Source organism: Caretta caretta, chromosome 24 (genome assembly GCF_965140235.1).
Source record: "Caretta caretta isolate rCarCar2 chromosome 24, rCarCar1.hap1, whole genome shotgun sequence".
NCBI classification, from domain to species: Eukaryota; Metazoa; Chordata; order Testudines; family Cheloniidae; genus Caretta; species Caretta caretta.
In genome coordinates this window covers 14784530-14922972 of record NC_134229.1, presented here as the reverse complement: position 1 = coordinate 14922972, position 138443 = coordinate 14784530, and the positions used below count along the sequence as shown (strand labels likewise).

General features: G+C 55.0%; 6 protein-coding genes, 1 long non-coding RNA gene and 1 other non-coding gene across 13 annotated transcripts in view; 6 read left to right on the top strand and 2 right to left on the bottom strand.

Annotated features, from left to right (window-relative positions):
- Positions 1-6705, top strand: part of LOC125626159 (HAUS augmin-like complex subunit 5) — an 8086-nt gene extending 1381 nt beyond the window's left edge. Inside the window, exons 3-13 of the mRNA XM_075122729.1 lie at positions 3-35; positions 352-376; positions 861-993; positions 1503-1662; positions 2004-2079; positions 2299-2378; positions 2460-2517; positions 2775-2902; positions 3165-3243; positions 3498-3643; positions 3981-6705. Coding sequence (XP_074978830.1) covers positions 3-35; positions 352-376; positions 861-993; positions 1503-1662; positions 2004-2079; positions 2299-2378; positions 2460-2517; positions 2775-2902; positions 3165-3243; positions 3498-3643; positions 3981-4617 — 1555 coding nt within the window. The 3' untranslated portion in view covers positions 4618-6705. The remainder of the gene's footprint in view (positions 1-2; positions 36-351; positions 377-860; positions 994-1502; positions 1663-2003; positions 2080-2298; positions 2379-2459; positions 2518-2774; positions 2903-3164; positions 3244-3497; positions 3644-3980) is intronic.
- Positions 6706-15249: 8544 nt separating this feature from the next.
- LOC142070083 (U2 spliceosomal RNA) lies at positions 15250-15440 on the top strand. Its single transcript, XR_012666016.1, has one exon. It is a non-coding gene; the product is annotated as a U2 spliceosomal RNA (small nuclear RNA).
- Positions 15441-40459: 25019 nt separating this feature from the next.
- Positions 40460-49758, top strand: LOC125626150 (HAUS augmin-like complex subunit 5). Of its 3 annotated transcripts, none has more exons than XR_012665891.1 (19): positions 40460-40620; positions 41553-41615; positions 41882-41914; positions 42238-42262; positions 42716-42848; positions 43492-43651; positions 43999-44074; positions 44532-44611; positions 44690-44750; positions 45023-45150; positions 45413-45491; positions 45746-45891; positions 46173-46335; positions 46755-46835; positions 47028-47173; positions 48070-48184; positions 48440-48505; positions 48772-48904; positions 49318-49449. XR_012665891.1 is itself a non-coding variant. In XM_075122726.1 (19 exons), the coding sequence occupies exons 1-19, from the start codon at positions 40523-40525 to the stop codon at positions 49436-49438; spliced, it is 1965 nt and encodes a 654-aa protein (XP_074978827.1). In that variant the 5' UTR covers positions 40460-40522; the 3' UTR covers positions 49439-49758. The 3 variants fall into 3 exon arrangements, 2 of the variants coding, with proteins under 2 accessions (XP_074978827.1, XP_048684798.2); XM_075122726.1 differs by having other exon boundaries at positions 44693-44750; positions 48440-48566; positions 49318-49758; XM_048828841.2 differs by having other exon boundaries at positions 40461-40620; positions 48440-48566; positions 49318-49758.
- Positions 49759-52589: 2831 nt separating this feature from the next.
- Positions 52590-60200, top strand: LOC142069975 (uncharacterized). Its single transcript, XR_012665934.1, has 3 exons — positions 52590-52860; positions 54461-54732; positions 58066-60200. It is a non-coding gene; the product is annotated as an uncharacterized LOC142069975 (long non-coding RNA).
- Positions 60201-60293: 93 nt separating this feature from the next.
- Positions 60294-74342, bottom strand: LOC125626153 (B-cell receptor CD22). 3 transcript variants are annotated; one of them, XM_075122836.1, is made up of 10 exons: positions 74107-74342; positions 71041-71116; positions 67171-67239; positions 66200-66541; positions 65432-65704; positions 64832-65107; positions 64103-64363; positions 62242-62388; positions 61873-61922; positions 60294-61285 (listed from the first exon to the last, which is right to left on the bottom strand). In XM_075122836.1, exons 2-10 carry the CDS (start codon positions 71057-71059, stop codon positions 61202-61204), a joined length of 1521 nt encoding a protein of 506 aa, XP_074978937.1. In that variant the 5' UTR covers positions 71060-71116; positions 74107-74342; the 3' UTR covers positions 60294-61201. The 3 variants fall into 3 exon arrangements, with proteins under 3 accessions (XP_074978937.1, XP_074978936.1, XP_074978938.1); XM_075122835.1 differs by lacking the exon at positions 74107-74342 and having other exon boundaries at positions 71041-71191; XM_075122837.1 differs by lacking the exons at positions 67171-67239; positions 74107-74342 and having other exon boundaries at positions 71041-71191.
- Positions 74343-88770: 14428 nt separating this feature from the next.
- On the bottom strand, positions 88771-101319 carry LOC142070057 (uncharacterized). Its single transcript, XM_075123032.1, has 3 exons — positions 101179-101319; positions 92760-93725; positions 88771-88876 (listed from the first exon to the last, which is right to left on the bottom strand). The coding sequence occupies exons 1-3, from the start codon at positions 101196-101198 to the stop codon at positions 88771-88773; spliced, it is 1092 nt and encodes a 363-aa protein (XP_074979133.1). The 5' UTR covers positions 101199-101319.
- On the top strand, positions 99692-128575 carry HPN (hepsin). Of its 2 annotated transcripts, none has more exons than XM_048828870.2 (13): positions 99692-99926; positions 101350-101451; positions 116262-116363; positions 116864-116905; positions 117365-117494; positions 117936-118058; positions 120533-120573; positions 123151-123316; positions 123613-123803; positions 124182-124277; positions 125850-125992; positions 126079-126243; positions 126488-128575. In XM_048828870.2, the coding sequence occupies exons 2-13, from the start codon at positions 101436-101438 to the stop codon at positions 126524-126526; spliced, it is 1254 nt and encodes a 417-aa protein (XP_048684827.2). In that variant the 5' UTR covers positions 99692-99926; positions 101350-101435; the 3' UTR covers positions 126527-128575. The 2 variants fall into 2 exon arrangements, with proteins under 2 accessions (XP_048684827.2, XP_048684826.2); XM_048828869.2 differs by having other exon boundaries at positions 99693-99967.
- A 9270-nt stretch (positions 128576-137845) lies between these two features.
- LOC125625885 (sulfotransferase 2B1-like) overlaps positions 137846-138443 on the top strand; it is a 5419-nt gene continuing 4821 nt past the window's right edge. Inside the window, exon 1 of the mRNA XM_048828471.2 lies at positions 137846-137948. The gene's annotated coding sequence lies outside the window, so the exon portion shown is untranslated. The remainder of the gene's footprint in view (positions 137949-138443) is intronic.

Below are 138443 nucleotides of genomic sequence, written 5' to 3'. Positions count from 1 at the left end.
AGGAATGTGAAGAAGATCCGAGGGAACTTGCTGTGGTATCCTTTCCTCGTTCCCCTTTGCGGTGGGGGCTTGTTACTATGGGCAGCTTTTTCACCAAGGGGCCCATCCAGCCCAGTGTCCTGCCCCGTCCCTGCCTAGACCAAGCCCCTGGGCCCATCCAGCCCGGTGTCCCCTATGCCCTATAGGAGCGGGTTTAATTTCCTTGCCGACCCTTGGCTGGCGTCTGTCTCCTGGCCTTGGACCTCGAAGCCTGCTGGCTCCGAGCTCTCCCTGACGTCTGTGTGTCTGTCCGTCTGTCCAGGCCTCTGTCACTCTCTACGTTCAGCCTCCTTTACTCAGGCCTTGCGTCAGGTACCAGCATCTGGAGGAGGCAGAGGTGAGGGGGCCGGTGGAGACTGCTGGGTGGATAGGGGCGTGTGGGTGAGGGCTGTGGGTGGGATGGGACGGGACGGGTGTTGTGGATGGGATTGGGTGTTGCTGTGGTGGGTGGGGGAGTCGGTAGGGGATGGTAATCTGGATTTGGAGGGGCGGGGAAGGGGATCGGGGTGCTGTGAGATGGGATAGAGTGGGTCAGGGTAGGGGATGGGGTCGTGGGGCAAGGTGAGGATCAGGTGGTGCTGCGGGGTGGAATAGGGTGGGAGCAGTGGGTGGGAAGTGAGTCGGGGTGGGATCGTGGTGCAGAGGGGTCCTATGGCATGGGATAGGGTGGGGGAGAGTGGGTGCCTTGTTGCTGAGCTGTGGATCTGGGAGATGAGGGTGGGGGATTGGGATTGGGGTGCTGCAGGGTGGAACAGGGGCCTTGCCGTGGGATGAGCAGGATGCCTGGGTCTATAGCAGTCGGTGTCTCCCCCTCCACACAGGGAAAGCCCAGTGGGTCAGAACCAGAGCAGGAGCGGCGCCAGCAGCTTGCCCAGGGCGTGGCCCGCCTGCGTGGGGAGCTGCAGCAGCTGGACCTGCAGATGGAGACAGCCCAGCGCGAGGTCATGGCTGACGGTAAGGGGGGAGCCCCAAGGATCTGGGAGGCGGCGTAGTCTGTGCCTCCAGCGCTCTACCCCAGGCCATTGCTCTGGGGGTGGGGGGCACAAAGTCCACCCCAGTCCTCCCATCTGTTCTCCCCCAACACCCAGTGGGATCGTCCCCCTGCAGCCCAAATCCATTTCCCCCCATTTCTTTGTGGGGGGCGGGGCAGGATTGTTCCCTTGCCTTGCCGTCTTTGGGGGTAGCATCTCCCCACGTGGTCTCTTCCCCATCCGCAAGGTTCCCGTGGCCCCTGGGGCTGCTGATTTTCCCCCATGGTCCCTCCCCAGACAATCACCTGTGGGGTTCACACCCATCACCTCAGGACTCCTGGGTTCTGGGAGCGGGGCAGGGGGGTGGGAGAGGCTGGGAGCCAGGACTCCTGGGTTCTATCCCCAGCTCTGGGAGGGGAGTGGGGCCTTGTAGTTAGCGTCTGGGGCTTGGGGTGAGGTTTCCCTGATGGTCTTTCTGCTCCGACCCCGCAGAAGTCTCCCTGGAGGCGGCCCAGGAGCGGATCCGTGACGCCCAGCGCCGCTCCCTGCTGCTCAAGGCCTATGCGGCCCGCCTGGCCAAGGAACGCCAGCAGCTGCAGGGCAGCGTAGCACAGCTGAGGGGGCGGCTGGAGCAGCTGAAGGACATCAGCAGGTGTGTGGGGGGTGGTTCCGTCCTTAGCGTGGGGTCCCCACTGCTCCTGGTCGCGTCCCCCGGAATCCTTTGCTTCTGAAGCACTATCCGGTGGACATCTCTGCTGGGCAGTAGCTCCCAGAATCTTTTGCTCCTTGGTAGGGGGTCCCATGGCAGGTGGCATTAGGGATTGGGGATTGCCTATCCTGGGTAGCATCTCTCAGTATCCTTTGCTCCATGGCAGGGTCCCGCTGGGTATGGGGGGGGGGGGGGGATGTCTTGAACTGTGCTCCCCCTTCCTCTCCTTCCCCTTCCCCCCCCCTCCCCCCCCCAATTTTCACAGCCTCCTCTGGTCTCTGCAGAAAGGCCAAGGTGGAGCTGACGGTGGGAGGGAAGCTGCCTGACCTCGGATTTGCTGGCTTGGAGCCTGAAGTACTGGTGAGTACTCCCTGCTGCTCAAGGCCTATGCCTGGCCTGGAACGCCAGCAGCTGCAGGGCAGCGTAGCACAGCTGAGGGGCGGCTGGAGCAGCTGAAGGACACCAGCAGGTGTGGGGGGGGTGGTTCCGTCCTTAGCGTGGGGTCTGCAGGTTTCTTGAGGGACATCGTGTCTTCCCCACCCCGGTAACCCGTCCGCGTGTCTGTCCCTGTCTCCGCAGCGGGACGTGCGGACGGCCTGCCAGCTGCGCTTCCACTTCCTGAAGTCACTCTTCGAGCACAGCACATCTGGGGCCGTCCCGTAAGACCCTGTGAGCTCCCCTGCCCTCTCCTTCCCCCGTGCTCTGTTTCTGACCCGCCTCATGTGTCTCTCTCTTACCAGCAGGACAAGCGAGGAGCTGCTGGACGCGTCCTACCAGCACTGGCTGAGCACGGTGGAGGTAACGGAGGGGAGGGAGGGACCCTAGGGACGGCTCGCCTGCTACAGAGATGCAACCACCTCTGGGAGGGGCAGCTGGGCGCCCCTTAGCGCCGGGCTGGGGCATTGAGGCAGCCCTGACTGCCAGGGGAGAGCCCCCTGCCCTGCTCCCTGCAGCGCTGCGCCCTCTAGCCCCGTATGGGGCATTGGAGCCAGCCGTGAGGGAAAGTACAGCGTCCCTGGCCCACTCTGGCTCATCCCACCTCTCTGCCTACGCAGGACATCGTGGGTTCCTACCCTCCCAACCATGTCCTGGCAGCCCTGGAGCACCTGGCCCTGGAGAACACCCTGCAGATGCAGGAGCTCACCAGCCGCATTGACATTCCCCGCGACGTAGAGGCCCTCAAGTGGGTACCGCTAAGGGGCTGACAGTGTGGGGGTGTGGTGCTGTACGGAGCTATCGCCCCCCAGTGGTGGTGGCTTGTACTTGGGGGTGGGGGCAGAGTCAGAGCTCGAGAGAGAGGGGTGCTGTGGGGCTTTGGCCCCCTGGTGGTGTCAGCTTGTACTGCAGGGAGCAGAGTCTGGGCTCTGGGGCCTGTCACCCCAGTGGTGCTGCAGTGACCCATGACACCAATGCTGGGACCTGTATCTCTGTCCTCTGACCTGCAGGTTCCGCTACGAGAGCTCCCGTCTGGAAGACCTGGCGGGGCCGCCAGCAGCCCTGCCCTCAGTCCGGGGCCTCATACAGGTGAGTGGGGGCATGGGGAGGGGCAGGCAGGGCCGCATGTGGGGGCTGGGCAGTGCCAGTGGCTAGGATATAGTGCGGGGGAGGGAGCCACATCCGGGGCTCCTGGGGTCTGGGATATATCAGGGGGAAGGGGCTGTATCTCAGTGCTGGGGGGTCCCAGGGACAACAGGGCCCATATCTCCAGCTGGGTTATAGTGGGGGGAGGGGGCAGAGTCCCCAGGCCCCTCCTTACCTGCTCCCTCCCCCGGCTGCAGGAAGGCTGGAGCAGGTGTGAGGAGCTGTGGGTGCAGCAGCTCCCCCTACAGGCCCGGGAGCAGCACTGCACGGCCCAGCTGGCCTCCCTCGTGCAGGAGATGCACCGGCTGGTGGCGGACGGCTCGGAGCACGCGATCCTCGCCAGGTAGCTGCTGCAGGCCCTGGGAGACACCCCGCCCCCTGAACACAGGGACGGGGAGAGAGAGGGGAGCAGGTGAGATGGCTCAGGTGTTCAGGTGGGAGCAGCCGGGGCAGTTCTCCCTGCCGGCGGAGCACCGCCAGGGCCTCACCTTGCAGCAGTGGCTGGAGCGCTGGACCCTGGCCCTCAAGACCCTCCAGCAGCACAGCTGGGCCTGATGGCCCCGTCCTGCCTGGGAGGGGTTTGGGGAGCCCCGCCCCCAAAGGGGTGCAGTTGTAGGTAGCCACACCTGTGTTAGGGAAGGAGTGTGGGTCCTCTGCGCTTTAATAATCTGTCCCCGCAGCGCAAAGCACAGCTGCACAGGACGTGGGGCAGGGTCTCGTTGGATTAGCCATCACTTCCTGCAACGCTTGTCTCGGTTCCCGTGGCGGACGGCTCCGTTGAGCGGGACGCAGTTGAGCCGGGCTCGGGGGATGAACCGCGAGTCGGCGAAGCGGGTGAAGCCGGCCCTGGCGAGGAAGTGGTTGCTGGCATCCCACTTGCTGGTCAGTTCGAAGGCTTTTCCCTGGTCCGGCTTACGCTTCAGGGCTTCTATGTACAGCGAGTGGATGGCTGCCTTCAGGGTCCTCTCCAGCAGGCCCCTGGCGCTCGGGGTGACGATGGTGTTGTCCTCAGACCTGATCTGCGGCACCCGGGCCCGCTCTTTTCCTCCCCCCGACCCCTACCGCAGGGCAGGCAAGCTCCCCACTCCCCCACCTCTTCCCCCAGCCTGCTGGGTGCCTGCCCCGTCTCCTCTCCCTCCCTGCCGCCCATCAGCTGAGGGCCCTGGCAAGGGAGGGGGAACCACAGCGCGCTCCCTGCTCCGGGGAGGAGGCGGAGAAGAGTTGGGGATGGGGTCTTGGGGAAGGGGGGTGGAATCTGGGCAGGGGGCTGGGAGCACCCCCACGACCCTAGCCCCTGCCCCCAGCCCTCTGCTCTGACCGCTGCACCCCCCCATGAACTCAGCCCTGACTCCAGCACCCTGCACACATACCCAGCCCCCCTGTCCTGACTCCAGCACCCCACACACAGCCCCAGCCCCCCCCATGCCTTGGCTCTTGCACCCCCCACATTCCCACCCCCACCCCTCGCACCAAATGGGAGCTGCCCAGCTACGCACTCCACACCCAAACCTCCTGCCCTAACCCTGAGCTCTCTCCCTCATTCTAGCTCCTGGCCAGACCCTACACCCCAACCCGCAGCCTCCTCCTTCACTCCCACCCTCAGCTCAGTGCAGAGAGAGGAAGCGAATAGGCTAGAACCAGGGAGAAGGAAGGTACCCACTCTATGTGGGCGGGACCCAGATCCCAGACTGGAAGCGGGATGAGTGGGGCCGACACCCGGGACCCTGGCTGGCAGGAGCCGGCGGACGGAACCCGAGACCGGCAGCGGGCTGAGAGGTGCCCCTGGGGAGAACCTGCTGCTTAAAAGAATTAAAAGTCAGCTGCCTCGTGTGGCTGCGGGTCTGTTCCCGGGAGCTGGGGGGTCAGCGGGTCAATCCCCGCCCCCGGCACCCGCTGCTTTCTCCGTCCGCACGAGCTGCCTCGCTCCTCTCGCCGCTGCCGCCGGACGCGGCTGATCTGCATAACCCCGCCCCCCGACAGGGGACCCGCCCCGCGCTGGGTGCTGTGCTCCGCCGCAGCCCCCCTGCCCCTCTCGGCCCCGCCCAGCTCTCGGCCTCAGCCCCGGGGGGCGCCTCCGGCCGCCACTGGTCCAGCCACCGCCCTGGACTCAGCTCGGGGAGCCCGGCAGCGAGAGCCGGGCTGTGCATGGAGGGGAGTTTCTGGGGGTGCGGGGTGTGCAGGGGCGACGGAATTTCCGGTCCCTAAAAGGGGGGGGCACCAGCGCCGGAACGTGGCCACCCCCCTCCCGCGGCTCCCCTTCCTCCGAGCCCCCACCCTTGCCGCTCCCCATCCCTCAAGGCCCCGCCCCTTCTCCCAAGTTCCCCCCGGCGCTTCACTTTCTCCCCGATCTCCTGCCCTCATGCCGCCTCTTCCCCTGAATCCCCGCCCCTGCACTGACCCTTCCCCCAAGGCTCTGCCCGGTGCCGCCCTTTTTCCCCAATTCTCCAACCCCGCATTGCCCTTTCCCCCAGACTCCGCCCCCACACCGCCCCTTTTCCCCAAATCCTGCCTCACACCACCCCTTCCCCCCATCCCCGCTCCCGCATTGTCCTATCCCTCCAGGGCCTGCCCCTGCCTCGCCTCTTCCTCCAAGGATCCGCCCTCACACCGCCCCTTCTACTGCAGCCCTGCCCCCGAACCGCCCCTTCTACCGAGCTCCCACTCTTGCACCGCCTCTTCTCCCAGTCCCGTCCCCGCCCCTTCCCCAGAGTCACCACTGCCACGCTGCCCATTCCCCCCAAGTCCCTGCCCCCTCACTCACCCTTCCCTCTAATCCCCACGCCTGCACCGCCCCTTCTCCCGAGTCCCCACTGCCACGCTGCCCCTTTCCCCCCCGATTCCCCTGCCTTGCACCGCCCCTTCACCTGAGACCCCGCCCATGAACCGCCCCTTCTCCCGAGGCCCCGCCCCTGCACTACCCAGCAGCCCAGGAGCAGGCGAGAGTGGGGAGGCAGGAGGTGTGACTAAGCGGGACTGTTCTTATTTCCTCTGAATAGTGTGGAGGTGCCTCAGTTTCCCCTATGCAGTTCTTAAGTATGTATGATCGTTGCAGCGCCCTAGAGGGCAGGTGTGTGCAGGGGTCTGGACACAGAGAATGGCCGACACCCTGTTTCCTGGCAACTGATGGCCTGGTCCTTCCACCCTGCAAGGTGAGAGCTAAAGGGCTGGAGAACAAAGGAATCAGGCGCCCTCCTGGCCTGGGACAGGGGCAAAGCCCAGAGGAGGAGGGGCTGGAGGGAGTTTCAGTTTGGGGCTGGCTGGAGACATGGAGTGAAGGGCAGACGTGGTTGTCTGGCTCACTGCCCCCCAAAATGGACCCAGCTGAGGGGTCCTGTTCTCTGCCCCTACAAGCTCTGTGTGAGACGATGTTCCTGTCGTCTAATAAACCTTCTGTTTTACTGGCTGGCTGAGAGTCCCGTCTGAGCGTGGAGTTGGGAGGCAGGACCCTCTGGCTTCCCCAGGACCCCGCCTTGGCAGACTCGCTGTGGGAAGCGCACGGAGGGGCAGAGGATGCTGAATGCTCCGAGGTCCGACCCAGGAAGGTGGAAGTTGTGTGAGCTGTGTGTCCTGGAGACAGTCTGCTCACAGAAAGGAGACTTCCCCAGAGTCCCGACGGGCTTCGCAGGGAGCAGTTCCAGAGCATCTCCCGGGGACTCCGTGACAACTGGTGGCAGCGGTGGGATCTACTGCACCCCGTGGATGGCGCTTCCTGCAGTAAGTGGTTGGGGAGCAGTAAAATGAAGGGGGATTGATGAGAATCAGGCGTGCTGAAGGCTCAGAGAGGAGCAGTTTTGGGGGGCGGTTAACCCCTGGGAGTGTGTGACCACCGAGAAAGACTGTGCAGTAATGGGGTCCCCCTGGGGACTGCGGTGAGCAGTGTCAGGGGCGGAGGAGCCTGCGGCTTGGCCCTGGGAGAGAGAAGGACTTTTGCAGTAACAGGGTTCCCCTGGGGATTTCAGCGAGCGGTCCCAGGGGCGGAGGAGTCTGCAGCTCGACTATGGCACAGAGGTGGTGACCTCGAGAAGGGCTGGCACACTAGGGGTTCTCCCTGGAAACCGTGGGGAGCTGAGAGCGCACAGGCCTGTGAGTCCACAACAACTTGGGAATAGTGGCGTGATGGCCTGTGGACACTGTAACCCTGTGCAAAAAGAGGGTTGAGCATTGGAAAGTTCACCAAAGCACAGTTCATCGTGCAGCTGGAGGAGGATGACCGCTCTAAGGAACAGATTCCTGACCCCAAATGGGGCTACAGCAGGATCTGGGAGCAGCTGGAGTGGTAGCCAGGCATCCCGAAGACTCCTGTCCCCGACCAGACGGGGGTCTTCACGATCGGGTTCCCCATCGGGGGATTGGAGACGGATGGGATTGGAGCTGAGTCCGAGAGAGCAAGAGGACTGAGAGAGACGGCGAGAGCCCGAGAAAGAGCTGCAGCAGCAGCATGAACTGGCGATGGTGGAGCGGAGAGGCCTAGGGGACCTCCCAGGGGTGAGTGGGGATAGACCTTGGGGGGGCCAGTTCCACAGGGAACCTCCATACTAAATTGCTGCCCCTCGTTAAGGAGGTGGGGATGTGGATGCCCACCTCACTGCCTTTGAGCAGGCTGGCAATTTGAACAAGGGGGACCCTGTGGAAAAGCCCTGGTGTCTAGCTCCCTTTCTGGGTCCCAAGGCCGTAGACTCCGTCAGCCAGATGGGTGGAGAGGTGGGCAGGCTCCCACCCCTGGTCCCAACCTATATGTCTGTGTGGAGTTTCTTGGGGTCAGGACCCTCGGACCCCCAGTGGGAGCGGAAGGTGATGGTCGATGGGGAGACATTCCTGGGGTGGCGAGATCCTGGGACAGAGAGAACTGTTGTCAGACCCCTGGTGGTGCAGCATCAGATGCTGAGGGGCTGTGTGAGCTGGGTGAGGGTCCCAGGGACGAAGCCCCTCGCCCTGCCTATGGCCCAGGTCCCTGTGCAGACCCAGGAGGGGTGGGGCTGGCTGGTCGTTGGGGTTCTCCGGGACACCAGCTGCGAGACCCTGTTGTGGGGTGACTGTGTCTCTTTGGGACAGGATCCAGGCCTGGCTCCTGTAACGGCCAAGTGTTTGAATTTGAATCCAGGGAACCCATCGGCGGAGAGGGAAATGGTCAGTGAAAATGCAGATGACCTGGCTGGCAGCGGGGAGGAGGTGCTAGGTTCAGGATACCTGCATGCCTGTAACCAGACCCCTGGGGCTGGGTGGGACAGAGAGATGCTCCCTGCCCTCTTGCACACCGGAGAGGGGGCTCACGCTGGCTCTGATGCAGTGAGGAAAGCAGCGAGCTCGCTGCCTACCCCCACTGGGACAGCAAGGGCAGCGCTGAGCACAGTGGGAGCTGAGACCCCAGCTGAGTGGGGGGGAGACAGGCAGGGCAGGGGATCTGTGGGGAGTGGCAAGGTGCTTGGTAAGGAAAGTTTGGATGAGCCTAGGCAGCCTTGTGTGCTGATGGCTGTGTCTAGTCAGCAGTGTGGGAAGGCGAGGAGAGTGTCCCTGGACCTTACCTGTTACCTGGGTCAAGAAGTGTGACAGTGAAGGAAACGTGCCTGTGTCTGTCAGGGGTATTGACTTGCCTATGGTGGGAGCTACCCTGATCTCCAAGCAGTTGTCTGTGGACAGCCTTGTGTGCTGGGACAAGGGGAATGAGACCCCAAGCTGTGTGTCTGGTAAAGAGAAAGTGTGTCCGGCTCTTCTTTGTCTGTGGAGCAGACAGAAGGGGCCTTTCAGCCTGTGATAGTTGAGGGCAGTGCAGTTGTCTCAGAGTTGGTTCTGGATTCAACTGAAGCCCAGGAAGGGAATGGTCCTAAGTTTGTGTCTGCTCGGGAGAATGGCCCTGTAACTAGGTCGCATTCAGTTAGTGTCTATGCAAAATCCCAGAGACCAGACAATTCTGGAGCTTGTATTTTGCCCATTGCTAGTGTGTGGCTGGGAAAGGGTGTAGCAACTCTGTCTAATCAGAGTGAGACTCTAACCAGGGCACAAAGAGAGCAGAAAGGTGATTTGATTGTGTTACCTACTAAGGGTGTGGAAACCTGTAGCAAGAAAGAAAAGATTCCTGAGCTTGTGTGTGGCAAAGGGAAGGAGAAGGCTTCTAACCTTTTATCTAGGAAATCTGTCAGTTTGTCTGAAAGGGGATTGTGTAGGAATCCGCCTGATGGGCCAGAGGTAATTCTGGATGTCAGTGAGACCCAGAAAGAGGCTGTTGTTGCTCAGGAAGGTGTTCCTCTAGAGCAAGCCCTAGGTAAAGAGGGTAAGAGCAGAATTTCTGTGAAGGGTGAATTGTTGCATTGAAAAGCCCCTAGGGAAAGGAATCCTCATGGAGTCTTTGCAAGCAGTTGACTACAACTGAAGGGTGTGAAAGTGATTTAATCAAGAAACTTTCAGTTCCTAACAGCCAGAAATTTTCTGTTGTGAATGAAGCCACTGACTTTCCTGTTGAAAGATCCAGTGTGGATAGCTTTGAGAAGGTCTCGGATAGAGTGAAAGCTATTAAGAAAGTTACAGTCCTCTAACCAAGTGGCTGTGTTTGGCCAGCTTGTTGGGGAGACAAGGTTGTTGAGAAAGGGATGTCTCCATGCTAGTTCTGTAAGTGAACAGTATGTGGCCCAGGTCAAGATGGGGACTCTTAACCAAGACAGCCCGAATTGCAGCCCTCCAGACTAGAGCGCTGGGAGAAGACCCGATCCCAGTTTGATCCCTGGGGGTTTTGGGGTAGCAAAAGGCACGGGCCGCATAAACCTTCCCACATGTGGCATGCGAGTGCTATCGACCACCCCCGACCTAAGCCAGGGCAAGAAACTGGAAGGGCCTGGTGTAACTCCCACCAAGGAACAGGAGATGCTGGGGCATCCATGCCTGGGCGGACTCGCTGTGGGAAGCGCACGGAGGGGTAGAGGATGCTGAATGCTCCGAGGTCAGACCCAGGAAGGTGGAAGTTGTGTGAGCTGTGTGTCCTGCAGACAGGCTGCTCACAGAAAGGAGACTTCCCCAGAGTCCTGACTGGCTTCGTGGGGAGCAGTTCCAGAGCATCGCCTAGGGACTCTGTGACAGGAGGGCAGAAACTTCCTGAAGAAAAAGACTCCGGTCCCAGCCCCCTGTTCTGCCCCACACTTCCCGGGTGCCCTCGGGCACATCACTCAGTCTCTCTGGGCCTCAGTTCTCCCATCCGGGAAATGGGGCTGGTGGCGCTTCCCGCCGTCGCAGGAGCCTGGGAGGAGAACTACCCTGCGGGTTGGGAAGAGGCTCGGACCCTGGGGTAATGGGCGAGGGGCGCAGGGGGAGCGTCTTAGCACCATCGTTTGGTATCTGGAGTCTGTCTGGAAACAAAATATTTCCCGAAAGTCATTCTAAAAACCTGTATCCAGCCACAGCCTTGGGAAATATTTAACAAAGCTGCATGTTTTTCCCTCGTGTAGCCTGCCCCCGACCCGGCACCAGCCCCCAGTTCTGCCCCCTTCCTGCCACCGCAGCCCCATCTCACCTCCTGACCCTCTCTGGGTGCCCTGGGCCCCTCTTAGCAGGGGGCTGTCCAGGAGGGTGCAGGGGGAGGGGGGTCTCTCCTTGCAGCCATGGGCAGGGCGTGGGGTCTGGTGGATGTCCAGCCCCTCTGGACACACCTGCCAGAGACCCCCAAAAAACCCACTAGTTTCCTCCACATGTGGGGATGGGCTCCTACTTTCTGACTTGGGCTGGGGCGTGATGGGGGGTGCTTCCGTGATGTCAGAGCCCCAGGCAAGAGGGGCTCAAATCATGACTCTGAAGTGGCAGGGCAGCCTCCCTCCTGCCCCTGCTCACATTTGGCTAGGGGGCTGGGCTGGGATCTCTAGGGAGGGAGACACAGGAAAAAACAGCTGCCACTATGGAACCCAGGGGTCCTGGCTCCCAGTCCCCTGCTCTAACCTCTAGACCCCACTGCGTGCCCAGAGCCAGGGAGAGAACCCAGGTGTCCTGGCGCTCAGCCCCCACCCTGCTGTGACCACTAGACCCCACTCCCCTCCCTGGGTGTTGCAGGGGTAACCGTGTCTGTGTCCCAGCTCTGCTCAGGGCCTGGACTGATTTTCCCAAAGTGTTTCCTTCTGAATCTATCACATCTGCCCCCCCCCCCCCCCCCGCCTGGTACTGCCCACCCGCGTGTGGGGGCACCAGCACGGTGACTGTTCGTGATGGGAAATCATCCAAGCTGGCCCCAGGGAGACGTCTGTGCTCCGACACACCCAGGGCATATGCTAGCCCACCCCCAAAAGAGAGGGACAATCACTGCCCCCCACACTGGAATATTCACAATCTTGCTCAGAGACATAACCGCACACAGTTCACTCCCACTGCTCCCAACACAAGGACCTCCCACCCCATGCAGCATGTGCCGAGGCCTGTGGAACTCACTGCCACTGGACAGCTACCCATGGGAATGGACCATTCCAGGAGACCAATAGACATAGCTGTGGCAACAGATGAGGATGATCTCCCAGTGTCTGACCCAGGCTGAGACTGGGCTAGAGGGGCCCATGGCTCAGATCTAGAGGGGTCTATCCAGCAGCGGGCAGTGTGACCCACACACAAACCCCCCGGAAGCACCTTTCTTAGCGGATCTCCCAGGCCATCCCGCACATTGCAACGCGGCCCCACCCCCTTGCTCCCACACACTGGCGGGTTGGGTAACTGCTGAGGGATATGCAAGAGGGAGTCAGAGCCAGGGAGAGAACCCAGGAGTCCTGGCTTGCCCCTCTCTGCCCCTCCCACTCTAATCACTAGACCCCCACTCCCTTTTTAGATGTTAGGCTCGCTGCCTCTTCTATCCCTCTCCATCTGCCCATCCCTTTGCTGCAGGTTTTTGGGGTGTCACCCCTGTTCTGTACTCCTCCAGTGCAGCCCAAGGCCTTCCCTCCCCCCAACCACATATCCTCTCCCCCCTGGTACTGGATCATCTGCCTGGTCCCCCCGCTCCCTCTCGGGGCGCGCTGGGCGGCGTGGCTGGGGATTCTGCAATGAGTCAGCACCAGACAACGTGGAACGCAAACCACAAGCCCTGCCCCGCCTGATCTGCCCTCCAGGTACATCGGAGCCCAGCGCCCTGCACCTCCACCCTGCTGAGCCACAGGGGGCGAGCTGAAGCCCCCCACCACACTCTGCAGACAAAGACTGGGGGGAGGGATAGCTCAGTGGTTTGAGCATTCGCCTGCTAATCCCAAGGTTGTGAGTTCAATCCTTGAGGGGGCCATTTGGGATCTGGGGCAAAAATTGGGGATTGGTCCTGCTTTGAGCAGGGGGTTGGACTAGATGACCTCCTGAGGTCCCTTCCAACCCAGATATTCTATGATTCTATGAAGGGTCAGGCCAGCCAGCCCTTGTAGGATGAGGGACTCTCCACTGGAGTTGACAGTATGGGGGCTGTGATGCGTGGAGAAGCAGTTGTCACTGCAGCTGGCAGAGGGCAGCAGAGCATGCACGCACACAATTGCAAACATACACAAACACAAGCATGAATCCAGCCACACACACACACACATTACTAACATACACCAACACCCGCACAGCCACACACACAACCCCCCACCCCATACCTACACAAACACCATTCCACACACAAAACCCCTGCAGAACCCAATTCATACACAAACATGCACAAATCCATACACTCACTCACACACACCCCTTTCCCCTCCTATACACACAATTTCAGTCACTGTGACACTTCAATTGGATGGGGGTGTCTATTCTCTGCCCCCCCAGGGCAAATAGGGGGTGGATTGGGGGCCAAGGGGGCACAATCCAATGCCAGTCAAGAGGGTGTTGGGGGAGGGGGCCGTGGTTTCTGCACCACATGGTTCCTGGCACAGGCTTTTTTGAGGATTTGCATTTCTTGGTAGTTTTTACCCCATTACCACTTCCTGCCCAGCCCCCTCCTGCTGTGTGAGATGGTTAACGGGGAGATGGGAAGAACCCAGGAGTCCTGGCTCCCAGCCCCAGCTGTGCTAACGTACCAGACCCCACTCTAACCCCAGAGCTGGGAATGGAACCCAGGAGTCCTGACACCCAGCCTCCCTTCCTCCCTCTAACAACTAGACCCCACTCCTGCCCATTTTGGGAGCCAGGACGCCTGGGTTCTATCTGGGCTCTGGGAGGGGAGTGAAGGCTACTGGTTAGAGCAGGAGGAGCCAGGACGCCTGGGTTCTATTCTCAGTGCTGCTGTGTGACACCAGGCCTCTCTTTTCCTCCCATTTTTTGGGTATGGAGACTGTAAACTCTTTGGGGCAGGGCCTGTCTCTCACCTCGCCCAACAGGGCCCTGATCTCAGCTGCGGCAGGGACTGTCCTTGTGTCTGTGCAGCCCCCAGCACAACGGGGTCCTTGCTTCTGCCCCGGTCTCTTTAGGTGCTGCTGTGTACGGATCAACAGACCTGAATACTAAAAGCCATGGCACCGCCATTGCCCTGCAAGGGCTAACTGGGATTCTTACCCCTGTGACCCTCTGTGCATCCCCCCCCGACAAGTTCCCCGAGTCTCTGCCCTGAGCCCCTCGTGCCGCTGCCCTCATCAATGGCAGTGAAGAAAGCCGCCCAGCCACAACGCCATCCAGAACCGCCTGGTGAAAGCCATCTCACCTAGCCTGGGGGAGGTCGCCGTGAACTGCGCCATCTCCGGTACCGACAGCCCGCTATTCGAGCACATCACCGGCCACCGACAGTACCAGGAGGAGTGAGCCGGTACGACACTGTGCACACACTGTGGGAAAGAGACTGAGAGGCCTTCCCCATCGGACCGTATGAACTGGAACCGTAAACCCGCTGCACATTAAACCCTACCAAATGAGGGTAGACCCATCCCCACCCCGTATTCACTCACTATACCCAGCATACCGAATGTAGCTGTTGTGTGGATAACTTACCCCATATCTCGATGTCTGTACTCTGACCGGTTAAACTTTTCCCCCAGTCGGGGAGTTTGCAGATTATTATGTGATCCTTGCTCCACCAGCTCCTAAATCGCATTTTGCACCCCTCGATAATCTGTACCTTATCCCCTGACGACCAGAAACTCCTATGCTTGAACTCGGTACCGTTCCTTATTTCAACATTATCTCAAATAAAATTATTAAATCTGCGCCATCCAGAACCATCCAGAACCGCCATCCAGAACCGCCTGGTGAAAGCCATCTCACCTAGCCTGGGGGAGGTCGCCGTGAACTGCGCCATCTCCGGTACCGACAGCCCGCTACGACCCGACGTGGTCGTCACCAACGAAACCCAGAAAAAGATCATCCTCGTCGACATTACGGTCCCTTTCGAGAACAGGACCCCGGCCTTCCGAGAAGCTCGAGCTCGGAAACTGGAAAAATACGCCCCTCTGGCCGACACCCTGAGAGCGAAGGGCTACGAGGTGCAGCTGGACGCCCTGATTGTCGGAGCCCTGGGCGCTTGGGACCCCTGCAACGAGCGTGTGCTGCGGACCTGCGGGATCGGTAGACGCTACGCACGGCTCATGCGGCGCCTCATGGTCTCGGACACCATCCGATGGTCCAGGGACATCTATATCGAGCACATCACCGGCCACCGACAGTACCAGGAGGAGTGAGCCGGTACGACACTGTGCACACACTGTGGGAAAGAGACTGAGAGGCCTTCCCCATCGGACCGAATGAACTGGAACCGTAAACCCCGCTGAACATTAAACCCTACCAAATGAGGGTAGACCCATCCCCACCCCCGTATTCACTCACTATACCCAGCATACCGAATGTAGCTGTTGTGTGGATAACTTACCCCATATCTCGATGTCTGTACTCTGACCGGTTAAACTTTTCCCCCAGTCGGGGAATTTGCAGATTATTATGTGATCCTTGCTCCACCAGCTCCTAAATCGCATTTTGCACCCCTCGATAATCTGTACCTTATCCCCTGACGACCAGAAACTCCTATGCTTGAACTCTGTACCGTTCCTTATTTCAACATTATCTCCAATAAAATTATTAAATCTGTTCTTATCAGTTTAATATCTGATACGTCCTCTATCCGAGGACTATTTATTAAATGGATTTTTGGAACAGGGAGATGGAAGAGGAGCTTGCTCCGTCCACTCCGCGCATCGACCCGGTATTGCAGTTCTTCCGGGAACGGTGCACCTCCCCTCGGGGAGATTATCGTGGTTCAAAAACAGATTCAATCGCTCTCTTTCTTTTCCGATCCCCAGGCATTCAACTCTTTAGTTTGCTCGTGGGGAGCGGCGGGTTGGTCGGCTGCGTTGAGGGTCTGTTGTAATCCTGGGAGCCGGGCGAGCAGAGCTTTTTGTGTGACTGGAGAATTATTTAAAAAGCCGGGACTCTGCTCTGCGCCGTGAGAGCTTTTAGCAGGAGGAGGCGGGAATCGGGGTTTATCAGGCAGATACTTCTTTATAGACACGTGACCTTCAATAGTATAAAAAAAAAATAACCGCCTGATGAGCGGATAGACAGGTTGTATTCTTCTCCCCACCCAACAGCTGGTCCATGTGTTTTGATTTGTAAGCTCAAGTGAAGGCAGTAGGTGTGGTACTGCACCCAGCACGCAAGGGCCCCAATCCTCTGTAACAGACGTTCAAAACACTCCTGTGTAACTTCTGGTTCCTAGGGTGTGGCTTGGGACGGGACGCTTCAGGTGGCTGCCCGTTTCACAGTGCTCTGCAGAGCAAAGATTAAACTGTTTGTCTCCTCTCCCAGGAGAGTACGTTATGCAGTGTGTGTGACATGCTTTACAGCTGTGAAGTGCTCGGGGTTACTCTTCTGTGAAAGGTTTCAGAGGGGTAGCCCCGCGAGTCTGTATCCGCAAAAACAACGGGGAGGAGTCAAGGAGAAACTGCGGCGCTGGAATTAATTTGCAAACTTGACACCATCAAACGGGGCCTGAATAGAGACTGGGAGCGGCTGGGTCACTACAACAAGTAATTTCCCCTCTGTTGATAGTCACACCTGCTTGTCAACTGTTGGGAAGTGGCCTCCTGAGCCCTGACCCGCCCCCCAACTTGGTAAGGCAACTCCCATCTTTTCATGTGCTGTATATTTATACCCGCTTACTGTACCTTTCACTCCATGCATCTGATGAAGTGAGTTATAGCCCACAAAAGCTGATGCCCAAATAAATGTTTTCGTCTCTAAGGTGCCCCAAGGACTCCTCGTTGTTTCTTCTGTGAAAGGCTGGTTTGTGGCAACGGTTTGTGGAGACGCTACCTATGCCACTGAAAGAGCTTCTCCCGTCCGCCTCGGTAGCGTCTCCACTAAATGCTTCAGTGGCCCAGCTGCAGCGCTGGGAGTGTGAGCCCCTGGCTGGGAGAAATCCATTGCCCAAGCTATCTCCCTAGGAGAACCCAGTCTACACCCGGGGGGGGGGAGGGGTTGGGGGGAGATGGGGCTAGGTCAATAGAAGGTGTCACTCAGGGAATGCATTTTACACCAACATCCATTGGAAGCGTAGACCAGGGCTCAGGGAGAGAGTTGTTTCCCCCTCCCTTGCAGTTTTTTGTTTTTCCACCAAGCTGTGAAATCACAACCAGCCCCAAGGGGAGAGAAGAGAGAGAGAGAGAGAGAGAACTGCCAAAATGAAGTGAGCTCTGGAGAGTGAGCAGAGCTGGCTGTTGTGACCCACGAAGGCTGCCGCCTTTCGTCTACACGGGGGCATTGACTGGCCTCCTAGAAGCAGAGTAACCACTGCGCTGTAGCTCTTCCAGTGTCACCCCCCGACACGGGCACTCTGTTCCAAATAAAAGCAACTTTAGTCCCCAAAATTACTACTCCGCTTCCAAAGCTATTCCGCTCTGGCCATGGCAGGAACTGTTCCCAGGTAGACAAGCACCTACATCTGCAGGGCTCCCACGCGACCGAGTTGATAGCTTGGGCATGTTCATTGGTGCCCCCTTAGAGGAAGAAACTGCTGAGGGCAGTGTTGTATTCTCCCTCTCTCCCGCCATCAGGCCTGCACGCCAACATAGTCCAGCACGTTATTTGGCTCCGTACAGGGGAAAATGGATAAAAGTCTATGGCCTGTGTTAAACAGGCGGCCAGATCAAATGATCCCGTTGTCCCTGCTGCCCTTAAAATCTAGGAATCCATTCTTGCAGCTTTACCTAGTCTGAGAGGCAGCGAAAGGAAGGGAGGGAAAGGCAAAGGAACCTTTGAGATGACAGCCCCTCCCCAATAAATGGCACGTTTTCAATACTTAAATATCAAACGGGGAACCCCCAGAGTCTTAACAGTCTCGGTCTCTTCTCCGCAGAGCTAGAGCGGACCTGCCCCTCAGAAGCTCTTTGGGGTCTAATCTCCTCAGAGACCGATTTATATTCAGAGCGAGGAACAGGGACAAGCAGCTCTCCAGCGCGTCACCCGCTAAGGCAGTGGAAACTGAACCGGACTTCTCTTTTCTGTTACGGGGATCTTCTCATGCACGCTCCACAAAAAGTCACAGGAGATAGGAACAAACAACTGGAAGAATTGCCGTTGTGAAATATATGCACCTTTCTGGATGTACTGAGCTCTGCTCCGCCAGGGAGACGGAATAGGAGCTTGCTCCATCCACGCCACACGTCGACCTGGTATTATTGCAGTACCTCCAGGAACGCTGCACCTCCCCTCGGGGAAACTACCAGTGGGGAAGGGATCGGGGGGGGGGAGTGGGGAGAGAAGAGAAGAAAAAAAAAGTTGAGCTGTGTGTTGGCTTAGGGTGCGGTGTCCCTCTTTGTAAGAGGCAGAGCTGAAGTGGGGCGCCGGCCTGTGATTTAGGAGATCTGGGTGCAATTCCCTGCTCCACCACAGACTCCCTTTGTTACCTCCGGTAAGTCGCATAGCTTCCCTGTGCCTCAGTTCCCCACCTGTCCGGAGGGAACAGCAGCCATGCCCTGCAGATTGCGAGGGGCTCAAATACTATTGTAATGGGGGTCCACTCAGTACCGAAGACAGGAGCTAGATCCTGTTCCATCTCGCGGAGCCGGACTGATACCAGACGACTGGGTGAAAAGCACTATTGAGAAGGGAAGTATTCTCACACTTGCAGAGTCTGAAAGACCAGCTTTGTTCTAAGCGCAGATGTTAATTTTAGATTTCTGCATCTTCCCCTCCCAGAGTCAGTGGGGGACAAGGAGCTCCTTGGCACCAAGGATTCAAGATCTACAACAAAGACTAAAGGCAGGAAAGAGGTAGACGAGCAGAGTTACGGGGTTGGAGTCTTTATTATTAATATTAATAGCACAGTAGCACCTGGGAACCCAGCTGAGGTTACAGATCCATTGTGTCAGGCCCAGCACAGACATAGCTTGAGAAGCAGCCTTTGCTCCACAGACCTCAGTCTGTTCCCCCCGCCCCCGCTCCTTTGAGAGGGGCAGGGGGCCATAAAACTAGAGATCAGACTTCTCCAGGTTAGAAAAATTAGGTGAGTAACACCTTCTGCACTGGTAGGGGGGGCAAATGCTGTGGTGATCCTATTGTATAGTTATGCAGGGCACCGGCACCCACCAGTCACTGATCTTTTACCTAAGAACAAAATAGTTCCCTTGTCCCCTAAACAGAACAAACCCTCCGAAACCCAAACGTGTGGGTCCCGCTCCCACTTAGGTTCAGAGAACAACTCGAAGAGCCTTTACTGAGCTTTGCGGGCAGTTGAGTGGCTTTCAGACATTCCTTGCTACCTGCTAATATCATCTGAGAAGCGAAACCAGTCAGTCCTCTGGCTTCTCTGCAGCTGAATAGCCACAGAGGGCTCTCAGGTCCCTTTCCTCCAAGCTGCCTCTTTGACTTTACACTAAAACAATAAAAAGGGGTTGCCTGCAATTCCGCTATCCCCGTCTCCGACTGTGGCCAGTACCAGCTGTTGGACAGAAAGGTGGGAGAAGCCCCAGAACGGGCAACGGTGGAAGCAGCTGCCCACAGCTAAGTTTCTCCCCCTCCCCACAACCCCATTACTCAGGTCTACACAGAAGCGTTCCGTTTTATAACCTGCAAAAACGTCCCTCTGACCAACAAGAACACTCTCCTTATTTTACAGATACACTCAAAGGCCTTGATCCTGCAAGGTGCCAAGAGCCCCACACACCTGGCATTCTCCAAAACCCACTGGTGTCACCCCACCCACTCCCCTTTGGACAAGCAAGGACACGCAGAGGACAGTTTTCAGAGGAACAGCCGTGTTAGTCTGTATTCGCAAAAAGAAAAGGAGTACTTGTGGCACCTTAGAGACTAACCACGAAAGCTCATGCTCAAATAAAACACGAAAGCTCATGCTCAAATAAATTGGTTAGTCTCTAAGGTGCCACAAGTACTCCTTTTCTTTTTGCAGAGGACAGTGTTTGCCAATGCTTGGAACCCTACAGACATAGGAACCCCTCGAGACATAGAGGAAACCCACGGATCACCACACCTATCTTCCCAGATCCAGAAATCAGCAAGCAATGTGTGGTCCACCGGCAGGCACCCAGATCCCACAGAATACGCTCTGAGGAGACAGTCCGGGACAGGCACCTTAATACGCTCAAAACCGCCTTCGCCAAAGGGGGACACCCCACCAGAGAAGGACATCGCATCGTGGAATGGGCCACCCAGAGACACCAAGGAAACGTGCTTCAATACAGAAATAAAACCCCCGCCGACCGCACACCCCTAGTGCTCACCTACTACACCCTACGCTGCAACCCATAGGGGGTATCAAACAACTAAAACCCATAGGAACCCCATCCTGAAAGAAACCTTTCCTGAGCCCCACTTCTGGCCTTCAAAACAACCCCTAGTCTCTCTCCAAGCTCATCATCAGAAGCGAGCTCCCCACAGACCAGGACACACCAGCTCACGGCAGCACCAGACGCAAAACCTGCAGACACATCTCCACGGCTTACAACGACCAACACACTCCGCAACACGCCTTTCGAGAGCCACGGGTCCTACACACGCCAGTCGCAGCATGTGGTTTACCTCATCCAGTGCCCCAAATGCCCCCACAACAACTATGTGGGTGAAGCCAGAGAGTCACTATGCTCACAAACCAGCAGGAAAATGATAAGACAAGACCACCACGTCGTCTGTGGGTGAGCACTTCTCACAGAGCAATCGCTCTTGTATGTGATCTATCAGCCCTCGTCCTCAAAGGAAACACTCTCAGAAAGACGGGCCGGGGAGTTGAAATTCATAACTTTGCTAGACACTAAAAATCCCGGACAGAATAAAGATACCGGCTTGAGGGTTTATTTACAACCACCTGGAAACCGCTAACCGCCTCCCCCAACCGCGTTCCCCTCCGCCCCTTTACTTTCTTTCCTGTGACCGCAGGAGTGTCAACAGGCCACTTCACCTCAAAAAAGGGCCCCTTGAAAGGTGTTAACTACCCTAAACAAGCGATTCCGCCTCTACCTGGCAAGCAGTGAAACTCTGAGGCTTTGTCTACACTTTTCAGAGCAACAGCCCTGTTATTGTCTTTCTGGGGGCTTAAAAAACCCCCACAAAAACCCCACCCGCACGCCCGAAAAACAGAAGTTTAACTCCGAAAAGCGCCTGTGTGAGCAGCGCTCTGTGTGCGGGGACCTGCTGCTGCTCCTGGGGGGTGGAATGGTTTTGTCTGCGGGAGAGCTCTCTCCCGCAGACAAACCGCAGCTACACTGCGCGCCTTTTAGCGGCAGGGCGGTGGCGGATTTGTCACGCCCCCGAGCAAGGCAGTGATACCGATGTAAGTCTGTAGCGTGCACCTGGCCCTGCTCCGGTTTACTTTTGCCAAGGCGAAACACGCTGTTGGCACCAACCATTTATTCTCGGCACACTTCTCTCTGCCCGCCCCTCCCCCGAAAAAGGAAACCTAAAGCACCCAAAGGAAGGGGTAAAATTAGCCATAAACGAGACAGACACACATGAGCTTAACAAACAATAGACACACCCCACCAGCTACAGCCTGAAGGGTCCCCTTTCCACACGTCTCTGTGGGCACTCACCCGGGTCATCATCTTTCAGAGCTCCTGCCGCTACTCCCCCGCTGCCAAAGGCTGAAGGACCTCGTCCACAGGGAGAAACCCAACCTAAATAATGCCCCAGGCGCCTCCCCTTTCCCCACCATCTCTTGGGAGGCCGCAACAGCCATAAAGTAGAGGTAGCGGGGACACACAGCTCATTTCCAGGACACCACCAACAGGAGGAGGAACTGGGACCTGTGTCCTTGGGTATTTTATGCCTGTAGTTAGGCACAACAGGTCTTGGCTGTGGATCTGAAGACAGCGGATTTACATCATACCCGTGATCCATGTGCGACTGAAAAAAATATGCACATATATAAAAGTGGGGAGGGGGCAGCGTAACTGCCGGCTTCATTTTAAGCGGGAGAAAAGGAAGGTCTGGTAGGTAGGGTACTGAACTGAGCCTGGAAAGTCACTGGTTCTATTCCTAACTCAGCCACAAAGGCCCAGATCCGACCTCGAAAGTGTTTAGATGCTTAACTCCCACTGATTTCCATGGGAGTTAAGTGCCTAAATACCTTTAAGAATCTGGGCCCAGTTCCCTCGGTGCCCCGGGGCTAGTCATTTAATTTCCCAGGGCCCCGATCAACGAACAGCACCACTTCCCTCCTTCACAAGCATGGCGGGGATAGAATCAGGAGGTGCCCAGAGACTGCAGTGGTGGGGGCCAGGTAAGTACCTCGACCGATTGCGGTTTACCTGGATTCCTTAGGGCAGTCCCAGGATGGCAGACAACCCAGGAGCTGGGATCAGGTAACAGGGTTTATTTCCGTATTCGCCTTCACGTCGGACGGAAAACAGAGCGAATGCTGAGCCCCTCGAGTCACGCCGGAGTCAGGTCCAGCCTCCCCGATCTCTGCACCTTCAGCCCGGCCCCTCGGCGGAGCGGCTCTCCCGCCGCTGCCCTTAATCCACCTCCCCGAGCGATGCCAGGAGAGGTGGGGGGGGGGTGGGGGCGGGACGGGACGGGATTTACGGTCAGGTGCCCCCCCCTCACAGATTTCTGCCAGGGTTTGCTGGCACCGCTTGGCCACATGCTCCCCCCAGCAGCCAGAGCCTCCGAGCTGCGCCCCCCACGTAGGAGCAACAGCTGGGAGGCGGCTGCTTTCTCTGGGGGGGGGGGGGGTTCGGAGGGCGGGGAGCCCGGGGCTCAGCCAGCTGGCGGGAGAGGGGGCGGGTTCAGAGGGCGGGGAGCCCGGGGCTCAGGCAGCTGGCGGGGAAGGGGGGCGGGTTCAGAGGGAGGGAAGCCCGGGGCTCAGCCAGCTGGCGGGGGAGGGGGGCGGGTTCAGAGGGAGGGAAGCCCGGGGCTCAGCCAGCTGGCGGGGGGGCGGGCGGGTTCAGAGGGCGGGGAGCCCGGGGCTCAGCCGCTCGGGGCAGCGGATCAGTCGGTCTGACCCCTCCCCTCGCGGCGCACGGGGCGTAGCAAGCCCAGCAGGAGCCCCCTCGGTTCCAAAGGCGTGGCCGGGTTCAGGACTCGTGTTATGCTCCGCCCCTCCGCCGCCCGGACCAATAGGAGCTCAGCCTGCCTCCGGCTCGAAAAGGGGGCGGGGAGGCCGCCGGGTTTGGTCGGGTCCGCGCCCGTGAAGGGTCTGTCGGCACCTACTGCGCGTGCGCTGCTCCCGCCAGGTGGCCAGCCGGCGGCAGCCAAGGGGCTGGGGAGACCCCGGTTCGGGGCTGCACAGGGGACACTGGTGGGCAGCAGGTGGCTCTGTGCAGGGTGACCCTCTCTCTAGGGAAAACTAAGGACCCACCCTCCCTCTGCGGGGAAGCGGTGGGACTCTCTGCGTGGGGACGCTACAGGTACTCGTGTGTAGGGACTGGGGCGGGGTGAGGATCCCGCTGTAGGGGAAAGCCTGGCTGCTTCAGGCCCACCGAGGCTGTCCGAGAGGGTTCTGAGCAAGGTCATCTGCAAGTGCCCAGGAATAGTGGGACCGGGGTGGGTGAGAATCCACCTGTGGGATGGGGGACGAGACCTCTCCCTAGGGTCAACATAAGAGATCCTTGCATAGGAGAAGAGGCCCCCATTCGCTGTTCGTTTTCCCCCTCGCTCTCTCTCACCCAGAGTCCAGTCTCCCTCCGCTGCCAGGCAGCAGCGTGTCCTGCGCTGTCCAGCCTTCGGCCAAGGGGCTCAGAACATCCGGGCTTCTTTCTCCACCGTGCAGGAGGCTTTCTCTTTCTTGGGCCAGCACCGCCATCTGGGCTCTGCCCTGTCTGGGGCCAGTGCGGTCACTGCCCCACAGAGCTCCACACCCGACTGGAACACAATTAATGCAGCCAGGCAATAGCCATCGAGGCAGGGAGGGAACGGGGCCTCTGTGCACCATGGTGCAGAGCCCACAGCTGGGATCCTAAATCTGCAGGTACTTGGGAAGGAATAAGATAGTAGTGACACTGATGTTTGGGCCGAAAGGACCATGTCCTGAGCTCTCCCCTTCCACACTGTTCATCGCTTCAGTTGGTATTATCAAGCGCCTGCAAGCTCGAAGGTTCCAAGCCAGCAGGTATTTCAAGCAACTCCACCATCAAGGTGTGTCTGGACTTTATTTCCAGGCTGCATTTCAGTATTGAAAACGTCTTGTTTAAGAGTCTGGGACAATGTACACTCCAGAAAAGAATCAACTGGACAAATGCATTAAATTGGACACTGGAGTTACACCAGGACAAAACCGCACAGTCACCACTGAACGGAACTAACCTGATCAAGCAAAACTAGAACCTTTCACAAGAGTTGATAGAAGAGCAGTTTGCTGCTATTTCTGTAAAAAAGCCAAAGTAGCAATTTAAAAAATAAATTACATCAATTTGGTCCTGCAAATAGTCATCATTTTCTATAGTCTAGAAACAGAAAACCAGACAAATAACTCTACTTGACAGCAATTTTGAGTTTTCGCTTACGAGAGCCCCTCAGCGTAAAACTACCTTTGAAGTCGCAGGGCATTCAGGCCCGTGATCCTTTTGCATTTCAGGCTCCCCGTGGCTTTAATGAGAGCTTTGGTGGCAGAAGGAAAATGAACTATATAATTATTCAATCTATTGAACAGAATGAGGCCCAAACGAAAGCCCTAGTTTTAATTAAATGATAGAAAACAGTCATACCTACTCCCTTGAAGTCCTGTGATCGTTCCATAGAGACCAGTTACTAAGGGACCCCTTCTGCCAGGTGTTGTCAGTAGCAGCAAGGACCTGGTTGAAATATCTAGAGGTTCTGCATGAAATGAACAAACACGCTGGCCACCGAGAAGCCTGGGGAAAACGAAATCCCCCTCCTTAGGCACCCTTAACAGGCAAATCTTCTCTCGCAAGTCCTCAGTAACTGTGTCATTGAAACAAAGAAAACTTATACGAGAAAAGGAACAGCATTAAGGTAGGACGCAATAAATCAGCTGCGTGGTGAATGAATACAAAGCAAAATCCCCACTTCCACAGTACGTTGGGCAATGTTCTTTGCCTCAGTTTCCCCGCCTGCAGATCTGACAGTCCTATGGACAAATATTCCTTTAGCACACCGCTCCTGCTGTCCTCCACTCATGGTTTGCGGTCAGAAATTAGTACTGCTCCTCCAGGACAGCATCTCTCACAGCCACTACTGTCTTCAGCCACAGTATAAAGGTTGAGTTCTGAGGCTCTATTACATAACGCAGCTCTCAGTGATTCCAGGTAACAGCTAATTTAGACTCCATGATTTTGTACATGTATCTGGGATTATGTTTTCCAATGAGCATTATCTTGCATTTATCAATATAGAATTTCATCTGCAATTATGTGTCTGATAATTCTGTTCTTTACAATTTGTTTGGGACTGAAGTTAGGCTTACTGGCCTGTAATTGCCAGGATGGCCTCTGGAACCTTTTCTAAAAATTGGCATCACACGAGCCACCCTCCCGTCATCTCGTACAGAAGCTGATTTAACTGATAGGATACATACCACGGTTAGCAGTTCTGCGATTTCACATCTGAGTTCCTTCAGAACTCTTGGGTGAATACCATCTGGTTCTGGTGACTTATTACTGTTTAATTTATCAATTTGTTCCAAAACCTCCTCTAACGACACCTCAATCTGGGACATTTACTCCGATTTGTCACCTAAAAAGAATGGCTCAGATTTGGGAACCTCCCTCATATCCTCAGCCATGAAGACTGATGCAAAGAATTCATTTAGTTTCTCCGCAACGGCCTTATCGTTCTTGAGTGCTCCTTTAGCATCTCAATTGTCCAGTACCCCACTCGTTGTTTAGCAGGCTTCCTGCTTCTGATGTACTTAAAAACATTTTTTTTGCTGTCACTTTCTGAGTCTTTGACTAGCCGTTCTTCAAATTCTTGTTTGGCCTTCCTAATTATATTTTTACACGTCGCTGGCCAGAGTTTCTGTTTTCCTCAATAGGCTTTAACTTCCACTTTTTTAAAAGGATGCCTTTTTGCCTCTACCTGCTTCTTTTACGTTGTTATTTAGCCACAAGGGCAATTTTTTGGTTCTCTTACTGTGTTTTTTAAGCTGGGCTATACATTTAAATTTAGCCTCTATTAGGGTGTCTTTGAAAGGTTTCCATGCAGCTTGTAGGGATTTCACTTTTGGCACTGTACCTTTTAATTTCTGTTGAATTAACTTCCTTTGTGTTGTTCCCCTGTCTGAAATTAAATGCTACCGTGGTGGGCTGCTGTGGTTTTTCCCCTTCTCTCCCCCCCGGGATGTTAAATTTTATGTTATAGTCACTGTTACCGAGCAGTCCAGATCCTGTGTTCCACTTGGGACTAAATCAAGAATTACCTCTCCTCTTAGGGGTGCCAGGGCTAGATGCTCCAAGGAGTAGTCATTTACGGTGTTAAGAAACTTTCTCTCTGCATCCCATCCTGAGATGACATGTACCCAGTCAATATGGGGACAGTTGAAATCCCCCATTATTATTGAGGTTTTTATTTGTATAGCCTCTTTAATCTCCCCGAGCATTTCACAGTCACTATCATCACCATCCTGGTCAGGTGATCCGTAGTAGATCTCTACCGCTATATTCTTCTTCTCCGAGCATGGGATTACTATCCATAGAGATTCTGTGGTACAGTTTGGTTAATTGAAGATTTTTCTGTCATTCGACTGCGTGCTTTCTTTCACATACAGTGCCGCTCTCCCACCAGCGTGACCAGTTCTGTCCTTCCGATAGATTTTGTACCCTGGTATGACTGTGTCCCATTGATTATCCTCATTCCCCCAAGTTTCTGTGATGCCTCTTATACCTATATCCTCATTTAATAGGAGGCACCCTAGTTCACCCAACTTAGTAGTTAGACTTCTAGCATTTGTATATAAGCACTTTAAAAAAATTGTCACTTTTTGGCCATCTGCCATTATGTGATATAATTGAATGGAGCTCTTTCATTTCACCGTTTCTCATCAGATCCTACCCGTATGTTATCATATTCCATCCTCTCCTCCTTACTTGGATATAGCGAATTTCCATTCATAGATCCTCCCCTAAAGCATTGGCTCTCAACCTTTCCAGACTACTGTACCCCTTTCCGGAGTCTGATTTGTCTTGTGTACCCTCAAGTTTCACCTCACGTAAAAAGTACTTGCTTACAAAATCAGACATAAAAATACAAACGCATCCCAGTACAAAGTGCTGACTTGTGCATTGTTACCACAAATATAAAATAAATCAATTGGAATATCAATATTGTGCTTACATTTCAGTGGAGAGTGTAGAGAGGAGTGTAAACAAGTCATTGGCTGTACGAAATTTTAGTTTGTACTGACTTTGTTAGTGCTTTTTATGTAACCTGCTGTGAAACTAGGCAAATATCTAGACGAGTTTGAGGTAAACCCTGGAAGGCCTCGGCGTACCCCCAGGAGTACACGTAGCCCTGGTTGAGAAACGCTGCCCTAAGGGAAGTCTCTGTCCGAACCGCATGCTCCTCCGCGCCTGTCCGCTTTCCCCTAGCCCTTAGTTTAAAAGCTGCTCTATGACCTTTTTAACTTGACATGACGTCCTGTTCCATTTTGGTTTAAGTGGAGCCCATCCTTCCTGGATAGGCTCCCCCCTTTCCCAAAAGGCTTTCCAGTTCCTAATAAATCTAAACCCCTCTTCCCTACACCGTTGTTTCAGCCAGGCATTGAGACCCTGCAGTTCTGCTGTCTAACTGGCCCTGCGCGTGGAACTGGAAGCATTCAGAGAATGCTACCTTGGAGGTCCTGGACTTCAATCTCTTACCTGGCAGCCTAAATTTAGCCTCCAGGGCCTCTCTCCTATCCTTCCCTATGTCACTGGTACCTACCTGGACCACAACCACCGGCTCCTCCCCAGCACTGCACAAACGTTTATCTAGATGTCTCGAGAGACCTGCAACCTTTGCACCAGGCAGGCAAGTCACTAGGCAGTTCTCCCGGTCATCGCAAACCCAGCTATCTATGTTTCTAATCATCGAATCCCCCATTACCATTACCTGTCTCTTCCTAATAACTGGAGTTCCCTCCCCCAGAGGGGTATCCTCAGTATGACATCAAGTCCTCAGTGTGACAGGATACCATGACATCATCTGGGAGGAGGGTCCCAACTATGGGATCATTTCCCCCTGCTCCAGTTGGATGTTCTCCTTCCCTGAGACTTTCATCCGCCTCAATAGCACAGGGGCTGTCAGACTCGGGGTGGGACCATTCTACTGTGTCCGGAACGTCTCATGTATGTACCTCTCTGTCTCCCTTACCTCCTCCAGGTCAGCCACTCTGGCCTCCAAAGCCCATACGCGGTCTCTTTTGAGGGCCAGGAGCTCCTTGCACTGAATGCACACATACGCCACCCACCCATTGGGCAGATAATCATACATGCTGCCTTCAGTGCAATAAACTGGACAGCCCCCACTCTGTGGCTGGACTTCTGCCTGCATTCTCTTTTTACTCCTGCAGCTGTTTCCTTTATTGTTGTTTTTATCGGGGCTCTTTATTGCCTTAAATTTAAAGAACGTTAATTAAGTGTATCTCACCCCCTCCACCCCCTCCCTAACAAAACTCCCCTATTAGCTGCTTCTGTTCACTAGCTCCTCTGGCTGCTCAGGAGCAGGTTTTTTAAAGCCCTGTTCTCCCTCAGTAGCCCTGCCCCCTCGTTAAGGGGTGATGAGCGCTGAAGGGCTTGGGGAGTCCAAGCCTGGTAAAGAAGCTCTCAGCCTTGCCTAGCAGGCTGCTAGGCTCAGCAAACGGTGCCTCAAGCAAACAGAGCACGCTGTTGGAGTCATACAGCCCCAACAATGGACTTCCCCACTCCCAACTGATTTGCAACTGACCGGTAGCAGTCTGGATTTGCCAGCTTCCGCACAGCGATTGCAACACGCTTCTCTACCGAAAGGGCAGCTCTCATTCTGGTATCCTTGCGCCGCAGGTCGGGGGCCCGCTCAGCAGATAGCTTCAGGAACGTTGCTTTACGCATCCTAAAGTTCTGTACCCACTGGTCCTCATCCCACACCTGCACGACAATGCGATCCCACCAATCAGTGCTTTTTTCCCTAGCCCAAAAGTGACGGTCTACCGTATGCAGCTGCTCTGTGAATGCCAAAGGCACTGATAAAAGTTGCTGCTGTCCATATCACGCTCGGGAGCCTGCGATTCATCCTCTGTCAGTAACTTTGCGAGTAACTCTGCTGCCACGTGCAAGGTCCTCGCGACAATTAACAGCGCACAGGAGAGAAGTGCGGGATCCATCCTCTCTCACTGTAGATGCTGGCACGCACTACAAAGACTGACAGTCAGAAAAACGGCGCGAAGGGAAAGCCAAAGCAGTGCGAAAGGAAGCCAGAAACCATTGGAGGCCTGGGACACAAAGCGGTGCATGATGGGACATTCTGCACATCCCAGGATGCGCCGCGCTCCATTTAGCGATGGGGAAACTGATCTGTCCTCGTCAGCCGCTGTATGCTCCTTTTTGCTGTGGGGTTGTGCATGGGAATATATTTGCGTCTGGTTAGCGGGCAACGTATCCTTTGCTCGTGACACAGTTTATGATGATTTTGTTTTTCCTTGATGTATAGGGCTCTCGGCCCTGTGTGCGCTGTTTCTGTATTGATATTTTTCTACTATTAAAGCCACCACGTGGTGGGTTAAAACTGAACCCTTCTACAAATGTTCATGTACAGGATAAATGTCCTGATGCATGGTACATTCATGTCATCTATTCAAATGATATATAAAAGGAAATCTGCCAAGATTATCTCTTGCACAGTTAAACGGAGATCATGTGGTGGCGCTAACCAGATCTATCTACCCTTTGCTCTTGTTTCCTTTCTGATAGATTTTTGTTTACTTTCTGCATTCTTGCTGCCCAGTGCGGTGGCGGTCACTATGTGGACAATTAACTCCTACTCAACCTGTACTTGTCTCTAGACGGGCCGTACCTAAGCAGATCATCGTTAGGGTTGTGGAGCTGTATTTCTGTGGCTGGCCATCTGGCTGTAGTTTGTTTCGAGATAAATCAAAACACTGGATCTTTTTTATTAGAACTAAGGTTTATCTTGCACTAACGGTACTATGACACTTTTTAAATGAACAGATCACTTCTAAGTAACTCGCTGGCAAAAAACATTTAAGACGGCCTTTGGCGTTGGACCAGTCATCCCAGTGAACTTGACTTCTTTTCTATGGTTTTGTAAAGATTGTAATAAAAGGTTGACTTAAAGCAGCTTAAAAATAAATCTGTTTTTATCCATTCAATATCCGGTACTTCCTCTCTCTGAGGACTGCGTATTAAATGGATTTTTGCCATCGGGACATGGAATGGGAGGCTTGCACCGGCCTGGTGCGGCAGGCCTGGGGGGAACGGTGCAGCTCCCTTCAGGGAGACCATCAGTCTGGGAAAAATTAGGGTGACGGTATGGGTTTCCGTTTCCTCGGCCTCGTGGAAATGTTCTGCTGTGGGTGCTTTTACTGCCTGCACACTGCAGAGCACCACACGGAAATTAATCACTTTAAACTATCTGTGTTTTCCCTGGCCTTTTGATGGTGGTTAATGTAGTGGGAAATATTCCCAAGGAGAAAACGTTCACAAGTGCCTAAATCCCATGTCCAAAAGGCACTTAGTCGCTTAAGGGTTTGTCTACACTGAGAAGTTAATTCGGAAGAAGACAGGATGTGAATTCAAAGCAGAATAGCTATTCCTGATTAACTCTCTGTGTGGATGCTCTCTTTCTTGAATAAAAGTAGGGTAAGCTCTACCTTTTCCTACAGTAAGAGGCAGCAGCAGCCACCTTAGGAGAGCAGCAAGCATGAGCTAAGGAGCAGAAAGCCACAGCCTCACATTCCATCTAAATTATATCAAAACAGTATAACAACAGGCTGTTAAGAAGGCGCTCCTGTCTTAATAGCACCCACCATCACCAGACAAAGAAAGAGATCTTAAGATGTTGACAGAAAACTTTGTTTGATGGCATTGTCTCTGGCAAGGAATCCCTTAGGACAGTTGTGGGTGTGAAATCTCTACTACTTTATTGCTGTATCTTTATGGGCCCTACTTCTCTATTGTTTAGCTGTATGGTCTCTGAGTCTTTAATTGTTTCTGTAAGTTGCCCAACTAATCTTGCCAGATGTAAATCAACTAAGGTGGTGGGATAGGATTGGTTAAAGAATTGTTTCATAACAGGCTAAGATTGGTGAAAAATACTGTCTTGTAGTACTTGAGTTTAAAATGATTGGTTAAGGTGCAGCTAAGCAGGACTCAAGTTTCGCTACGTAAATAAACTGGGGTCCAAAAGGAAGTTCTTTGGAACCTAACGCCAGGACACAGGCCAAGATGAGAGCTGACAGACCTCAGCACCCGGCCAACTATATTGTGCAGAAGCAGCTGTCTGAGGCCTCAGATGATCTAATCTTGACTAGCCACCGAGAAATGTCTGTCTGCCATATTGGGAGTGGTGAGCACAGGTGTCGAGTCCATGGGTGCTCCGGGGCTGGAGCACCCACGGGGAAAAATTAGTGGGTGCTCTGCACCCACCGGCAGCCAAGCTCCCCTCACCCCCTGCCCCACCGCCTCCCCTGAGCGCGCTGCGTCCCCGCTCCTCCACCTACCTCCCAGTGCTTCCTGCCTGGCTGCCGCCAAACAGCTGTTTGGCAGCGTTAGCACGCTCTGGGAGGTGAGGGGAGCGGGAACGTGGCACGCTCAGGGGAGGAGGTGGGGACGAGGTGGGGCTCAGGCGGGGATTTGGCGAAGGAGTTGGAATAGGGGCGGGGGGGAGTTGGGGCAGGGACTTTGGGGAAGGGGTTGGAATGGGAGCGGGGCAGGGCAGGGCGGGGCCTCATGGCAGCGGTGGAGTAGGGGCGGGGACAGAGGGGGGTCAAGCACGCATGGGAAAGAGGGGAAGTCGGCGCCTATGGTGGTGAGAACTGTGTGCTTAGCGTGCACCTTCTGTTTTGGTAACTGTGAATAAGTAGAGGTTAAGGATATTAAGGCTCTTTCACTGGTAAAAGGCACTGCAAACCTGCAGAAGAATACGCCCTGAGCCCTAGGAACTGGGTAAGAATGGGTACTTACATTAACCAGGTTACACCATGAGCCCTAGGAACTGGGTATGGGTGGCCCTGAGCCCTAGGAACTGGGAAAGGGTGGGGGTACCCAAATTAACCGGCTTACACCTTGAGACCATGGAAGTATAAAGTTAGGGTGTCCTAGAGTGTGCGGGTATCAGCACTTTATTCTGAAATAGCTGAAGCCACTTCCAAAATGGACAATTCTAGAATAAGAGCATCTATGCGGCTGTTCATCCAGAATAGCTATTCCAAAAGAACACCCTGTGTATACAAACCTTAAATCTCATTTAAAAGTCAGTGGACTTGCATCGTTGAAAATGGGACTTTGAACCCACAAATCATTTAACTCCAGTGGGAATCAGGTGACATGGTTCTTCCATTGACCTGCTTTGTGCTTCTGTGCCTTTGTTTTCCATCTGTAAAATGGGAATAATATTCACAGGGGTATTGTAAAGATTAATCAATTCATGCCTATAAAGCACTTTGGGATCCTTGGATTTATACGCTTGATGGCATAACAGTTTTTGTTTGTGTTTTTCATATATACGTTTCTGAACCTTTTTGGAATTCTACTGAACGTGGTGTTTCCTCTCGTGGCAGGGAGTAACGCAGAACACCACGCACTTTGTTTCTTCAATAAAACAGAGCAAAAAATAAGAGATGGGAGAAGCTGGAACCCTGAAGGAAGGGTAATTGAATGGCTGTCTGTGACACACTGTACCACAAAGTAGCACCCTGTAATCCCCCCCATCCATCATTCATATATTGTTGTGATCTTTCATACAAAGCGTGCCATGTAAGATATCATAGGAAAGGTCACGATCTGCTGAAACCTGGAGCGCTCTGGACAGCATGCCCTTGAAGGACAGGTACCACAGTCCAACCCTGCCCATCCGCTAAAGGAGGTGCTCCAAACATGAGTCAGGCCTCCAAAAGTCATGAGATTGCTTATCTACAATCTAGTGACTTATAAGCCAATCATTTAGCATTCTTTTTATTTGTCTTCTGGTTTTTGAGCCTTTAGGTCATACTCAGGGAACATTTTTAAGCTCTTTTCTCTAACCATGAGAGCTAGAATTTTTTTTTTTTTAATTGAAGCTAATATTCTCACATACTCATATGACTTCAGTCACAGGGGCTTTAAGGAACATACCTAAGATGTGTGGAAAAAATGGCAAGAGTTGGCAACGCTGGTTTTATCACAGTAGATTTGAGCTATTAAAGAAGACAACAAAAGGCCGGTCCACACTGGGGAAATTTCCCCCCAAATTCTAACTGGTTCTGCTGAGAATTTGGAAAAGTTACCTCAGGACTGCCATAGTCCTGCTCAGACTGTAAAAAGCTGAAACTTGCATATATTCTGTGTAGCAACAATAATAATAACAAGCCCTTGCCCTCCTCTAGCACCTTTCATCTGGGAATATCCGAAGGCTATAAAACCACTAAGTGTCATGATATCCTGGTGAAGAAGGTAAGGGGTATGTCGGGATCACTTCACCCACCACTGAAATGCTGTCACCTCTGGGTAGATGTGACAGAATGCACCCGTGTCTGCACCCTAAACACTGTTGTAATAATCGTTGTACAAAGTATGCCTTGTGAGGTATCATCTTGTCATACATCTAAAGGGAAGGATAACCACCTTTCTGTATACAGTGCTATAAAATCCCTCCTGGCCAGAGGCAAAACCCTTTCACCTGTAAAGGGTTAAGAAGCTAAGGTAACCTAGCTGGCACCTGACCCAAAATGACCAATGAGAGGACAAGATACTTTCAGATCTGGAGGGTGGAGTTACTTTCACCCCTGCAGAGAAGAAAGCACTTGCGGGAGGTTGTTAGTGGTGTACAGATTGTTGTAAATAAACAATAAATCTAGTATCTTTATTCCATCTGTGCTTTTTAGTGTCTAGCAAAGTTATGAATTTCAACTCCCAGGTCCATCTTTTGAAAGTGTTGTGCAGGTTTCCTTTGAGGACGAGGGCTGATAGATCACATACAAAAGTGATTGCTCTGTGAGAAGTGCTCACGCATAGGTGATGTGGTTGGTGTTCTTGTCTTCTTACCTTCTTGTACGAGTTCATTTGAGAGCATAGTGATTGCCTGGTTTCACCCACTGTAACACTCTGTAGCTCAAAATAGCACCCTCTGACCCCCATATTCATCATTCATATGTGGTTGTGATATTTCATAAGAAGCATGCCATGTAAGATATCATATGAAAGGTCACGATCTGCTGATACCCGTTGTTCTGTCCAAATATGTACATCATTCGTGTGTATGAAGTTATGGGATTTAGCTGTAGGGTTGTTGTATGTAAGGGAGCAGTATGACTGCTCAGAGCTCAAGTATGAAACTGCAGAAAAACCTGAGTGTCTCTGGATTAAGTTTAGAAGTGTGAGCAACAAGGGTGATGTCGTGGTGGGAGTCTGCTATAGACCACCGGACCAGGGGGATGAGGTGGACGAGGCTTTCTTCCGGCAACTCGCAGAAGTTACTAGATCGCAGGCCCTGGTTCTCATGGGAGACTTCAATCACCCTGATATCTGCTGGGAGAGCAATACAGCGGTGCACAGGCAATCCAGGAAGTTTTTGGAAAGGGTAGGGGACAATATCCTGGTGCAAGTACTGGAGGAACCAACTAGGGGCAGAGCTCTTCTTGACCTGCTGCTCACAAACCGGGAAGAATTAGTAGGGGAAGCAAAAGTGGATGGGAACCTGGGAGGCAGTGACCATGAGATGGTCGAGTTCAGGATCCTGACACAAGGAAGAAAGAAAAGCAGCAGAATACGGACCCTGGACTTCAGAAAAGCAGACTTTGACTCCCTCAGGGAGCTGATGGGCAAGATCCCCTGGGAGAATAACATGAGGGGGAAAGGAGTCCAGGAGAGCTGGCTGTATTTTAAAGAATCCTTATTGAGGTTACAGGGACAAACCATCCCGATGTGTAGAAAGCATAGTAAATATGGCAGGCGACCAGCTTGGCTTAACAGTGAAATCCTTGCTGATCTTAAACACAAAAAAGAAGCTTACAAGAAGTGGAAGATTGGACAAATAACCAGGGGTGATTATAAAAATATTGCTCGGGCATGCAGGAGTGAAATCAGGAAGGCCAAATCACACCTGGAGTTGCAGCTAGCAAGAGATGTTAAGAGTAACAAGAAGGGTTTCTTCAGGTATGTTAGCAACAAGAAGAAAGTCAAGGAAAGCGTGGGCCCCTTACTGAATGAGGGAGGTAACCTAGTGACAGAGGATGTGGAAAAAGCTAATGTACTCAATGCTTTTTTTGCCTCTGTCTTCACGAACAAGGTCAGCTCCCAGACTGCTGCACTGGGCAGCACAGCATGGGGAGGAGGTGACCAGCCCTCTGTGGAGAAAGAAGTGGTTCGGGACTATTTAGAAAAGCTGGACGTGCACAAGTCTATGGGGCCGGATGCGCTGCATCCGAGAGTGCTAAAGGAGTTGGCGGATGTGATTGCAGAGCCATTGGTCGTTATCTCTGAAAACTCATGGCGATCGGGGGAGGTCCCGGATGACTGGAAAAAGGCTAATGTAGTGCCCATCTTTAAAAAAGGGAAGAAGGAGAATCCTGGGAACTACAGGCCAGTCAGCCTCACCTCAGTCCTTGGAAAAATCATGGAGCAGGTCCTCAAAGAATCAATTCTGAAGCACTTAGAGGAGAGGAAAGTGATCAGGAACAGTCAGCATGGATTCACCAAGGGCAAGTCATGCCTGACGAATCTAATTGCCTTCTATGACGAGATAACTGGCTCTGTGGATGAAGGGAAAGCAGTGGACGTGTTGTTCCTTGACTTTAGCAAAGCTTTTGACACGGTCTCCCACAGTTTTCTTGCCAGCAAGTTAAAGAAGTATGGGCTGGATGAATGAACTATAAGGTGGATAGAAAGCTGGCTAGATTGTCGGGCTCAACGGGTAGTGATCAATGGCTCCATGTCTAGTTGGCAGCTGGTTTCAAGTGAAGTGCCCCAAGGGTCAGTCCTGGGGCCGGTTTTGTTCAATATCTTCATAAATGATCTGGAGGATGGTGTGGACTGCACCCTCAGCAAGTTTGCAGATGACACTAAACTGGGAGGAGAGGAAAATAGGCTGGAGGGCAGGGATAGGATACAGAGGGACCTAGACAAATTGGAGGATTGGGCCAAAAGAAATCTGATGAAGTTCAACAAGGACAAGTGCAGAGTCCTGCACTTAGGACAGAAGAATCCAATGCACCGCTACAGACTAGGGACCGAATGGCTCGGCAGCAGCTCTGTAGAAAAGGACCTACGGGTTACAGTGGACGAGAAGCTGGATATGAGTCAACAGTGTGCCCTTGTTGCCAAGAAGGCCAATGGCATTTTGGGATGTATAAGTACGGGCATTGCCAGCAGATCGAGGGACGTGATCGTTCCCCTCTATTCGACATTCGTGAGGCCTCATCTGGAGTACTGTGTCCAGTTTTGGGCCCCACTACACTACAAGAAGGATGTGGAAAAATTGGAAAGAATCCAGCGGAGGGCAACAAAAATGATTAGGGGACAGGAACACATGACTTATGAGGAGAGGCTGAGGGAACTGGGGATGTTTAGTCTACGGAAGAGAAGAATGAGGGGGGATTTGATAGCTGCTTTCAACTACCTGAAAGGGGGTTCCAAAGAGGATGACAGAACAAGGAGTAATGGTCTCAAGTTGCAGTGGGGGAGATTTAGGTTGGATATTAGGAAAAACTTTTTCACTCGGAGGGTGGTGAAACACTGGAATGTGTTACCTAGGGAGGTGGTGGAATCTCCTTCCTTAGAAGTTTTTAAGGTCAGGCTTGACAAAGCCCTGGCTGGGATGATTTAATTGGGTATCGGCCTTGCTTTGAGCAGGGGGTTGGACTAGATGACCTCCTGAGGTCCCTTCCAACCCTGATATTCTATGATTCTATGATCAAAATGCAGTTTGGGAAGGACATTGAGGACGTGTTCCAGCTTTGTGGGTCATCAAAAAATGAAGGTACCCAAAAATAAGTGGACACTTGGCAGAATTGCCCAGCTGCCCTGAAATATTATTGGCCAGCAGTTGAACTCAAATTGCAGGGTCGAGGCCAATTAGAATTTAACTCCTCATCCTTTGAATTCAACTGTTGGCAATTCTGCCAAGAGTCCATTTATTTTTGCATACCTTCATTTTTGCATCCCCAACTTCTGGGGATTTTGTCCAGATTTCTCTTTTTTTGAGGTTTTGCTTTTATATATAAAGGGCCTGGATTGAAGTTCAACAGCTGTATGCATCCGATGAAGTGAGCTGCAGCTCACGAAAGCTTATGCTCAAATAAATTGGTTAGTCTCTAAGGTGCCACAAGTCCTCCTTTTCTTTTTGCGAATACAGACTAACACGGCTGTTACTCTGGAACAGGTGTAGACGTGACCTGAAGGCATTTTTAAAAGCAAAATCTGATGACTGATCTGCTCCAGGCACGATCTCAATCAAGATTTGCGGGCCTATAAGTCGATGAATGTTTCCCATCTTTCCAGCAATATTCTGTTTAAAAAAAAAAAACAAAAAAAAACAAGCCCTATTTTTGGTGGTTCACTTTTCTAATGTTGGTGTTTAAATATCCCTCTTTCTTGTAGATACTTAGGCATGTGAGTAACTTTAAAACTCAATGGCCTAGATTATGGGTCGGCAACCTTTCAGAAGTGGTGTGCCGAGTCTTCATTCACTCACGTTAATTTAAGGTTTTGCGTGCCAGTAATACATGTTAAAGTTTTTTAGAAGGTCTCTCTCTGTAAGTCTCTATATTATATAACTAAACTATTGTCATATGTAAACAAGATTTTCAAAACGTTTAAGAAGCTTCATTTAAAATTAAATTAAAATGCTGATCTTACGCCGCTGGACCGCTCAGCCGCGGCCAGCCTGGGGTTCCGTTCACCTAGGCCAGCAGCAGGCTGAGCGGGGCCTGCGGCCGGGACCCCGGCTGGCAAGGGGCCGGCAGCCAGAACCCCCGACCGGCAGCGGGCTGAGCGGGGCCAGCGGCCGGGACCCCAGACCGGCAGTGGGCTGAGTGGCTCAGCCCGTTGCCAGTCTGGAGTTCTGTCCGCCGGCTCCTGCTTCTGGGATCCCGGTCCTGCTTACATAGAGTGGGTACCTACCTTCTCCCTGGTTCTAGCCCAGAGGAGTGTGGGTCCTCTGCGCTTTAATAATCTGTCCCCGCAGTGCAAAGCACAGCTGCACAGGACGTGGGGCAGGGTCTCGGAGTAGCCGCACTTCCTGCAACGCTTGTCTCGGTTCCCGTGGCGGACGGCTCCGTTGAGCGGGACGCAGTTGTGCCGGGCACGGGGGATGAACCGCTAGTCGGCGAAGCGGGTGAAGCCACCCCCGGCGAGGAAGTGGTTGCTGGCATCCCACTTGCTGGTCAGTTCAAAGGCTTTTCCCTGGTCTGGCTTACGCTTCAGGGCTTCTATGTACAGCGAGTCGATGGCTGCCTTCAGGGTCCTCTCCAGCAGGCCCCTGGCGCTCGGGGTGACGATGGTGTTGTCCTCAGACCTGATCTGCGGCACCCGGGCCAGCTCTTTTCCGCCCCCCGACCCCAGTCCCCTACCGGGGCAGGGTGAAGAAGCTATGTCCTGCCGGCGGCTGCTGCAGGGCAGGCAAGCTCCCCACTCCCCCACCTCTTCCCGCAGCCTGCTGGGTGCCTGCCCCGTCTCCTCTCCCTCCCTGCCGCCCATCAGCTGAGGGCCCTGGCAAGGGAGGGGGAGCCACAGCGCGCTCCCTGCTCCGGGGAGGAGGCGGAGAAGAGTTGGGGATGGGGCCTTGGGGAAGGGGGGTGGAATCTGGGCAGGGGGCTGGGAGCACCCCCACGACCCTAGCCCCTGCCCCCAGCCCTCTGCTCTGACCGCTGCACCCCCCCATGAACTCAGCCCTGACTCCAGCACCCTGCACACATACCCAGCCCCCCTGTCCTGACTCCAGCACCCCACACACAGCCCCAGCCCCCCCATGCCTTGGCTCTTGCACCCCCCACATTCCCACCCCCACCCCTCGCACCAAATGGGAGCTGCCCAGCTACGCACTCCGCACCCAAACCTCCTGCCCTAACCCTGAGCTCTCTCCCTCATTCTAGCTCCTGGCCAGACCCTACACCCCAACCTGCAGCCTCCTCCTTCACTCCCACCCTCAGCTCAGTGCAGAGAGAGGAAGCGAATAGGCTAGAACCAGGGAGAAGGAAGGTACCCACTCTATGTGGGCGGGACCCAGATCCCAGACTGGAAGCGGGATGAGTGGGGCCGGCACCCGGGACCCTGGCTGGCAGGAGCCGGCGGACGGAACCCGAGACCGGCAGCGGGCTGAGAGGTGCCCCTGGGGAGAACCTGCTGGTTAAAAGAATTAAAAGTCAGCTGCCTCGTGCGGCTGCGGGTCTGTTCCCGGGAGCTGGGGGGTCAGCGGGTCAATCCCCGCCCCCGGCGCCCGCTGCTTTCTCCGTCCGCACGAGCTGCCTCGCTCCTCTCGCCGCTGCCGCCGGACGCGGCTGATCTGCATAACCCCGCCCCCCGACAGGGGCCCCGCCCCGCGCCGCCCCCTCGTCTCCCCGCCCCAGGCGCTGGGTGCCGCGCTCCGCCGCAGCCCCTCTCGGCCCCGGCCCCGGGGGGCGCCTCCGGCCGCCACTGGTCCAGCCACCGCCGCGGCCCTGAGCTCCCTCAGCTTCTGCACTCGGCTCGGGGAGCCCGGCAGTGAGAGCCGGGCTGTGCATGGAGGGGAGTTTCTGGGGGTGCGGGGCGCGCAGGGGCGACGGAATTTCCGGTCCCTAAAAGGGGGGGGCACCAGCGCCGGAACGTGGCCACCCCCCTCCCGCGGCTCCCCTTCCTCCGAGCCCCCACCCTTGCCCCTCCCCATCGCTCGAGGCCCCGCCCCTTCCCCCCGAGTTCCCCCCGGCGCTTCACTTTCTCCCCGATCTCCTGCTCTCATGCCGCCTCTTCCCCCCAGTCCCCGCCCCCGCCCCGCCCCTTCCCCCAAGGCTCTGCCCGGTGCCGCCCCTTTCCCCGGTTCTCCAACCCCGCAATGCCCCTTCCCCCTTGTGCTTCCCCTTCTTCCTGAAACCCTGGCCTGCCCCGCCCCTTCCCCAAGACTCCGCCCCCACACGGACCCTTTCCCCAAACCCCGCCCCCACACCGCCCCTTTCCCCAAACCCCGCCCCCACACCGCCCCTTTTCCCCATCGGCGCTCCCGCACGGTCCCACCCCTCCTGGGCCCGCCCCTACCCCGCCTCTTGCTCCAAGGCCCCGCCCTCGCCCCGCCCTTTCTACCGAGCCCCCGCCCCCGAACAGCCCCTTCGCCCAGTCCCGTCCCCACTCCGCCCCTTCCCCGGAGTCCTCACTGCCACGCTGCCCATTGCCCCCGAGTCCCTGCCCCCTCACTGCCCCTTCCCTCTAATCCCCACCCCTGGTTGGAGGTGGAGGCTGACAGCTTGCAACCCCCCCCCCGTAATAACCTCACGACCCCATTTTGAGAACCCCTGGGGTACAGAAGGGCTCAGCAAAGACCCGCGGGAATTCACATGAGCTGCGCCTTCTCTTCGTCCTGCCGGAAGCCTGCAGGTGGCGCTGTTACACGCCGGGGAGGGGCCACCCTGGGGCCTGTGCTGGGACCCGCACCTGAAGGGGGGAACAGCAAATTGCGGCTGCCGGCAGGCCCCGCCCCCCAGCAGCGGCAGGCCCCGCCCCCAGCTCCCGGCGGGCCTTGCGGCAGCGGCCGGCGCGCTCGGTGCTCGGGTCCCGGCATGGAGCGGGGCGGGCCCGCGCTGGAGCTGAAGCTCTGGGCGGCCCAGGAGATGGGGCTGCCCCCCGGGAAGGTGCCCCCCGACGGGGCCTTCCGCCGGTGAGAGCCCCGGGCCCCCAGCGCGGGACCCCCCCCCGTCTCCCGCCCCCCCGGACCCTCCCCCCCAGCTCGGGGCCCCCCCGGCTCCTTCCCCGCCCCCCTCCCAGCGCGGGAGCCCCCCGGCTCCTTCCCCGCCCCCCTCCCAGCGCGGGACCCCCCGGCTCCCGCCCCCCCGGACCCTCCCCCCCAGCGCGGGAGCCCCCCGGCTCCTTCCCCCCCCCCCAGCGCGGGGACCCCCCCGTCTCCCGCCCCCCCGGACCCTCCCCCCCAGCTCGGGGCCCCCCCGGCTCCTTCCCCGACCCCCCCCTCAGGTCGGGGCCCCCCCGGCTCCTGCCCCCCCCGGCTCCCGCCCCCTGCCCCCCCCCCCGCTCCCTGGCTCCTGTTCCGCGGGTTTCCGTTTTCCTCCTTGTCGGCGGGCTCCTGCAGCTCCCCCCCCCCCCCCCCGGCCACCTTTCCCCTGCTCCTTCGGGGTCCCCGCTGTGGGGGCGGCCTCCCTCTCTCCTCGCGTCCTGCCCCCCGGTCCTCCTCCCCCCTTGGCCCCCCCTTGCCTCCTCTGCTCCTTGGTACCTTCCTGCCCCAGCCCCCAGCCCTCCACCTTTCTTCCCCATGGGTTCCCTGACTGCCCTACTGCCCCCACATCCCCATTCACTGCCCCTTGATTATATCCCAGCTGTGGGGCCAGAGCCCCCCCCCCACTCCGCTCTCCCCCATAAAAGGGCCTCCCAGCCCCCTGCCAGGTTACCCCCGAGCCCTGTGAGGTTACCTGGATGAGCCTGGCCCGGTGGGGGGAGGGAAGGAAAAGGGGGTATCCAGCCCTGGGGCAGGGACGTTGGGGGGGGGTATACGGCCCTCAACCAAGGGCCACCCATGCTCCTCGTAGAGGTTTCAGGTCGCGTCCCCGTGGGGCTGATGCTGTTGCTCTGTATCCCCAGGATGTGCTCAGGCCAGTGTGCGGAGATCTGGAGATACGTCACCCGGCACGTGCACCACCAGAGGTGAGAGGAATGGGGTTCGGCGCCTTTCCCCTCAAAGGGCCGCTGGCTCCCACCCGGCCCCAGGGTGGGGGTCTGGCTGGCTCAGGGGGGCAACAGCGGGGAATCGGACATGGGGCCTTCTGCTTTTCAGGTCTCCTCCCAGAGCCAGGGGTAGAACCCAGGAGTCCTGGCTCCCGTCCTCCTCTGCTCTAACCACTGGATCCCCCTCCGTTCCCAGAGCCATTGCTGCTTCTGCAGTAGATTCACCCCTCTCTCTTTCCTCACAGGAATGTGAAGAAGATCCGAGGGAACTTGCTGTGGTATCCTTTCCTCGTTCCCTTTTGCCGTGGGGGCTTGTTACTATGGGCAGCTTTTTCACCAAGGGGCCTATCCAGCCCAGTGTCGTGCCCCGTCCCTGCCACTTAGATCAAGCCCCTGGGCCCATCCAGCCCGGTGTCCCCTATGCCCTATAGGAGCGGGTTTAATTTCCTCGCCGACCCTTGGCTGGCGTCCGTCTCCTGGCCTTGGACCTCCAAGCTTGCTGGCTCCGACCTCTCCCTGACGTCTGTCTGTCTGTCTGTCCGTCTGTCCAGGCCTCTGTCACTCTCCACGTTCAGCCTCCTTTACTCAGGCCTTGCCTCAGGTACCAGCATCTGGAGGAGGCAGAGGTGAGGGGGCTGGTGGAGACTGCTGGGTGGATAGGGGCGTGTGGGTGGGATGGGACGGGACGGGTGTTGTGGATGGGATTGGGTGTTGCTGTGGTGGGTGGGGGAGTCGGTAGGGGATGGTAATCTGGATTTGGAGGGGCGGGGAAGTGGATCAGGGTGCTGTGGGATGGGATAGAGTGGGTCAGGGTAGGGGATGGGGTCGTGGGGCAAGGTGAGGATCAGGTGGTGCTGCGGGGTGGAATAGGGTGGGAGCAGTGGGTGGGAAGTGAGTCGGGGTGGGATCGTGGTGCAGAGGGGTCCTATGGCATGGGATAGTGGGTGCCTTGTTGCTGAGCTGTGGATCTGGGAGATGAGGGTGGGGGATTGGGGTGCTGCAGGGTGGAACAGGGGCCTTGCCATGGGGTGAGCAGGATGCCTGGGTCTACAGCAGTCGGTGTCTCCCCCTCCGCACAGGGAAAGCCCAGTGGGTCGGAACCAGAGCAGGAGCGGCGCCAGCAGCTTGCCCAGGGCGTGGCCCGCCTGCGTGGGGAGCTGCAGCAGCTGGACCTGCAGATAGAGACAGCCCAGCGCGAGGTCATGGCTGACGGTAAGGGGGGAGCCCCAAGGATCTGGGAGGCGGCGTAGTCTGTGCCTCCAGCGCTCTACCCCAGGCCATTGCTCTGGGGGTGGGGGTCACAAAGTCCACCCCAGTTCTCCCCCAACACCCAGTGGGATCATCCCCCTGCAGCCCAAATCCATTTCCCCCCACTTCTTCTTGGGGGGCAGGGTAGGATCTGCGGATCTGGGAGATGAGGGTGGGGGATTGGGGATTGGGATGATTTAACTGGGAATTGGTCCTGCTTTGAGCATGGGGTTGGACTAGATGACCTTCTGGGGTCCCTTCCAACCCTTATATTCTATGATTCTATGATTCTATGATTGTTCCACTGCCCTGCCGTCCTTGAGGGCAGCATCCCCCCATGTGGTCTCTTCTCCATCCGCAAAGTTCCCGTGGCCCGTGGGGCTGCTGATTTCCCCCTATGGTCCCTCCCCAGACAATCACCTGTGGGGTTCACACCCGTCACCTCAGGACTCCTGGGTTCTGGGAGCGGGGCAGGGGAGTGGGAGAGGCTGGGAGCCAGGACTCCTGGGTTCTATCCCCAGCTCTGGGAGGGGAGTGGGGCCTTGTAGTTAGCGTCTGGGGCTTGGGGTGGGGTTTCCCTGATGGTCTTTCTACTCCCACCCCGCAGAGGTCTCCCTGGAGGCGGCCCAGGAGCGGATCCGTGACGCCCAGCGCCGCTCCCTGCTGCTCAAGGCCTATGCGGCCCGCCTGGCCAAGGAACGCCAGCAGCTGCAGGGCAGCGTAGCACAGCTGAGGGGGCGGCTGGAGCAGCTGAAGGACATCAGCAGGTGTGTGGGGGGTGGTTCCGTCCTTAGCGTGGGGTCCCCACTGCTCCTGGTCGCGTCCCCCGGAATCCTTTGCTTCTGAAGCACTATCCGGCGGACATCTCTGCTGGGCAGTAGCTCCCAGAATCTTTTGCTCCTTGGTAGGGGGTCCCATGGCAGGTGGCATTAGGGATTGGTGATTGCCCATCCTGGGTAGCATCTCTCAGTATCCTTTGCTCCATGGCAGGGTCCCGCTGGGTATGGGGGGGGGATGTCCTTAACTGTGCTCCCCCTTCCTCTCCCGCCCCCTCCCTCCTCCCCCCCCGTCCTGCCCCCCAGCCAATTTTCACAGCCTCCTCTGGTCTCTGCAGAAAGGCCAAGGTGGAGCTGACGGTGAGAGGGAAGGTGCCTGATCTCGGGTTTGCTGGCTTGGAGCCTGAAGTACTGGTGAGTTGGGGAGAGGATAGTGGGTAGATCCTGGGTGGGGGGAGAGGAATTTGAGAATCCTGCTCCCCTCTGCAAGTTGGGGGTGGTGATCTGGGGATCCCAGTCCTGGATCTCATGGGGGGGAATCTGGAGATGCCAAGGCAGGCTCTAGTGACAAGGGGTACCCGGTAATCTGAGCCCTGTGAATGCCAGCATGGGGCTCTGGTGATCTCCCTGTGGGATCTGGCGATGGGGTTTGGTTGGGAAGGAGGAGGGAATCGGACCGGGCCCCGGGGGGAGTCTGTCGGGCCATTGGCAATCAGGTCTTGGTATCCTGAGGGATCTCCCTGAGCCTGGTGCCTGGATCCCAATAAGGGGGGAGGATCCAGTAGATCCTGGTGATCTGCAGCTTTCTTGAGGGCCGTCGTGTCTTCCCCACCCCAGTAACCCGTCCGCGTGTCTGTCCCTGTCTCTGCAGCGGGACGTGCGGACGGCCTGCCAGCTGCGCTTCCACTTCTTGAAGTCACTCTTCGAGCACAGCACTTCTGGGGCCCGCCCGTAAGATCCTGTGAGCTCCCCTGCCCTCTCCTTCCCCCGTGCTCTGTTTCTGACCCGCCTCATGTGTGTCTCTCTTAGCAGCGGGACAAGCGAGGAGCTGCTGGACACGTCCTACCAGCACTGGCTGAGCACGGTGGAGGTAACGGGGGGGGAGGGAGGAGCAATGGGGTAGGGACTCTGGGGACGGCTCGCCTGCTGCAGGGATGCAGCCACCTCTGGAAGGGGCAGCTGGGAGCCCCTTAGCGCTGGGCTGGGGCATTGGGGCAGCCCTGACTGCCAGGGGAGAGCCCCCTGCCCTGCTCCCTGCAGCGCAGCGCCCTCTAGCCCCGTATGGGGCATTGGAGCCAGCCGTGAGGGAAGGTACAGCATCACTGGCCCACTGTGGCTCATCCCACCTCTCTGCCCACGCAGGCCATCGTGGGTTCCCACCCTCCCAACCATGTCCTGGCAGCCCTGGAGCACCTGGCCCTGGAGAACACCCTGCAGATGCAGGAGCTCACCAGCCGCATTGACATTCCCCGCGACGTAGAGGCCCTCAAGTGGGTACCGCTAAGGGGCTGACAGTGTGGGGGTGTGGTGCTGTACGGAGCTATCGCCCCCCAGTGGTGGTGGCTTGTACTTGGGGGTGGGGGCAGAGTCAGAGCTCGAGAGAGAGGGGTGCTGTGGGGCTTTGGCCCCCTGGTGGTGTCAGCTTGTACTGCAGGGGGCAGAGTCTGGGCTCTGGGGCCTGTCACCCCAGAGGTGCTGCAGTGACCCATGACACCAATGCTGGGACCTGTATCTCTGTCCTCTGACCTGCAGGTTCCGCTACGAGAGCTCCCGTCTGGAAGACCTGGCAGGGCCGCCAGCAGCCCTGCCCTCAGTCCGGGGCCTCATACAGGTGAGTCGGGGCATGGGGAGGGGCAGGCAGGGCCGCATATGGGGGCTGGGCAGTGCCAGTGGCTAGGATATAGTGGGGGGGAGGGAGCCACATCCGGGGCTCCGGGAGTGTGGGATATATCAGGGGGAAGGGGCTGTATCTCAGTGCTGGGGGGTCCCAGGGACAACAGGGCCCATATCTCCAGCTGGGTTATAGTGGGGGGAGGGGGCAGAGTCCCCTGGCCCCTCCTCACCTGCTCCCTCCCCCGGCTGCAGGAAGGCTGGAGCAGGTGTGAGGAGCTGTGGGTGCAGCAGCTCCCCCTACAGGCCCGGGAGCAGTGCTGCACGGCCCAGCTGGCCTCTCTCGTGCAGGAGATGCACCGGCTGGTGGCGGACGGCTCGGAGCACGCGATCCTCGCCAGGTAGCTGCCTCTGGCTCTGGGAGACACCCCGCCCCCTGAACTCAGCCCTGCACAGTTCGTGACCACCCACCGCTGGGAGAGCGCTCCCTGCTGGCGGGACTTCCCACCCCAGGGGTACCCCGGCTCTGTCAGGGCCCCCTGGAGCGCGCTCCCTGCTGGGGAGACTTCCCTGTCCTGTGGGGTCCCCCTGCGCTCTCGGGGCCCTGTGGTGAGCACCCCCTGCTGGGGAGACTCCCCCCCCCAACCCCCCACTGAACTGGCCTGTCCCGCCCGGCCTCCAGGGCGGTGCTGGAGCTGGAGCTGCGGGCTGTGCGGCTGGCAGGGCTGCGGGATGGGCTGCGTCGAGGCTGCCAGGAACTGGAGCAGGAGGCAAGTGCCCGCCATGCGGAGCTGCAGGCCTTGCAGAGCAAGCGTCAGCGCATCCTGGACTTCCGCCACCTGGTGGTGAGTGCGGGAAGCACGGGGGGAATCTGGGGGCCAGAGCAGGGCAACCTCTGGACGTGGGACCTGCCTGGGGGGTGGGGAGGCAGTAGGGCACACAGGAGGATGAGGTGGGGTTGGCTGGGAGGGTGTCCATGGGTGGGGGGTTCCTGGAGGGGGATCCACAGGGTACCTGGCTGGCCTGTGGGGAAGGAAGTAGAGGGGGTGCATGCTGAGGGGAGTATATGGGTTTGGGGATGATGGGGGGGAGGGGAGGCAGGGAAAGGAAGGAGTGGACAAGTTGGGGGTTGGGGGGTTCCTTCTGTGGGAAAGGGAGCGATTGCGGGGTTGAATATGGGGTGCCTTGCTGCCCCGGGGGGAGCAGGGACACTGTCTTGAAGCATCCCCAGGACTGACACTTTCTCTACCCCCTTCCCCCCCAGCGTGAAAAGCAGCAGCACGTCCGGGCGCTGATCAAAGGCACCTCCTACATCAAATGCCAGCTCCGCAAGGACCAGGCCGAGGTGAGACACCCTCCCATGCCATGGGGCGGGATCAAGGGGCACTGACAGAGGATGGGGGAGTCCAGGGCTGGGATACCAGGAGGCTGTGGGTCGGGCCTGAGGGGCACCGGCAGGGCTGGGGGAGTGGGGCCCAGGGCTGGGAGGGCGGGGCAGCAGCATGGTCTCCCCCAAACCCCGCTCTCTCTCTCTCAGGTCCAGGCCTTCGTGCAGAGGAAGCTGCTGGGCCCGGAACAGGACGTGACCCTGGAGTCGCAGCGGCTTCACGGGGGGGTGGAGCGCGAGGTCCGGCAGCTGGGGGCCATCGCCCTCCCCTGCCTGCTGCACCGCAGCCTCCCGGGGTGAGTCTCCCCCCACCCTCCTGCTCTGTCTGATTGCTCTCCCCCACAGCGAGCAGGGTCCTGGGGCCAACTGTCCCCTCTTGGGCTGCCCCAGGGGCTGGGTCCCCATATGGGGGGGGCGCACCTTGGCCTTGGGGGTGTACCTGTGCTCCCCCTCCTGCACTACTGGACTTGGGGTATGCAGGATTCCTGGGATTTTCTCCCCCCTCCCCTTCCCTCCCCACCTGTGTCCCATTGAAACGGGGCTGAGACCCACCCTGGGAAAAGCACCCTGAGATCTGCCGGTTGGAGGGAGGGAGGGAGGTGCCCGCAGAGCAGTACTGGTACTCTGCTCCTCTGCCCCAAGCTGGGGGTGCTGGTCCTCTGGGAGGAGCATCAGTACTTCAGCAGTGGGATTAATGCTGCAGTCGGGGCACGGAGACAAGCAGGAGCGTTGGTGCTGGGGAATACTAATGAAAACCCCGTATTCTCTGGGCGGAGAGCTAATACCCTGAGAATAGGGCAGGGGCTTTAATACTCTGGTGGGCGCATGAATACTCCCCCCCGGGGGGGGGGGGGGGTAATGCTCTGAGAGCCTTGGTACCCGAGATCTGTGGTAGGAGGATTAATACTTTCTGGGCTGATAATGCTCTAGGAGCGTCGGTAGCCTCTAGCGGTGAGAGGAGCATTGATACTCTGGGGTATTAATACGCTGGGAACACTGGTACCTGCTCTCCCGGGGGTACCAGTGCTGTACTATGCCGGCAGGCTGCTGTGAGGACGGGGCCCCGCCAGCCCTTCCTGGGGAGCGGGAGGGCTGTGGGCTGGGGTGCCCGGTGGGGATGGGGGATGCCTGAGGGTGAGGGGTTCAGGGGCTGATCCTCAGCTGCCCTGACCCGGTCGTCCCCCGCCTCCAGGTCCCAACAGGTCCCAGCCCACGAGCTCTCCATCCATCGGCTGGACCAGACGGGGCTCGCCCAGCACCGGGCCTTCCTCACTGTGTGCCAGGCTGCCGGCTTCCCTCTCTACAAGGTGAGATGCACACTTGGTGGAGCAATGGGGCAGGGAGCAGGAATGTCTCCCCACAGGGTGGGAGTGAACCACTCCTCTGAGACCCTCTTCTGGGGAGAGATGGGATGGGGGGCCCCGGGGAGGGGGTGAGGCAGGAGCACCCCCCAAGTTTATTCTGCATTAAACCTCCCCAGAGCCCCCTGGGGGGTGATCTTGGGGGAGAGGGGGCAGGTCCTGTCTCCCCTCACCCCCTGTGTCTATCTGTCTCTGCCCCAGGCCCCGGAGCACCTCCTGCCCCACATGGCTGAGCTGAAGAAGGAGCTGCTGGCCCTGCGTGCCCAGCTGAGTTACAAGAGCCAGGCGCTAGCCAGCCTGCAGCAGCGCCAGGGGACCAACGTGCAAGGTGAGCTCTCCCCATGGCTCCAGGGGGGCGACCCCCAGCCTGCGGCCCCTTCCCAGGGTCTGCGAGGGGCACCCTCCTGGCACACGAGCCGGCCTGAAGGGTGGCAGGACCATGGCATCCGCCCAGCACAGCACAGCTCAGCACCCCCCCGCCCCCCCCCCCAGCCATAACTCCTCCGGGCCTCACCAATGTCTCTTTCCCCCAGTCCTGCTGCAGGCCCTGCGGGACCACGACCGGGAGCAGGCCGGAGCCCTGGGGCCGCGGATCCAGCTGGTGACCGAGCAGTGCGAGCGCCGCATGGAGCGCTGGCCCGAGGTGCAGGCCACGATCGACGCCTGGTGAGGAGCCCCCGCCCACCTGGTTTATGGGACGCCTTGTTCTCCAGAGGGGGGAGGCCCTGCCCATTCTGTGCTGGGAGGGGGTCCAGGGTTGGTTCTCCCCTGCCTGGGGTGGGGTTGGGGCTGTGAGGAAGAAGGGGGCTTGCCCAAGTGGAGGGGGGGCACAGGAGGGACTGATTGGGGGGGGGTTGGAGGCTGGGGTGGGAAGGAAGGGGGTGGTCTGGTGCCTCTGGAGAATGGGCGTAGCTAGGGGGTGGCCGGGGGGGGGGGGCATTGCCATAAGGGATGATGTGGGGGGGGGGCAGATTTTGAGTGTGGACGTGGTGGTGTCTGTGCTGGGGGGGGAAGTGGGGCGAGGGGCCGGAAGGAGCCATCTCACCTGCTGCCCTCTCTCTCCCCGTCCCTGTGTTCAGGTGGGAGCAGCCGGGGCAGTTCTCCCTGCCGGCGGAGCACCGCCAGGGCCTCACCTTGCAGCAGTGGCTGGAGCGCTGGACCCTGGCCCTCAAGACCCTCCAGCAGCACAGCTGGGCCTGATGGCCCCGTCCTGCCTGGGAGGGGCTCGGGGAGCCCCGCCCCCAAAGGGGTGCAGTTGTAGGTAGCCACACCCATGTTAGGCGCGTCCCACCCACACTCCTTCCCTATCTGGGGTGCAGTTATTGGGGGCCTAACCCAGCTGTCCCCTCTTCCACAAGGTGGGGGGTCAGTGTAAGGGGGGGTGACCCAGATGCTGGTGGTGGGAGGGTTGGTGGGGCTGAGCGGAGGTGGGGGAGCAGTGTCAGGTGTGGGGGGGATCCCACGTGGGTTTTGTGGCGTTCTGTAATTCCCATTGTTCTGAATAAACTGACTAATGCGCATTCAGGTCTATGACAGGGACTGGGACATGGGGCCTTTCCCCTCTGGGGGACGCCAGCTCCGACCTGCCCCAGGGCAGGGACTGGCAGGCTCAGGTGGGTGGGGAATGGTCCCCTGCTAGGGGGCACCAGCTCTATCTGGCTGCTCCAGGCTGGCTTGGCCTGTGGTTCTGCCTGGACCATCCCACCCTCCCTTGTGCCCTGCCCTAGGGGCCAGTAAAGACGGCCCTGTCCTGGGCACCTGAGCCCAGGGGTTTATTCCTGTGCTGAGGTAGCAACAGCCCCTGCTGCATCTTCCTTGCCTGTCCTACCCAGCGCAGCCCACTTGGGGCAGGCAGGGATCCCCTCCCTGAGCTCGCTGCCCTGGCTGCGGCCATGCCCTCCTTGGCAGAACCACCTCTGAAGCCTTTGGGGGGCTTTGGGGGCAACTTTGTCCTTATCCCTCTTCCATGGAGAAACTGAGGGATGGAACAGGGAGAGGTGAGTGGCTTGAACCCAGGAGCCCTGGCTCCCAGACTCACCCCCTCCCCCTTCCTATTGGAAATCAAGTGGAGGGAAGCTTTGCTGGGGGGACCCCCAGCTAGGAAGTGGGGGTAGACAGCACCTATCGGTGGGGGGCGGGAGGCCCCTCTCAGGCTGATCCCTCTGACTTCCTCAGACTGGGCCCTGGGAGTGTCCCAGAGCTGGCCACCACCTGGGTGATTTGCAGGGGGGAAGGAGGGTGCCAGCATTGTACCCATCCCCTGGGAGCTGAGGGGGTCTGGAGTACCCTCAGCTGGTTGGGGGGACATGGGCTCCTGCTGCTCTGTGCTGGTTGATAGCATATGCAGGCTTTGGCTGATCCCCAGGACAAAGCCCCGCAGCACCCTGCAAATCAAACAATTCCCCTGCCCACAGCTAAGATGCTGCTGGCCAGGGAGCCGAGACCCCACTGTCATTGCCAGGGCTGCTAATTCCCCTCAGCTCAGTCGCAGCCCAGCTGGTTAAAACATCCTCTTGCTGGACTGTGCTTAACGTGGCTGCAGAACCGAGTGCGGAGGACCGAGCATTCTCTGGTTGCAGCAGCTTTTGTCCAGCAGGCCCAGACCTTCCCAGGCATTTTGGTGTCTCGCTGTCCCTGATTTCCAGGAATGACGGTGGATCAATCTTAATAGCCCTTGCGATTTCTTTGCTGGCTCTGGGACCCCCCCCTTTCAGCCCCCCTTTTGCACCCTGCTGTACAAACCGGCTTTAAACCCCGGCTTTCCCTACTGAGGAACAAATGTAGTAGCCCAGCATGATCGCAAAGCCCTAGAATCCTGGAGACGATCAAAGAAGCTCTGAGCCCGAGAAACGTCTTCCCTGCCCCTCCTCTAAATATCAAAGGCTGCCCCCAAAATCCAACTGGGTCTTGGCCATGGATCTTGTTCCCTTGATGCCAACGGGTTTTTGGTTTGATGCAGGGCACGAGATTCCCAGCTTCCTGGGCCACTGGGCTCGGAAGGGAGCGAGGAAAAAGAGCAAGTGAAAAAAAATGATCAGCGAGAGAGAAAAGTGTGTGAAAGACAGAGAAAGAAATAAAGGGAGAGGAAAAACATTAGAAAGTGAAGGAAAGAAAGAGCATGAAAGGTAGAGGGGGGGAAAAGGAAGCAAGAACCTGCAAACTACGGAAGGAAAGGAACAAAAAAGAACAAATGAACAAACAGGAGCGCTAGATAAAGCTAGAAGGGGACAGTAACAGAAAGGACAGACTGACCTGTTAAGCAAGGTTCCACCCCAGATTCTCCATGTTGGGGGCACAGGCCCTCCCACTTCCCTTCTGGCTTGAGATCCTTTCTCCTCTGCTTGGGTTAACCATCCATAGGTGCCCCATGCTCCCCAATCCTGACCCCCTTCCCACACGCTCAGGAATGGGTAGGGGGAGGCATCTTCCTTTGCAGGGCTTCAGCTGAGCAGTGCCGTGGGTGTCTCTCCCTGGGGCGCTTTGGTTGGGGTTCTTTAAGCTCAGTCCTGAGCGTCTGTGTGTGTGTGGGGGCGGGGGTGGCGTTTGTGGAGCCGGGGCACGCACCAGAGAGAGGAACTGAACGCAGCCCAGCACCGGCTGGAGCCCAGACGCCGGCAGGTGGAGGAACATGTCCAGAACCTACTTGGATGGTGTTGTCCAGCGCTGCTCCCCGAGGGGGACGGATAAGCGCAGGGGGGCGGGTGTAGTCGCAAACCACTGCGGCCGGTTTCCTGTTGGTGTGACCAATTTTTGTAAAGCCCTTTTTTTTTTTTTTCATCCCCGTCTTCTTTCGTCGCGAGGGCTGGGCGGCTTTCTTCACTGCCATTGAGCAGCACGAGGGGCTCAGGGCAGAGACTCGGGGAACTTGTCGGGGGGGGGGATGTACGGAGGGTCACGGGGGTAAGAATCCCAGTTAGCCCTTGCAGGGCAATGGCGGTGCCATGGCTTTTAGTATTCAGGTCTGTTGATCCGTACACAGCAGCATCTAAAGAGAGCGGGGCAGAAGCAGGGCCCCCGTTGTGCTGGGGGCTGCACAGACACAAGGACAGTCCCTGCCGCAGCTGAGATCAGGGCCCTGTTGGGCGAGGCGTGCCCCCACTCTAATCACTAGACCCCACTCCCCTCCCAGGGCTTGGGATAGAACCCAGGAATTCTGACCACCAGCCCCACCCCCAACCACTAGACCCCACTCCCCTTTTAGATGTTAGGCTCGCTGCCTCTTCTATCCCTCTCCATCTGCCCATCCCTTTGCTGCAGGTTTTTGGGGTGTCACCCCTGCTCTGCGCTCCTCCAGTGCAGCCCAAGGCCTTCCCTCCCCGCAACCACATATCCTCTTCCCCCTGGTACTGGATCATCTGCTTGGCCCCTCACTCCCTCTCGGGGCCTGCTGTGCAGTGTGGCTGGGGATTGTGCAATGACCCAGCACCAGGCAACGTGGCACGGAAACCACAGGCCCTGCCCCGCCTGATTTGCCCTCCAGGTGCATCGGAGCCCAGCGCCCCGCTCCTCCACCCTGCTGAGCCACAGGGGGCGAGCTGAAGCCCCCACCACACTCCGCAGACGGGCGAAGGGTCAGGCCGGCCAGCCCGTGTAGGATGGGGGAATCGCCACTGGAATTGACGGTATGGGGGCTGTGACGCGTGGAGAAGCGGTTGTTGCTGCAGCCAGCAGAGGGCAGCAGAGCATGCACGCACACAATTGCAAACATACACAAACACAGGTATGAATCCTGCCCCACCCACACATTATTACTAACGTACACAAACACCCACACAAATCCAGCCACATCAACACACACACCTGCACAGCTATACAAACACCTGCCCACACACAAAACCCCTGCAGAACCCAATTCACACACAAACATGTGCACGGATCCATACACTCACCCCCCCCCCCCTTCCCGTCCTATACCCACACTTTGGGTCACTGCGACACTTCAGTTGGACGGGGGTGTCTATTCTCTGTCTCCCAGGGCCCGTAGGGGGAGGATTGGGGGCGTGGCCGGGGCACACTATGCTGTGGCTATTCTCTGCCCCCCGAGGGCTCATAGGGGGCGGATTGGGGACCGAGGGGGCACAATCCAATGTCAGCCAAGGGGGGGTTCGAGGTGGGGAGGGGGCTGTGGTTTCTGCACCACATGGTTCCTGGCACAGGCTCTTTGGAGAATTTGCATTTCTTGGTAGTTTTCACCCCATCACCACTTCCTGCCCAGCCCGCTCCTGCTGTGCGAGATGGTTAAGGGGGGGATGGGAAGAACCCAGGAGTCCTGGCTCCCAGCCCCAGCTGTGCTAACGTACCAGACCCCACTCTAACCCCAGAGCTGGGAAAGGAACCCAGGAGTCCTGATGCCCAGCCTCCCTTCCTCTAACCACTAGACCCCACTCCCGCCCATTTTGGGAGCCAGGACGCCTGGGTTCTATCCGGGCTCTGGGAGGGGAGTGGAGGCTACTGGTTAGAGCAGGAGGAGCCAGGACTCCTGGGTTCTGTTCTCAGTGCTGCTGTGTGACACCGGGCCTCTCTTTTCCTCCCACTTTTTGGGTATGGAGACTGCAAGCTCTTTGGGGCAGGGCCTGTCTCTCGCCTCGCCCAACAGGGCCCTGATCTCAGCTGCGGCAGGGACTGTCCTTCTGTCTGTGCAGCCCCCAGCACAACAGGGGCCCTGCTTCTGCCCCGGTTTCTTTAGGTGCTGCTGTGTACGGATCAATAGACCTGAATATTAAAAGCCATGGCGCCGCCATTGCCCTGCAAGGGCTAACTGGGATTCTATCCCTGTGACCCTCCGTGCATCCTCTCCCCCACAACAGTTCCCTCCCTGATTCTCTGCCCTGAGCCCCTTGTGCTGCTGCCCTCATCAATGGCAGTGAAGAAAGCCGCCCAGCCCTAGCGCCAAAAGAAGATGGGGGAGGGGGGGAAAGCTTTGCAAAAATTGGTCACACTAATAGGAAACCAGCCCTGGCGGTTTGCTTCTACAACCCTCCCCTCCCCCTGTCCGCCATGCGCTCCTCCGTCCCCCTTGGGGAGCTCCGTGGGGGAGCAGCAATGGAAGGAAGAATCAAGGTAGGTTCTGGAGATGTTCCTCCAGGTGCCGGTGTCTGGGCTCCAGCTGGCGCTAGGCTGCATTCACTTCCTCTCTTTGGTGCGCGCCCCGGCTCCACAAATGCCCCCCTGCTCTTTCCTTCTGTTACAAAAAAATTTTCTCTTTCTTGCCGTTTCTGGCAGTCGACGTCACTGAGCTTAAACAACCCAAACCAAACTGCCCCAGAGAGAGAGACCCACAGCGCTGCTCAGCTGGAGCCCCGCAAAGGAAGACGCCTCCCCCTACCCCTTCCCGAGCGTGTGGGAAGGAGGTCAGAATTGGGGAGCATGGAGGTGCCATGGGGCACCTATGGATGGTCAGCCCAAGCAGGGGAGAAAGGATCTCAAGCCAGAAGGGAAGTGAGAGGGCCTGTGCCCCCAACATGAAGAATCTGGGGTGGAACCTTGCTTAACAGGTCAGTCTGTCCTTCTTTCTGTCACTGTCCTATTCGAGATTTATCTAGCGCTCGTGTTTGTTCATTTGTTCTTTTTCGTTCCTTTCCTTCTGTAGCTTGCAGGTTCTTGCTTGCTTTTTTCCCCCTCTACCTTTCACGCTCTTTCTGTCCTTCATTTTCTAATGTTTTTCCTCTCCCTTTATTTCTTTCACTGCCTTTCACACTCTTTTCTCTCTCGCTGGTTATTTTTTTTCACTTGATCTTTTTCCTCGCTCCCTTCTGAGCCAAGCGGGTTCTCCTCGCGCGCAGATTTCGGGGCAGGTTTCCCTCCTGACCACCGAGTGGATTAAACACTCCCCAGGAGCATGTTATGGGTTACCCAGCAGCTCCACTGACAGGACCACGGCTGGCCCGGGAAGCTGGGAATCTTGTGCCCTGCATCAAACCAAAACCCCGTTGGCATCAAGGGAAAAAGATCCATGGCCGAGACCCAGTTGGATTTTGGGGTCGGCCTTCGATATTTAGAGGAGGGGCAGGGAAGACGTTTCTTGGGCTCAGAGCCACTTTGATCATCTCCAGGATTCTAGGGCTTTGCGATCATGCTGGGCTACTACATTTGTTCCTCAGTAGGGAGAGCCGGGGCTTAAAGCCGGTTTGTACATCGGGGAGCAAAAGGGGGGCTGAAAGGGAGGGTCCCAGAGCCAGCAAGGAAATCACGAGGGCTATTAATATTGATCCACCGTCATTCCTGGAAATCAGCGAGGGAGCAAAATGCCTGGGAAGGTCTGGGCCTGCTGGACGAAAGCTGCTGCACCCAGAGAATGCTCGGTCCTCCGCACTCGGTTCTGCGGCCACGTTAAGCACAGTCCGGCAAGAGGATGTTTTAACCAGCCGGGCTGCGACTGAGCTGAGGGGAATTAGCAGCCTTGGCAATGACAGTGGGGTCTCGTTGGCTCCCTGGCCAGCGGCATCTTGGCTGTGCCCAGGAGGATTGTTTGATTTACAGGGTGCTGCGGGGCTTTGTTGGGGCGGTGCCCTGGGGATCAGCCAAAGCCTGCATATGCTATCAGGCAGCGTCGGGCAGCGGGAGCCCGTGTCCCCCCAACCAGCTGAGGGTACTCCAGACCCCCTCAGCTCCCAGGGGATGGGTACAATGCTGGCACCATCCTTCCCCCCGCAAATCACCCAGGTGGTGGCCAGCTCTGAGACACTCCCAGGGCCCGGTCTGAGGGAGTCAGAGGGATCAGCCTGAGAGGGGGCCCCCCACCACCCACTGATAGGTGCTGTCTACCTCCACTTCCTAGCTGGGGATCCCCCTCCTCAGCAAAGCTTCCCTCCACTTGATTTCCAACAGGAAGGGGGAGGGGGTGAGTCTGGGAGCCAGGGCTCCTGGGTTTAGGCCACTCACCTCTCCCTGTTCCATCCCTCAGTTTCTCCATGGAAGAGGGATAAGGACAAAGTTGCCCCCAAAGCCCCCCAAAGGCTTCAGAGGTGGTTCTGCCAAGGAGGGCATGGCCGCAGCCAGGGCTGTGAGCTCAGGGGTGGGATCCCTGCCCCAAGGGGGGCTGCGCTGGGTAGGACAAGCAAGGAAGATGCAGCAGGGGCTGTTGCTACCTCAGCACAGGAATAAACCCCTGGGCTCAGGTGCCCGGGACAGGGCCGTCTTTACTGGCCCCTAGGGCAGGGCACAAGGGAGGGTGGGATGGTCCAGGCAGAACCACAGGCCAAGCCAGCCTGGAGCAGCCAGATAGAGCTGGTGCCCCCTAGCAGGGGACCATTCCCCACCCACCTGAGCCTACCAGTCCCTGCCCTGGGGCAGGTCGGAGCTGGCGTCCCCCAGAAGGGAAAGGCCTCATGTCCCAGTCCCTGCCATAGACCTGCATGTGTATTTAGTCAGTTTCTCTGCCTTTCATGTTCTTTTTTCTCTTGCTGGTTATTTTTTTCACTCGCTCTTTTTCCTCGCTCCCTTCCGAGCCAAGTGGGTTCTTCTTGCACACAGATTTCGGGGCAGGTTTCCCTCCTGACCACTGAGTGGATTGAACACACCACAGGAGCATATTATGGGTTACCCAGCAGCTCCACTGACAGGAGCGCGGCTGGCTCTGAAAGCCGGGAATTTCGTGCACTGCATCAAACTGAAAACCCACTGGCCTCAAGGGAACAAGATCCATGGCCAAGACCCAGTTGGATTTTGGTGGCGGCCTTCAATACTTAGAGGAGGGGCAGGGAAGACGTTTCTCGGGCTCAGAGCCACTTTGATTGTCTCCAGGATTTTAGTGCTTTGGGATCGTGCTGGTCTACTACTTTTGTTTCTCAGTAGGGAGAGCCAGGGCTTAAAGCCGGTTTGTACAGCGGGGAGCAAAAGTGGGGCTAGAAGGGGGAGTCCCAGAGCCAGCAAGGAAATCACAAGGGCTATGCAGATTGATCCACTGTCATTCCTGGAAATCAGTGGCAGCAAGGCACCAAAATGCCTTGGAAGGTCTGGGTCTGTTGGATGAAAGCTGCTGCACCTGGAGACCCCACTCCCCTCCCAGAGCGAGGGAGAGAACCCAGGAGTCCTGGTTCCCAGCTCCCCGCTCTAACCTGTAGACCCTGCTGTGACATTCCCCTCTGGTGTTATCCGGACTGGTGATCTGCTTGGTCACTCCAATCCTTGACTCTGGGAGCCAGACTTACCCTGCTCTGCTGTGAGAACCCCACTCCTGGGCTGTTCACGCACAGCCTCTGGCATGTCAGCTGCTCCTTGGATTGTGCAACTGAATGACACTAGCCAATATCTCTGGTCCCAGACACAACCCTAGGAACCTCCGTCTTGCAGTGTCCAGTTATGCCTGCTGGACATTGCAAGCTTATATGAGTTCATCAATTTAAAAAAGAAATTGATATGTACCAGGCTTGTTATCCCAAGGGGAGTCTCTGAGACGCTTCAAACCAAACGCACTGCTTCAGGTAGAATAAACAAACAGATTTATTAACTATAAAGATAGATTTTAAGTGATTATAAGTCAAAACATAACAAATCAGATTTGGTCAAATGAAATAAAAGCAAAACACATACTAAGCTGATCTTAACACTTTCAATGTCCTTACAAACTTAGGTTTCAGAGTAGCAGCTGTGTTTGTCTGTATCAGCAAAAAGAACAGGCGTACTTGTGGCACCTTAGAGACTAACGATGCGTCTCACCACAGGCTGGCTAGTTGCTCTTCAGCCAGCCTCTCCCCTTTGATCAGTGCTTCAGTCGCTTGGTGTTGTGTCTGTAGATGTAGGTGGAAGAGAGAGGAAGAGCATGGCAAATGTCTCTCTCTTTCATCATGTCCTTTCTTTCCTCTTGGCTTTGCCCCCCCCCCCTTCAGAGTCAGGTGAGCATTACCTCATCGCAGTCCCAAACTGGCTGAAGGAAACGGGGTGACTCAATCGAGAGTCCATCAGACCTGCTGCCCAGGCCAGTATCCTTTGTTCCTGTGAGGCTGGGCTGCGTTTGTCCCATACCTGCCCTGATGAGGTGTGAACTGCCTCTCTGCTCTTATTTTAAGCCACGAGGATACATTTTCAGGCTCATAACTACATACATGAAATTATAACCTATAACTTTACTATAACACTACTGTAACAACAATGCCCAGTGCATCATGAGCCTTCCGAAGACACCCGACATGACAAACTTTGCATTGGATACCACACAATCATTTTACAAGGATGAACATGGGGGTGCTGGGTGTTCCCCTGAGGTACAGAGCATCACACCCGCTCCCTTCCCAGAGCTGGATAAAGAACCCAGATGGCTGGCTTTTACCACTGGTCTTTGTGCAGCAGGACTTTGGGGAATCGGGGAGGGGTCAGAGAAGGGCAACTGGAACTATCCGAAGGCTGGAAAACCTGCCCAAGAACCAAGGACTGAAGGAGCTCGATCTTGTGAGTTTCTCCCAGAGAAGGAGACAAGCTGATTAGATCCTGGTCTGTGAGCACCTCTCTGGGGAGGAGCTTTCGGGGAGCAGAGAACTCATCAACTCAACAGACAGGGCAGAGCAAGAGCTGATTGCTGGTGGATGAAGCCAGACAAATCAAGACTGGGAATAAGGGGCAGATTTTCCCCAGGAAGGGGAATTGACTCTGGGAATCACTGCCCCAGGGACAGGGCAGAGTCTCCAGCTCTTGGAGTTTTTCTATGGAGATCAGACGTCCCTAAAAGCACCGCTCTAGCTCGACCGTCAGATCTGGGCTGGAATCTGGGATCCCTGGGTGGCGGTCTCCAGGCTGGGCAGACTGCATGGGCACAACGGTCCCTTCTGGCATGAAGATGGGCAGATCAATGAATGTACTGTAAGCAGCTGGGCAGGTGCATCGGAGCCCAGCGCCCCGCACCTGCGCCCTCCTGCGCCACGGGGGGGCGAGCTGCAGCCTCCACCACACTCCGCAGACAGGCAAAGGGTCAGGCCAGCCAGCCCTTGTAAGATGGGGGAATCGCCACCGAGGTTGACGGTATGGGGGCTGTGACACATGGAGAAGCAGTTGTCGCTGTAGCCGGCAGAGGGCAGCAGAGATGCACACACACAAACATAACTGCAAACGTACACAAACACATGCATGAATCCAGCCACACACACACATTCTTACTAACATACACAAACACCCGCACAAATCCAGCCGCCACAGCTGCTAACAGATGCAAACACAGGCACAAATCCAGCTACACAAACGCTACACAAACACACCCACCTGCACAGCCACACACACACGCACTGCCCCGGTGTCGTTGCATATGCTTTATAAAAATATGTTTACAAGTGTGAATGTGAGGTAACCAGTCACAGCCCCTTCCTCCGACGCCCCGCCCCTTCACCTGAGGCCCTGTCCCCTGCCCCACCCCTTCACCTCAGGCTCCGCCCTTGCACTGTCCCTTTCCCTGAGGCTCCGCCCTTGCCTCAGCCCCTCCCCCGAGTTCCTGCCCTTGCATTTACCTTCTCCTAGAGACTCTGCCCCTGCACTACCCCTTCCCCAGGCCCCGCCCCCGGCCTGCGTCCTCCCCTCAGACCCCGCCCTCGTGCCGCCCCCTCACCCTGAGTCCCCGCCCTCATGCCATTTCTTTCGCCCAAGATCCCGCCCCCCCTTGCTCCTCTCCGCCCCTCCCCTCTCGCTCCCCCCTTATGGCAGGTATAAAGTGAGGGATCCTGGCCCCCGGTCCGCACCCCTGGGTGCGTGGCGCGGCTCATTGTGAAGACGGGAGGACCCGGGAGGATGGAAACTAGAGCCTGGCACATGAATGAGTGGGATTGTGTTCTGTGATTGGCTGCGATGGGGGGAGACCAGGGGTGGCGCCCGCCTCTTCCCACTGCGGGGGTGGGTAAGGTGGGTTAGACAGAAAATTGTGGGGTGCTCCCCCCCTCTCGCCACAAGGCCTTGCCCCTCTCTGTGACCCTTCCCCTCCTCTCCCTCCCCCCAGACTCCGTCCCCTAGGGAGGCTGGAAGCCGGAGCCGGGTGGGGGCCAGCTGCCCAGGCCGCCCCCAGCAAGCGTACATTGGCTTCTTTCAGAGTAGCAGCCGTGTTAGTCTGTATTCGCAAAAAGAACAGGAGGACTTGTGGCACCTTAGAGACTAACCCATTTATTTGAGCATGAGCTTTGGCGAGCTGCAGCTCACTTCATCGGATGCATTTGTAATTGCCAATTCATTTCATTAAGTAGCGCCTTGCTGCTCTGGGGGTGCGGGGGGGGGGGGAGGGACTTCTGCTGCTTTTCTGTTTTTTGTTTGTTTGTTTTTAATTCCCCGCCGGAGAGCGACTGGCTCCCGGTTGCACAATCTGCTAAAAACCCACCTTTGAAAGGCTGCTTGCTGCGTCATCTTTCCCTTTCAAGCCTTGGAGCCCCCTGCCCTCGGCAAAGCCTCCCTGTCCCGCGGCAGCCACCCAGGCTGATGGGTTTGTAAACCCACTTTACTATCCAGTAACAATAAACAAAACAAAGGCAATTCCCTGACGAAAACTGTGTTAAAGCTGAGAAAGGGGCTGGACCTGGAGGGAAACAGCAGCCTGGTGGGTAATGACACCTTGTCCATGTCTAGTGCTTTCCGGCCAGAGATCTCCAAGCACTATACACAGGAGGGAAGGATCATTTCGGGGAAACTGAGGCACAGAGCAGGGCTGTGAGTTGCCCGTAGGCAGGCAGACCCCGGATCACCTCCCTCCCAGTCCTGTTCTCTGTCTGCTAGGCCAGCCTGCCTCCCGAAACCCAACACAGCCTGGAAAATAGGAACTACAAATTAAACTGCCCCAGAAATGCCCAGTTCCAGTGGCCCAAGTGGGACCTTGCCCCAGGGCTCTGCTGCGGGGTGGGAGGAGGGCTGGGAGTCAGGACACCTGGGTTCTCCTGGGTTTCCCCAGCTCATGGAGGAGGGTAAATGCTGCCTGGGGTGTGAGCGGTGGACTCTCATCGAGATCCGGGTTGCGGCGGCACGGAGGGGACCGCGGACGGTCGGCAGGGGTCTTGGCCGTGCTCAGTTACAATAGTCCTTGGTGCTGTTATAATAGTCGCCGTTGTCATCTGAGGGGCAGGGAATCTCCCCGGCACATGGGATTTCCTGCCGAGGACACAGGAAGAGAGACAGATTGTGTGAAAGAGGGGACACTCCCTGAGCAGGAGACCTCTGTGTGATGTCTGCCTGTAACTTCAGTAATGGGGGCGGGGCGGGGGAGTGGGATCCAGGACGCCTGGGTTCTCTCCCTGGCTCGCGGAGTGGGGTCTAGTGGCTGGGGGGGGGAGGCTGGGATCCAGGATTCCTGTGTTCTATCCCCAGCTTTGGGAGGGGAGTGGGGTCTAGTGGTTCGAGCAGGGGAGGGTCTGGTAGCCCGGACTCCTGGGTTCCATGCCCACCTTTATGGCCCTGCAGAGCTGTGAACTGCAGTTATCTGGCAGACTAACGAGCATCCCCAGTTGTATTTGGGCAGAGATCTCCCAGCCTCCTGTGCCAATGCAAGTCTTGGCTATTGGATGTGAAGGAGAATCTCCCCATAGCCATTAGCAGGACGGGGTCTATGATGCATGGTCAGGTAGTGCTGATTCCATCCAGCTGGGGATGGTGGGGGGGGTGCACAGGCTGCAGCTGCATACTCAACCCCAGCCAGTATGTGGGGGCAGTGGGGACCCTAACAGACCCCCGCAACTGACCTCATAGAGCGAGTCTCTCTGTGGCTTGCTGGGGTCCTCTCTGCTGCCCTCTGGGGAAGGAGACACAATTATCCCCTTTCACTGTTTATTTTCCTTCTTTAAACATTTTCCCCCAATTCGATCGTTTCCCCCCTCTGGCAACCCCCCCACAAAGCAGGCCGCTTCCGCCAACCCTCATACACACAGTGTAGGGCTCAGTCCCTCCAGCAGGGGGCAGCAGGGACACACACACACACACACACACACACACACACACCCAGCAGTGGGCTGATTTCCTTCACACGCCCACACTCCAGGTTTTCCACAATGCAGCCAGAGGCCCCCCTTTTCCTGCCACTCCCCCAATTCCCACCCAGGGGGGTCCCTTACCCTGCAGACTACCCCCTGGTTCTTTCCGTTGGCGGGTTCTCCTGGCCAGACAATAAACCCCGAGGTTGCTCAGGAGGAAGAGCAGCAGGACCCCTGCTCCGAAGCCTGCCATGGGGCCAGGGCTCAGCTGGTACCAGTCACTGCCGTCTGTGGGGGGGAGAGATGGAGAATAGGGTCATTAGCTCCAATGTCATGCAGGGTGCAGTGGGGCAGGCCAGGGGAGATGGGGAGGTGGGAGCTGGTTGAGGGGGCAGCATAGTCCTAGGGGGGACAATGAAGGCAAGTGTCAGTGGAGGGGGCAGGAAGGAAGCTGGGTTTTTAACCAGGAGAATTTTCCTCCCAAGAGTTTATTGGACATTGGAGTTTTTTTCCAGGTTCCTCAAACCTCCAGTCTCCTCTTATTACAATAGCACCTAGAAGCCTCTGCTGAGTTCAGAGCCCCGCTGTGCTGAGCACTGCCCGGACACAGAGACAGAGACAGGCCCTGCCCCAGCTGGGATCAGGGCCCTGTTGTGCCAGGCGCTGCCCAGACACACAACCAGAGACAGGCCCTGTCCCTGCTGAGACCACAGACTCAGAGCAAGAGACAGACCCTGCCGCAAGTGCGACCAGAGCCCCCTTGTGCCGGCAGCTGCACAGGCCAATGGAAGAAAAAATGTGAACGATCACAAACCTGTGTGTGTTGCTGTTTCGCTGGGTACAAAATGGAGCCATTTCCCCCACTTTCCCCCCAGAGTTTTGGGAATTTGGCATTTGAAACTTTTGCTAAACTTTGAATCTACCCTTTCGCCAAAGATTGAATCTGACTTTGAGCAAACGCTTCCTCCAACTTTTCAACCATTCTTTTATCGGCATTTTGATCAAATATGGTTCTGTTCAGTCATCATAATTGTCTGTTTCCCAAAATCCTAAACAATTTTGTTTGCCAACCTCCCCCCCCCGCCCCAGCATTTTCTGTTTAAAAGATTATTTAACTTTAATTTTAATTGATTATAATTTTCAACAATTGCCCCATGGGTGGCGGGTAGCGTAGGATGGGGAAGGCGGTGCCTCCCCAAACAGCCAGGCATGGCCCCACCCACGCTCCGCCCCCAGTTCCCTTCCCGCTCTTCCGTGGCTGAGAGCCTGGGGCGGGCAGGCTGGGGCCGGTGCTCGTGAGGCCTGGGGTTGGGGACGCTGGGGTTGGGGCCATGCCACGCTGCCAGGCACTGGGGTTGGGGGCACTCTGGAACTGGGGGTACATGGGGGGGTGGCGGCCGCAGGGGCGGGCAGGGACACACAGACACAGAGCAGGGCTCAGCTCCTACAGCAGGGGGCCGCAGGGACACCCCCCAACCACCCACCAGGGCTCTGGTCTCCGGTGGGGAAGGGGAGGTGGAAGGGGAGGGGTGTGGCCTCGGGCAGAGAGGGAGGGGCCAGGGGCTAGGCTCCCCCAACAGCTCGTTCACCCAGCGCCCACGAATTGCTCCTTCAAAACACTGTAAGTAAAAACTGAGACGAAAAATGTAATGAAAAGTCCGGCAAAGAGCTAATTTTGAGGGTGGCAAACCAGACATTTTTCCTGATGATTAAAAAATATTAAATTTCAACCACATGTACGTTATTTGAATGGGTGTTTCTCGGCCTGATGACAGGTTGACTTGTAATGTCATTTGGCTGCTAGATGGCTCTGTGCGCTGGACAGGGATACTGGAGCCTGGTCAACAAAGCGGACCCAGCTGGAGCACGAGCTGGGAGCTTGTTTATTTTGGTTGGCCTTGCAGAAGGACGGTGCGGGGTTCAACCATGGTGCATGGGGGACTCTAAGCCATTCCCTGGCAACGTAATGCGTAACGTGGAGTCAAATGCGCCCAGTACTTACACACAACAGTGATGGTGAGTGGCAGGGAGGTGGATTTCCCTAGGGTGTTGTACACCTCACACTGATATTCTCCCCCATCAGCCACCTGGACGCCCAGGAAAGCCAGTTCTGGCTGTGCCCACCCCAGCCGCTCGCCATCCTTGTACCAGGAGAAGCCCACTCCGCCATAGGCGCTGGTGTCCAGCCGGCACATCAGGGACAGGGGTTCCCCCGTGCTGCGATGAGGGCCTGGGGTGGCCACCACATGCACCACGGGGGGGGCTGCAGAGGAAGCGAATGAGATATGAGCTAATGACACCCCTGTGGGATGGCAGTTGGGGGCTTAGGCGCTGCATGGCATGGGGTGGAGGGGCTCCATGGCTCCGTCCCCAATGCTCTAGCCCCACTCCCATATCCAAGTGATGGCATAAGGAGGGCCCCTGGACCCTCCCATTTGTGAACCTGGTTCTACCCCCATGGCTGTGGCCCTGCCCCCAACTGGAATGTCAGTGACAGAAAGGCCCCCCCTCCAATCTGTGCTCTCCTGCTCCGCCCCCAGGGCTGTGGTCCCGCCCCCATTTGGAATGTAGGTGAGACAAGGATCCCCCCCCATCTGTGCTCCTTGGCCCCACCCCCAGGGCTGTGGCCCCGCCCCCAATTGGCATGTCAGTGACTGAAGGGCCCCTCCCATCTGTGCTCCTTGGCCCCCACCCCCAGAGCTCTGGCCCCACCCTGGCACTGGCTACTCACCAAGGATGGCCACATAGGTGGTGGGGGATATAGCCAGGTAGCCACGCCCAGTGCCGGAGACCCACTTCATGCAGGTGTAATTGCCCCCGTGAGACAAGGTTGCCCCTTTGATCTGCACAGAGGGGCCCCCGGGCAGATCCTCATAGTTGTGAATCCAGAAGTAGAACTCGTCCAGCGACCTGCTGTCCTCCACGCATCTCAGTGTGAATGAGTCACCCTCCCTGATCGGGCCCGGGCCGTCCGTGTCCACCAGGACCTTCAGGTGGGGGGTCCAGCCTGAAAAAGCCATTGGGGATGGGTCAGAACCGGCGCTCTATTGAGGGGAAGGCCCAATGCCCCATTCCCTGCACCCATGAGCCAGCCAGTCCCTCATCCTGGGGCCGGATGGGAGCTGGGCCAGCTAGAGGGGAAAGGTCCCGTGTCCCATTCCCCACCCCTTGTGCCAGCCAGACCCCTGCCCTAGGACTGGATTAGAGCCAGAGCCTGCTAGAGGGGAAAGGCCCCGTGCCCCGTTTCCCGCCCCCCCCAGTTCGTGCCCTGGGGTCTGATGGGAGCCGGTGCCCCCTACAAAGGAAAATCCCCATACATAATGCTACTCACCTGTGGCTGGGGGCTGGGACCCTTTGGGGAGGCACCTATTCTGGTAGCCCCGCACCCGGCACTCCAGCGCCGCCCCCCGGTGCTGCCAGACGATGCGCATGCTCAGCCAGCTCTCGCGTTGGCCAGCTGCAGTTTCCGTCAGGATCCGCGCGCCGGCTCCGTCGTACCAATGCAGGCCGGAGGAGGAGCAGCGCTCGGAGATGGAGCAGAACAAGCTGCCGCTCAGGGCTCCCCCGGTCCTGGCCATGCCATAATTGACCCTGCAGGGATGTTCTGCACAGGGTGGGTGAGGGGGAGAACCAGTCACTGCTGGGGGCACGGCCATGGGCCCAGCCACCTCCAGTCACCACCCACTGTCCCCTCTTTGAGAGCTTCCTCAAGCCCAGGTGGGGGTGTGACCTGTACCAGGCTCCCCTCCCAGAGCTGGGAGAGAACCCAGGAGTTCTGGCTCCCAGCCCCCCTTACTGTGACCACTAGATCCCGCTCCCCTCCCAGAGCTGGGAGAGAACCCAGGAGTCCTGACTCCAATTTTGGCTTCCTCTAACCACCAGACTCCACTGTTTCTTCACAGCTCTGCAGAATGTGGCCATCTGATTTGAGTGAAATGTTAAGAGCGGGGTACAGCAACCGTCCTTGGGGATGGCTTGATGGGCGCTGAGGTGCAGCCACTTCTGGGGCGGGGCAGCTGGGGAGCAGCCGCACATAACGCTGCACGGGGCCGGGCTGGGTTGCTGGGGAAATGTTTCTGGAAGAGGAGCTGGGGATTACCTGACACCGTGAGGCACAGGGCTCGGGGGCTTCTCCAGCTTTGGCTCTGGGTCTGGAACTCAAAGGAGTAGGCGCCCCCGTCTCCGAGTGCCAGCGGGTTGAGGCGCAGGGTGCAGTTGTGCTGCAGGTCGCCCAGGAACTGGGCGCGCTCGGCCTTGCCATAGCCCTGCCCCGCTGCTGCAGTGAGCCGCACAATTCTCTCCTTGTTCCGGCTCCAGGTCACGGCCCTGACGAGCTGCCCCTCGGGGTAGGTGTAGGAGCAAGGGATTGTCACACAGGAGCTGCTCCATCCAGCCAGGGGGTCCACGGGCAGGGTCACTCCCCAGTCCTGGCAGCCTGCACCTGGAGGGGAAGCAGCATCCTGACTGCCAGGGGAGAGTCCCCACCCTGCTCCCTGCAGCACAGAGCCCCCTAGTCCTGCCCTGGGGCATCGGGGCCAGCCCGGACTGCCAGGGGAGAGTCCCCACCCTGCTCCCTGCAGCACAGAGCCCCCTGGTGCTGCCCTGGGGCATCGGGGCCAGCCCTGACTGCCAGGGGAGAGTCCCCACCCTGCTCCCTGCAGCACAGCGCCCCCTGGTGCTGCCCTGGGGCATCGGGGCCAGCCCGGACTGCCAGGGGAGAGTCCCCACCCTGCTCCCTGCAGCACAGAGCCCCCTGGTGCTGCCCTGGGGCATCGGGGCCAGCCCTGACTGCCAGGGGAGAGTCCCCACCCTGCTCCCTGCAGCACAGCGCCCCCTAGTCCTGCCCTGGGGCATCGGGGCCAGCCCTGACTGCCAGGGGAGAGCCACGACCTTGCCTCCTGCAGCACAGCGCCCCCTAGAGTTTGCAACTGAACCCCAGAAATTCCAGATGCCCCCTGCTGGATTTCAAGCATTGGCAGGTGGAGCTGTCTCCATGGCAGAGTCTCGCACATTCCCGCCTCCCCGTTACCGCATCCCAGCCCCAGCCCGAGCGCAACCAGCACCACGCACCGGTCAGGATGGAGAGGGCCAGCAGCAGCAGGGCCTCCATCTCCTCCAGGGTGAACGTTGATGTAGGGCCTACAAGAAAGGGAAACCGGATTTGGGCCCAGGAAAGGTTCCTACGAAAACATTTTCAGCACAGAGGGTGTCCCAGAAAGGCCACGAGCTCCATAGCGAGGCCGGGCTTGGGGCTGAGGCAGGAGATCTTGGCTCTAGTCACGGCTGGAGCCCGATGTACGAGTCACATAGTCATTCTCTGGATTCCTTCAGAATTCCCAGTGATCCCGCGGAGGTTTGACAGGTTCGTGTCCCCAGGTCAGGACCAGGATTATGGAAACTGGGGTTCAGCTGGGAGCCCCTTGGGCACAGCCGTGACACTCGCACTTGAGGAATTCTTAGCACATTTAACAAAGTCACAAAGGCTCCAGCCCAGTGAGGTAGACAGAGAGACGGCAGCGGGTCCCTCTGAACCGTCCCATGCAGAACAACCCGGACTGTCAGCCAGTATCTTCTTCCTCACCATCACCTTCCTCGCTGTCACCCTGGCAGCCCCCAAGGGCTACACGACGCTCTCCTGCCCGCAGGCTGGGATGCGACTTGTACTTGATGTTACGTTGACGCCACCCTGCCTAATGCCTGTTCCATAGGGGTGTCTCCCCTCTTCCTTATGTGTATCTCCTCCCCCTACCAGTGATGGGGGCCCTTCTCCTATAGGTAGGTCATGGCTCTCTGGTGGTCAGACAGCTGCTGATGGGCCCATCCTAAAATATCCACAAGCTGGTGTTAGCTCATGTTTCTAGTGTCGTGGACAAAGCTCCCCCTTAAACGCTCTGTTCCCACGTCCCAAAACGTAGGGGTCACCGTTAGGCCATTTCTCTGTGCCAAAGTCCACAGCCCCAAGCCTTATGCTAACTGCTGATGCCAGCGTCTCACAGGTGACAGGCCTGTGGGTTCCTTGCATTGCTGCCACATAAAATAAATGCTAAAGCCAGCTTTATGGGCTACACAATGCTGCCACAGGGCCCCATGTGACCATGAGCAAGCCACGCCGCTCCGTGCCTCAGTTTCCCCACCTGTACAAGGAGGATAAAAATCTTACTTTTGTCTCTTTAGACTTCAAATGCTTTGTGGCAGGGACTGTCTCTGGCTGTGTGTCTGGGCAGCGCCTGGCACAACGGGGCCCTGATCGCAGCTGGGCCATTAGATGTGACCATAACACATGTGGGAAATAGTGATAACGACCTTGCAGTGTTCAGCTTTATTCAGCATCGCAGCTTCCTGCCTTGCTGAGGAGACCTGAGAAGCTACCAGCCCAGCCGCTTACTGCTGAGTTCATTGATCTGCCCATCTTAATGTCAGAAGGGACCTTTATGCCCACACAGTCTGCCCAGCCCAGTGACCGCCCCAGGGATCCCGACCTCCAGCCCAGATCTGATGGTCGAGCTAGAGCAGTGCTTTTAGGGACATCTGATCTCCATAGAAAGACTCCGAGGGCTGGAGACTCTGCCCTGTCTCTGGGGCAGTCCTTCCCAGGGTCACTTCCCGTCCGTGGGGAAAATCTGCCCCTTATTCCCAGTCTTGATTTGTCTGGCTCCATCCCCCAGCTGTCGGCTCTCACGTTGTCCGTGTCTGTTGGGTTAACAAGCCCTCTGAAACCTCCCCCGCCCGCCCACCAGGGAGGTGCTGACAGACAGGGATCTAGTCCCCTTTGAGCCTTCCCCAGGTTAAACTCACTAGATTGAGCTCCTTCAGTGCTTGGCTGTCGGGCAGGTTTTCCAGCCCTCGGATTGTCCCTGCTGCTCTTCTCTGACCCCTCCCCCATTTCTGGATACCTTGTTTGCCATGTGGCCCCCCAGAGCTAGGCACAATCTCCCCAATGTCACGTCCAGCGGGGATCCCAGCTCCTACTTGCTATTCCCCTGTGTCTCCAGCCCAGGGTCACACTCGCCCTCTTAGCCAGAGCATCGCCTGGGGAGCTCATGGACAGTTGGCTCCACCAGGACACCTGGGTCCTTCCTAGAGTCACTGCTGAGCAGGTACAGCCCCCCCAGCCTCGTCATGATGGGCGCACCAGTGTCCCATGGGCAGTGCCTGGCACAACGCTTCCTCTACACAGTTCCTCTAGCTGGGCCCTTCCCTCTGCCCCACTGGGGCCAGAGATGCTGAGTTTGTGTCTCGGAAGATCTGATGTGACACAATGACCTCGTGTGAGATCTCATCTCGTGATGTGTGATGTGACACAGGATCTCATAGAGAAGGCGGAAGGGGCCAGCGATTATCTGCAGTCTGCAGCTTGCTGCGCCAAGGCTAGTGGTGAAAGCAGCCCTCCTGGGTTCTTTATCCAGCTTTGGGAGGGGAGTGGGGTCTACAGGTTAGAGCAGGAGTGGGGGCTGGGAGCCAGGACTCCTGGGTTCTCTCCCTGGCTCTGGGAGGGGAGTGGGGTCTAGTAGTTAGAGCAGGGGGATGGATAGTCAGGACTTTGGGTTCTATCTCTGGCTTTGGGATGAAAGTGGGGGTCCAGTGGGTTAGAGCAGGGGGGACTGGGAATCAGGACTCCTGGGTTCCAGTCTTGGCTTGGGGAGGGTTGTGGGATCTAATGGTTAGATCAGCAGGGGCTTTTCCCTGGTAGGCGGCTGGGTGCTGTGAGGATCTCAGACCTGTTCCTAGCAAACATGTGTCTGAAGCACCAAATCGACACCCCAGATGGCGTTAACCAGCCCCTCGCTGGCTGAACAGACCATGGGGACTGAGCTCTCCTCTGCCCCCTAGAGGAGAGGTGGGCATTAACGGGGGAGGGGGAGTGGGAGCATGAGTATGGGGTACAGAACGGCTCAGCAAAGACCCCAAGGGAATTCAGTCTCCCTGGCACATGAGCTGGGCCTTATCTTTGTTCTGCCAGCAGCCTCCAGGTGGTGCAGTTACAATTTGCCCTTAGTGTGCAAGCAACTGTTCAGGGTTTGGAAGAAATTTGTTTTTCACTTATTTTTGCACTTTAGTTCTCTCCGGGGTGCTTGCTGCCTCAATCCCTCAGTCTGTGGAGAGTTATTGGCCCCCTGGGAACCCGGTCTTGGTGGTTTCTGCCAAGAGTCCCTACAGAGGGAGTTCCCTGGATGCTGTTTACGACCACGTCTGTCCAGGACTGGTGCACGTACAGCAAACACGCAAGTTGCACTGAGAATATACCTAGCCTCCATGGCGCTAGTTTCTCCTCCTTCAGGTGACTGACCTACAAAGCCCTGGATTCTGCTCCCACTCCCCAGAGGGGCAGCAATATTCCCGTGTTTGTGCAGCGCCTAGCACACTGGGGTGCTTGCCCAGGCTTGGCTCTCAGCACTACTACAGTGCAAATAATAACTAATAATAAACCTACAAGATCCTCTATTTAAAATTTCAATTACTCCTTCATCCAAACACCATATAACCCAGTTACCAGCTGCACAAGATGCTGCACGGGAACAGCTCCCCTGGCATTGAGATGCAGCCTCCTCTGGGGTGGAGCAGCCGGGAAACAGCCGCACATAACACCAGGCTGGGATGGCTCACCCAGGGCTAAGATGCAGCCACCTCTGGGGCAGGGCAACTGGGTAAGAGCCACACATAATACCACACAGGGATGACTCACCGGGTGCTGAAATGCAGCCGCCTCTGGCACAGGGCAGCCGAGGAGCAGTTGCACATAATGCCCCATGGGGATAGCTCACCCAGCGCTAAGATGCAGCCACCTCTGGGGTGGGGCAACTGATACTAAACTAAGAGCAACACCTTCCATTTCAATTTAAGCTGCTTTGAGACTCTAAACACAGACTCTTTCCCAAAACACACAGACACAATATCATGGAAGTTCCCGGGAGTGTGAGATCTCAGGAGCACAGCACTTACCCTGGTCCTGGGGCTGCATTAGACACTGGGAGCCCCTTCCGATCTCACCGAGGACAGTAACCAGGGAGGCAGTGGGCTACGGCAGAGAGACAAACATCCCTGCTCAAGTATTTGTAACCCACGAGCCTGTGTGCTGGGCTGGCAGGGGCTGGGGCTCAGGGGAGGAAAAGGAACTGTGATAAAGACTTCCTGGCTCTTAATGGCACCAGTCCTGATCTTCACATGTCAAGAAAAGCCAGTGGTGAGAGGCGGGGAGTAGGGAGACCAGACCAGGACCCAGGACTCCTGGGTTCTATTCTCAGCTCTCAGAGCAGAGTGGGGTCTCGTGGTTACAGTGGCAGGCTAGGATCTAGGATTCCTGGATTCTATCCCAGTTCTAGGAGGGGAGTGGGGTCTAAAGGTTAGTGTGTCTGGGGGGTGGGTAAAATCATGGAGCAGGTCCTTAAGGAATCAATTCTGAAGCACTTAGAGGAGAGGAAAGGGATCAGGAACAGTCAGCATGGATTCACCAAGGGCAAGTCATGCCTGACTAATCTAATTGCCTTCTATGACAAGATAACTGGCTCTGTGGATGAAGGGAAAGCAGTGGACGTGTTGTTCCTTGACTTTAGCAAAGCTTTTGACACGGTCTCCCACAGTATTCTTGCCAGCAAGTTAAAGAAGTATGGGCTGGATGAATGGACTATAAGGTGGATAGAAAGTTGGCTAGATTGTCGGGCTCAACGGGTAGTGATCAATGGCTCCATGTCTAGTTGGCAGCCGGTATCAAGTGGAGTGCCCCAGGGGTCGGTCCTGGGGCCGGTTTTGTTCAATATCTTCATAAATGATCTGGAGGATAGTGTGGATTGAACCCTCAGCAAGTTTGCAGATGACACTAAACTGGGAGGAGAGGTAGATAGGCTGGAGGGCAGGGATAGGATACAGAGGGCCCTAGACAAATTAGAGGATTGGGCCAAAAGAAATCTGATGAGGTTCACCAAGGACAAGTGCAGAGTCCTGCACTTAGGATGGAAGAATCCCATGCACCGCGACAGACTAGTGACCGAATGGCTCGGCAGCAGTTCTGCAGAAAAGGACCTAGGGGTGACAGTGGACGAGAAGCTGGATATGAGTCAACAGTGTGCCCTTGTTGCCAAGAAGGCCAATGGCATTTTGGGCTGTATAAGTAGGGGCATTGCCAGCAGATCGAGGGACGTGATCATTCCCCTCTATTCGACATTGGTGAGGCCTCATCTGGAGTTCTGTGTCCAGTTTTGGGCCCCAAACTACAAGAAGGATGTGGAAAAATTGGAAAGAGTCCAGCGGAGGGCAACAAAAATGATTAGGGGACTGGAACACATGACTTATGAGGAAAGGCTGAGGGAACTGGGATGGTTTAGTCTGTAGAAGAGAAGAATGAGGGGGGATTTGATAGCTGCTTTCAACTACCAAGAAGGGGGTTCCAAAGAGGATGGATCTAGACTGTTCTCAGGGGTAGCTGACAGAACAAGGAGTAATGGTCTCAAGTTGCAGTGGGGGAGGTTTAGGTTGGATATTAGGAAAAACTTTTTCACTAGAATCATAGAATCATAGAATATAAGGGTTGGAAGGGACCCCAGAAGGTCATCTAGTCCAACCCCCTGCTCGAAGCAGGACCAATTCCCAGTTAAATCATCCCAGCCAGGGCTTTGTCAAGCCTGACCTTAAAAACCTCTAAGGAAGGAGATTCTACCACCTCCCTAGGTAACGCATTCCAGTGTTTCACCACCCTCTTAGTGAAAAAGTTTTTCCTAATATCCAATCTAAACCTCCCCCACTGCAGCTTGAGACCATTACTCCTCGTTCTGTCATCTGATACCATTGAGAACAGTCTAGAGCCATCCTCTTTGGAACCCCCTTTCAGGTAGTTGAAAGCAGCTATCAAATCCCCCCTCATTCTTCTCTTCTGCAGGCTAAACAATCCCAGCTCCCTCAGCCTCTCCTCATAACTCATGTGTTCCAGACCCCTAATCATTTTTGTTGCCCTTCGCTGGACTCTCTCCAATTTATCCACATCCTTCTTGAAGTGTGGGGCCCAAAACTGGACACAGTACTCCAGATGAGGCCTCACCAATGTCGAATAGAGGGGAACGATCACGTCCCTCGATCTGCTCGCTATGCCCCTACTTATACATCCCAAAATGCCATTGGCCTTCTTGGCAACAAGGGCACACTGCTGACTCATATCCAGCTTCTCGTCCACTGTCACCCCTAGGTCCTTTTCCGCTAGGAGGGTGGTGAGGTGGTAACTGGAATGGGTTACCTAGGGAGGTGGTGGAATCTCCTTCCTTAGAAGTTTTTAAGGTCAGGCTTGACAAAGCCCTGGCTGGGATGATTTAGTTGGGGATTGGTCCTGCTTTGAGCAGGGGGTTGGACTAGATGACCTCCTGAGGTCCCTTCCAACCCTGATATTCTATGATTCTATGTCTTCAGAGGCAGAGTAGTTAATAGAACCCAGGCGTTCTGCTCCCAGCTGCTCCCCCTGCTCTGACCCGCCAGACCCCACTCCTGCCAGCCAGGGCTGGGGATAGAACCCAGGAGTCCTGGCTCCCCACTACCCCCGCTATCACCCACTAGCTCCCACTCCCCGCCCAGAGCACGTGTATGCAGACAGACAGAGACACACAGAGCCCCACCTTCATAACACCCTGTGCCCAGAAGAGGGGTATGGGGTGGGGGAAATACCCCAATGATTTGTCTGTCGCAGATTCCCCAGTGATGGGGTGAGTCGCTATTGATGACTCAGCACCTGGCCAGTGAATGGATCCTGCCCCATCCATGGACCCTGCCCCACTGATTCGCCTGCCTGCCCGTCACCCCGATGGGTAACAGCTTCATTGTCAGTGCGTGGAGCATAGATAGATACATAGATTCCCACCCAGTGGCCCCAGGGACATGCCGGCCACTTCCGGGAGCTGCAAGGAGCCAGGGCGGGCAGGGAGCCTGCCTTAGCCCCACCAACCAGACTTTTAACAGTCCGGTCAGCAGTGCTGGCCAGTGCACAGCAACCCTCGGAGACAGGCGTTCCCACCTCCACAACAGACCCACCTTCAGCCAGGGGAGCTCCGGGGCGCAGAGTCTGGGGGATCTGGATGCAGCCAACCTCTGGGGCGGGGCCGCTGGGGAACAGCCTCACATAACGCTGCATGGGGAGGGTTCGTTCGGCGTTGAGATGCGGCCCGCTCTGGGGCGGGGCAGCTGGGGAACACGGACACCTCACTGTGTCTGCATATCCCTTTGTAGACCGTCGTGTTGCTGAATCTGTACCAGAACCCCCAGAACACAGCCCAGCTGGCAGACGGCTCACACTGTGAGTACCCGATACCCCCTCCTGGCCCAGCTGCATGGGACACTGTCTGGGGAAGTGCTCAGCCTCCCAGCCCTTCCTGTCCCTTAATGCTCTGGTTGGGCCTCTATTCATGAGCCTCGGCTCTGCCTTGCTTGTGAGGAAGCTCGCAGCCTCCGGAGACGCCCCTCACTCCTGGCGACAGGAGGCACGGGGGGTACTGCATGCAGTTTTCCCATTGTCCGACAGCAGAGTGAGTCTGTGTCTCTCTCCTCCAGGTCATGTCAGCGATGTGGAAGTGCAGGAGCATTACAACAATTTCTTTGAGGTGAGTCACTGAAAGTGCGCTGGGAATAAAACCCAGGAGTCCTGGCTCTCAGCCCCCTTCCCCGCTCCCAGCTCTCTAACCACTAGGCACCACTCCTATCCCAGAGCTAGGATAGAACCCAGGAATCCTGACTCCCAGCTCCCCCTGCCCCTTCCCCACCAGACCCCACTCCCCTCCCAGAGCTGGGAACAGAAGCCAGAAATCCTGACTGCACCTCACACCAGGCAACCCATCCTTATGTGGCATCGCTGTGCGGCTGTTCCCCACCTGCCCTGCCCTGCCCAGAGGTGGCTGCATCCCAGGGCTGGGCAAGCTGTTTCTGTGCATCGTTATGTGTGGCTGTTCCCCAGCTGCCCTGCCCCAGAGGAGGCTGCATCCCAGGGCTGGGCGAGCCAACAGATAATCTGCTGCTCTTCACATTACACTGAGCTACTTCCAGCAAATCACTGCTACCTTTTCCAAGTTCGCTTTTACAAGCTGTACTAGCCAACAATCCATCAAAAATCTACCCTTTCCTTCCTCAGACAGGGCTTTAACCTGACCATCCACTTTAATCTGCTCCTGAGAAACATTTTCCTGACCAATGAGTTTTTTCTGTGCTTGATCTAATTTCAGAGAGTCACTTCTGAGACAGCAGACAGACATTCAGCAACTTCATTCACAGACAAACTGCTTTTTTGCACAGACAAACAGCTATTTCCCAAAGACAAACTTTTGGCAAAACCCTCCATAGACACAGCCTCAGGATTAATCCTCCCCTGTTAATTTGACTGAACATAATTTTAATATCATTTCCCATCATAAGATCCTTAAGGATTGTGTTTTTCACTCCCACAATTATGGTGCCATCAAATCCCTTCCATGTAAGGCGGATTTTAGCCAAAGGCACCCTGACAAAATACTCATATAAGGCTACAACAGTTACACTTTCACCTGGCAAATAATCTTCCTCCCTGACAAGACTTGCTTTAACCAAAGTAATATCCGCTGTGGGGTCCCTCCATGCCATACACCTTACTCCATTCACTTCTGCACTGCTAACAAACTCTATATTATTTCCCCCGTATTTAGCTTTAATATGAGTTTTAAGGTCAAATTCTCCAGAGACAACAGAAACAGCATTTGTACACAGGGCACCAGTGCTGGGCTCTGTTGGCTTGCCTGTGAGTTTATAATAACAGGATTAAGCATTTACTGGGTTTGGGGTTTTATTTTTTACGTTTGGATGCTCTGGTTTGATGTGCCCAGGTGTACCACACAAATGACATACCACTTGGAGTAGGAGTTTTTCTGCTCTGGGCCCCCATGAGCTTTTCTCACAGAAGTGGGACTGGTCCCACTTTTAAATCCTCCTCGTCTCTTAAACTGGGGAGAATGGTGATTAACTTTCCCCTGGGGTTTACACCCTTCTCGAGCCCTATTTTGAGTATGGGCATCCGCAATCTCTGCAGCCTGCAGGACTGACTCAGGGTCCCTATCACACAGAGCTGCTCTCCCCTGGTTAGGCACAACGTCTAAGAACTGTTCCAAAGTTATTAAATCCAGCAGTTTTTCAAAGCTCCCTTGTGCTTTTGCTCCCACAACCCACTTTTTAAGAAAACCCATCAGCTTATGGGCACATTCCACAAAAGTACAATCATTAGACATTCTAAACTTTCCAAATTTAATTCTGTAAGAATCAGGAGTAACCTTGAACCGCCTTAACACAGAATCTTTAAACAGCTCATAATCTAAGGCTTCTTGTTCCCCCAATTCATTAAATACCTCCCTGGCTTTTCCAGTCAGTCTGCTCATCAGGACAGGCATTCGCTGACCATCGGGGATCTTGTGCAGCTTGCAGAGGCGTTCAAAGGTTGACAAAAACTCCTCTATATCCTCAGTATCGTTGTAAATACTTCCCCAGTTTTTCCCCTGGTGGTGGGGAACTGGAGCACCAGGCTGGTGGGGACTTTCTCTGCTCTTCCAATACTCATAGCTGAAGTCTGGCAGTCTCCTGTTGCATCTGGTGAGCCTTCTCCTCAGCAGCTATACGTGCCATGTGCCTTCTAGGAGCCTTTTCCTCCAATTCAGCCGTTCTCTCAGCAGCTTCTCTCTATCTTTCAGCGGCCCTTTCCTTAGTGCAAGGGGACTGTTGCCCCCTTACTAACAGTCAGTGGGGGTGTTTTGGTTCCTAGCTCCCAGTACTAAAAAGGGGGGAAGGGTCGATGGGGAATCAGGACCCTGAGACCGACTGTCCCCAGGGGCAATGGGGAGAGGCCAATGCTCCAGGTCAGCCTGAATGACAGGGCGAGCAGGCTAATCAGGGAGTCAGGAGGCCAGGCAGGTCCTGTCCTCGTCCTCCGTGTGAGCTGGATTTGCCTGGGTCAGACAGAGTGGGGCCGAGCTCAGGAGAGAGCAGGGGCCCAAGCGAAGCTGGGGAGCAGAGCTGGGTCGGATCCAGAGAAACCAGAAAAGCAGCCCAGAGAGAGCAGACCCTGTCCTGGGAGCAGAGCTGCAGCCCCAAAGGCAGAGGCCCAGCCCAGAGAGAGCAGACTTGCCCTGGGAGCAGAGCTGTAGCAACCAGAGCCTGAGGGGCCAGAAAAGCAGCCCAGGGAGCTGGAGGCAGCAGCAGCAGCCGTGCTGAGGCAGAGCGGTGGAGCTGGGGCTGGAGCAGTCCGGAGCTGGGTGCGGAGAGCAGCTGGGGAGAGCGAGGGGGACCCTGGGCAGTGGGCCCAGCACAGGGAGACGCCTCAGCCAAGAGGCTCTGCAGGCCAGGCTTGGATCGTAACCCCGCCAGGGCGGGGGCGACACTGGGCAGAAGGGTCCTACCACTTAGAGCCTGAGAGCGTGTGGCCACCACCAGAGCGAGTGTCCAACCCACAGCATCCCTGCTGCACAGCCAGGGCCTGAGCAGGAGGCCTGGGACTTACGAGGAACAGACTGTGAACTGCCCGGACGTTCCAGAGACACTGTTTGTGATGTTCCCTGCCACTGAGCAGGGTGATGTGTTTCCTTTAACCTTTCCCATTATTCCTTATTCTTTTTAAAATTAATTGTTGATTAGATAACTTACAAGTTAAAGCAAATGCATGTAATGGTCAGTGGGTCAGAGAAGTGCCCAGCGCTGAGAGAGTACCCTGGAGTGGGGACACCCTAGCCCCTGTCCTAGGTGACCAGAGCAGGGTTGGGGGTTGAGCCCCCCAGGAATCCTGGGCCCAGCCTTGTTGGGGTTGCAAGGATTCTGCCAGACAGGAGAGTGGAAGGGGAGTCCTCAAGGGCAGGGAGGCCACTGGGTAAAGGAAGTGGGAGCAAGGACTCAGATCCTTTTGCTAGCCCACTTCACCGGGGGTAGTACAGAAACCGGGAAAGTTCCCCACAAGAGCGGAACTGTTCCCCCACTTACATTAGCTTCCTGTTCCATATCAGCTGTCTTCTGCTTTTCCAGCAATTGAAGATCTGCTAGTTTCTGTTCATGCTCAAGTTGCAGTTTATTTGCTGCCTTTTGCATTCTAATTCCTTTTGCAGTTTCTGTAGTACCAGGTTGGGGCTGTGCTCCTGCTTTCTGATCACTGGCCATTAACAGATCTCTCAGTTCTTGATTTGTAGCTTTCTTTTTAAAGCTGCTCACAAATTTTCTGAACACAAATCTTCCAGGGCTTTTTTTTGTCAAGGCCCTCATATGGTCTCTGCTCACCCATTGCAACTGCTCTTTAACCAACCAAACTCTCAATACCAAAATTCCAATTTGGATAGCGTGCAGTTCTGATCCAAAGCTTAATTGATCTGGTTCTGTGGATCCTAGCACGACTACGCAACTGTAACAAAGAGGCCTTTGGTGGGACGCTACTGAGAGTATCACTTCAGGACAAATTGTTTAGAGCAGGTCAGCCACAGCACAAGGCTGGGGTTCCTTTACTTCAAACCCGCCAAACAGAGAGAACTTCAGTTTTACCCCACTGGCTAACCAGAAGTCATACAAGCAATTCCCTCAGACACTCCAGTTTCCCAGGATCACCACCAGTGCCACTCCTTATAGGGATGACTGGTTATGAAAACCAATACCCCAGTGAAAGAATAAAGGTTCTCCCAATCCCAAAAGACCAAGCCCCAGACCCAGGTCAATATACCAATCAGATCTTACCCACAAATCATGCTGTTGCCAATCCTTTAGAATCTAAAATCCAAAGGTTTATTCATAAAAAGAAAGAAATATAGATGAGCGCAAGAGTTGGTTAAATGGAATCAATTACATACAGTCATGGCAAAGTTTTTGGTTCAGGCTTGTAGCAGTGATAGAATAAACTGCAGGTTCAAATCAAGTCTCTGGAGAACATCCACAGCTGGGATGGGTCATTCAGTCCATTGTTCAGAGCTTCAGTTTGTAGCAAAGTTCCTCCAGAGGTAAGGAGCAGGACTGAAGACAAGATGGAGGAGATGCAGCTGCCTTTTCTAGTCACTTGGCATGCGGCCTGTGCTTCCTTTGTTCCAAAAACAAGCTACCCAGCACATGGTCTGGAAAAACCTTAGAGTTCTGTCCATAGGCATGTCCCTGCATGTCTTGCTGAGTTACAACGTGTATCTGCCTTCTCTCAATGGGTCAGTTGTATAGCTGATGGTCCTTAATGGGCCATCAAGCAGGCTAGGCAGTGCTGACCCCAAATTGTCTGGGGTATCACCCAGAAGCACAGCACAAGTTTGATATACAGACAGTATCGAGCCAATACTTATAACTTTAAAAACAAAAATGATACATGCATACAGTCAGCATAATCATAACTAGCAGATCATAACCTTTTCATGGACACCCCACTTGACCTCCTTTGTACAAGATTTTGTGCCACTGTTGGGGACACTGGGCATGGCCACTAGGTAATTCGAGGGGATGGAAGACCACGAGTGTCAATGAAGCCCCCTCGCACTAGGCCCAAGTGACCTTGGCCCCCCCGCCCGGGGGCACTCGCAACAGTCATGCTGAGGATTTTGCAACAACCTGCTGCAAGCGCAGACTGTCTGAAACTGAACAAGGCCAGACAGGGCAGATATGGTAAAACAATGCTGAACAAAACAACTCCATATACAGTTTAACAGATGGTACAAAGAAAAAGGGCACTAGCTGGTAACTGGATTGGCTGGCTATATGGATACTTAGGGCAGCTTGCTACTGGATAAATATGTTGAAGAAAGGATGTATAAAAGTCTGTGTAACTTCCTGCTCTGTGTACAGGGTTTGAGGTGAATATCTCCCTGTACCACTTGAAGCTTCAAATAAACTTTTCCGCTTCTCTACCTCATTGTGATTATTGGGCAACGCATACCTGGCAACGAACCCTGCTGTTGCTTGCCTCGGGCACTCTGCGCCGGCAACAGCTTTTGGCGTCCCTGGGTGGGCTCGAGGCTGCTATTTAGCCTTCCTGGACCCCTCCCAGCGGTTGAGGATTACGGCGACAACCAACGCCCAGTGCACGCCGGTGAGTTCATCGGGGGCCTCGGAGGAGACGCGATTTGATCGACCCCGGGGGGCACAATGGTGCAATGCACTCATATAGTGGAGAAGCAGCTGCGGGCGACGGTGGGGAACCGGTACCTTGGATAAGGTAGGAACCTCTTGAAATCTGGATTGTATGCTCTGTTGGAACCTGGGGACGCCCAGGGTTACCCTGTAGGCATGGGACAGGGACAGAGCTCGGGAGGTAGGGCACAGTGTACGCCCTTAGAGTGTATCCTAGCAAACTGGAAGGTATTTGGTTCGGATCCGATGACTAAGAGTCAATTAAAACAATTCTGTACAGTTGACTGGCCTCAATATCAACTAGAGGACCAGGAGCGGTGGCCACCGGGAGGGTCAATTAATTACAACACGATCCTCCAGTTACTCCTGTTTTGTCAGAGAACAAGGAAATGGAATGAACATATGTATGCACATTTGTTTCTGGCTTTATGTACTCGACCAGATATTTTACAGCGCTGTAATCTGACTCCGACTGGTTTGGTAGCAGCTACTGTTAGTCCCCAGACCCCCACCCCCACTGCAATGGCAGGGCCGGTGTCCCCTTTGGCCCCCACACCCTCACCTTATAAGGGTAGGATGCCTCGGGTTACAGAGATTGCCCCCTCGGTGGGATTCTATCCTTTGATTACCGAGACTGTTGTGGCTTGCCCAGGGGCACACGGACGTCAGGCTACCACCATGCAAGTTTACACCCATGTGCCATTCAATCCAATAGACCTAGCAGCTTTTAAAACACAGGCTGGGGAATTCTCCACAAACCCATGCTGGTTTATTTCAGTCTTCGACGGGTGCCTCAGTAGTCACAAGCCGGATTGGGACGACTGTAATATCCTCCTGAGAACCCTGTTGTCTGAGGTGGAGCGGGATCAGATTACAGCTAAGGCAAGGGGAGCATCAGCTTTCAAGCGAAAGAAAGGAAGCTATCTGTCAAGTCCTTACCCCAAACACTTGTAAACGGCTCAGAGTTTTTCTGGGTATGGCAGGCTTTTGCAGAATCTGGATCCCAGAGTTTGGACTGTGGGCTAAACCGTTATATGACTGTGTCAAGGGAACGGATCACGACCCCTTTCACTGGTCCCCAGGAGCCGACAGGGCATTTAAAATCTTAAAAAGGAAGCTGATGGAAGCTCCAGCCCTGGGTCTGCCGGATCTCTCTAAGCCATTTCAATTGTATATACACGAACGAAAAGGGGTGGCCCTGGGAGTGTTAACCCAGTTGTCGGGGACCTGGAAACGTCCCGTGGCTTATTTTTCTAAGCAACTGGATCAGGTTGCAAAGGGTTGGCCGGCATGTTTACGGGCAGCCGCAGCTACTGCCCTAGTGCTTGAGGAAGCGGAGAAGCTAACATTGGGAGGAGTTATGCAAATCTATACTCCCCATATGGTCTGAGCCTTATTGGATACAAAGGGTGGGCTCTGGCTCACCCAGGCTCGGATTGCTCGGTACCAGGCTAAGCTGTTAGAGAACTCTGAAATCACCTTACAGCCTTGCCCCTCCCTTAACCCAGCCACTCTCTTGCCAGAAACAGAGGAACAGAAACATGACTGTTTAGAGATCATAGATGTCCAGTACTCCAGCTGTCCGGATTTAAAGGATGTACCCCTCCCAAATGCAGATTATGAGTGGTACACTGATGGTAGCAGTACTGTAATAGATGGGCAAAGGAGGGCGGGTTATGCTGTTGTGACCCTCCATGACACTGTGGAAGCTGAAGGTTTGCCCGCAGGGACCTCTGCCCAGTTTGCCGAACTAGTAGCCCTGACCCGTGCACTCGAACTGTCAAAAGGAAAGCAGGTCAACATTTTTACCGATTCAAAATATGCTTTTGGGGTGCTGCATGCTCATGCTGGCCTATGGAAGCAAAGGGGAATGCTGACAGCCCAAGGCTCCCCAGTCAAGTACGGACCCCAAATCCGCCGGCTCCTAGAAGCCGTACAACTTCCCTCGGAAGTGGCGGTGGTACCTATAAAGCCCATCAAAGGGAAGATCAAGATGTGGCCAGGGGTATCGCCCGGGCAAATAGAGAGGCTAAGCATGCTGCCACCCTGCCATCCCCTCAGACTGAGAACGCCCATATGCATGCCCTTATCCCTTCAGTAGGGGAGCTTCCAACCCCTCAGTACTCTGGGGAGGAGAGACAGCTAACTGACAAACTCGGTCTCCGGGAAAAGGAGGGACGGCTCCATTCCCCGGAAGGGAAGGTCCTCTTACCAAAGGACCTAATCCGACCAGTGCTGCAGAAACTACATCAAACCACTCACACTGGTAGGGAAGCACTTATCCAACTAATGGGAAGATACTTTATCACTTCCGGACTCCGACCCCTGGCCGCCCAGGTACAAGCGGACTGCTTAGTCTGCCAAAAAAATAACCCCCAACCGGGACATCCTGTGCCACCAGCTGCCCTAGAACCCACTCCGGCCCCCGGACAAGTGTGGCAAATAGATTTTACTGAGTTTCCCCGGACCCAAGGGTTCAAATATCTCCTTGTCTTAGTGGATCGGTTCAGCGGATGGCCAGACGCCTTCCCATGCCGTAATTGCACTGCCAGAACAGTGGCCCTCAAGTTTGTTAATGAGATCATTCCTTGCTTTGGACTCCCCCTGTGGATGGAATCTGACAATGGGACACACTTCACATCAAAAATCATTCAAAGCATCTCACATGCCTTACAGATCCCCTGGAAACTCCATACGCCCTGGAGAATGCAAGCCAGTGGTGTAGTGGAGCTTATCAATCAGACCCTTAAACGACCTCTCTCAAAAGTGCACCAAGAAGCCTCCCTACGGTGGCCTGATGCTTTGCCCCTCGTCCTGCTCTGTGTCCGCGTTCTCCCGAAGGGTAGATTAGGGCTTAGTCCCTTTGAAATTATGTTTGGAAGGGCATGGCCTATGAAAGGCACACCGGTTCTATCAGGGGAATGGGAGTTGGGTAATGGTTTTTTGTCTCAGTATATGTGTTCCCTGTCTGCTGTTCTCTTGTCTCTTCACATGTATACTAAGGATTCCCAGCCTCTGCCTTTGGACTCTCCCGTCGACTCCGTGCTGGTTCGTACCTGGAAAGACGAGCCTCTCCAGGAAAAGTGGAAAGGACCCTATACTGTCCTGCTGATCTCCCATACGGCGGCAAAGGTCGAGGGACACAAAAACTGGATCCATCTCTCTCATCTGAAGGCAGTACCCGCCCCCTCGTCAGCAGAACAGTGGACCGTCCAGCCTGCTGACTCCTCATCTAGTGACAATCTCAGGCTAAAGCTACTGTTTAAGAGACACAAATAGCGGGCACCTTAATACCAAAATGGGCCAACCCAGGTACTGGAGACCCTGGGCTGGGAAGACTCTGGTAATAATTAATTGGGTAACATTGTTATTCTCTGTATTGGTATTTCCAAACTGTGCATATCGGGAGCATAACTCCTTTGTTTCGCTCGCGCACCATGTTGCTACTTTAACAAACCAGACTGATTGCTGGGTATGTGCTCTGACTCCACTGTCCCCCAAAACAGGAATGCCCCTTGACATGCTGCCCTTGACCCTAGCAGAATTAGCCGCCACCAAAGAGCAGGAAAGAACGGACTCGCCGTTCTGGAACAAGACCTCTTTGCAGCAAGCCACTTGCCAGGACCAGGAGTATTCAGTTGCAGTACTGACTGAGGAAGTGTTATGTTTTACCTGAAACCAATCTGATCACTATGGGCGTCCTGTGGGAAAGAGCTTCTGTGTTATTACACAGTGGGCTGATGGGTATGACCAAGAGGGGAGGTCAGCAGTGTGGGTGTAATGGTTCCTCCCCTTTTGGGGAAACTCTTACGAATAATCTTACCACAAAAGGAGAGTTTGGAAACATAACTTGCCGCCCAGTTAATATCTCCAATGTAGCAAGCCAATGGTGGGTTTGTAGTGGTCCCTATGGCGAGTGTAATTTGAATGGCACAATTAGAAACACTCCCACTTGTACCCAGTCAGGAGGATGGGAAGCCCCCTTTGGGGCATATGAACTGTTTGGAAAAGCAGCCTTAAATATCCCAGAAATCCCCTTAAGAAACAGTCCTTACTGGGCCCTATAGGGTCACTATTTCGTATGTGGCCGAAAGGCTTACCAGGTGCTGCCAGCCAATTGGACAGGTAGCTGTTATATAGCTCATGGAATCATAGAATATCAGGGTTGGAAGGGACCTCAGGAGATCATCTAGTCCAACCCCCTGCGCAAAGCAGGACCAATCCCCAATTTTTGCCCTAGATCCCAAATGGCCCCCTCAAGGATTGAGCTCACAACCCTGGGTTTAGCAGGCCAATGCTCAAACCACTGAGCTATCTTTCCCCCCCTGAGATGTTCCTCATCTTTCCATAACTACCACACTGCCCAAAGGAAAGATTAGAAATGCCCGAGATACCTCTGTTGAGTCACGAGAAGAGACCCTTCGGTGACTAACTGCGGCATTGGAGGGCAATATAAAGAATCCCCTCACAACCGAAAAGCTTGTAGGGTGCTCTGTACTGGGAATAGCGCCACTGTTTACCGGGCCAGCCATGGCATGCATAGGCCGCTATACTGTAAGGCTGCAAATGGTACTTGAGAAAGTTGCCTTCGAGTTAGAGGACTCAATTAGTGATTTAGGGTCAGCAGTAAAAACGTTAAATAAAGAGGTACAGCAGCTCAGGACGTTTTCCTTCCAAAACAGGCTGGCTTTGGACTATCTCTTGGCATCCCAGTGCGGGGTTTGTGCCCTCGTTGGGCCCCGATGTTGTGTATATGTAAATGACAGCAGTTATGAGATCTATGACAAGATGGTACAGGCTGAGGCCCATGCCCGAGCTGGAGCACAGGTTCCCTATATTGCCCCCCGAGAGCGATTGGTTGCAAACCTTGTTTTCAGGCTGGGGTTTGTCGTTTTGGCTTGGTGGTTTCTTTAGCCTGTTATTGAAACTTCTCTTTCCTGTATTGCTTGTATTACTGGTATTATGCTGTGCAGTCTCATGTGTCAGGGCCCTTTTGCAAAAGTTAATAAGTCATTCTCTTCAGGGCTATCACAAAGTGCTTATGCAAAGTCCTATTGTAAAGAAATAAGTAGCCCAAGTGAGAAAACTCAGAGCCAAGGCTGTTGAGTGTTCTCAAAGGAGGGAGTTGTTGGGGACACTAGGCGGGGACACTTGGTAACTCGAGGGGATGGAAGACCACGAGTGTCAATGAAGCCCCCTCGCACTAGGCCCAAGTGACCTTGGCCCCCCCACCCAGAGGCACTCGCAACAGTCATGCTGAGGATTTTGCAACAACATGTTGCAAGCGCAGACTGTCTGAAACTGGACAGACAGGGCAGATATGGCAAAACAATGCTGAACAAAACAACTCCATATATAGTTTAACAGATGGTACAAAGAAAAAGGGCACTAGCTGGTATACCGGATTGGCTGGCTGTATGGATGCTTAGGGCAGCTTGCTACTGGATAAGTATGCTGAAGGAAAAAGGATGTATAAAAGTCTGTTGTCATAAAAATAAAGGGAAGGGTAAAACCCCTTTAAAATCCCTCCTGGCCAGAGGAAAAATCCTCTCACCTGTAAAGGGTTAAGAAGCTAAGGTAACCTAGCTGTCACCTGACCAAAATGACCAATGAGGAGACAAGATACTTTCAAAAGCTGGGAGGAGGGAGAGAAACAAAGGGTCTGTGTCTGTCTGTGTGATGCTTTTGCCGTGGACAGAACAGGAATGGAGTCTTATAATTTAGTAAGTAATCTAGCTGGAGATTCGTTAGATTATGATTTCTTTAAATGGCTGAGAAAATAGCTGTGCTGAATAGAATGACTATTCCTGTCTGTGTGTCTTTTTTGTAACTTAAGGTTTTGCCTAGAGGGATTCTCTATGTTTTGAATCTAATTCCCCTGTAAGGTATCTACCATCCTGATTTTACAGAGGTGATTCTTTTTTACTTCTATTAAAAGTCTTCTTGTAAGGAAACTAGAAAAGGAGGACTTGTGGCACCTTAGAGACTAACCAATTTATTTGAGCATAAGCTTTCGTGAGCTACAGCTCACTTCATCGGATGCATGCATCCAATGAAGTGAGCTGTAGCTCACGAAAGCTCATGCTCAAATAAATTGATTAGTCTCTAAGGTGCCACAAGTCCTCCTTTTCTTTTTGCGAATACAGACTAACACGGCTGTTACTCTGAAACTTGTAAGGAAACTGAATGCTTTTTCATTGTTCTAAGATCCAAGGGTTTGGGTCTGTGGTCACCTACGCAAATTAGTGAGGATTTTTACCAAACCTTCCCCAGGAAGTGGGGTGCAAGGGTTGGGAGGATTTTTGGGGGAAAGACGTGTCCAAACTCTGTTTTTTCAGGAACCCAGATAAAGTTTGGTGGTGGTCGTGGAAATCCAACGGCAAAGGGAAAAATAATTTGTACCTTGGGGAAGTTTTAACCTAAGCTGGTAAAAGTAAGCTTAGGAGGTTTTCATGCAGGTCCCCACATCTGTACCCTAGAGTTCAGAGTGGGGAAGGAACCTTGACAGATAAGCATGCTGAAGAGAGGATGTATAAAAGTCTGTGTAACTTCCTGCTCGGTTTGCAGGATTTGAGATTAATGTCTCCCTGCACCACTTGAAGCTTCAAATAAACTTTTCCGCTTCTCAACCCCGTTGTGGTTATTGGACGATGCACGCCGGGCAACGAACCCTGCTGTTGCTTGCCTCGGGCACTCTGTGCTGGCAACACCACTATAGGACCTTGGTTGCAACAATGGTCTATATGGGCACAGTTCATATCAATAATGTCACACCTACCCATAGGAACCCTAACCCTAACTCCTAGTGCCCTACCCCTAAGAACCCTAACTATAGGCCGGGGAGCCCTACCCATATGAAGCCTAACACTAACTCCAAGTGGCCTAGCCATACAACCCTAATCCTAGGGCAGTGAGTCCTAGCCATAGGAACCCTCAACCTAGAGCAGGGAGCCCTACCCATAGGAACCCTAACCCTAACTCCAAGTAGCCTACCCAAAGGAACCCTAAGTCTATGCGGGGAGCCCTATGTATAGGAACCCTAATGCTATGGGGGGGAGTCCTACCTATCGGATTCCTAACCCTAACTCTAAGTGACCTACCCATAGAAACCCTAACCCTATGGCGGGGACCCGTACCCATACTAACCCTAATCTTAGGGCAGAGAGCCCTAGCCATAGGAACCCTAACTCTAAGAGGGGAGCCCTACTCATAGGAACTCTCAACCTAGGTCAGGGAGCCTTATCCATAGGAACCTTAATCCTAATTCAAATTGGCCTACCCAAAGGAACCCTAACTCCAAGTTCCCCAGCAATAGGAACTGTAACACTAGGGTAGGGAACCCTACCCATAGGTAACCTAACCCTAAATACAAGTGGCCTACCCATAAGAACCCTAATCCTAGGGCGGGGAGCCCTACCTATAGGAACCTAACCCTAACTCCAAGTGGCCTACACATAGGAACCCTAACTCTTAGTCCAGGAGCCCTATGTATAGGAACCCTAAAGCTACGGTGGGGAACCCTACCCATAGGAACCCTAACAATAATTCCAAGTGTCCTACATATAGGAACCCTAATGCTATGGTGGGGAGGGAGGGGGAGCCCTACCCATAGGAACTCTAACCCTAACTCCAAGTGACCTACACAAAGGAACCCTAACCCTAGCTTGGGGAGCTCTAGAAATAGGAACCCTTGCTCTAGGGTGGGGAGCCCTACCCATGGGAACCCTAACTCTAACTCCAAGTGGCCTACCCATATGAATTCTAACCCTAGGGCGAGAAGCCCTAGCCATAGGAACCCTAACCCTAAGGTAGGGAGCCCTACACATAGGAACCCTAACCGTGGGGCTGGGAGCCCTAGCCATAGGAACCCTAACGTTATGGTGGGGAACCCTACCGATAGTCATCTTAACGTTATCTCCAAGTGGCCTACCCATAGGAACCCTAACCCTAACTCCAAGTGGCCTACCCATAGGAACACTAACCCTATGTCAGAGAGCCCTAGCCATAAGAACACTAACATTAGGGTGGGGAGCCCTACCCATAAGAACCCCTACCCTAACTCGAAGTGGCCTACCCATAGGAACCCTAACCCTGGGGTTGGGAGCCCACCCATAGGAGATGCCACCACAACCCTGACAAGTCGTCCCAATGGCTAATTCCCCTGCCTGTTAGAACCTGACGCCTTATTTCTAGTCTGAATTGTCCCCTTGAGCGGCCAGCCGTGAGGACCTGTTTCCTGTGCCAGCCGGGAAAGGCCAGCATTGAACGCTGGGTCCTTTAGTGGCACCGGCTGCCAGGGGAGGGATCTATGCACTTGGCGAGTGGGGGGATCTCCAGCATCTTGGGAAGGGACCTGTGTTGCAGAGGCTGTCCCCAGCGCACCAGCTTTCCAAAGGGCCAGTGAGAAGGGGCCATGAGGGCTCGGCAAAATGGAGCCAGTGACATCTCACCCCCACTCAGGACTTCAGCCCGGCCGGCAATGGGAAAGCAGCCCGTGCCCATGCCTGAGCTGAGAACCCGGGGAGCAGAGCTCTGCTGGGTTCAGAGAGAAGGGTCAGATGGAGACTTTGGGGCCAGGTCAATAGTTGGACAGGTTGCCTTAGTTCTGTGCTATGCCAGCCCCATCATCTTTAACCCCACCAAGGTGAAGAGATCCATGGTTTGGGTTTCCTGGTCTGCCTCCAGGGCTCTGAGCACAGAGCACAGAGCATCCTTCCTGCAATGGGACCGCGTAGGGAGAGCGCTCCGCGTCAGGTCTGCAATCCCAGGGCTAGGGAAATGGCCTGTTCCTGATGAACACTTGGGAGAAAAACACTCTGATAAAAACCCAGATGTTTCGCAGATGGGCTGAGAAAAGTCCCAACACTTCATCCCGGGGGCTCCCAAGCCGCCTCCAGAACAACCAGGGAGTGCCCGGCGTCTCTAAGCTCAAAGAGAAGCAGGAAACAAGCCTTTTTTGGAGCAGGGGAGTTTCCGGGCAGAAAAGAAAAGCACAAAAAAGGCATAATCCAAGTTTTCCTGTTATGGATCCCCCCCCTTCCAGCCATAATAATAATTATAATAATTCCCAGCTCTTAGCAGCAGCAGCTCTCAAGGCCAAGGTCCCCAGCAGGCCAGTGGCAGGTCCTGGTCTATCTACTAGGGAACGCTGCCTCTTTTTACAAGGGGGACTGGGGCTCCAAGCCACTCAGCAGCTGGCAGAAGCAGCACGGTTGCCTTAGGCTTGTGAGGTTCAACCGGCCTGGGTTTCCCAGCCGTAGTCGGTGGCCTTTAGCCCAAGCTTCTGCATTACATCGAGTTCACCAGGAAGCAGAGGTTTAACAGTTGGGAACCCCACTCACTCCCGGCTCACGCTCTGGGCACCGGCTGGGAGTCTGTCATCCTGCCAGCCCCACTGCTCTCCACAGGGGCTCCCAGCTTTGACTAGAGCTGATTTCCTAGGGTAAAAAAAAGTCAAGGTAGGAAAGGGAATGGTGCCGTTCCCTTCTGCGGTGCGTGGGTCTGCACTGAGCCCTGAACTGCTGCTTTGCAGGAGCGTCAGCCAGCCTGGCCCGCATGCCTAGCTACGCACCCACACACAGCGACAGACGGACTTCCTCTGGGCCAGACAATACAACAATGGGAGGGATAGCTCAGTGGTTGGGAGGGATAGCTGAGTGGTTTGAGCATTGGCCTGCTAAAACCAGAGTTGTCAGTTCAAACCTTGAGGGGGCCATTTAGGGATCTGGGGCAAAAATTGGGGATTGGTCCTGCTGTGAGCAGGAGGTTGGACTAGATGACCTCCTGAGGTCTCTTCCAACCCTGAGATTCTATGACAAGAAAAAGACACTGGCAACTTCAATTTAGCCCTGACTTGTCACTCACTGAGAGGCACCATGAACTAGCGGGTGCTGTACTAAGATGGGACTCAGGACTCCAGGGTTCAACTACCAGTGTGGCCACAGTGTGACCTCAGCCAAGTTACTTCTTCCCCTCCCCCCACCTTGTGCCTCAGTTTCCCCTCAAAGACAGCTTCTGTCTCAGCTGTTCAGATTGCAAGTTCTTTGGGGGCAGGGACTGTCTCTCAGTCTGTCTGGGCAGCACCTGGCACAACAAAGGGTCCCAAACTCAGATGGGGTAGGGATGGTCTCTGGCTGTGTCTGGGCAGCATCTGGCACAACGGGGCCCTGATCTCAGCTGGGGCAGGGACTGTCTCTGGCTGCATCTGGCCATTTCAAATGAATGATGCAGATTTACTAAACTTAAATCTCCAGGCCATATCTGCACCATATCCGCAGCAAAGGAGAAAACAAAAGAGGTCTTATGGGGACCGTATTGGGAGGCTCAGGTCTTGGCATGCCCATCTGAGGAGCGAGAAAGGGATAGCTCAGTGGTTTGAGCAGTGGCCTGCTAAACTGGGGTTGTGAGCTCAATCCTCGAGGGAGCCGTTTAGGGATTGGGGCAAAAAAAAAAAAATTGAGAATTGGTCCTACTTTGAGCAGCGGGTTGGACTAGATGACCCCCTGAAGTCCCTTCCAACCCTGAGATTCTATGATTTGGAGTTCAGCAGATATCCAAAATCTCAATCTGAAAATATGAAAGGTTTCAGAGGAACAGCCGTGTTAGTCTGTATTCGCAAAAAGAAAAGGAGTACTTGTGGCACCTTAGAGACTAACCAATTTATTTGAGCATGAGCTTTCGTGAGCTACAGCTCACTTCATCAGATGCATACCGTGGAAACTGCAGCAGACTTTATATATACACAGAGAATATGAAACAATACCTCCTCCCACCCCACTGTCCTGCTGGTAATAGCTTATCTAAAGTGATCAACAGGTGGGCCATTTCCAGCACAAATCCAGGTTTTCTCACCCTCCACCCCCCCCCACAAATTCACTCTCCTGCTGGTGCTAGCCCATCCAAAGTGACAACTCTTTACATAATCAAGTCGGGCTATTTCCTGCATAGATCCAGGTTTTCTCACATCCCCCCCACCCCCATACACACACAAACTCACTCTCCTGCTGGTAATAGCTCATCTAAACTGACCACTCTCCAAGTTTAAATCCAAGTTAAACCAGAACATCGGGGGGGGGGGGGGGGTTAGGAAAAAACAAGAGGAAACAGGCTACCTTGCATAATGACTTAGCCACTCCCAGTCTCTATTTAAGCTTAAATTAATAGTATCCAATTTGCAAATGAATTCCAATTCACCAGTTTCTCGCTGGAGTCTGGATTTGAAGTTTTTTTGTTTTAAGATAGCGACCTTCATGTCTGTGATTGCGTGACCAGAGAGATTGAAGTGTTCTCCGACTGGTTTATGAATGTTATAATTCTTGACATTTGATTTGTGTCCATTTATTCTTTTACGTAGAGACTGTCCAGTTTGACCAATGTACATGGCAGAGGGGCATTGCTGGCACATGATGGCATAGATCACATTGGTGGATGTGCAGGTGAACGAGCCTCTGATAGTGTGGCTGATGTTATTAGGCCCTGTGATGGTGTCCCCTGAATAGATATGTGGACACAGTTGGCAACGGGCTTTGTTGCAAGGATAAGTTCCTGGGTTAGTGGTTCTGTTGTGTGGTATGTGGTTGTTGGTGAGTATTTGCTTCAGGTTGCGGGGCTGTCTGTAGGCAAGGACTGGCCTGTCTCCCAAGACTTGTGAGAGTGTTGGGTCATCCTTTAGGATAGGTTGTAGATCCTTAATAATGCGTTGGAGGGGTTTTAGTTGGGGGCTGAAGGTGACCGCTAGTGGCGTTCTGTTATTTTCTTTGTTAGGCCTGTCCTGTAGTAGGTAACTTCTGGGAACTCTTCTGGCTCTATCAATCTGTTTCTTTACTTCTGCAGGTGGGTATTGTAGTTGTAAGAAAGCTTGACAGAGATCTTGTAGGTGTTTGTCTCTGTCTGAGGGGTTGGAGCAAATGCGGTTGTATCGCAGAGCTTGGCTGTAGACGATGGATCGTGTGGTGTGGTCAGGGTGAAAGCTGGAGGCATGCAGGTAGGAATAGCGGTCAGTAGGTTTTCGGTATAGAGTGGTGTTTATGTGGCCATTGTTTATTAGCACTGTAGTGTCCAGGAAGTGGATCTCTTGTGTGGACTGGACCAGGCTGAGGTTGGTGGTGGGATGGAAATTGTTGAAATCATGGTGGAATTCCTCAAGGGCTTCTTTTCCATGGGTCCAGATGATGAAGATGTCATCAATATAGCGCAAGTAGAGTAGGGGCTTTAGGGGACGAGAGCTGAGGAAGCGTTGTTCTAAATCAGCCATAAAAATGTTGGCATACTGTGGGGCCATGCGGGTACCCATAGCAGTGCCGCTGATCTGAAGGTATACATTGTCCCCAAATGTGAAATAGTTATGGGTAAGGACAAAGTCACAAAGTTCAGCCACCAGGTTAGCCGTGACATTATCGGGGATAGTGTTCTTGACGGCTTGTAGTCCATCTTTGTGTGGAATGTTGGTGTAGAGGGCTTCTACATCCATAGTAGCCAGGATGGTGTTATCAGGAAGATCACCGATGGATTGAAGTTTCCTCAGGAAGTCAGTGGTGTCTTGAAGGTAGCTGAGAGTGCTGGTAGCGTAGGGCCTGAGGAGGGAGTCTACATAGCCAGACAATCCTGCTGTCAGGGTGCCAATGCCTGAGATGATGGGGCGCCCAGGATTTCCAGGTTTATGGATCTTGGGTAGTAGATAGAATATCCCAGGTCGGGGTTCCAGGGGTGTGTCTGTGCGGATTTGATCTTGTGCTTTTTCAGGAAGTTTCTTGAGCAAATGCTGTAGTTGCTTTTGGTAACTCTCAGTGGGATCATAGGGTAATGGCTTGTAGAAACTCGTGTTGGAGAGCTGCCGAGCAGCCTCTTGTTCATATTCCGACCTATTCATGATGACAACAGCACCTCCTTTGTCAGCCTTTTTGATTATGATGTCAGAGTTGTTTCTGAGGCTGTGGATGGCATTGCGTTCCGCATGGCTGAGGTTATGGGGCAAGTGATGCTGCTTTTCCACAATTTCAGCCCGTGCACGTCGGCGGAAGCACTCTCTGTAGAAGTCCAGTCTGCTGTCTCGACCTTCAGGAGGAGTCCATCTAGAATCCCTCTTTCTGTAGTGTTGGCAGGGAGACCTCTGTGGATTAGTATGTTGTTCAGAGGTATTTTGGAAATATTCCTTGAGACGGAGACGTCGAAAATAGGATTCTAGGTCACCACAGAACTGTATCATGTTCGTGGGGGTGGAGGGGCAGAAGGAGAGGCCCCGAGATAGAACAGCTGCTTCTGCTGGGCTGAGAGTATAGTTGGATAGGTTAACAATATTGCTAGGTGGGGTGAGGGAACCATTGCTGTGGCCCCTTGTAGCATGTAGTAGTTTAGAAAGTTTAGTGTCCTTTTTCTTTTGTAGAGAAGCAAAGTGTGCGTTGTAAATGGCTTGTCTAGTTTTAGTAAAATCCAGCCACGAGGAAGTTTGTGTGGAAGGCTGGTTCTTTATGAGAGTATCCATTTTTGAGAGCTCATTCTTAATCTTTCCCTGTTTGCTGTAGAGGATCTTGATCAGGTGATTCCGCAGTTTCTTTGAGAGCGTGAATCTGAAAATAAACAACATCGTTAATGGAATAGGTAAGGCAGTCAAAACTGGAGGAGGCGTTACCAGCCGATTGCTGGATCAACATGCAATTACCAAGGGTTCAATTCAATTGCTCAAGGGTTCAGCCACCTAAATTCTACTGTCCTGTCAATTATTAACAGCATGGAAAAGAACGAGGACGGGTGCACTGACACTGGCCTGTGGTGATAGAGTAATTGAAATCATAAAGCAAAGCTTATTACTATTAAAATGAGACGATTGGCCCCGAATCCTGGCCCGCACAGCCATTTCAAAACAGACAGGAGCAAGGGGTAAATAATATTGTGCCAGTGTTTTTACAATTTGCTATGTTTGGTAAGGTTTCAAGTTTGGATCATAATGACAGTCAAAGCCTTCAGATCATGATGGCCATCCCAAGGTGGATGTGAGATCCAGTCAAAGTTTACTATGCCAACAGGGTGGGAACTTTGGTAACTAATACTGACGTACAGCATGATCCCATGGTGCGCCTAGTAACTGACACTGGCTTAAAAATTAATCAGGCTTGTTGTACAAAACATAATGGATGATGGCTGTATGAATGCTGCAACAACACAAAAAGAGACTTGGCCTTCCTGGCATAGGCGCTGACTTCCCTTCTTTCCCGTGGGTGCTTGACTCCCTCCTCTGCCCCTGGCCCCGGCCCCACTCCACCCCTTCCATGAGATCCCGCCCCTACCCCGCCCCTTTTCCACCCCTTCCCCAAAGTCCCCACCCCAACTCCGCCCCCTCCCTGCCAATATTCCAACTCCTTCCCCAAATCCCCGCCCCGGCCGCGCCTCCTCCCCACCTCCTCCCCTGAGCGCGCCACATTCCCGCTCCTCCCCCGCTCTCAGAGCGTACTAACGCTGCCAAACTTGGCAGCGGCCGGGCAGGAAACATTGGGAGGTAGGTGGAGGATCGGGGACACGGCACGCTCAAGGGAGGAGGAGACGGTGGGGCAGGGGAGCTTGGCTCCCGATGGGTGCAGAGCACCCACTAATTTTTGCCTGTGGGTGCTCCAGCCCCGGAGCACCCATGGAGTTGGCGCCTCTGCTTACTGGTACAAAAAGAATTAGTCAATGAGGTAGAACGAATACAAGATGGGTATGTGCTCTGGGATATTCCAGTTTTTCTATACATGGAAAACATTTGTCCTGGAATCAATACATGATTTTGTGTGCAAGTCACTAGCGCAGTCCAAATCGGAACCCAGGCCTTTTGGCCAGCAAGGACTGTCAGCACTCGATATTGTTACTCCTCCTGGCAACCTAGAACATTTATTGATTGAATTGTTTCCCCCAGTGGAGCAATTACAGTTGGACATACATGAGTTGGTGGCAAGAACTAAGGAAGCCTTAATACCCACAGCCCTTCTTATCCAATAGAAGAAGTAGAAGGCGTGCAAACAGGAAACAACTTGGTGGGCAATCCCAGAGGATGTTACTCGACACCCAAGCATCCAAACACTTCGTGTAACACTGCTGGGAATACAAGCCATAACGGTAATTGCACTGATGGGAATGTGTTGCTACATGCAATGACAAACCAAAAAAGCCAAATTACAACACCTGGTTAAAAACCAAACCAACAAACAAAACTAGCTATCGACACTGCCATAGTAAAGAATAATCTTTATAAGAAATAATCAAATGCTTATTAATGTTTTAACAGAAAATGCTTGAATTTATACAGTTTGTAAGGGCTGTTGGACATCTGTATACTTTAATACTCTGCAGCGTGTGTTAAACCAAATGTGTCCTATAAAAATGTATAAGGTACAAACATAAACAAATATGCATATTATAATCCTGACCAAAGCCCATATCATCAACCACCAACAAAGTATAAAGGACTCCTTATGTCACTCACAGATTATACCCCATGCCTCAGTCATGGTCCCTGGAAAACTCATGGAGCAGGTCCCAAGGAATCCATTTTGAAAACACTTGCAGGAGAGGAAGGTGATCAGAAAGTCAACATGGAATCACCAAGGGCAAGTCATGCCTGACCAACCTGATTGCCTTCTATGAGATAACTGGCTCTGCGGGTATGGGGAAAGTGGTGGATGTGTTATTCCTTGACTTTAGCAAAACTTTTGATACGGTCTCCCACAGTATTCTTGCCAGCAAGTTTAAAAAGTATGGCTTGGATGAATGGACTATAAGGTGGAGAGAAAGCTGGCTAGATTGTCAGGCTCAACGGGTAGTGATCAATGGCTCGATGTCTAGTTGGCAGCTGGTATCAAGTGGAGTGCCCCAGGAGTCTATTCTGGGGCCAGTTTTGTTCAACATCTTCATTAATGATCTGGAGGATGGTGTGGATTGCACGCTCAGCAAGTTCGTGGATGACACTAAGCTGGGGGGAGAGGTAGATATGCTGGAGGGTAGGGATAAGGTCCAGAGTGACCTAGATAAATTGGAGGATTGGGTCAAAAGAAATCTGATGAGGTTCAACAAGGACAAGTGCAGAGTCCTGCACTTAGGACGGAAGAATCCCATGCACTGCTACAGGCTGGGGACAGACTGGCTAAGTGGCAGTTCTGTAGAAAAGGGCCTGGGGATTACAGTGGATGAGAAGCTGGATATGAGTCAGCAGTGTGCCCTTGGAATGGGTTATCTAGGGAGGTGGTGGAATCTCCTTCCTTAGAGGTTTTTAAGGCCCAGCTTGACAAAGCCCTGGCTGGGATGATTTAGTTGGGGTTGGTCCTGCTTTGAGCAGGAGGTGGGACTAGGTGACCTCCTGAGGTCTCTTCCAACCCCGATCTTCTATATGATTCTATGCATGTGTGAATGGAAAAGTAAGGTGGTCACATAACAGTGTTTAGTCCACTGGGCCATCTTCAGTCCATGCATTATGCTTTTCTGGGACGATGGGTAAACATCCTCTGCATAAAAAGACAAAAAGTAGGGGAATGCAGTAGGAAGAGAGCCTGAGACATAAGCCCTTGTATCAGAGGCCTGGTATGAGGCAGGACCTGCTCACAGAATCTCTCAAGAACAGGGCTGATATTGCAGAAATACACATTGCTAAGAAGTGCTAGGCACAGAGCACTCATGGAAACACAGCCTGATATCAAGTGGTACAAGAACATCCCAATATCAAGGATGGTACAAAAACATTCCCCAAGAGTAACAGGAACACACTGGCCCCTCCTTAAAAAATAAGGTCAGGATGACAGTATGCAATAGAAATGTTCTGATCAAACCAACATCTACATGGTGATGGTTAATAACTAGCCACAGCAGGGGGCAGTGACTATGTCAGAAGCAGTATGTAACTTGTTTGTATCAGGGTATAAAGATGTATCTCAGAGGGAGTATCTTTGTCCAGCCAAAGGCGGAATGAAAAGTCCCACCATTCACTGAGCTGTCCATTGTCACATGCATACAAGTTTTAGTTAATTAATGATCTGGATGATGGGATGGATTGCACGTAGAGTCTGCCAGGTGCTAGTACTATGCTTTGTTGACAATAAACCTGGCCTGGTCCCTTCGTACCTTAACGGAACTCGTGGTCATTGGGCGGTTCGCTCGAGGTCTGCTGTGCCGGCTGTCTGCGCAGAGCTGGGGCAGCACACACGGAGAATGCACACATGCAGCCAAATATCTGACAACAGCATCTGTGCAGCACTCAGTGCAGTGGGGGCATCTGATCTCGGTCGGGGTCTGTGCAGCTCCTGGTGCAACGGGGCCCTGATCTCAGTTAGGGGTCTGTGCAGTGCCTGTGTCAAGGTTCCTTCCCCACTCTGAACTCTAGGGTACAGATGTGGGGACCTGCATGAAACCCCCCCTAAGCTTATTTTTACCAGCTTAGGTTAAAACTTCCCCAAGCTACAAACTATTTTACCTTTTGCCCTTGGACTTTATTGCTGCTATCACCAAGCGTCTAACAAATATATAACAGGAAAAGAGCTCGCTTGGAAACGTCTTTCCCCCCCAAATCCTCCCCAAACTCTACACCCCCTTTCGTGGGGAAGGCTTGATAAAAATCCTCACCAATTTGCATAAGTGAACACAGACCCAAGCCCTTGGATCTTAAGAACAATGAAAAAAGCCATCAGGTTCTTAAAAGAAGAATTTTAATCGAAGAAAAAGTAAAAGAATCACCTCTGTAAAATCAGGATGGTAAATACCTTACAGGGTAATCAGATTCAAAACATAGAGAATCCCTCTAGGCAAAACTTTAAGTTACAAAAAGACACAAAAACAGGAATATACATTCCATTCAGCACAGGTTTTTTTTATCAGCCATTTAAACAAAACAGATTCTAACGCATATCTAATTAGATTACTTATTAAGTTCTAAGACTCCATTCCTGTTCTGTTCCTGGCCAAAAACATCCCACAGACAGAGAGACCCTTTGTTTCTCCCCCCTCCAGCTTTGAAAGTATCTTGTCTCCTCATTGGTCATTTTGGTCAGATGCCAGCGAGGTTATCCTAGCTTCTTAACCCTTTACAGGTGAAAGGGTTTTTCCTCTGGCCAGGAGGGATTTTAAAGGTGTTTACCCTTCCCTTTATATTTATGACAGCCTGGCACAACAGGGCCCTGATCTTGGTCAGGGTCTGTGCAGCGCCTGGCACAACAGGGCCCTGATCTCAGTCGGGGTCTGTGCAGTGCCTGGCACAATGGGGGGCCCCAATCTCTCTAATGGGAAATGGGTTCCCTCGAAGGTTCCCAGATTCGCTTGCCTGCACTGGATACTGAAATGCCCCTGATAAGTGGCTGGTGGGACCTTGACCTTGTCTAGTGGCCAGTGTTGGTCATTTCATTCCAACTGATCTGGGCTCTCAGGGTTATAACTTTCTGTCCTGCATGGCCAAGTTGGTGGAGAACTAGACTAAGGCTCGGGACACCTGGATTCTGTTCCTAGCTGGGCCATTGGCCTGCCATGCGGCCTTGGGCCAGTCCCTCCCCCACTGTGTGCCTCAGTTTCCCCTCCCAATCTAGCACAGACATGCTATAACCTGCTGTGCATTAACCAGAGCAAATCGAGAGTGGCAGCAGGACTTGGGGGGCAGTAGGCTGATTCCCGGCACCTCCGGGCTCATTCCGAGCTGGAGCAGGCACTTAGAGACCCGAGTCAGCAAACCCCTCTGGCCTGGGGAGCTGGGAGCTGCCTGTCCCTGCCATCCTCAGGCGCCTGTTCCAGGGGCTGGCTGGATGCAGGCCCAGAGCGCAGGATTGGCCCCTTTCTGCCTATGGGAAAGGGGCCAATGGGGGTGGGGGGGAGAGAAACAGGGCAGGCTGCAGTCAGATGCATCAGTGGATTTACACCAGTGTTATGAGAGGGGGATCCACCACAGTGACTGCAATGGGGTCCCTCCTGATTTACACCGGGCTGTAAGAGGAGACACTTTGTGGTGCAGCCTTTCCAGGGTTGCAAATTAGTGTTAAGCCAACATTAGCCTCTGCTGTGAGCCCATTGACAAATGGGGGCCCTTGTTAGCGGGCTGTCCCGCTTTGTGGTTAGAGCAGAGACTGGGAGCAGGGACTCCTGGGTTCTACCCTTGAATATCTCACCGTGCCTCAGTTTCCCCTCTATACCCGGGGTCGAAGGGGGACAGTAGAGTGTGGGCTCCTCGCCTGGACAATGCCAGGCCTAGCAGCCAGCAGCTTGGGACCCAGCCAGGGCAGGTTTCCCATCTGCCGCCCCCACTCCCCTCCTCCCAGCCCGTGCCCAGGCTAAGGGGAGCCCCGAGGGGCACAGGACACAATGGCCCCATTGAGCGAAGGGAGGCGGCAGCGGTAAGCGACACTGCCAGGAAAATGCGGGGGGGAGGGGGGGCTACCTGCCCAGCCAGCCCCCGGGACGGCGAGGGGAGAGACTTCCTGGCAGGGCACTCCCCCCAGAGGTGGGATGGAACCCAGGAGTCCTGGCTCCCAGACCCCGCCCCCCAACCGTTAGACCCCTCTCCCCTCCAGTTACCGTCCCCCCCCCCCCCCACCTGTGCTGTGTGTAGCCTGGCCCCCTGCCCCCTCCCCGGGGGGCGCTGGGGGGGGGGCGTGCACAGGTGTCCTGGAGCTGCCACGCCCACTGGGCAGCCCTGCCCGGGTCCTCCCCTCCCGGGCCCCCGGCTCCGTCCGCCCCGGGTGAGCCATCGGCCCGCTGAGCCCGGCGCCCCCCGCCATGCCGGCCCGCGCCCAGCCGCCTAGCTCGGGGGAGCTCCGGCCAGCAGCACGGTGAGCCCGCAGGCAGCCGGAGCGGGAGGGACGTGTCGCCGGTAAGGGACCTCCCGCCCCGGGCACCCGCCGCCCCAGACTCCCTTGCCCCAGGCACTGCTCCCGGACTCCCCCACCCCTGGCACCGTGCCCCGGACACCCCCCCCCCCGGGCACCCCCACCCAGGGCACCGTGCTCAGACACCCCCACCACAGACACCCCTGTCCCGGGCTCCCTGGGCACCGCACCCACATCACCCCTTCCCCTGGGCTCCAAACTCAGCTCCCCACTCTGACCCCCACTGGGCACTGTGCCCCAAATCTCCCGGCCCCTTGGGCACCACACCCAGATCACTCCTCCCGCTGGGGGATGGGTATGTGGGGTGGGTGGATGGGTGGAGGGGTGTGAGGGAGAATGGGGAGGGTGGGGTGAGTGGGGTCAATGAGTGGATGGAGGGGCATGTGGGGGGATGGATGGGTGGACTGAGATGTGTGGGCGGGATGGGTGGGTGTCTGGATGGGGGATGGCTGGATTTAGGGGTGCCTGGGGGGAGGGGCGGGTGGCTGGATGGGGGTGTGTGCAGGGAGGAGCAGGTGGCTGGATGGATGGATGGAAGAGTGCACGGGGGGGATGTGTGGGTGTGTGTGTGGGGGATGTGTGGGTGGATGGAGGGGTGGCTGGATATGGGGGGTGCATGGGGGGGAGGGCCGGGTGGCTGGATGGGGGATGGATGGATGGAGGGAGGTGTACGTGTGGGGGGGATGTGTGGGTGTCTGGTTGGGGGATGGGAGGATGGAGGGGTGCGTGGGGGGAAGGGGAGGGTGGCTGGATGAGGGATGGGTGGCTGGAGGGGTGTGTGTGGGGGGGATGTGTGGGTGTCTGGTTTGGGGATGGGAGGATGGAGGGGTGCGTGGGGGGATGGAGGGGTGGATGGAGGGGTGCGTGGGGGGAAGGGGAGGGTGGCTGGATGGGGGATGGGTAGATGGAAAGGCGCATGGGGGTATGGTTTATCCAGTGCTGCCCGTTGCCAAAACAGCAGTGCAGGCTCGGCAGTGGCTGGCTGGCTGCTGTGGTTGTCTCTCCTCAGTGCGGCGCCCACAGCCAGTGCCTGCCCCATGGGCTTGCAGGGGCTGTGGCTCAGTACGTGGAGCTTGGACAGCACAGAATCGGGCCCCACCCCAGAGGTGGCTGCATGTCAGCACCGGGTGAGCTGTCCCCTTGCGATGTTACGTGCAGCTGTTCCCCAGCTGCCCCGCCTGAGAGGTAGCTGTACCTTAGCTCCCAGCAAACCATCCCTGTGTGTCCAGGCTTGTGGGGTGAAAGGCTGCAGAGGCAGGGGATTTGGGGTCCCCGGGCGGGATCTCAGAGCCCGGGAGTCCTTCACTGGCGCCAGCCAGGGCTGGGAACCCTGTAGTCACCGCCCCACTGTGCTTTCTGTCCCCAGGGTGCAGGACTTGCCGGGTGCCAGGGGAGCGGGGTCTGTCTGGCCCGGCCCAGTGGCCCCAGTCAATCATTAACCGCTGCAAGGAGATGGCTGAGAAAGACGGTGAGTGAGTCGCAGGGGAGCTGGGCCGCGGGCTGCTCCTGCCCCAATCCCACATCCCACTCCCTGCCCGAGCCAGCGCCGTGCCCCCTATGATTGGGGGATCCCTGATCCCACCCATGCCCCTCCCCCCTCCCCAATCCCTCCTACTTTCCCTGATCCAACACCCCCATCTCCAATCCCCCCACCCCTCCCCCATCACACAACTCTCCCAGTCCCATATCCTTCCCACCCCTTACGAATACCTGATCCCACCCCTCCCCAGTCCCATATTCCACCCTGCCCCCCAAACCCTGATCTCACATCCCTCCCCTTCCTCCGTCCCATATCCTACACCCCCACCCCTTCCCCAATCCCAGATCCCACCCCTTCCCCAATCCCAGATCTGACACCACCACCGCTCCCCAATCCCTGATCCCATGTCCCTCCCGCAGTCCCAGATCTCACACCCCACCCCTTCCCAATCCCTGATCTCACCACTTTCCCGGTCCCATATTTCACACTCCCACCCTTCTTGATCCCTGATCCCATGTCCCTGCTCCTTCTCCAATCCCTTCCCTGATCCAACACCCCCTTCTCCAGTCCCCCACACCTCCCCAATCCTTGCTCCCACCCCTCCGATGGGCCCTGATCCCATGCTCCCAATCCTATATCCCACACCCGTCTGCCCCCTTCCGAATCCACACTCCCCTCTACCTCTTTTCTGATCCCACTCCACTCCCCGAACTGCAGCAGAAATTGATCATTAACAGTGCCAGATGGCTGGGCAGAGAACACGAGAGGGTCACGCTGCCTGAACTAAGCTCCCTGCTGGTCCCCCATTCCCGGCTTCCCCCCCCCCCCAGGCTGGGGAGAAGGGCCAGGGCCAGGGCCAGGGCCAGATGGGGGTGGGGAGGCGGGTGAAGCCTGCGGGAGAGGGGTGGGGAGTTAGTGCATGGGTGGTGGGGGTGAGGAGTTGGCCCAGCTGGCAGAGGAGGGGCAGAGGTGATGTTGTTGCATGTCTGAAGTTAATGGCAGTTTGAGATTGTCACATAAGAGGGTCAGCTGGAATTCTGTAACCAAAATCCACAGTCGGAGATTGGCACAGAAAGAACAGATCCAGCCCCACCCCGGGGTGAGGGGCAGAGTCGGCCGTGTCCCTTTTCCACTGGAACTGGTGGGACACGCAGTTTCATCCTCCAACTAAGTTCCAAACCTTCTGTCAATACATAGACAAAGAGACCCCTCCTTGCCACAAACCCCGCCCCCAGGACTAGGGGTCCTGGGGGTGCTGCTGCACCCCCTGGCTTGAATCAGTTTCCATCATATCCAGGGTTTACAGTTTGGTTCAGTGGCTCTCAGAACCCTCACTATGCACATGGTCCCAGCCCCCTGCCCAGAACCATCTGTTCCGATGGGATTTCCTTTCAGAGGAAATCTTTACCGATTGATGTGTGAAGGCATCATTATTTACAGTGGAGACGACCAACGTTGTTCAAGATAATCTCTCTCAGTGGGTCCTCCTTTCCCCATGGTCATTCTTCCCTAGTGATTTCCCCTACGAAACATCACCCCTCATCAATCCCAGGTTTATATATGCTTATGTCAGCATCAGATCTACATTAATAGAATCATAGAACGGGAAGAGACCTCGAGAGGTCGTTCAGCCCGGTCCCCTGCACTCATGGCAGGACTGAGTATTATCTAGACCATCCCTGACAGGTGTTTGTCCAGCCTGCTCTTAAAAAGCTCCGGTGATGGAGATTCAACAACCTTCTTAGGCAATTTATTCCAGTGCCTACCCACCCTGACAGTTAAGAAGTTTTTCCTAATGTCTAAACTAAACCGCCCATGCTGTAATTTAAGCCCATTGCTTCTTGTCCCGTCCTCAAAGGTTAAGAAGAACAATTTTTCTTCCTCCTCCTTGTAACAACCTTTTATGTACTTGAAAACTGTCATCATGTCCCCTCTCAGTCTTCTCTTCTCCAGACTAAACAAACCCAATTTTTTCAATCTTCCCTCATAGGTCATGTTTTCTAGACCTTTAATAATTTTTGTTGCTGTTCTCTGAACTTTCTCCAATTCTTCACATCTTTCCTGGAATGTGGTGCCCAGAACTGGACAAAATGGTCCAGTTGAAGCCTAATCAGCGCAGAGCAGAGCGGAAGAATTACTTCTCGTGTCTTGCTTACAACACCCCTGCTAATACATCCCAGAACGATGTTCGCTTTTTTTGCTGCAGTGTTATACTGTTGAGTTACATTTAGCTTGTGGTCCACTATGACCCTCAGATCACTTTTCGCAGTACTCCTTCCTAGGCAGTCATTTCCTATTGTGTGTGTGTGCAACTGATTGTTCCTTCCTAAGTGGAGTACTTTGCATTTGTCCTTATTGAATTTCATCCTATTTACCACAGACTATTTCTTCAGTTTGTCCAGATCATTTTGAATTTTAATCCTATCCTCCAAAGCACTTGCAACCCCTCCCAGCTTGGTTTCATCCACAAACTTTATAAGTGTACTGCCATTATCTAAATCATTGATGAAGATATTGAACAGAACTGGACCCAGAACTGATCCCTGCGGGACCCCACTCATTATGCCCTTCCAGCATGACTGTGAACCACTGAGAACTACTCTCTGGGAACTTGGTTAGTCTCTAAGGTGCCACAAGTACTCCTTTTCTTTCCTTGGGAACGATTTTCTAGCCAATTATGAACCCACCTTCTAATAGCTCCATCTAGGTTGCATTTCCCAGTTTGTTTATGAGACGGTCATGTGAGACTGTATCAAAAGCTTTACTAACATCAAGATATACCACGTCTACTGCTTCCCTCCATCAAGGCTTGTTATTCTGTCAAAGAAAGCTAATTAGGTTGGTTTGACAAGTTTTGTTCTTGACAAATCCATGCTGACTGTATTTATCACCTTATTATCTTTTAGGTATTTGCAAATTGATTGCTTAATTATTTGCTTCATTATCTTTCTGGGTACAGAAGTTAAGATGACTGGTCTGTAATTCCCCGGGTTGTCCTTATTTCTCTTTTTATAGATTGGCACTATATTTGCCCTTTTCCTGTCTTCTGGAATCTCTCCCATCTTCCATGACTTTTCGAAGATAATCGCTAATGGTTCAGATATTTCCTCAGTCAGTTCCTTGTGCATTCTAGAATGCACTTCATCAGGCCCTGGGACCTAAAGACATCTAACTTGTCTAAGTAATTTTTGACTTGTTCTTTCCCTATTTTAGCCTCTGATTAAGGGAATCAAGGATATCTGGAGTTCTATAGGCATGGAGATGCCACAGATTATTAGATTAAAGCCTAATAGATAGAATACCTGACTAGGGTTACTTATAGAACAAGGCCCAGTGTTTTGGTCCTTAGAATTCAAACATCTCCTTTGTTAATATCATAAAGATTCTAAAGCATAGTTGATATATAAATGAATCAAATATGCTGAAAGTAAAGGACTAAAAGGGTGAATATTTACTAATAAATACTAACAGTGCTATCAGATGTCAGCTGCAGTGGTGTTACAGGCTTTATCGATTTAGGGTTTCTTCATGGAGTATGGAGGTGAAGTGATCTGATAGCCAAATCATATGTATATGTTCCCCTCCCTCAATCTCCACACACATCTCCTCCATCCATGTATCCATCTATCCATTCCCAGACATACCTCTCCATCCATCCATCCATCTCCACACGCATCCCATCCATCCATCCATCTCCACACGCATCCCATCCATCCATCCATCTCCACACCATCCCATCCATCCATCCATCTCCACACGCAACCCATCCATCCATCCATCTCCACACGCAACCCATCCATCCATCCATCTCCACACGCAACCCATCCATCCATCCATCTCCACACCATCCCATCCATCCATCCATCTCCACACCATCCCATCCATCCATCCATCTCCACACCATCCCATCCATCCATCCATCTCCACACGCATCCCATCCATCTCCACACGCATCCCATCCATCCATGCATCTCCACACGCATCCCATCCGTATCCACACGCATCCCATCCATCTCCACACCATCCCATCCATCCATCCATCTCCACACCATCCCATCCATCCATCCATCCATCTCCACACGCATCCCATCCATTCATCCATCTCCACACCATCCCATCCATTCATCCATATCCACACACATCCCATCCATTCATCCATCTCCACACGCATCCCATCCATTCATCCATCTCCACACCATCCCATCCATCCATCCATCTCCACACCATCCCATCCATCCATCCATCTCCACACGCATCCCTCCATCTCCACACCATCCCATCCATCCATCCATCCATCTCCACACGCATCCCATCCATCTCCACACGCATCCCATCCATCTCCACATGCATCCCATCCATCCATCCATCTCCACACCATCCCATCCATCCATCCATCTCCACACGAATCCCATCCATCCATCCATCTCCACATGCATCCCATCCATCTCCACACCATCCCATCCATCCATCCATCTCCACACTATCCCATCCATCCATCCATCTCCACACGCATCCCATCCATCCATCCATCTCCACACCATCCCATCCATCCATCCATCTCCACACGCATCCCATCCATCCATCCATCCATCTCCACACGCATCCCATCCATTCATCCATCTCCACACGCATCCCATCCATTCATCCATCTCCACACGCATCCCATCCATTCATCCATCTCCACACGCATCCCATCCATCCATCTCCACACGCATCCCATCCATCTCCACACGCATCCCATCCATCCATCCAACTCCACACGCATCCCATCCATCCATCCAACTCCACACACATCCCATCCATCTCCACACGCACACTGCTCCAGCCAGCCGTCAGCCCACACAGAATCATAGAAGTGTAGGACTGGAAGGTACCTTGAGAGATCATCTAGTCCAGTCCCCTGCACTCAAGGCAGGACCGCATACTAGCTAAACCGTCCCTGACAGGTGTTTGTCTAACATGCTCTTAAAAACCTCCAGTGGCAGAGATTCCACAACCTCTCTAGGCAATTTGTTCCATGCGTAATCACCCTGACAGTCAGGAAGCTTTTCCTAATGTCCAACCTAAACCACCCTGCTGCAATTTAAGCCCATTGCTTCTTGTCCTGTCCTCAAAGGTTAATCAGAACAGTTTGTCACCCTCCTCCTTGTAACAACCTTTTATGTACTTGAAAACTGTTACCATGTCCCCTCTCAGTCTTCTCTTCTCCAAACTAAGCAAACCCAGTTTTTTCAGTCTTTCCTCATAGGTCATGTTTTCTAGATCTTTAATAATGTTTGTTGCTCTCCTCTGGACTTTCTCCAATTTCTCCACATCTTTTCTGAAATGTGGCACCAGAACTGGACACAGTACTCCAGCTGAGGCCTAATCAGTGTGGAGTAGAGCGGAAGAATTACTTTTCGTGTCTTGCTTACAACATTCCTGCTAATACATCATAGAATATTAGGGTTGGAAGAAACCTCAAAAGGTCATCTGGTGAATTCCCTGCTCAAAGCAGGACCAACACCAACTAAATCATCGCAGCCAAGGCTTTATCAAGCCAGGCCTTAAAAACCTCTAAGGATGGAGAGTCTACCACCTCCCTAGGTAACCCATTCCAGTGCTTCACCACCCTCCTAGTGAAATAGTGTTTCCTAATATCCAACCTAGACCTCCCTCACTGCAACTTGAGACCATTGCTCCTCGTTCTGTCATCTGCCACCACTGAGAACAGCCTAGGTCCATCCTCTTTGGAACCCACCTTCAGGTTATTGAAAGCTGCTATCAAATCCCCCCTCTTCTCTTCTGCAGACTAAATAACCCAAGTTCCTTCAGCATCTCCTCGTAAGTCACATGCTCCAGCCCCCTAATCATTTTCGTTGCCCTCCGCTGGACTCTCTCCAATTTGTCTACATCCGTTCTGTAGTGTGGGGACCAAAACTGAATGCAATACTCCAGGAGGCCTCACCATTGCCGAATAGAGGGGAATAATCACTTCCCTCGATCCGCTGGCAATGCTCCTACTAATACCGCCCAATATGCCGTTGCCTTCTTGGCAACGAGGGCACACTGCTGACTCATATCCAGCTTCTCATCCACTGTAATCCCCAGGTCCTTTTCTGCAGAACTGCTGCTTAGCCAGTTGGTCCCCAGCCTGTAGCGGTGCATGGGATTCTTCCGTTCTAAGTGCAGAACTCTGCACTAGTCCTTGTTGAACCTCATCAGATTTCTTTTGACCCAATCCTCCAATTTGTCTAAGTCACTCTGGACCCTATCCCTACCCTCCAGCTTATCTATCTCTCCCCCCAGCTCAGTGTCATCTGCGAACTTGCTGAGGGTGCAATCCACACCATCCTCCAGATCATTAATGAAGATGTTGAACAAAACCGGCCCGCATGACTGACCCCTAGGGCACTCTGCCTGATACTGGCTGCCAACTATACATCGAGCCGTTGATCACTACCCGTTGAGCCCGATGATCTAGCCAGCTTTCTATCCACCTTATAGTCCATTCATCCAATCCGTACCTCTTTAACTTGCTAGCAAGAATACTGTGGGAGACCGTGTCAAAAGCTTTGCTAAAGTCAAGATATATCACATCCACTGCTTTTCCCATATCCACAGAGCCAGTTCTCTCATCATAGAAGGCAATCAGGTTGGTCAGACATGACTTGCCCTTGGTAAATCCATGTTGACTGTTCCTGATCCCAGAATGATGATGATTTTTTTTTTTTTTTTTTTTTGCTGCAGTGTTACACTGTTGAGTTATATTTAGCTTGTGGTCCACTATGACCCTCAGATCACTTTTCGCAGTACTCCTTCCTAGGCAATCATTTCCTATTGTGTATGTGTGCAACTGATTGTTCCTTCCTAAGTGGAGTACTTTGCATTTGTCCTTATTGAATTTCATCCTATTTACCACAGACTATTTCTTCAGTTTGTCCAGATCATTTTGAATTTTAATCCTATCCTCTAAAGCACTTGCAACCCCTCCCAGCTTGGTATCATCCACAAACTTTATAAGTGTACTGCCATTATCTAAATCATTGAAGATATTGAACAGAACTGGACCCAGAACTGATCCCTGCGGGACCCCACTTGATATACCCTTCCAGCATGACTGTGAACCACTGATAACTATTCTCTGGGAACAGTTTTCCGGCCAGTTTTGCACCCTCCTTATAGTAGCTCCATCTAGGTTGTATTTCCCTAGTTTATCTTTGAGAAGGTCATGCGAGACAGTATCCAAAGCTTTACTGAAGTCAAGATATACCACATCTACTGCTTCCCCCCCATCCACAAATCTTGTTACACTGTCAAAGAAAGCTATTAGGTTGGTTTGACACAATATGTTCTTGACAAATCCATGCTGACTGTTATTTACCTTATTATCTTCTAGGTGTTTGCAAATTGATTGCTTATTTGCTCCATTATCTTTCTGGGTACAGAAGTTAAGATGACTGGTCTGTAATTCCCCGGGTTGTCCTTATTTCCCTTTTTATAGATGGGCACTAATATTTGTCCTTTTCCAGTCCTCTGGTATCTCTTCCGTCTTCCATGACTTTTCACAGATAATCGCTCATGGCTCAGATATCTCCTCAGTCACCTCCTTGTGCATTCTAGGATGTATTTAATCAGGCCCTGGTGACTTGAAGACATCTAAACCTGAATTTGTGCTGGAAATGGCCCACCTTGATTATCATACACATTGTAAGGAGAGTGATCACTTTAGATAAGCTATTACCAGCAGGAGAGTGGGGTTGGGGGGAGAGAAAACCTTTTGTAGTGATAAACACCCATTTTTTCATGGTCTGTGTGTATAAAAACATCTTCTGTATTTTCCACAGTATGCATCCGATGAAGTGAGCTGTAGCTCAAGAAAGCTTATGCTCAAATAAATTGGTTAGTCTCTAAGGTGCCACAAGTACTCCTTTTCTTTTTGCTAACTTGTCTGAGTAATTTTTGACTTGTTCTTTCCCTATTTGAGCCTCTGATCCTACCACATTTTCACTGGCATTCACTAGGTTAGACATCCAATCACTATTAACCTTTTTGGTGAAAACCGAAACAACAAAGTCATTGATCACTTCGGCCATTTCCACATTTTCTGTTATTGTTTCCCCCCAGCCCTCTCCATTGTGTAATGGGCCTACCCTGTCCAGGTCTGCCTGCTGTTTCTAATGTATTTGTAGAATGTTTTCTTGTTACCCTTTATGTCTCTAGCTAGTTTAATCTTGTTTTGTGCCTTGGCCTTTCTAATTTTGTCCCTACGTACTTGTGTTATTTGTTTATATTCATCCTTTGTAGTTTGACTTAATTTCCAATTTTTGTAGAACTCTCTTTTTTGAGTTTCAGAGCATTGAAGATCTCCTGGTTAAGACAGGGCGGTCTGTTGTCATACTTCCTATCTTTCCTTTGAAATGGGATAGTTTGCTCTTGTTCCCTTTAATTACATCTCTAAGAAAAACTGCCAACTCTCTCAAATTCTTTTTCCCCTTTTACTTGCTTCCCATGGGATCTTACCTCCAACTCTCTGTTTGCTAAAGTCTCTGCCTTCTTGAAATCCATTATCTTTATTGTGCTGTTTTCCCAGTTCCTTAGAATCACAAACTCATCATGATCATTTCATGAACACTTTCACCTAAGCTGCCTTCCACTTTCAAATTCAACCAGTTCCTCCCTATTTGGCAAAGTCAAATCTAGAACAACCTCTCCTCACTAGCTTTCTCCACCATCTGAAATAAAAAAAATTCTCCAATACATTCTCAGAACTTGTTGGATGATCTTTGCCCTGCTGTATTATTTCCATATACCCCTTCCTCCCTCCATATGTACCCCTCCTTCCCTCCATCCATTCATTCATCCATCCATCTGCACATGTATCTCACATGTACCCCGCCTTCCTTCCATGTATCCCTCCTTCCCTCCATCCATCCTCACATGTACCCCTCCTTACTTCCATGTACCCTTCCATCCATCCATCTCCACATGTACCCCTCCTTCCGACTCCATCCATCCACTCATCCGTGCCACGTCTGTCCACTTCTGTGGCTTTCAGTCCCCCCTTCATCTCAACAGTAAAGCTGTACTTTGGCCTGGCTGATTTCGGGGGCGTGTGCTGGGCAGCAGTGGGTTGGTCGGAGGGGATGATGGGAATGGTTCTCCTGAGCTGGTTGGCGGGATCCCAGTGCAGACATTGCCCCAGCAAGGCTGGCAGGTCATTGCTGTGTGTGCCAGTGAGGGGCACTGGGGTCCTGTCCCTCTTCCCTCCCCTGCCTGGCTTGGAGGGGTGTTTCCCCAGCACCGATCAGGCTGGTCTGTGGCTTCCACAAGGCCTGGTGCTTTCTCAGCAGTTCCCCCTGTTAGCGGTTTGTGGCCTGGGAGAGTCACAAGGAATCTGACCCATCAGGGTGGGATGTTCAACAAGGACAAGGGCAAAGTCCTGCACTTAGGAAGGAAGAATCCCATGCACCGCTACAGGCTGGGGACCAACTGGCTAAGCAGCAGTTCTGCAGAAAAGGGCCTGGATGAGAAGCTGGATATGAGTCAGCAGTGTGCCCTTGTTGCCAAGAAGGCCAACGGCATATTGGGCTGTATTAGTAGGAGCATTGCCAGCAGATCGAGGGAAGTGATTATTCCCCTCTATTCGGCACTGGTGAGGCCACATCTGGATTATTGCGTTCAGTTTTGATCCCCCCACTACAGAAGGGATGTGGACAAATTGGAGAGTCCAGCGGCGGGCAATGAAAATGATCAGGAGGCTGGGGCACATGACTTACGAGGAGAGGCTGAGGGAACTGGGATTATTTAGTCTTCAGAAGAGAAGAATGAGGGGGGATTTGATAGCAGCCTTCAACTACCTTCAATGGGGGGGGCGGAGGGATAGCTCAGTGGTTTGAGCATTGGCCTGCTAAACCCAGGGTTGTGAGTTCAATCCTTGAGGGGGCCATTTAGGGATCTGGGGCAAACACTGGGGACTGGTCCTGCTTTGAGCAGGGGGTTGGACTAGATGACCTCCTGAGGTCCCTTCCAACTCTGATATTCTATGATTCTGTGATTCTACCGGAAGGGGGGTTCCAAAGAGGATGGAGCTCGGCTGTTCTCAGTGGTAGGAGATGACAGAACAAGGAGCAATGGTCTCAAGTTGCAGTGGGGGAGGTTTAGGTTGGATATTAGGAAAAACTTTTTCACTAGGAGGGTGGTGAAACACTGGAATGCGTTACCTAGGGAGGGGGTGGAATCTCCTTCCTTAGAAGTTTTAAAGGCCCGGCTTGACAAAGCCCTGGCTGGGATGATTTAGTTGAGGTTGGTCCTGCTTTGAGCAGGGGGTGGGACTAGGTGACCTCCTGAGGTGCCTTCCAACCCTGATCTTCTATGATTCTATGCTGTACGAGCAGGGGGAGCCCTGGGGGGCGGGGGTTGGGGTGGGGTTGTGCCCCGAGTAGAACCCAGCTTGGGTAAGTGGCTGTTTTGATCATCTTCCAGTGAGGACACCACAGCCCGAGCTGCTCACATGGCCCTGCAGCCTGGGAGTGGGAGGTGACCCCTGTCTCTGGGGCGGCTGCTCCATGCCTGGGGCAGTCGCTTACACAGCCTTTCCCCTGGAGTGGGGCTGACCCGGCTGCGACTCTTTTTCTGATGGAAAATCAGGTTCTCAAGAAAACAAAAGTTTTGGCAGAAGAGGGGAGGGGATGTGGTGGGGGAGGCTGGGAGCCAGGACACTTGGGTTCTCTCCCCAGGTTTGGGAGGGGAGTGGGATCTAGTGGTTAGAGCAGGCAGGGCTGGGAACCAGGACTCCTGGGTTCTATCTCTGAGAATTTTCTGACTTTCCCTTGGGAGAAGAAAAAAAATAAAATTTGGGGACTGAAAACTGATATGGGGGGGAGATATTTTAGTTTTGACAAAAAGTGGGAATTTTCCCAAGGGAAGAGCCCTCCCTGCTTTAAGGAGTTTTAGCCTCTCTGGCCGTGCCTGGGGAAGTGATGCAACGGGGCAGAGGGGCAGCTGGCTTCAGCAGGGTGTCCAACTGAATTCAGCGCTGGGAGTTAATGTCTCCTCTGCCCGCCAGTTCCATCCCTATCACCTGCTCCCTGGGGGTGGGTCAGAGGCTGTGTGCTAGGCGCTGCACAGGCCGAGAGACAGTCCCTGTCCCATAGATGATCGGCCTCATTGCCCCGGCTCTGGCTGGGGCTGTGCGTATCACACCAGGTCTGGCTCTGCCCAGGGACCCCCAGAGAGCTGTGCTCACGGAGGGCTCCAGCGAGTGGTACTGCTCATCGCTGGCCCTGCTGTGCCACCCCAGGATGGCTGTGTACACACACACACACACACACACTCACTGTCTCTCTCGCTCTGTCTGTGTCACACACACACACACACACTCTCTCTGTGTCTCACACACACACACACTCACTCTCACTCTCACTCGCTCTCTGTGTCTCACACACACACACTCTCTCGCTCTCTCTCTCTCTGTCTCACACACACACACACTCACTCTCACTCGCTCTCTGTGTCTCACACACACACACTCTCTCTCTGTGTCTCACACACACACACTCACTCTCACTCGCTCTCTGTGTCTCACACACACACTCACTCTCACTCTCACTCGCTCTCTGTGTCTCACACACACACACTCTCTCGCTCTCTCTCTCTCTGTCTCACACACACACACACTCACTCTCACTCGCTCTCTGTGTCTCACACACACACACTCTCTCTCTGTGTCTCTCACACACACACACTCACTCTCACTCGCTCTCTGTGTCTCACACACACACACTCACTCTCACTCGCTCTCTGTGTCTCACACACACACTCTCTCGCTCTCTCTCTCTCTGTCTCACACACATACACACTCACTCTCACTCGCTCTCTGTGTCTCACACACACACACACTCACTCTCACTCGCTCTCTGTGTCTCACACACACACTCTCTCGCTCTCTCTCTCTCTGTGTCACACACACACACTCTCTCTCTGTGTCTCACACACACACTCACTCTCACTCGCTCTCTGTGTCTCACACACACACACACACTCTCGCTCTCTCTCTGTGTCTCACACACACACACACTCACTCTCGCTCTCTCTCTGTGTCTCACACACACACACTCTCTCGCTCTCTCTCTCTCTGTGTCACACACACACACACTCACTCTTGCTCTCTCTCTGTGTCTCACACACACACTCTCTCTCTCTGTGTCTCACACACACTCTCTCTCTCTCTCTCACTCTCACTCTCTCTCTGTGTCTCACACACACACACACTCACTCTCACTCGCTCTCTGTGTCTCACACACATACACTCTCTCGCTCTCTCTCTCTCTGTGTCACACACACACACACACTCTCTCTCTGTGTCTCACACACACACACACTCACTCTCGCTCTCTCTCTGTGTCTCACACACACACACTCTCTCGCTCTCGCTCTCTCTCTGTGTCTCACACACACACACTCTCTCGCTCTCTCTCTCTCTCTGTGTCTCACACACACACTCTCTCTCTCTCTGTGTCACACACACACACACACACACACACTCACTCTCGCTCTCTCTCTGTGTCTCACACACACACACTCTCTCTCTCTGTGTCTCACACACACACACTCTCTCTCTCACTCTCACTCTCTCTCTGTGTCTCACACACACACACACACACACTCACCCCTGCTGTGCCACCCCAGGACGGCTGTACACACTCACACAGCCCAGTTGTGTGACCCTAGCATGATTGTACACAGACTTACAGACCCACTGTACCCCCCCCCCGGGCGACCACACACACACACACACAGAGCCCTACTGTGTGACCTTAGGATGATTGTACACACACATACAGACCCACTGTGCCCCCCGGGCGACTGTACTTGTACACACAACCACACACACACCCATTATTTGACCCTAGGGCAACTGTACACACACACACAGAGCCCCATTGTGTGAAACACAGGGCGACTGTACATACACATACAACCCCACTATGCTCCCCAGGTGAATGTACACACACATATCCCCACTGTGTGACACCGGGGCACCTCTACACACACACAAACACACAGAGAACCACAGAACCTGGGGTGTGACCCCAGGGTGTCTGTACACACACATACAGCCCCAGTGTCCCCCCCCTTCCCAGGGTGACTTTACACACACACACAGGCCAGTTGTGTGACACTAGGGCTGTTGAATTAGTGTGTTGCCATTGTATTATTTCAGTGCAGTTGAAGATATAGAAGCCTTTGTGTTGTCCCTGTACATCGTGGGGTGGGCGGCTGGGAGCCAGGACTCTGGGTTTTATCCCCAGCTCTGATTGCCCTGCTCTGTGCCTCAGTTTCCCTGTCTGTACATTTCAGAGAGCACCACTCGTCCTGTGGTGGAGCAGCCGTGAGGCTGAGCCAGGCCCTGGACCCCGCCCTCACCCCTTCCCCAGGTATAGGCTGGCAGCTCCCTCCCCCCACCTGGGCTGGGCTGTCGGGGTGTGTGTGTGTGGGGGCGGGGGGGAGTCAATCGTCCCAGGCCAGGTGTGAGGAGATCAAGAAACCCGTCCTGCACTCGTTCCCTGTCTGTCCCAGCACAGCATCCGCAGCTCCAGCCCAGGTGGCCCCTGGCTATGAGGCTCTGGGCTCGGGGCAGGGCCCAGCATGGGGCTGGCACTGCGTTCCTTCAGCCCTGCACTGGCCATGGGACAGATTCAGCCACACACCCATGTCCCCACAGAGACACCCCCCTCCCCAGGACTCCTGGGTTCTATCCCAGCTTGGGGGGGGGGGTTAGTGGTCAGAGCAGGGGGGCTGGGAATTAGTCAACTAAACTGGATGGTGCTGCCAGGAACACAGACCTCCAGAGCCATGTGGGGCTTTGGGGCTAACACTGAGTATGAGAGCAAAACAACCCTCCTCGGCCCCTGCAACGCGGACCCCCTTCTGAGCCCCCAACCCTGCAGCATGGCACCCCCGGGTGCTGGGGGACCTTCCTGTAGGGGCACACAGAAAACTCAGTGTCTAGGGGTCGGTGCCCTGGCCCTAGATGGGGCAACTGAGCTGTGGGGGCTCCCAGTCAGTGGCACCGTGGGGCCGGTTTCCTCCCCTGTGGCCCTGCTATGCCTGGGGGGGGCCGCCTCTCCTGCAGGGGCCCCAGCAATGGGAACAACTCTGCCAGCCGCTTGCTGGGTCACCGCACCCTGCCCGAGGGCAAAGTCCCCCTGGACCAACCCCCACCCCGCCACGCTCGGCCTGTGGGACATAGAATTCATTGACTCTTCACGATGGGGCTGGGAGCCAGGACTCCTGGGTCCTGTGCCTGGCAGAAAGGGGAGGGAAGGGGAGGAGGGGGGGGGGGCTAGTGGTTAGAGCAGGAGGCTGGGAGCCAGGACTCCTGGGTTCTATTCCTGGTACAGGGAGGGAGGGGGAGTTCTAGTGGTTACAGGGGCGGAGGCTTGGCACCCCCACCCCCTCGGGTGTCCAGGCCCCTATTTCGTCCCCAGGCCTACTTTCCCCTCCCTCCATCCCTCTGGTACCACAGCAACCCCGGGCGGGAGGATGACGGGAGCCCATGGGGCTGGCTGAGTGGGGGGGGGGAGGGCAGACAGCAGGAGGATGGCTCATGGGGCCACCGGCAGGCAGGTTCCTGTGACTCCTCTAGGGCGAGATATGGGGCTGCTGAGCTGGGGCGGGATACCAGGGTCAGTCCCAGGGCCGTGTGCTGGGCTGAGGGGTCCCAGCCGGCTGGGGGGGACTCAGTGCAATAGCCTGTGCTGAGAGCCAGGGAGGGGGGGTCGTTCCCAGCACCATTAACCCCCCTCCTGTTCCAGGGGGCCCAACGGTGCCGTGCTGGTCGCTGCCCAAGGTTGTGGCTGTCGTGACTGGCGGCTTCCTGCTCTTAGCTGGCGTCGGGGCCAGCGTGTGGGCCATTGGTAAGAACCTGGCCCCCTAGGGCCCCCCACTCCTGACCCACAGGCCCTGCAATCCCAGCCCTGGACTCCCCCTACCCAGCCCTGCCCAGGGCCCTCACTCCCGACGCGCAGCCCCCTACTATCCCAGCCCTGGACTCCCCCCCCCCCCGCAGCCCTCCAGTGCCCCCCACTCCCGACCCGCAGCCCCCTGATAGCCCAGCCCTGGGCTTTCCCCACCCAACCCTCTGGTGCCCCTCACTCCCAACCCGCAGCCCCCGCTAGCCCCCATTACTCCTCCCCAACTGTCCAATGCCCCTTACTCCTGTCCTGTAGCCCCCTGCTAGCCCCACCTGCCAGCCCTGCAGGTGCCCCTCATTCCCACCCCCCGGCTCACATTCCCTGATGCCATAGCCTCATTCCCCACAATCACAGCCGTGGGCGCACCTGGAGCTCCCCCTCCTGCTGCCCCCTGCTGGGCTTGGTGGGCTCTGCATGTACGCTAAGGCTCTTGTCTCTTGCAGTGACATCTGTGCTGGGGAGTGACAGTGAAGGACTGTATGGTGGTAAGTTGTGGAGCCCCCTGCTCAGGGCCATATGACTGAGAGCTACTGCCCCCCCCCCCCAGTAATGGGGGTCTGACACCCTCCCCCTTGTGCACACCAGGGTAGGACCCGAATCCCCCTCCTCTAACCCACCAGCCCCCACTCCCCTCCCAGAACCAGACATAGAACCCAGGAGTCCTGACTGCCCGTAGAGGGCCCTCGTCCACTGGGTCCTGCTGCCACTCTGTGGGTGTTAGTAGGAAATCGGCTGGTCTGTGAACAGCCCAGAGCTCTGCCCTGAGCCACCCTCCCTGTTGCTGGGAGCCCCGAGGATGGCTGTTGCAGTGCTGGGGATGGCCACTGGAGGGAGACATGGACACAGGTGGCCCCGCGGTGCTAGTCCAGGGCTGGAGGGGAGGTGGAGGGTGACCCACGACGTTCTTAGACCCTTGCTCAGTGCGGCCCCCTCCCACCCCACAGTCCAGGTCGGGTCGGCGGACCTCCGGCTCACACTGTACGATGAGAGCGCGGGCAAATGGCGCCTCATCTGCTCCACCTCCTCCAATGCCCTGGTGGCTGCAATGAGCTGTGCAGAGATGGGCTTCGTCAGGTACCAGCCTGGGCTAGCAGGGGCTGCGGGTCGGGAGTGAGGGGCGCCAGCAGAGCTGGGTGGGGGGGACCCAGGGGTGGGCTAGCAGGGGCTGTGGGTCAGGAGTGAGGGGCGCCAGCAGAGCTGGGTGGGGGGGACCCAGGGGTGGGCTAGCAGGGCTTGCGGGTCGGGAGTGAGGGGCGCCAGCAGAGCCGGTGGGGACCCAGGGGTGGGATAGCAGGGGCTATGGGTTGGGAATGAGGGACACTGACAGAGCTGGGTTGGGGGACCCAGGGGTGGGCTAGCAGGTGCTGTGGGTCACGAGTGAGGGGCACTGACAGAACTGGGGGCGACCTGGGGTGGGATAGCAGGGGCTGTGGGTCGGGAGTGAGGGGCACTGTGCGGTGGGGCAGATCTCTGACAGGGGTGGGTTGCCTGTGGGTGACGCTGTCCCCTCCCCAGGTCTCTCTGGCACTCGGAGCTGGACGTGGAGCGCGTGGGCGCCAACGGGACGTCGGGATATTTCTGTGTGGACGAGTCTCGCCTGCCACTGGCCCATAGACTCAGTGAGGTCGTCTCCATCTGGTGCGTGGGGCAGGGCGGGGGGCTCAGCAGCGGGTGCCATGCTGCTAGGATGGGGCAGGGGGACCCTGTGGGCAGCCCTTCCCCCACGCCTGGGCTGCTGGATCCCTGGGAACCGGTTACTCTTATATTGGCATTGTGTGTGTGTGTGTGTGTGTGTGTGTGTCTGTCCTGCTGCCCCCTGCTGGAGGGGATGGGCCCTGTGTGATCTTGTGCGCGCGTGCTCTCTCTCTCTCTCTGTTCCTGCTGCCCCCTGCTGGAGGGGATGGGCCCTGCCGTGTGTGTGTGTCCTGCTGTCCCTGTGGGAGAGGCTAAGCCCTGCTCTGTGTGTGTGTGTGTCCGTCTGTGTCCTGCCAGTTCTGGGGGGAGGCTGAGCCCCGCAAACACACACACCTCGCCTTCAAGGCAGGAGGGGGCAGAAAGGAGTGAGCAGTGGGCAGGAGATGCTCAGGGGAGAGGACCTAAGGGGAGGGGGCAGAGCGTGGGCAGGAAGAGGTGGAGTGGGGCAGAGTGGTGGCGGGGCTTTGGGGAAGGGGCGGCGCCGGGATGGGGCACCCACCCGCCAAACCAAAAGTCAGCACCTATGCCTGTAGGAAGCTCATTTCCCCCCGTCTGGGAGCCTTCTTTTGTCTGACAGGTTTCAGAGTAACAGCCGTGTTAGTCTGTATTCGCAAAAAGAAAAGGAGTACTTGTGGCACCTTAGAGACTAACCAATTTATTTGAGCATGAGCTTTCGTGAGCTACAGCTCACTTCATCGGATGCATACCGTGGAAACTGCAGCAGACTTTATATACACACAGAGAATATGAAACAATACCTCCTCCCACCCCACTGTCCTGCTGGTAATAGCTTATCTAAAGTGATCATCAGGTGGGCCATTTCCAGCACAAATCCAGGTTTTCTCACCCTCCACCCCCCCACACAAATTCACTCTCCTGCTGGTGCTAGCCCATCCAAAGTGACAACTCTTTACATAATCAAGTCGGGCTATTTCCTGCATAAATCCAGGTTTTCTCACATCCTCCCCACCCCCATACACACACAAACTCACTCTCCTGCTGGTAATAGCTCATCCAAACTGACCACTCTCCAAGTTTAAATCCAAGTTAAACCAGAACATCTCGGGGGGGTAGGAAAAAACAAGAGGAAACAGGCTACCTTGCATAATGACTTAGCCACTCCCAGTCTCTATTTAAGCCTAAATTAATAGTATCCAATTTGCAAATGAATTCCAATTCAGCAGTTTCTCGCTGGAGTCTGGATTTGAAGTTTTTTTGTTTTAAGATAGCGACCTTCATGTCTGTGATTGCGTGACCAGAGAGATTGAAGTGTTCTCCGACTGGTTTATGAATGTTATAATTCTTGACATCTGATTTGTGTCCATTTATTCTTTTACGTAGAGACTGTCCAGTTTGACCAATGTACATGGCAGAGGGGCATTGCTGGCACATGATGGCATATATCACATTGGTGGTATGCAGGAAATAGCCCGACAGTGGGGTGGGAGGAGGTATTGTTTCATATTCTCTGTGTGTATATAAAGTCTGCTGCAGTTTCCACGGTATACATCTGATGAAGTGAGCTGTAGCTCACGAAAGCTCATGCTCAGATAAATTGGTTAGTCTCTAAGGTGCCACAAGTACTCCTTTTCTTCTTTTGTCTGGTGATTCTGACCACATCTAACACTCTGTGTGTGCGTGTGAAGGCGTCCACCCTCTTCTTCCTTATTTGTATCGTGTCCCCCAAAAATGTTGGGGTTCCCCATTTCCCATAGGTTGGTTATGGTTCCTTTTAGTGGCATTAGCCTGACGTAAGCCCTGCGGTTAGGGTTAGGGCTAGGGCAAGGGCACAGGTTAGGACACTGTGTCCTCTCGTCAGAATTATTCTTCCTGTTAATTTTCCCCAATGCCACCCATTGCAACACCTTTCCCAGGAATCTTGTAGCTTAGGGCCCGTTTTTGGACACTTATGTCCAGCATTTCTTAAGCTTCTGGCCGAGTGTGACTAAGCTGACATATTACAGGCCTCAGCCTGTAGACCTGGTGTTTCAGCCCTGTTTACTTAGATAGCGAATGCATCCATATCCCTTCAGGCTACCGAGCAAATGTCTACTGCTCTAGTCCTACAACTTGCATCGATTTAGCACATCTTGATTCTATATGATGTTAGTTCATTGTAACATCACGTAATAAATGAATGATAATGAACTCTGTGTGCGTGTGTGCGCCCCCTGCTGCCCCGTGCTGTGTGTCTGTCCCCCTATGCCCCAGCTCACACCTACTTTCTGTCCTTTTCTGTCTAGCCCGGTCTCTGCGTCAGTGAACGTACGTGGGTCTGAGGTGTGCATACATGCCCTTATCCGTGGGAGTGGCACCTTCCCCAGATGCTCAGTGGGGGGTGAACACGCACCTCACGTCCCCCACACATCCCCTCCTGCCCCACCCTCACGCTGACTTCTCACATTTCTGTCTTACAGCGACTGCCCGATGGGCCAGTTCCTTGCAACGCTCTGCCAAGGTATGAAGCCCTCAGCCCTGGGCATAGCTCCATCCAACACCCCGTCCTTCCATCCATCCACCCACTTCCATACCCAGCCAGCCATCTACCGACCCATGCATTTCAGCACTGACATACCCGCTATCCATCTAACTATCTCCACATTCACCATCCATCCATCCACCTCCATACCCACCCAGCCAGCCAGCCATCTACCCACCCATCCATCTCCACAACTACACACACCCTATCCATCCATTCATCTCCACACCCACTGTCCATCGCTCCCTCCATCTCTAATCCACACCCCGTCCATCCATCCATTCATCCACTATCCATCCATCTCCATTCCACACCCCCTCCATCCATCTCCATACCAACCCATCCATCCATCTCCACAACTACACCCCCACTATCTGTCCATCCATGCCTCATTCATCTCCATTCCACACCCCCTCCATCCATACACCCATCCACCTCCATACCCACCCAGACAGACAGCCATCTACCCACCCATTCATCTACACACCCAGTATCCAGCCAGCCAGCCACCCATCCACTATCCATCTACCCATCCGTCCACCTCCATACCCAGCCAGCCATCTACCCACCCATCCATCTCCATACCTACACACCCCCATCGATCCATCCATCCACCTCTGTGCCCACCCTCCACAGTTCCTCCATTCACCCATGTCCACACCTACACCCCCCATCCTTCCTTCTCTCCAGCCACCCCTCTGTTCATCTCTCCTGCACAAACCTGTCTGTGGGTTCATCCCCATCCATACCACTCTCTCTCTAGTCAGTGCTCATCATAACCAGCCCAAATTAGAGCTGGTTGAAGTATTTATTTTTTATTTCCAAGGGAAATTAACAGTTTTCAGGGAAGTGTCAGACTGCAGAGCGTTTGGGTTCTGAATGTGGCCGCGGTGCTCGTGGGCAGTGCAGCTCAGTTGCCTCCTGTCCCTGGTCTCGTCTGTGGGCTGAGACACCCTGAGGTACCAGAGCCAGGGACTCCCAGGGTACACGTCAGTCTCTCTGGGACAGGAACGTTGGGTTTTCAACCAGAGCAGAGGCTTTTCCTGAGAAATTTCACTTTGTCAAAAACTCAAATTTCCACTGAGTCCAATGAAGCTACGGCCAACTGACATGGGCTGGGGGTCTGGCCCCATTGAGTCCAGTGGAGCTACGGCCGATTGACCCCAGCTGGGATCTGACCCCACTGACGCCAATGGGATCTGGACCCATTGACTCCAGCAAGTTAAAGAAATATGGGCTGGATGAATGGACTATAAGGTGGATAGAAAGCTGGCTAGATCATCGGGCTCAACGGGTAGTGATCAATGGCTCCATGTCTAGTTGGCAGCCGGTATCAAGTGGAGTGCCCCAGGGGTCGGTCCTGGGGCCGGTTTTGTTCAATATCTTCATAAATGATCTGGAGGGTGGTGTGGATTGCACTCTCAGCAAGTTTGCAGATGACACTAAACTGGGAGGAGTGGTAGATACGCTGGAGGGAAGGGATAGGATACAAAGGGACCTAGACAAATTGGAGGATTGGGCCAAAAGAAATCTGATGAGGTTCAACAAGGACAAGTGCAGAGTCCTGCACTTAGGACGGAAGAATCCCATGCACCGCAACAGACTAGGGACCGAATGGCTCGGCAGCAGTTCTGCAGAAAAGGACCTAGGGGTTACAGTGGAGAGAAGCTGGATATGAGTCAGCAGTGTGCCCTTGTTGCCAAGAAGGCCAACGGCATTTGGGGCTGTATAAGTAGGGGCATTGCCAGCAGATCGAGGGACGTGATCGTTCCCCTCTATTCAACACTGGTGAGGCCTCATCTGGAGTTCTGTGTCCAGTTTTGGGCCCTACACTACAAGAAGGATGTGGAAAAATTGGAGAGAGTCCAGCGGAGGGCAACAAAAATGATTAGGGGACTGGAACACATGAGTTATGAGGAGAGACTGAGGGAACCGGGATTGTTTAGTCTGCAAAAGAGAAGAATGAGGGGGGATTGGGGGAGGGGGATAGCTCAGTGGTTTGACAATTGGCCTGCTAAACCCAGGGTTGAGAGTTCAATCCTTGAGGGGGCCATTTAGGCATCTGGGGCAAAAATTGGGGATTGGTCCTGCTTTGAGCAGGGGGTGGGACTAGATGACCTCCTGAGGTCCCTTCCAGCCCTGAGATTCTATGATTCTGTGGCCGACTGACCCCAACTGGGATCTGACTCCATTGACTCCAGTGGAGCTAAGGCCCATCGACCCCAGCTGGAGGTCTGGTGGAACGAGCTCGGGGCCCTATTGTGATCTGCACAGGCACTTCCTGGGCCTGCAGTTTCCAGTTAAAACAGCCAAGAGCCAGCGTGGAAGAAGCTAGAGGATAAAATGCAGCCTCCAGAGTTACCCAGGAAACCTCCCTTGGCGTCAGGGTGGGAGGGGGGTCACCTGGGGCTGCCCCACTGGTTACCCCTGGGACCGTGCTGGGGGAGTGGCCAAGGCCCCCGGGGTGGCTGTGGGGGTAGGGTGGGGGCTTGGTGCTGTCTCCCCCTGGTGGTTGCGGCTGGGGGTGGCTGGCACTGACTGGCGTGTCCGCTGCAGACTGCGGGCGCAGGAAGCTGTCTGTTGACCGGATCGTGGGGGGCCAGGACGCCAGTCTGGGCAAGTGGCCGTGGCAGGTCAGCCTGCGTTATGACGGAACCCACCTCTGCGGCGGCTCCATCATCTCCAGCCAGTGGGTTGTCACCGCCGCACACTGCTTCCCTGAGTGAGTGCCCAGCACCAAGCGCGGATGGAACCCAGGAGTCCTGCCTTCAGCCCTGCCCCCCTGCTCTAACCACAAAACCCCACTTCCCTCCCAGAGCTGGGGATAGATCCCAGGAGTCCTGGCTCCCAGTGCCCCCACGTTCTAACCACGAGACCCCACACTCCTGTCAGAGCCAGAGAGAGAACCCAGGAGTCCTGGCTCCCAGCTCTCAGCAGCAGCCCCATCCCAGGTGGGGGAGGGGGTGGCCGCCCCGCCTAGCCCCCTGATGCACTGTCTCTCTCTGTCCATCCCCGCAGGAGAAACCGGGTGGTGAGCCGCTGGCGGGTTTTCTCAGGCGCCATCTCTCAGGTGTCCAGCAGGGGGCAGCAGGCGGGGGTGACGGGCGTGGTGTACCACGCGGGCTACCTTCCCTTCCTGGACCCCAACAGCGAGGAGAATGGCAACGACATCGCGCTGGTGCACCTGGCCGCGCCCCTCAGCTTCACCGGTGCGTGGGGAGCGTGGGGCGCCCGGCCGGGGACCTGGGACCTCGCCCTGCAGGGAGCCACCCGTGGGGGCTTTGTGCGCGGGTTGTCGCGTGAGCGTGTTAGGGACGCCGGGGTGTGTCGCAGTTGTGTGGGGGTGAGGGGTGTCTGCAGTGTGTGCGCGGTGTGCATTTACCTACCAGTGTGTGGTGTCCGTGTAAGGTGTGTGGCGTGTCTGGGGGTTTTGTGGGGGGAGGTGGGGGCATTTATCTGCGTGCATAGCGCGATGGGTTCGAGTCGTGTGCGTGTTGTGTGTATAGTGTGCGGTGTGTGTGTTGAGCATGTGGCTGTGTGGCGTGCAACCCTTGTCTATGCCTCATGCCCAGACTCTGTCTCCCCAGAGGACGTCCAGCCCGTCTGCCTCCCGGCGCTGGGGCAGCCCCTCCTGGACGGCAAGGTCTGCACCGTGACCGGCTGGGGCAACACGCAGTACTACGGTGAGTGTGTGACTGCCCCCATCCCCATGGGGCACAGCCCCACCCCTAGACATGGCCCCGCCCCTTCCTGTGGGCAACCAGGGGGAGGGGCCCTCATCAGGGTCACACAGCTGGGGGGCTGGGGATGGAGGAAGAGGGCCATTCGGCAACAGAGACCTGTGTTAGAGGCTCCGCTAGGGTTGCCAACTTTCTAATTCCTGGTAACCAGACCCCCATGGCCCCACCCCACTCCACCTGTTCCCCAGGGCCCACCCTCATCGCCCCTTCTCCCCCTCTGGTTGCTCACTGGATCCTCTCAATGGGGTTGGGGTGCAGGAGGGGGTGAGGGCTCTGGTTGGAGGTGCAGGCTCTGGGGTGGGGCTGGGGACAAGGCGGTTGGGGTGTGGGAGCAAGCTCAGGGCTGGGGCAGGGGGTTGGGTGCAGCAGGGCTAAGGCAGGCTCCCTACCTGCCCTGGCTCCGCGCTGCTCCCGGAAGCGGCCGGCACGTCCCTGCAGCCCCTAGGCAGAGGGGCCAGGGGGCTCTGCACGCTGCCCATACCCACAGGCATTGACCCCGCAACTCCCACTGGCCGTGGTTCCTGACCAATGGGAGCTGCAGGGGTAATGCCTGTGGGCTCTGGCAGTGTGTGGCGCTTCCCTGATCACCCCTGTGCCTAGGGGCCTCAGGGACATGCTGGCCACTTCCGGGAGCAGCGCAGAGCCAGGGCAGGCAGGGAGCCTGCCTTAGCCCTGCTGTGCCGCCGACTGGACTTTTAATGGCCCGGTTAGCGGTGCTGACCGGAGCCTCCAGGGTCCCTTTTCGACCGGGCATTCCGCTTGAAAACTGGACCTTAGTAACCCTAGCCTCCCCCCGGCCCATGGTAACCGGGCTTTTGGTTTGGATGCCATTTAGGGTTGTCAGGTCCCCCAAAACCAGGCACCTGGTAACCCTAAATGGCACCCAGACGCAGAAACCAAAAACCAGGTAAAAACTGGATGGGTAGCAATGCTAGGCTCCGCCCATGGGGAGGGGCTTCCCAAGATGCCACCCAGAGCAACCCATGATATCCTGACCCCAAGAACCAAGTTCAGGAAAGCCCACCCCCATGGGGGCGCACCACTCCGGAGGTCCCTCCTCTATAGGGATGGGTGCCAGTGTTCAGATGCTGGTGTGGATGCTAGGCAGGTGAGGTGCCAGGGTTCAGGTGGAGGCATATAGTGGGCAGGTGTGTGTGTGTGGGGGGAGAGTTACAGTTCAAGTGCCAGGGCAGTTGCTGGGGGAATGGGCAGGGGTGGGAGCTAGGTGGGCGGAAGCTGGGTTCTGGGGGGTGGGGCGGGTGCTGGGTAGGTGGGGGCTGGGTGCAGGGGCGGGTGGGCACTGGGTTGTGGGTGGGGAGAAGCAAGGCGGGCAGGGGCTGGGTGCAGGCAAGTGGATGCTGGGTGGGCAGGGGTGGGGTGGGGGGCAGATGTGGGGCAGGCAGAAGCTGGGATAGGGGCGGGATGCCCTGGGGGGGCAGCAGTTGGGTTTTGGCAGGGCAGGTGGGGGCATGGCGGGGGACCCCATGCCCACTCTTCCCTCCCCTTATCCCCCAGGGCAGCAGTCCAGCATCCTGCAGGAGGCCTCTGTGCCCATCATCAGCACCGCACTGTGCAACTCGCCTGAGTACTACGGCAACCAGATCCGCCCCCGCATGTTCTGTGCTGGCTACGCCGAGGGTGGCACCGATGCCTGCCAGGTGGGGCCGGCCGGGGCGGGCAGGGCAGGTGGGCAGTAGGGGCCAGTGTCAGGGCACTGACTTCTTTGTTGTCTCCCTCCCGGCAGGGTGACAGCGGGGGGCCCTTTGTGTGTGAGGACGGCATCTCCCGCACCCCCCGCTGGCGGCTCTGCGGCGTGGTCAGCTGGGGCACCGGCTGCGCCCTGCCCCAAAAGCCGGGGGTCTACACCAGGGTTGGCGCCTTCCACGACTGGATCCACCAGGCCATGAAGGTGTGTGGGGCAGGGATGGTCCCTCCATTTATCGTCCCTTTCAGTCTATTCTCCCTGAGGGGGGTGGGATCCCCCAGTCTGACCCCCCCATCCCTCCTACTCTGGCCTCCTGGAGGCAGGAGGGATCATCCCTCCAGTGTATTTGCAGGGGGGTGGCATTGCCACCCCCTCCCCAGCCTGGATCCGCCCCGGTCTGTCCCACCCCAGCTGTGCCAGCCCCTGATGCCCGTGTCTCTCTCTGCAGACTCACTCCCTGGCCAGCGGGATCGTTTCCCAGCACTGACCCCTGCTGCCCAGGTTCCCGCACTATGGAGTTACGCCAGCCCTCCCCTCGCCCCCCAAGCCAGACAGACGCTGCCCCCTCCATTCCAGCCACGAGGGGCAGCTGTTCCTACATGACCTACTGGACCTTGCAACCCAATGACCTTCGACCTCTGACCCCCACAGCGCCTTGTCTGCGTTACTGGAATGAGAGTAGGGTGACCAGACAGCAAACGTGAAAAATCGGGATGGGGGTGGAGGGTAATAGGAGCCTATATAAGGAAAAGACCCCAAAATCGGGACTGTCCCTATAAAATCAGGACATCTGGTCACCCTAAATGCGAGTGTGGGTGGGGGCTGGGGAGGAATGGGCCAGATCCACCTATCACAATGCAGTGTGGCCCTTTAAGCCACCACCCACCAATGGTGGACTTATAGATCCACTATCATAATACAGCACCGGCCCTCTAAGACCCCACCTGCCAATGGGGTTTTCTAGCTCCACCTATCACAATGCAGCGCGGCCCTTTAAGCCTCCACCTGCCAATGGGGGTTTTCTAGCTCCACCTATCACAATGCAGCATGGCCCTTTAAGCCTCCACCTGCCAATGGGGGTTTTCTAGCTCCACCTATCACAATGCAGCGTGGCCCTTTAAGCCTCCACCCTCCAATGGGTTCTACAGCTATGGCTGCTCCAGGGCCTGCTGGAGTTCTTCATCCCTGGAGCAAGGGGGCGGGGGCTGGAAAAGAGCTTCTCTGTGATTGGTTAACAATGGTGGGAGAGACTGCATAGGCCACACCCTCTGCCACCATCAGCCAACCAGGGTGGAGCTGCCTGGCCTTAACCCCTGCAGTTCTGGGCAAAAGCAGACCCATCAGCCTGGGGCTCTCCAGTGCCAGCAGCTCAGCCCTGTGGGTGGTGGGGGATTAGATCCTGACTCACAGCCCTGGGAGGAATCCTAATACACAGCCCTGGGGGGGCTGAGACAAAGCCCTGCGTGGGGTGAAGTAGACCGTGACCCACACCCTGGGAGGAATCCTAATACACAGCTCTGGGGGCTGCTGGACACATGGGTCCAGAGCTGATGCCCCAAACCAGGACAGAGCCTCCCCCTGCCCCAGCAGAGCCCCAGAGGCGTAGGGAGTGCTGCCCTCACCCCTGCCAGGCTACCCCCTTCCCAGTGGGTGCCCACACCTCCAGGGGCTGGGAGCCTCCCTCCCAGCACCGGGTCCAGGGTTGCCAACAGCAAATCCACCCCACCCCCTTAACACCCCCATGGGTAGCACTGCTCCCAGCTGGACCCACCTCCTATGATTGCCTGCCCCAGCAATTGGTCCGTGGGGGTTGGGAAGGGACCAGGGCTCCCCTTGCATCTATGCGGGGCCCCAGGCTGAGCCCCCTGCATCCCAGGGGGCTGAGTATGGAGGGTCATGTCTAGCGAGCACAGCACTGGTTGGAACACACCCTGCTCAGGTGGTCTGGGCATTGGTCAAAGGAGTGTACGTGGGGTGGGAACCCCATAGCAGGGATTGGGGAGGGCAGGGGGAACAGCTTGGCTTAGAGAGGTGAATGTACACACAGAACAGGTCCCATGCTCTCCAGCAGGGGGCAGTAGGGAGGGACACACAGAGCAGGGCCCATCCCCTCCAGTAGGGGGCAGCACCCGTGTGTGCGTGCACACATGCACACACACACACACACACACACACAGAGAGCAGGGCCCATCCCTTCCAGCAGAGGGCAGCAGGGACGGGGACACACACTATCCCATTCTAACCTGGACACACACACAACCACCCACCAGCTCACTATACACCTGCCGCATCCCTGCTACACAAACTCTCACGGATCCCCCCTCCCCCCGACCCCCATCTGTTGCTAATCCCCAGCCCTGCTCAGCGGGTGACACCTGGGAGCCTGCGCAATCCGGCTGGGAGGGTGGGGGGCGGGGGCTCCTGTACATAGCTTATTGCATTAGCTCCTCTCCCCCAGGCCTTGGGGGCGAGTCTCTCTTGTTGTATATGTTTGCACAGTGATCGCTGCAATGAAAAATAAACACCGTTTTGATTAGACACGTCTGGGACTCCTCCCCCCCCCGCGGCTCCAGAGCACATTTGCTTAGGAGGTCTCTAACCCTGGCAGCTGAGGCCTTGGCCAGTGGGGGCCCAGGGGTTCATCGCTGTGGACTGGGGCAGGCGGCTGTCCCAAGTTCCCACCTGCCAGGCAGTCGGGCGCGGAGACAGCCTTGCCTCGCACCAACTGCCCTATGGCCCTTCGCTCAGCCAACGTCCTCTGCTCTGCCATGATACGGGGCTAGCCTGGATCGCCGCTTAAAGTTTCCCTCGTCTGCCTTCAGAGAGTGCAAGGCCAGCAGGGCCCAATGGGATCAGCTAGTCCGGCCTCCCTGGCCTCGCGCAGGCCACAGAACGGCCCCACAATCCTTTTGAGAGCCAAGTGGTTAGAAAAAACACTCCGTCCGCTGCAGAATCTCCCTGGTTAATCACGGAGTGGGCCAAAGGTTAATCCCTCTCTGTGCTGGAGTCACAGGTCCGATGCTCTGGAACTGCTCTGTATGAAGCCAGCCAGGACTCTGGGGTGGTGGGACTTCCCTTAGGGCTTGCTGTCCAGAGCAAAAAGCCTCCTTGGCTTCGGCCTTCCTGGTCTGACCTCGGAGCATTCAGCACCCCTGTTCGCACCCTGCACTTCCCCTGGGCGGGTCCACTGGTCGGGACCCCTGGGGAAGCCAGAGGGCCCTGCACCCCCACTCTGTAGCCAGCTGTGCCTCTCAGCCAGTGTAAAACAGAAGGTTTATTCGTCGACAGGAACACAGCGTAGGACAGAGCTTGTTAGCACAGGAATCAGTGACTTTCAGCAAAGTCCAATTTGTGGGCACCCCGGGCTGGATGCCCTGGACTCCCCGCTCTGAGTCCCCAACAGGAGACTGCCCAGGGACCCAGCCTCTGACATGCCCACTGTCCCTCCTCCGGTCTTTGTCTTGCATCCCAGGCAAAGTGTCACCTGGTCACATCCCCCTCCTGGGTCTCAGGTTATGAAGGGCAACTGCCACCACTTATGTGCGGGCAGCTGGAGCCTCTTCACCTGTCCCCAGGGCTTCAGCAAAAGTCACACACCCTTATTCCCACCACCTAGGCACTGCTGCAATACACGGGGAAAACTGACACACACACTATTCATACAAAACAGTAAGGTTCACATACAACATCACAAGGGAAACCCCCCACTTTGTCACACTTTCACCCAGGGTCGGGGATGATGGGTGAGCTTGGCCGAGTTAGGACTTTGCCCCTGTCAAGGTTCCTTCCCCACTCTGAACTCTAGGGTACAGATGTGGGGACCTGCATGAAAAACCCCCTAAGCTTATTTTTATCAGCTTAGGTTAAAACTTCCCCAAGGTACAAACTATTTTACCTTTTGCCCTTGGACTTTATTGCTGCCACCACAAAGCGTCTAACAAATATATAACAGGGAAAGAGCCCGCTTGGAAACGTCTTTCCCCCCAAAATCCTCCCCAAACCCTACACCCTCTTTCCTGGGGAAGGCTTGATAAGAATCCTCACCAATTTGCATAGGTGAACACAGACCCAAATCTTTGGATCTTAAGAACAATGAAAAAAGCCATCAGGTTCTTAAAAGAAGAATTTTAATCGAAGAAAAAGTAAAAGAATCACCTCTGTAAAATCAGGATGGTAAATACCTTACAGGGTAATCAGATTCAAAACATAGAGAATCCCTCTAGGCAAAACCTTCAGTTACAAAAAGACACAAAAACAGGAGTATACATTCCATTCAGCACAGGTTATTTTATCAGCCATTTAAACAAAACAGATTCTAACGCATATCTAATTAGATTACTTATTAAGTTCTAAGACTCCATTCCTGTTCTGTTCCTGGCCAAAAACATCCCACAGAGAGAGAGACCCTTTGTTTCTCCCCCCTCAGGCTTTGAAAGTATCTTGTCTCCTCATACATCTGATGAAGTGAGTTGTAGCTCACGAAAGCTCATGCTCAAATAAATTGGTTAGTCTCTAAGGTGCCACAAGTACTCCTTTTCTTTTTGCGAATACAGACTAACACGGCTGTTCCTCTGAAATCTGTCTCCTCATTGGTCATTTTGGTCAGATGCCAGCGAGGTTATCCTAGCACCAGCACTTTTCCCTTCGTAGTAGACACCTTCAGGGCACTCAGAGTCATCTCCTCCCTGGGCTGTATCATAGAATATCAGGGTTGGAAGGGACCTCAGGAGATCATCTAGTCCAACCCCCTGCTTAAAGCAGGGCCAATCCCCAATTTTTGCCCCAGATTTCTAAATGGCCCCCTCAAGGATTGAACTCACAACCCTGGGTTTAGCAGGCCAATGCTCAAACCACTGAGCTATCCCTCCCCCCCAAACTGACACACCTTTAATTCTCTGGAATAAAAGGGCTTTAGAGAATTAATATGGTACACCTTAGGCTTTCGGTTGGAGGTGGGGAATGCTATGAGATAATTAACAGCTCCCAGGCGCTCCTGGACTGTGAATGGCCCTTCCCACGAGGCTTCCATTTTATGGGCCTGGAGCGCCTTTAAGACCATGACCTGGTCTCCTACTTTGAAGGAACGCTCTCTGGCACGTTTATCATACCAGGCCTTTTGCTCTTTTTGAGCATCCTGTAGGTTTTCTTTAGCAAGGGCTAGAGAGGTTTGGAGGGTGTTTTGTAGGTTGGTTACAAAGTCCAGAATGTTAGTTCCTGGAGAGGTGTAAATCCCTCCCATTGCTGCTTCACCAACTGTAATGGCCCCTTAACCTCACGGCCATATACAAGTTCAAATGGTGAAAACCCTAAACTGGGATGGGGTACAGCTCTGTAGGCAAAGAGCAACTGCTGCAACACTAGGTCCCAATCATTGGAGTGCTCATTTACAAATTTACATATCATGGCCCCCAAAGTCCCATGAAATTTCTCCACCAGGCCATTTGTTTGATGATGGTAAGGGGTGGCAACCAAGTGATTCACCCCCATGAGCTTCCCAAAGACTTTCTATAGTTCCTGCCAGGAAATTAGTTCCTGCATCTGTGAGGATGTTGGAGGGCCAACCTACCCTGGCAAAAATGTCTGCTAGTGCCTGGCACATACTTTTAGCCCTGGTGTTGCTTAGAGCTACTGCTTCTGGCCATCGGGTGGCAAAATCCATGAAAGTCAGTATGTGCTGCTTTCCTCTGGTTGTCTTTTTCGGAAAAGGACCCAGAATATCCACAGCTACTTGCTGAAATGGAACCTCAATGATGGGGAGTGGCTGGAGAGGGGCTTTGACCTGGTCTTGGGGTTTTCCCACTCTTTGGCATACCTCACAAGACCGGACATAAGTAGAAACATCCTTGCCCATTCCCTCCGAGTGGAATGACCTCCCCAAACGGTCTTTGGTCCTGTTCACCCCAGCATGGCCACTAGGATGATTGTGGGCTAAGCTCAAGAGCTTGACCCGGTACTTAGTTGGAACTACCAACTGTCTCTGAGGATGCCAGTCTCCCTGGTGTCCACCAGAAAGAGTTTCCTTGTATAAAAGTCCTCTTTCTACAACAAACCTGGATCGATTAGAAGAGCTGAGAGGCGGTGGGTTGCTCCGTGCCCCCGTCCAAGCTCTCTGGAGGCTTTCATCTGCTTCCTGTTCGGTCTGGAACTGTTCCCTTGATGCTGGAGACATCAGTTCCTCATTGGATTGTGGACCTAGGCTTGGTCCCTCTGGAAGCGATGTAGGGGATGGGGCTGTTTCCGTTGACTGTGAACCGCCCTCTGCTGGTGCACTGTGTTGGGGTTCAGGCTCCGGCTGAGCCTCTGGTGTAGGGTTATCTGCTGCTGCCTGTTCCCGTTCTGGGACTGGCTCTGTCTGGGTCTCTGGGACTGGATCCACTACTGCTGTTGCAGACGTTGGCATGGGGTCCAGGTCCTCTGACCGGGTCCTGGTAGAAGTTTCCAGAACAGAGCTAGGTGTGACAGCTTGCTTAGCCTGGCTGCAGGTGACCATTCCCACCCTCTTGGCTAGCTTCACATGATTGGCCAAGTCTTCCCCCAACAGCATGGGGGTGGGATAATCATCATAGACTGCAAAAGTCCACATTCCTGACCAGCCCTTGTACTGGGCAGGCAACTTGGCTGTAGGCAAATTGAAAGAGTTGGACTTGAAGGGTTGAATTGTCACTTGGATCTCTGGGTTGATTAAATTGGGGTCCACTAAGGAAGCATGGATAACCGACACTTGTGCTCTGGTGGCCCTCCATGCGGTGACCTTCTTCCCACCCACACTTACAGTTTCCCTCCGCTCCGAGGGTATCTGGGAGGCATCTGGGTCTGAGGACCTCTGGTGTGATTCCGGTGCAATGAACTGTAATCTGTTGGGGTTCTTGGGGCAGTTGGCCTTTACATGCCCCGGCTCGTTACATTTAAAACATCGTCCAGCTGACGGGTCACTGGGGTGAGGTGGGTTGCTGGAGAATGGTGTGGCGGGACGATAAAGTGTCTGGAGGGTTCTTTGGGGGTTAGGTGGGGCCTTGGGCTGCCCCCGGTAGTAGGGTGTGGTCTGAGGTTGTCCCTTCTGGTGTCCACTACAACTGCGACCAGTTTTTTTCTTCTCTGCCACCTCCACCCATTTGGCTCCAATCTCCCCCGCCTCAATTACAGATTTGGGCTTCCCATCTAGGATGTATCTTTCTATTTCCTCGCTCACGAAAGCTCATGCTCAAATAAATTGGTTTGTCTCTAAGGTGCCACAAGTACTCCTTTTCTTTTTGCGAATACGGACTAACACGGCTGTTACTCTGAAACCTCTAAGAACTGTTCCATTTGCATTAGGAAGGGCAAATCTTCTGGAGATTTAATACTTGCTCCTGATATCCAGGCATCCCAGTGTTTCACAATGTGGTAGGCATGTCGGGTAAATGACGTCTGGTTTCCACCTTAGGGCTCTGAACCCATGACGGGAATGCTCGGGTGTTAGCCCCATTCTGACTCTCGCCTTGGTTTTAAACAGTTCATACTTGTTCATGTGGTCCTTAGGCATCCATTCTTTTTCCTTTACCTCCATAGCTCTCCTGTGGGCAGCCTCTTTGTCTTTTTCCCCCTTGGATTCTGTCATTTTAGCCTCTCTGTTTTTAACTGACTTTACACCTGAGAGTTGAAAAAAAACAAAACACTTGGCTTGTAAAATTTTGCTGTGCTGTAATATGATACCTATGTTCTCTAATAGTTATTCTCAGCCTACAGAAAAATCTTTTGTCTCTGGGCAAATAGACAGAAAAACCCTCTAGTTGCTCTTAGCTAAAAAAAAATGAACCTCTTCAGGTCTGTGAAAACCTTGTTAACTACCCTGCCTTTAGGTAGAGAAAACTCCAGCTCAAAAAAGACAATTCCCTTTTGTCTCTGCTCTGGCCCCCAGGCAGAGACAAAAAACCTCTAACTGCTTTCAGCCAAAAACCTGCTTTTCAGCAGCCCAAAGGAAAAAAAAATGTCCTTTTCAAATATTTGCTTCTGGTTCAAAGTGATCCCCCAAAAAATCTCAAATTGATCTCAGAATGATCCCACTGCTCTGCCACCATGTCAAGGTTCCTTCCCCACTCTGAACTCTAGGGTACAGATGTGGGGATCTGCATGAAAAACCCCTAAGCTTATTTTTACCAACTTAGGTTAAAACTTCCCCAAGGTACAAACTATTTTACTTTTTGCCCTTGGACTTTATTGCTGCCACCACAAAGCGTCTAATAAATATATAACAGGGAAAGAGCCCGCTTGGAAACGTCTTTCTCCCCAGAATCCCCCCAAGCCATACACCCCCTTTCGTGGGGAAGGCTTGATAAAAATCCTCACCAATTTGCATAGGTGAACACAGACCCAAACCCTTAGATCTTAAGAACAATGAAAAAGGAATCAGGTTCTTAAAAGAAGAATTTTAATTGAAAGAAAAAGTAAAAAGAATCACCTCTGGAAAATCAGGATGGTAAATACCTTACAGGGTAATCAGATCCAAAACAGAGAGAATCCCTCTAGGCAAAACCTTAAGTTACAAAAAGATACAAAAACAGGAATATACATTCCATTCAGCACAACTTATTTTATCAACCATTTAAACAAATCAGACTCTAATGCATATCTAGCTAGATTACTTACTAAATTCTAAGACTCCATTCCTGTTCTGTTCCCGGCAAAAGCATCACACAGACAGAGAGACCCTATGTTTCACCCCCCCCCTCCAGCTTTTGAAAGTATCTTGTCTCCTCATTGGTCATTTTGGTCAGGTGCCAGCAAGGTTATCCTAGCTTCTTAACCCTTTACAGGTGAAAGGGTTTTTCCTCTGGCCAGGAGGGATTTAAAGGTGTTTACCCTTCCCTTTATATTTATGACAGCCCCGTGCCTCAGTTTCCCTACCAGTGACAAAAAGTGCTCTGGACAAGCTCCATGTGCGGCTCAGGCCCTTGGCATGGCAGTGTCTGGGCTGCCAGCCTCCGTGGTCATTAAAACTGTGGAACAAACCCTGATGCCCAACCCACAAGTCACAGGCCACGCTCCTCTCCCAGCTCACTGCTGCCCAGCCCCCCGGCCCTGCTCCTGACACAAGGCTGAGGTGAAATGAGGCACCCAGCATCCCCCATGCACCTCTTTCCATCATTACGCACTCAGGGGGAGCCCCCGCACCCCCAGCCAGTGCAGAGACAATCCGTCCCCCAGCCAATCCAGCCCCCCAACACCACACCAGCAGCTGGAGGCCACCCCCGCTCCCTGCCCTGTGGCTTGTGCTGTGGCCACGTGCACCCTCCCAAACCTCCCACAGTCCTGCTTGGCAGAAGAGTCAGTTGGCAAAATCTGAACCCTTCAGCGCCTGCTCTCCAGAGGGGGGGCTGCTGTGCTCAGCCTTCTGGGTGCCAATGCAGCTTGTTGTCAGGGAATTGTATCATTCTTTGGTCTCTTACTCATGTGGGGCAGGGTCATCCTCGCTCTCTTGTATAAGTAGGGGCATAGCGAGCAGATCGAGGGACTTGATCGTTCCCCTCTATTCGACATTGGTGAGGCCTCATCTGGAGTACTGTGTCCAGTTTTGGGCCCCACACTTCAAGAAGGATGTGGATAAATTGGAGAGAGTCCAGCGAAGGGCAACAAAAATGATTAGGGGTCTGGAACACATGAGTTATGAGGAGAGGCTGAGGGAGCTGGGATTGTTTAGCCTGCAGAAGAGAAGAATGAGGGGAGATTTGATAGCTGCTTTCAACTACCTGAAAGGGGGTTCCAAAGAGGATGGCTCTAGACTGTTCTCAATGGTATCAGATGACAGAACGAGGAGTAATGGTCTCAAGCTGCAGTGGGGGAGGTTTAGATTGGATATTAGGAAAAACTTTTTCACTAAGAGGGTGGTGAAACACTGGAATGCGTTACCTAGGGAGGTGGTAGAATCTCCTTCCTTAGAGGTTTTTAAGGTCAGGCTTGACAAAGCCCTGGCTGGGATGATTTAACTGGGAATTGGTCCTGCTTCGAGCAGGGGGTTGGACTAGATGACCTTCTGGGGTCCCTTCCAACCCTTATATTCTATGATTCTATGATTCTCCAGGCTCTACGCAGCAGCCCCATTGCAGAGAGGGGGCCACCGAGGGACAGATTTTGTGCACAAAATCACAAGGAGGCTTGAGCAGAGGTCAGGATAGAACCCAGGAGTCCTGGTTCCCAGGCGTACCCCCACATTAAGCACTAGACCCCACTCCTCTCCCAGAGGTGGGGCTAGAACCCAGGAGTCCTAGCTCCCAGCCCCCCACTCTAAGCACTAAACCCCACTCCCTGCCCAGAGCTGGGGATTGAACCGAGGAATCCTGGGTCCCACTCCTGGGCTCTCTGGGCTGCACCATGCTGCCCCTGCCATTATAACTCCATGTGTCCATCCTGTAAAGCGCAGGACACATTGGGCCAAGTCTGGGCTGGGATCCAGGCAGCGGAGCTGGAACAGTTTGTACGGTAGGGGTGCTGAGAGCCACTGAACCAAACTGTAAACCCTGGATATAAGGGAAACCACTTCAAGATTGGGCAGGGGAAAGGGGGTAAGAGGGCGACAGCACCCCCGCACTGCTAGTTCCAGCACCTATGGATCTAGGGCAGAGTTAAGGGGATTTCAGGCAGCACCGTCACTCTGCATTGCCAGGGGAGGCAGCCCCCAGCCCTGTGACTGGGTCCCAGCTGGGCTTGGCTCTTGGCCTGGGGATTCACAGGGCTCTGGGGGCAATGCCCAGCCCAGCGTTCAGCATAGGAGCTGTTTTCCCAGCACAGGGAACCCAGGGGGTCTGATTCCACCCAGCCAAGCGGGAGCAGGGGTGGGTCTGGCCCTGCTTTAACCCTTTGAGTTCTCAGCACAGCCATCAGATGTGGGGTTCTCAGCCCTGGGGATGGGGGGATGGATGGGCCCAACCATGGGCAGAAGAGTGGAATTGGGGGCAGGGAGGGTGAGATAAGAGACGGGGTGAGCGAGAGGGGGATTGGCCCCAGTGACTCCAATGGATTTACTCCGGATTTACACAAGGGCACTAGCCTGCCGAGGCCCTGAGAACACACTGTTGCACCAGCTCTTCTATGCTGCACCTGCCTTTGGTTTTTAACATAGGAAGCAGGAGGGCAACTGGAAGCTGGGTAGATAATAGTGGGGGGTGAGCTGTGGGGGAGGCGCTGGAAGCTGGGTAGGGAGAAGGGGGCTGGGCTGTGATGGGTGGGGGGCTGAGAGCAGGGTAGGGAGGAGGAGGGGCCTGGGCTGTGATTTTGGGGCTGGGAGCAGGGGGAGCGGTGGAGGGGATTGTGAGCTGGGAGAGGGAGGAGGGGGCTGGGCCATGGTTGAGGCACTCAGAGCTGGAGGAGGGGGCTGGGAGCCAGGGGAAGGTGCTGGGCCATAGTTGGGGGGCTGGGAGCCAGGGGAGGGGGTCTGAGCTGGGATGGGGCACCGCCAAGTCCTGTTGTTATTTCCTTAGTTAAGAAAATTCCCACAGGGGCTCCCTACAAAACAGAGATGTCCCAATTCCACCCCCAGTGCAGCCGCCCCTGGCCTGCCCCATACCCACACTGCCCCTCCCCCGCCTTGCTCCCCTCCCCCGCCTTTTCTGCCCCCTCCCGTCCTGAGGAGGGGAGCGGGGCCATGGGAGGCTGGATCTACCACACACCTGGGGGCCAGGAGGTGGAGATTGTCGGGAGGGGGAAGAAAGCAACAGAAATCCCAGGTGCTGAGAGTGCGGTGGGGGGGGGAGGGCGGGATGTTGGGGGTCAGCAGAGGGTCAGAGCCACATACATCCTGTCCCCGCCCCCAACTCCCCCCCCCCCCCCCGCAGGCTGGTTGGGCACTGAAGGGTTAATGCCAGGGCCAGGGTGGGGCCTGGAGGAGGCTGGGCCAGAGCTCGGGACAGAGGCAGCCCAGACCTGCCGGAACTGGGGTGAGTACCTGAGCCCCGTGCCCGGGAATTCCCAGACCCCTGGGGGCCCCCGGCCCAGAGCCCCCTGCGCCCCCGAGGCGATCCCGGCCCTTGCCCAGCAGCCAGAGTCACTGCCCGAGCTGGGGGCAAATCCAGAGCCACCCCAGGGAGCTGCGGGGGCAGCCCTACTGAGTAGAATGGGGTCACTCCTGATTTACCCTGGGGCAGCGAGAGGGGAACTGGCCCCCTGACTGCAATGGCGTCACTCCTGATTTACACCCAGGCAGCAGGAGGGGAATTGGCCCGTGACTGCAGTGTGGTTGCAGACTGGGAGAAGCCCAGACCTCACACAGAACTCCCGCCCGCTCCCACGGGGGAACTAAGCCCAGGGCAATTTGCGAGGGCAACCTTGGGAGCAGCTCAGCCTAGATGTGCCCCCAAAACCAAGGAGCCAGCCAGGGGCCCAGAAGAACAGCCCAGGCTGGAGAGCAGAGCAAGGGTGGCATGTGGGGGCAA

Excerpts from the sequence above, each read along its gene's own strand:
- LOC142070057 (XM_075123032.1), bottom strand. The coding sequence starts at position 101,198 with ATGGTTTGCTGGGAGCTAAG. Across the intron at positions 93,726-101,178 it reads ATGGTTTGCTGGGAGCTAAG|ATTCACGCTCTCAAAGAAAC; the intron begins GTACAGCTACCT and ends GTTTATTTTCAG. Across the intron at positions 88,877-92,759 it reads GGCACCCTGACAGCAGGATT|GAAGGATGCTCTGTGCTCTG; the intron begins GTCTGGCTATGT and ends GTCCCATTGCAG.
- HPN (XM_048828870.2), top strand. Across the intron at positions 116,906-117,364 it reads CAGTGAAGGACTGTATGGTG|TCCAGGTCGGGTCGGCGGAC; the intron begins GTAAGTTGTGGA and ends CCCACCCCACAG. Across the intron at positions 123,317-123,612 it reads GCCGCACACTGCTTCCCTGA|GAGAAACCGGGTGGTGAGCC; the intron begins GTGAGTGCCCAG and ends CCATCCCCGCAG.
- LOC125626153 (XM_075122836.1), bottom strand. Across the intron at positions 66,542-67,170 it reads GGCCCTCTCCATCCTGACCG|GTGCAGGCTGCCAGGACTGG; the intron begins GTGCGTGGTGCT and ends CTTCCCCTCCAG. Across the intron at positions 64,364-64,831 it reads CACCTATGTGGCCATCCTTG|CCCCCCCCGTGGTGCATGTG; the intron begins GTGAGTAGCCAG and ends CTTCCTCTGCAG.
- LOC125626150 (XM_048828841.2), top strand. The coding sequence starts at position 40,523 with ATGGAGCGGGGCGGGCCCGCGCTGGAGCTGAAGCTCTGGGCGGCCCAG. Across the intron at positions 46,336-46,754 it reads TGGACTTCCGCCACCTGGTG|CGTGAAAAGCAGCAGCACGT; the intron begins GTGAGTGCGGGA and ends CTTCCCCCCCAG. Across the intron at positions 47,174-48,069 it reads CTGCACCGCAGCCTCCCGGG|GTCCCAACAGGTCCCAGCCC; the intron begins GTGAGTCTCCCC and ends CCCCGCCTCCAG.